General features: G+C 41.2%; 1 protein-coding gene across 1 annotated transcript; it reads left to right on the top strand.

Moving 5' to 3' along the window:
• Positions 1 to 27833: 27833 nt before the first annotated feature.
• SLC22A23 (solute carrier family 22 member 23) lies at positions 27834 to 141230 on the top strand. The gene is made up of 10 exons (XM_075270752.1): positions 27834 to 29048; positions 55785 to 55888; positions 61485 to 61639; positions 103498 to 103666; positions 105295 to 105422; positions 106056 to 106158; positions 108506 to 108738; positions 129697 to 129729; positions 131284 to 131407; positions 138473 to 141230. Exons 1-10 carry the CDS (start codon positions 28518 to 28520, stop codon positions 138828 to 138830), a joined length of 1938 nt encoding a protein of 645 aa, XP_075126853.1. The 5' UTR covers positions 27834 to 28517; the 3' UTR covers positions 138831 to 141230.
• Positions 141231 to 144179: the final 2949 nt, after the last annotated feature.

Genomic DNA, 144179 nt, shown 5'->3' with positions numbered 1-144179 from the left:
AGCCGGCTTTCCTGTGCACACGGAGCACAGAGCACAGCTGCTGTGTCAGTGAAGTGGAGATTGATAAGCCCCGCCCACGAAAGCTCCACTAAGCCCCGCCCCCAAAGCATCGCTAAGCCCCGCCCACCACTGCCGGGACGAACAGCAGCACCAGCGCTGCTAGGAAGATGGGATAGGTAAGTATGATACCTTCCCCCTCCCCTACACTACACTACCAGGGGCGTAACTATCGTAGAGGCAGCGGAGGCGGCTGCCACAGGGCCCAGGCCATTAGGGGGCCCGGTGACATCCGCTACTGCTGCGATTTTTTTTCAATAGGCCCTATTCACTTGCCAATCCTGGCTGGGCCGGGACACCGCGGGGCCCACAAAGACTATCATTATCAAAGACTATCATTATACTCGGGGGTCTTTGCAGACCCCCGAGTATAATGATCGGCGGACCGGAGAGATAAGGGAACATAAAAAACTGTTACTTACCTCTCCACGATCCTACCAGGCCTCCGTCCTACTTTGTCTGACGTCTCTGACGTCACATGAACCTGGCCTGCTTCCCGGGTCATGTGACGTCCGACGTCATTAAAGAAGGACGTGAGCGGCGGTCGACAGCGTAGGAGCCGGGGGACAGGTAAGTAACAGTGTTTTTTTTTTAATGTTTTTATTCCCCCGGGTCTCCGATTATTATACTCTGGGGTCTAATAAGTATAATAATTGTTTATGGGTGTCCACAGTGGGACATAATACTGTGTGCAGGGGCCACTATTGGGGTTAATACTGTGTGCAGGGGACACTATTGGGTTAATACTGTGTGCAGGGGCCACTATTGGGGATAATACTGTGTGCAGGGGCCACGATGAGGGATAATACTGTGTGCAGGGGCCACTATGGGGGATAATACTGTGTGCAGGGGCCACTATGGGGGATAATACTGTGTTCAGGGGACACTATTGGGGATAATACGGTGTGCAGGGGCCAGTAAGGGACATAATACTGTATGCAGGGGCCACTATGGGGGATAATACTGTGTGCAGGGGTCACTATGGGGGATAATACTGTGTGCAAGGGCCAGTAAGGGACATAATACTGTGTGCAGGAGCCACTATGGGACATAATACTGTGTGCAGGGGCCACTATGGGACATAATACTGTGTGCAGGGGCCACTATGGGACGTAATACTGTGTGCAGGGGCCACTAAGGGACATAATACTGTGTGCTGGACTTACTAAGGGACATAATAGAGTGCGGAGGAGGGGGTCGTTCGAGGTCTTCGGCGTCAGTTGGGATGGGGGGGGGCCATGTCAAAAGATCGCCACGGGGCCCCGCCATTCCTAGTTACGCCACTGTACACTACCTACAACCAGCAGTCATGCTGACGCTCCACTAAGGAAGAGCCGGCATGACTGCCGGTTGTAATAAGACATCCCCCAAAAATAAGACAGGTGCTATATTTAGGGCGCCAATTTAATATAAGACACTGTCTTATTTTTGGGGAAACACGGTACAACCAGCTACTGCCAATATTCACATTCACAACTTGATCTTGTGTTCTGAGAGGTTAATTTTCATAGAAATCTGAATATGCCATCATGCTGTTACCCATTGCAGAGGATTGTTACCCATTACTAAGGACATTACAGAGTACTCGAGGATCCGCTTCAGGGTCCTGGTTCTAACACAATAATGTTACAGCAAAAGTCACCCAAATTTGAGAGATACTATTTATTTTTTAAAGGTTGTTAGAAAGTGGGACCGCATAATAATTTTGGTGGGCTAAGGAATTTCAGTCTGACACTGACTGTTACCCATTACAAAGCACATTACAGAGAACGGTTACCCATTACAAGTAACTGCTACCAACTGCAAAGGACTGTTACCCATTGCAGAGGACATTACAGTGGGCTGTTACCCTTTACAGGGGACTGTTACTCATCACAAAGCTCATTTCAGAGGACTGTTACCCATCTCAGAGGATATTACAGATGTCTGTTCCCCATTTCAGAGGACTGATGCCCATCGCAGATGGACTTTATAGAGGTCTGCTACCTATTACAGAGGACTGCTACCCATCGTGGAGGACATTACAATGGTTTGCTACACATTACAGAGGACTGTTACCATCACAGAGAATATTAGAGGTCTGTTACCCATTACAGTGGTCAGTTACTCATTGCAGGAGAAGACAATACAAAGGACTGTTACCCATTGTAGAAGACATTACAGAGGACTGTTACCTATCGCAGAAGACATTACAGAGGACTGTTGCCTATCACAGAAGACATTACAGAAGACTGTTACCCATTGCAGAAGACATTACAGAGGACTGTTACCCATCACAGAAGAAATTACAGAGGACTGTTGTCCATAGGTTATATAATGCTCTCCTCTAAGCACTCCCATTTCCCTGTCTCAGGAGGCAGACTGGGTCCTCTGCAGCTATGTGAGGGGGGTTGCTGGTTTCCTCCTGAGCTGGACCAGGGACTTCTGTTATTTTAGGCTTGGCGGCAGGTCGGAGCCTACTTAATATGGGCTCTTGCTTTGGACTGCTGCTGTGTTCCTGATAGTACGCATTTTCTCCTGTTATCTGTTTGCCTAGTTTCTGACCCCTTGCCTTGACCTCTGACTCTTGCCTCCTGATTTTTGCACTGTGCCTGCTTCTGTTTATGACCCCGGCTTGCCTTTAGACCTCCCTGAATCTGACTTTGTGCTGCTCTGCTCTCCTGTTACCGCTTGCTTGACCTTCCCTCTGGATTACCCTCTGTACTGCGCTGCCCTCATGTTAACGACCTGGCTTGGACAACTACGCTTTGGCACTCTGCTGCTACCTGTTGACTACTGCCCACTGCTGCCTTCTGGCTCCTTGGACCTGCACTGCTACTCTGAAGATCTGATGGTAAGAGTTTTCAGATTCTGGTTCTGCTGTGATTTGTGGTGCGCTGTGTGTCCAACGATCCCCGACCCGTACCACTCCACCTGGCAGTGCCGCCAAGTCCATCCCCACCATCTCGGGCTCTGGTAAATACCACTGTGGGGTTGGAGTTGGTGCGGCCCGGGGAATGCTGGACGCTCAGCGCCATGTTTGCCATTTTGATCAGTGTGTCTAGTACTGGTTCTCACTATTGGCTTGGAACTGCAACTGTTACCCTAACATATAAATTGAAATTTGTCTTCATCAATTATTCTATTTTCTACTCTATTTTCATGTTATCTTCAGAAGAGCTTGGTGAATCATACTGGTCACTGATTCCCAGCATGTTCATAATAGTCCATGTTATTGTGAATAATCGTTTTATAGCAAACAATTGGGCTATTTATAGGTATAGTACATATTAATGTAGGAACTACAATGTGAGTGTGGTCGCCAAATGATCTCCTTATTTAAACTGTCATCCCAAGTAAACGACATTTATAAAAAAAAACCTGGTCTGTGATCAGCAGCAGTCTGCTTTCACTACCTTAAATGCTTTCTATGCCCAAAAATCTGGCGTACAAGTTTGCTGACTTTGTAAATTTATCGTTACACTTCTTGTGTAATTTTTTTTGTCATTTTCTTTTTCAGATGATACATCTTAATTGATGTGAATCCCCTTCAGATTTCTTCCAATTACTCTATATTTTCATATTAACAAAACTCATCTTATACATTACAGATGGCACTATATATGTTATCTTGCTATTGCCAGCTGCTAGTCTATGAAACCTGAGAGGTTTCACCAGTTGGGAAAAAAGTGAATCTCTAGCAGGTGCAAACTCAGATAAAACCAAGCTCTACTGTGTTTATAATCTCTCTGCTATTCAATTTTACCTAAACCTTCCCAAATGAAACCTCCCTGGGACAAGTATCAATGACCTAATCTAATGGATTGGCAAGACGGACAGATAAATACTAAGCAGGTGTTAGGCACTAACTGCCAATATTATGTATTCTCATTTATGGTAATCCCTCTGTAATAATTACAGTGCAAAAAATCTAAGTCGCAACTTATTTCCTCGTATATTTTTACCACATACAGGACATAAAAAAGGAATTATATATATATTATTAGATGCAAATTGGATATAATATGTAGAAGAGGCAGTGTGTGTGAAATTTCCGAAACTGAATGTGTCTGTTTTATGCAAAGCTTTCTAGTACGTACTGCACAGTATTCTCTCTATAGATATATTGCAGATAATGAACTACCATGACCATGACCATGCACCCTTGACACACAGTTTAAAGGGGTTATCTGGGAAGTAAAGACGCTTATTGCATTTCCTGCACTTGTCAAGCATTATTACTAATACACATCCCTGTCCAAGAAAGCTCTGTTTTTTACAGCATTGGGGGACCAGGAGGCAAGAATTATAGTACATCTGTCCCCCTGCTGCCACTCTGACTCTCACTGATGTCATCGACTTCCCACTGCAAATCTGTTGAATAAAATGGACTTGGTCATGTGACCAAGAGACAGAGGAACAAGCTACCCAGCTACCCTCTGGAAAGAAATAGGGTCCCCTGTAGAGATGAGCGAACACTGTTCGGATCAGCCGTTCCGAACAGCCCGCTCCCATAGAAATGAATGGAAGCAGCTGGCATGTACACTTTGCCGGTGGCCGGTCGCTTAACCCCCCGCGTGCCAGCTACGTCCATTCATTTCTATGGGAGCATGCTGTTCGGAACGGCTGTTCCGAACAGTGTTCGCTCATCTCTAGTCCCCTGGGATGGAGGTATCTATAAATAATAAATCTATGGGTTAGGATTTTTCAATAGTTGCTAATGCCAGTTGTGATGCAGATGCTTTGGCAAAATGTGTAAATCTGCAGCAAATACATCAGACATCTGTGACGGATAGTAATGCTGTCAAACTCCTGATGGTATAGAGTGGTTTAGCACTTAATCTCATTACAGAGGTATTTTGAAGAAGGAGGTATGTTTCCCCAAAACATTGTGTGACAGAGGATCTATATGAGAGACGGTCTTAATTGTTCTATGTCTCTATATGGACCTCTGCAATAACTGAATAAACAGGACAAAGTTTGAGAAATGACAATAAAACAGCAAGCAGGCTGCTCTTATTTGTGTTTTGAGCTCAGAGTAAACCAGTCTGTGCTTCTATTAACTGCAGATACGTTAGAAAGTCTGTGGTTTTGCTTGTTTGGGCCATTATGGTGTAAACTACAGGGCAGATTGCAGAAGGTCTAGAGAGGTTAAGTGATTAATAATTGCAATATGTGGTTATTATTTAGTGGTGTGAGTCTTGGGTAGGAAAGTCTTCCTACAATGTAATGTAATTTAATCCTAACAGGTATACAGTTGTTTATAGAGCTCTGATTTCTGCTACGGAGCTTCAAATCCCTAGTTTATCATCATACAGTCATATAATAAATACATTTATGTACACTTCAACAATCACTTAAGGTTGTTCCCTGCATAAGAAATGAGCATATAACATTGTGTGTGTGTGTGTGTGTGTGTGTGTGGGGGGGGGTACTGAGGAGCATATAATACAGTATGTGGGGGGGGATGTACTAAGGAGCATATAATACTGTGTGGGGGGCATACTGAGGAGCATATAATACTGTGGGGGGCAGTACTGAGGAGCATATAATACAGTGTGTGTGGGGGATGTACTAAGGAGCATATAATACTGTGTGGGGGGCATACTGAGGAGCATATAATACTGTGGGGGGCAGTATTGAGGAGCATATAATACAGTGTGTGTGTATGGGGGAAGTACTAAGGAGCATATAATACTGTGGGGGGGGGGCATACTGAGGAGCATATAATACTGTGGAGGCGTACTGAGGAGCATATAATACAGTGTTGGGGGCGCACTGAGGAGCGTATAATACAGTGTGGGGGCGTACTGAGGAGCATATAATGCAGTGTGGGGGTGTATTGTGGAGCATATGATACAGTGTGGGGGGTCTACTGCGGAGCATGTAATACAGTGTGGGGGACATACTGAGGAGCATATAATACTGTGGGGGGGTGTACTGTGGGGCATATAGTACTGCGAGGGGAGCAACTGTGGAGTGTATAATCTTAAAGGGGTATTCCCATAACTCTTGTTCTGCAGCCTGCAGAGCTCTGTGCTCTCTTCACTTCATGGATTTCTCAGCACATTGGTGGGCGGGGTTTCACTTGCTCTGCTATCTGCTATGTTTGCAGTCAGTAATGAGGGATTGGTTGTAAATGCATTATCACAGTATAAAGCTGATGTGGAAACTGATGTAGCAGTGCTGGATTTGAGCCAACTTGCATTACATACAGAGGTACAGGACTCCTTATCTCAGCCCTTAGCAGCCAAATTCAATCAAACTGGCTGATAAGTGGAAAAGCTGAAAATAGACAGTAATCTCGGAGCTCTCACCTCCCCCTCCCCTATCTGAGGAGCTCTGTTGCTTGTCAGCTACTCCCTCTCCCCCCTGAGAGCAGACAGCTACCTCACTTGGGAAATGAGCAGATAAGCCCAGTGGCCATAGAAACGCAGTGTCAACAATGAAGTGAATAAATTAAAATAGCGGCCAAACAAAGCAGTTTTGATAAAGCAATGTATTTAGGAAAAGTCTTAAATCCACATAAACTAGCAGTATAGATAGGATGCTTTTCATGGGACAATCCCTTTAAAAAAAAATTTCAACTATATTTTGGCCCTCCAATGGTCTGAGGGACAGTGAATTTTGAGGATCCCTGGTCTGTGGGGTCTGTGTGCTTTCATTGCTCACAACTTTTTTATGCGTTCAGTATTCCATTCGGGGGGTCCCCAAGTGGACACCCCGAACAGAATACCAAACACAGATGTGAACCAGGCCTGAGTACTAAACTTGTTCTCACATGTTCAGAGGTCGCTGTGAAGTGGTTAGTGGGCTTTTACTATTTGTATTTGATCAATTTGTAAACTAGGCTTTTGCTTGAAAAAATCGCCTAGTAATTCTGTCTGCTCATTTTTTATTTACCTTGGCAGTGGCATTCTTCACATTCGACCCAAGTGATCTTTGAGATCTGTTCACATGGTGTGGTTCTGCATGGTGCTTGCTGTTCTTGTAATGATAGGCCTCTAGTGTGGTGTGGCCCAGAGCCTGGGTGCTGTTGTGCTGCAGAGTATCTCCCCTTGTGGTCACTGAACAATGGTGCTGGTGGTGTACTTGACCCAGAGTAGCGACCCACTATACAGAGGTCACCATGGGCTTATACACTTTGATCAATATGTATACTAAGAACTTTATGTTCATTTTTGTAGATTTTGCTGAGAAGCATAGATCAATGTATAATATTGGGATGTGTGGATCATGTCTTTTTTTTTTTTTTTCTTCAAAATGTTACAAAGTTTGTCCACAGGCTTAACTGAGCAATACTGACCTAAATTATGCAAATATTTACATATGGAAATCCTTAAAGTAAAGAGAGGGCATAACAACTGTTAACACAATGACTCACAGTTAACATGTACTGATTACCTAATTACACTATGTATAAAGCTGCTCGGCCCTGGCTGATCCCATGATGGTTACTATCTCCTGACACCTGCTGTAACAGCGTTACTTTTTGTGTCACTCTTCCCATTTCATATACACTATAACCTTGTAGCCATTGTTTATATTACTTATTTGCTACTTTAAAAATGTGCTACAGAATATATCTTGGCACTATCTTCATAAGTATTCCTATTCTTCCTGATCATTACCATTATTATTATGTGACAGATAAGGGATCATGTACAAGGGTAACTCATTTCTTGTAAAATTTTCTGAGATCATTCCATGCACCTGAAATAGCTTGTAAAAATCCTTGTATATACTGTACAAACAACTCCTGTCAGATGTATTTGGTCATGTTCACACGGGCCACGGGATGGCGTATTTTGATCCTGATTTTGACGCAGGTAGCCGCGTCAGAATAGGACCAAAATGCACCTGCCTCAACTATCGCGGCTTCTGACAATCGCGGCTTCCCGCTCCAGAGTAGCTGCCGTGAGGCGGACACCGTGGCTGAATCAGCCTCGGAATCCGCCTGAAGAAAGGGCAGCTCTTTTTTTTTTTTTTTGCAAGCGGGAAGAAACTGCTAGCAGAAAAAAGAACGCTAGCGGTCTGCATAGACCTCTATTGTGAGGGGGCGGATTTTGAGGAGGATTTAGTGCCAAAATCTGCCCCTTCTTGCCCCGTGTGAACGAGCCCTTAAACATATTTTCAGTTACAGAAAAAAGTCTGCAAAAAAATATGCTACAGGGACCAATATAACTTTGTCAAAATGTAGAGTACAAATTTACCTGTGCTATACATTGTATTGAATCAGAAGCAGACACCTGCCTGCTTTTGGCTCCATACAATGTGCAATTCTGGTGGACATGGCAGCTGATCAGTAGAATGGCTGTACCAATCTAATATTGAGGATAGCCCATCAATATCTAAGTCTTAGACAACCCTTTTACCTAAAGAGTTCCACCATTTGATCTTCATATGTGACTCTGTAGCTGTGACATATTCCTCAAAGATGTGTATGTGTGGCATCTTAATAAAATTCCATACTACTTGCACACCTTTTGACAGTATAGCAGTATTAACAGATATGCTCTCTGTTATGTTGTGACTCTCCTCTTTGTGTTGAAGGTCACATATAAAGGCATTAAACAATTCATGTGTTTCACACATTCTAAAACAATAACATTCTGGGCCAAGAAGAAACAATATATAAAATGTCAAGAATAATGCAACAAAAAGCAATAATCAAATTACACAGTATTTCTCACACACTGGGGCACATTTATTTTCCTTTTGCCTATTTTCCTTGTTTTTTTGTGCTGCGCTTTATGTTTAACTATCCTCTGCCGGCGACGTCGTCTGCGTGTTGTTGGCGTCGTTGATCCGCCTATATTTAGCAAATTGCTGCCGTTGATGGTTCGCTTGCTCTCGTGTTTCGCCAGCTCTCAAGCTCACCTGCTGCTGAACTTGTTCCTCGCAACGTGCCTGTGATTGTTCTGGCCTCTCAGCAGCTCGCAGGAAAGCCATATAATGAGCATGTTGTTGGCAATCCCCCCCTATAAAAGTTCCCCTAGACTTATTAATAGTAGATCTTCCTTATAAATAGCCCCCCTTATTGCCAGTAATAATAGTTTCTCCTTAAAAATATATATATTAGTATTAGGGGGAGGGGTCTATTTATAAGAAGGAACTATTATTAATGGGGGGGGTAATAGTTCCCCTAGCTTTATAAATAATAGATCCTCCTTATAAATAGCCCCCTTATTAACAGGGATTAGTTTTCATAAGTCCAGGGTAACCATTATTAGTGGGGGCTAGTTATAAGGAGGACCTATTATTGAAAAAGCTAGGGGAACTATTACCCTTCCCCCTCATTAATAATAGTTCCCCCACTAGATTTACTATTAATAGTTCCTTTATACATATCCCCCTTATATAATAGATCCCCTTGCCTTATTAATAATAGTCTCTCCTTATAAATACATATACAAATATATTTATGGGGGAGCTATATATAAGGACAGAATATTATTAATAAGGCTAGGGGATCTATTATATAAGGGGGGATTTATAAAGAGGAACTGTTAAGAGTAAATGTAGTTGGAAAACTATTAAAAATATGTACCACACTTTTTTTTTTAGCAATAGCCCTGTTTTATTTTCCATATAATAATAAAACATTTACTTACCTTACCACGCTCCCCCGCTGAGTCTTGAAGCTGAAGTATCTCCCTACTTGTATACTCCAGAGCAGATCCGGGCCCGATACAATGACATCATCACTAGGGTTGAGCGATCGGAATCGGAAAAGATCGGATCCCGATCGGCAATAAAGTAAATTTCCCGATCGCGAAATATCGGGAATGGAATTCTGATCCCGATCGCTCAACTTACCTGTACAGAACCGCTGCTGCTGACTGCTGTTCTCGGTCCTCTCCTCTCTCATTCACACACCTGCAGAGCGCTGTACTTGCCCCTGCCTCCCTAAGCTAGTGTTATAAATGCTGGTAGAAGGCGGGGCTTGTGGCTTAGGAGAGTGTGGGCAGGTACTGGGAGGGGAGACGTGAGTGATGCACTCACATCTCCCTGCCCTGGACCCGCCCACACTCTCCTAAACCACAGCTCTGCAGGTGTGTGAATGAGAGAGGAGAGGACCGAGAACAACGGGGATCAGCAGAGGTTCTGTGCAGGTAAGTGGACAGCAGGGGGGACTAAGCAGCTGGCGGATTTTTTAATCACTACACAGTGTGGAGTCTAAAAATTGAAGCGTTAAAATTTTGGACTCCACACTGTGTAGTGAATTGGATCGTTTTTAAAATCCGATTTTTGATCATTAAAAAATCCCATTGACTTGCATTAGGATCGGAATTAGATAGAAAATGATCGGAAATTGTATTTCAAAAACGATCCTGAAATCTCAAGATCGGCTCAACCCTAGTCATCACGCCTCATGTTCTACATAGTCATCTGTGTCAAAGCAGGGACTTGGTAGCACTCTGCTCTGGCATAGATGTCCATAGTATTGACGTGCATTTTACTAGGTTTACAAAGTTAAAAAAGGATTTTTTTTACTAACGTGATCATGGGTCTTAATTGGGGGGGATTTGAGAATTGTCACTAATTTTTTCAATTTCTGGGATACTTGTGGGGGTCCATGTTCTTGAATACACATATGTGGGCTTCCCTATCATAAATTGACTAGCCTACAGATAGTTTGCTAAACAGTTAATTCCAGGACTTGATCACTCAGAAATAAATGAAAACATTGAAACTGGGTAACATTTGTAACAACCATGTTTATACTTGATCTTGCTGAAAACTGGGGAATTATGTGTAAAAAATAAATTCGGAGATCCCAAATTTGAATTCTAGGCACAGGGACTGTTATGCTAAGGACTACTATTGATTCTACAAGTGTATCTGATAGCAAAGGCTATAGGGATCGGTACTAAACACAATCTGAGTTTCTGCTTAATTTGAACAAAACAAACTTTATGCTTCCTCCACAATGTAACTCCTATGGGCCATTTTAGTAGAACCAATTCTAAAAAGAAAAACTAAAGGAAACTGTATAACAAACTAGCTGAAGTGCTATAACAAAAAGAGAGATGTATTTCACTGTCTGATGATTCGCAAACCAGTTGGGTGATCTAGAGTCTGGCATATGCCAGTCTTAATAAATTTGACCCATAGTGTGTCACTCCTCTTATAATTTAATTTAGTACATGCAGTCACCAACCTAACTGTGTTCGGCACACTGTGTCATCAACCTAAGGTGAGTCAGGAGAATCAAAATGATAGGTTATTCAGACATCAGCAAACACCCGTGAGTAATATAGGTCAGACTAGTGGAGGGTAGACTCATTTCTAGCCCTGAGAAAAGCCATACAATCACCCTAAAAACAAATCATTATAGGAATGGAAGAGATTAATAGAGTATAAAGAGCCTCTAGCTTTGCCAGGTATTCACAGCGGGTGTTGGAATGTCCCTCTAAGGAAGACAGGAAGACATATACCTTTCCTTCTTTGTATTGGGTGTAGCATTTGTTTAATCTATAATAACCTCTTTCACACCAGCATGATACAGGAAGTGTATCACTGCAGCAGAAGAGGTTAAACTGGATGAAACCCAACACTTAGGCCAAGAAGCCAGATGTCTTGTGTTGGGTTTGCAATATGTGTGTTTTTGAGAGTGTGTTGTTAAAGTACACAAGTACTGTAGCTTCAAAGTGGCTTCAAGTCACTGTGTAATGACATTAAAATACAAAGCAGAAGCGAAGCCCTGGAAAATACAATTAAAGGGTGTTTACATTTTATAGGTTTGACATGTTTGGCTATTGTGTTCCTCTACACCTCTGACAAAATATTCTATTGTAGTGAATGGCATGTTAAACATATTGATTACCATATACACTCACCAGCCACTTTATTAGGTACACCATGCTAGTAACGGGTTGGACCCCCTTTTGCCTTCAGAACTGCCTCAATTCTTCGTGGCATAGATTCAACAAGGTGCTGGAAGCATTCCTCAGAGATTTTGGTCCATATTGACATGATGGCATCACACAGTTGCCGCAGATTTGTCGGCTGCACATCCATGATGCGAATCTCCCGTTCCACCACATCCCAAAGATGCTCTATTGGATTGAGATCTGGTGACTGTGGAGGCCATTGGAGTACAGTGAACTCATTGTCATGTTCAAGAAACCAGTCTGAGATGATTCCAGCTTTATGACATGGCGCATTATCCTGCTGAAAGTAGCCATCAGATGTTGGGTACATTGTGGTCATAAAGGGATGGACATGGTCAGCAACAATACTCAGGTAGGCTTTGGCGTTGCAACGATGCTCAATTGGTACCAAGGGGCCCAAAGAGTGCCAAGAAAATATTCCCCACACCATGACACCACCACCACCAGCCTGAACCGTTGATACAAGGCAGGATGTATCCATGCTTTCATGTTGTTGACGCCAAATTCTGACCCTACCATCCGAATGTCGCAGCAGAAATCGAGACTCATCAGACCAGGCAACGTTTTTCCAATCTTCAATTGTCCAATTTCGATGAGCTTGTGCAAATTGTAGCCTCAGTTTCCTGTTCTTAGCTGAAAGGAGTGGCACCCGGTGTGGTCTTCTGCTGCTGTAGCCCATCTGCCTCAAAGTTCGACGTACTGTGCGTTCAGAGATGCTCTTCTGGCTACCTTGGTTGTAACGGGTGGCTATTTGAGTCACTGTTGCCTTTCTATCAGCTCGAACCAGTCTGGCCATTCTCCTCTGACCTCTGGCATCAACAACGCATTTCCGCCCACAGAACTGCCGCTCACTGGATGTTTTTTCTTTTTCGGACCATTCTCTGTAAACCCTAGAGATGGTTGTGCGTGAAAATCCCAGTAGATCAGCAGTTTCTGAAATACTCAGACCAGCCCTTCTGGCACCAACAACCATGCCACGTTCAAAGGCACTCAAATCACCTTTCTTCTCCATACTGATGCTCGGTTTGAACTGCAGGAGATTGTCTTGACCATGTCTACATGCCGAAATGCACTGAGTTGCCGCCATGTGATTGGCTGATTAGAAATTAAGTGTTAACGAGCAGTTGGACAGGTGTACCTAATAAAGTGGCCGGTGAGTGTATATTGCAGATAGTCGTGTGGTTTCTATGGGAAAATACCTTTGTACCTACAGAGTTTGATGAAGCATGCTCATGCAAAAAACAAAACAAAACAAAAAACTGTACTAAAATTGTCATCGAGGTTGATGGAAACAAAATAAATGTCAAGGGCTTATTGGGAGATGCACTGAATGACCACTTTATTAGAGGCACCTACCCTTTCCCAACTGGAGGTTCCTTCCATGTAAATTAGAAATATGAGCCTGGACTAACGCATAAAATCAAATTAGAAGAATTTAATTAAGGGTGAAGACATACACTGTTTATCATTGGAGAGATTTTCACTTGACACTTTTCTGACAGGGAGTCTTGAGCCGTGGGATGGAGCAGGGTGCTTATTTTTTTTCAGTGTCCTGCTGTGATCTCTGCCTCCCATTGAAAGTAATGCTATTGAGTTGTACGCCTGGTGTACAAATCGTCAGTCTTAATAAATTCCCCCTTGTGCCCCTTGTGTGTTTTTTGCAAGGGTTTCTGCTCTAAGGCTAAGGCCCCACTTTGCGGAAATGCAGCTTTTTTGTTGCAGATTTTGATGTATTTATTCAACCAAAGCCAGGAGTGAATTGAGCAGAAGGCAGAAATATAAGTCCTGCCTATATATTTCCCATTCCTATTGAAGCCATACTTGGCTTTGGCTTAAAAAACCGCAGCAAAATCTGTAACACAAAAAGCTGAGTTTCTGCAACATGGGGCCTCAGCCTAAGGTCTCATTCACATCTGCATCGGTAATCTGTTCGGGGGAGTCCGCATGGGGCCCCCCGAACGGACAAGTGAACGCATTTGCAAGCAGTGTGCAGTGAAAGCACACGGATTCCCATAAACTATAATGGGGTCCGTGTGCTTGCCGTGAGATCTCCGCAGGGAACATGCGGACAGGAAAGTACATCACAAACTACTTTTCTGTCCGCAAGACTTATGCGGAGATCTCGTGGCAAGCACACGGACCCCATTATAGTCTATGGGGTCCGTATGCTTTCACTAGCCCTCGCGGGCAGGGCCCTCTACCCCACTGTGCCAGTCGGTCATTGTTAGTATTATATCTACCTGTATATTCTGTGCATTGTATGTAACCCCCAAATGTAAAGCACCATGGAATTAATGGTGCTATATAAATAAATAATAATAATAATAATACACACTGCTTGCAAATGAGTTCGGTAGTCTGTTTGGGGGTCCCCATGCGGACTCCCCGAACGCATTACCAAATGCAGATGTGAACAATCCCTTTAAAATGCATCACCGAAAAGCTACATTATCTTATTACTACTTGCCTTTAGGAACTTAACTTTTCTTAACAAATAATTGTAAGTATGATACTAAGAGGAAAAGTACTAGGTATTTACTGTAAATGTTTGCAAATTTGCACTGGGTAGGTGCCCAAAATGCAAACTAAAAGAGTAAACACCAAATTGTATACAGGAAAGGATACACTGTAACTTAGATATGCAAATGTAAGAAAAGTAACACATATATGAGAATTCCCATGACTGTACTATTTACCTATCTTGAAGCATGTCTACAAGGTTAAGCTACCCATAAGCATTGTGGCTGAGTATGCATGGGGAATAGGCAGCTGCCAGACACGTCTTATCTCCTTTGCCCACCATGTTTGCTGTGCTGTCAGGGAAGAGAGTCTGAAAGCCACATTAAACATTCTGCCAAAATCAGCAGGTTCAGAAAATATTTTTTAATGTGTATGGCCATTTGATACTCTTGTAAAGTGAGACATATCTGTATACCACATCTGTATAGCACATTGGATAAATTATTCCTATATACTATCTAAATACAGAGCTGATGTTTTTTTGATGTGGTATTTGTAGGACTATGGGTTACCCTATATCAACACACTCCTCTTGTCATGTTGTCAGAAAAAAAATTGAGCCCTTTTGCAAGATTGTATAGTACAGTATAATATTCTGAATGCTGCTGCAACTTTTATCTTAATGTGAAACAAAGCGAGTCATTATCTCGACTAACATCTGCATGTGACTGTGGGCAGTTAAAGGATAAATCTTTTATGGGTTTTTTATGTTAACTTATTAGCACAAACATACAATGTCTATGTAGATGTTATCAGAAAGTACAAGATTGCTGATAAACAAAACAACATTGCTGAACTCTAAAAAAAAAAGATCAACACATGTAAGGACTATACCGTAATAGATTTTGTGTATTAACTTGGCCTGTCCATCTGTTACATGGGCCCCCAATCATTTAATGCTACATTTAGACCTTATTCACACATCCACATATCATGTATGTGTGACGTCCAAATTTTTTGCAGACGCCATATGTACCCATTCTTTCAGACAACCCTATTTTTTGTGGACCTACAGATGTGAAAAACGGATCAAACATGGAGAGCACACCACCTGCAAATAAGCAGGTGGAGTGCTGTCCTTTATGAGCACGGAACTCACATGAATGTTGATATATGACTCCATCTTTCCATGATACAGCTATAACTTGCATTTGTGGATTGCAGGGTGAATTGTATTCATAGACAATATTCCTGAGTCCATGCAGCGATTTGTTTTACCGATTCATGCCTGTTTTTAAAGCAGTGCCTTGTCAGGGCCCATAGTTACGAGCATCCAATATTGACCATTGACCATATCCCTTACACACATGGATTTCTAGAGATTCTATGAGTCCTTTCGTGACATTATGTACTGTAAGTGGTGGTATATTCAAAATCTATATAATTTTATGCTGAGTATTTTTCTGAAATTGTTTCACAATTGTTAAGCACCTTCCATACCTTTTACATAGGATCCCAACTTTTTTTTAGAAGTTGGGGTGTAATATAACCTTTGTATTTCCTCTCCTAACCATCTATTATACGTAAGTGAATGGAATGCAAAACATAGACAGAAACTTCCACAGTCTGGTTTCACAGCATTGGTATCACAGAAAATGAATTGTAGGTTGTTTTACATGCTAAAAAAGTGACTAAATACTTTTCATTTTATCATAGGGAGTGGCAGCAAAAGTCAATTGGAGCAACCCTGGGGCTAAGAGAGAATCACGGAGCACAGGTAATACTCCGGAAAACAAACTGTACAGGTCTATGATGAGTAACACAGGAACATACTGATCTTGTAAGACACAGAAGGTGTCAGTTTTTAACCTTTGCTCACATATAACTCTTTAATGTTGGGAATAAACTTTGATGGACATGTAATAAAATATGATTTAGGGTGCATTCACACTGAGTAAATGCTAGCTTATTTTGTAAAGTAAAATTACACTTGTAAATTTTGCTATCCCATTGACTTCAATGACATTTTACAGGCGTATTTTTACAGGCGTATTTTTACAGGCGTATTTTTACAGGCGTATTTTTTACAGGCGTATTTTTACACTTGTAAAAAAATATCATTGAAGTCAATGGGATAGCAAAATTTACAAGTGTAATTTTACTCTACAAAATAAGCTAGCGTTTACTCAGTGTGAATGCACCCTTAGGGTGCATTCAGACTACGTAACGCCGGGCGTGTATGAGAGCCGTACACGCCGGCATTACGGCAGACTGCCGAACACTTCCCATTCACTTCAATGGGAGCGCTCGTAAACGCCGCTGTTACGAGCGCTCCCATTGAAGTGAATGGGAAGTGTTCGGCAGTCTGCCGTAATGCCGGCGTGTACGGCTCTCATACACGCCCGGCGTTACGTAGTCTGAATGCACCCTTAATGTGTAAAATGTTAAATATAGTAAAGCCATTTCAACTCCAATCTGATATTCCAAAAATCCTTCTAATACAGCATTTTAAGAAAATAGTCCTAATGCCACAGGGATATATGGAGTGGCCAATTATGAGGAATGTCTTCAATTGTGCCAAGTCAGTATCTTTTCAGTATAAGGCTGTATTCACACAGAGTAACGCCAGGCGTTTTTTGTGTGTTTTTTTGCACATAGCGCCGCGTTTACGCCGCGTAGCGCCGCGTTAACGCCGGGCAACGCCACCGCTAAATAGCGCGGCGTAAACGCGGCGCTATGTGCAAAAAACACACAAAAAACGCCTGGCGTTACTCTGTGTGAATACAGCCTAAGGCCAAGGCACCACATAGCGAGATACTTAAAAAAAATTGAGTGGAAAAAACTGTGGCGGAAATGTATTGCGTTTTTCACAGAAAGTCAGCAGAGTTTCCTGTGCAGACTTTCTGCCCCAATTATACCTATACAGTAAATGCCAGCATTTCCGTAGGTAATTGACATGCTGTAATTTACAAAAACACAACTGTTTTGAAAATGCAGATTTTCTGTAATGTGTGGATGGGATTAGCCAGAATTCCATCCACTTTGCAGATACTGTAAAACACAGCGTTGTCACAACCAGGGGCTTCAGCCACAAACATTCCCAAAATCTAGATCCATTACATAATCTCCAGCTACTCTATTATTACTATGGAATTGGAATAAAAATTTAATCTCTGAGCTGCGAGTTTGAAAAATTACCAGGGCTATGGATTTGGAATTAGGGTGAAGTCACAGTCAGAAAAAAAGTTACTGACTCCCGACTGCACAATAAAATTATTAATTATGTTTTATTATATTATACAATTATTGGTATTCCATAATTAATTAGATCCTCAGTCATAAAGGAGTTGGAGGTGGCCTGAGGAAAAATAGAGGAGTTAGGATTAGTTCACACGTGACTACCGTGTGGCGTAATTTGGTCCGGAAAAAAAATGCTTCAGGAATTAGGAAGCGGTTTTTGGACACCGAGGCGTTTATTTTGAACGTTTTTTTTGGTAAAAATCGCCTCAAAAAACACCAGGAAGTTTTTCCCTATAGACCTTAAAAAATAGCGTGGTGGTTTTTGGGCACAGTTTTTGCCAAAAAAACGCAACGCGGTTTCCGCCTCTCATTCTCTTGTATTGACTTCCTGAGGCAGAATCCGCCTCAAGAAAGGTCAAGTCACTTTTTTTTCCGCTAGCGGCAAAAAAACGTTAGTGGAAAAATAAACGCTATTGGTCTACATAGACCACCATTGTGAGGGGGCGGAATATGACGTGGATTCTGCGCCATAATCTGCTCCCTCTGTGTCCATGTGAACGAGCCCTTAGAGCTTAAGTTTTAGCCTACTAACTCCACAGCCCTGACCTTGACACAAGACACTATGCCACTATTCAGCCCTATAACAGTGTAGAAGTGGTTTAGGTGGTGGTAGACTCTCTTTGGCTAAGGTCCCACGTAACAAACTGTAGCCCACAAACACTGCAGCGGAAACGCATCACATTTTTTCCTACAGAATTATTATTTTTTTTAATGTAGATTGTGAGCCCCCCCGTAGAGCTCACAATGTACATTTTTTCCCTATCAGTATGTCTTTTTGGAATATGGGATGGAAATCCATGCAAACACGGGGAGAACATACAAACTCCTTGCAGATGGTTTTTGCCCTTGGCGGGATTTGAACACCAGGACCCAGCGCTGCAAGGCTGCAGTGCTAACCACTGAGCCACCGTGTGGCCCCTTTTTCTTACAGAATTTTTCATAGAAGGTCTGCAGAGTTTTCACTTGCGGTCTTTCTGCCTTTACTAAAGCCATAGGGAAAACGCCAGCGTCTCCATAGGTATAATTGACATGCTACAACCTAAAAAAAAACATAAGTATTTTTTAAATTGCAGCATTTCTGTTTTAGATTTTTTTCTGCAATGTGTGGATGGGATTAGCCAGAATTCCATCTACTTTTCAGGTAATGTAAAACATTGTGGATTCTAACAATAATGTGCTTCTTACTACACTTGGTGCATCTCACTCCAGCACTCCTATGATTGACAGGTGTATAAGAAATTAATAAAAGGTATGCATTTTAACACAAAAAAAAGATATGTTTGCTATGAAGTAGGAGAAGAGGGCGTTTACTAGCAAGGATACTGTGTTACTGGGTGACAGTGAAAATAAGCTGACCAATATCATATAAAGTAATAATAAAAACTTCAGAATATCCAATATTTATACTGCCTTTATTTTACTGTTTACTTGTAACAATCTGTGAAAAATAGGATTTGTGTCCAAAGTAACAAACTTTCTAACTTAGCAATGTCATCAGATATGGCTTCTTCTTTTTCATTGCCCAGGCTAAAGGATAGAATGATTATGGCAATAGATCCCATATACGTATAATTCTGGAACATGGTTTCTGCATGCTTTCCTGGGATTCCACTGTGAATAACATTCCTGTTTTTTTTGAGTAAACTTTTGACATGCCTCGCCTTCACTGGTTTGTCAAGCGGGTGCAGTGACGTAGTTGCTGACAGAGATACGGTTTATTACCTATGAATGAATAACAACTTGTAGGAAATGGAGATTACCATATTCATGACTCAGAATTTCCCTCATGACTGAACTCTTATAAGGGTTCTCCCGAATTCCCAGCTATCTTCTCTCTGAATCAGAAGATGACACGGTTAGTATGCCCCAGTGCACTCTATGTGCCAATGCTATGCCTATCAGTCACACAATTCCTATAACCTGCTGAAAGGATGTCCTGCCTATTGTGGACCCTATTGTACTTCAGTAACATTTACAAGTTAGAATCCCTCCACTTTGCTATAACTGCTGGAGGATGGTTCTCATATACGGTACATATGAAAGGACAGGAGACTACTCCCTTTCCTTTTCTCATAACTTCCCAATTGTACTTCTGCTTGTGCTTTAGCCTATACACATAACCATATCAGGGCTCTGCATTTAATAGCACTTGGGTGCATGTCCTGCAGGTCAACAGCAAAAACCTAGCAGTAAATACAGTATATATAAAAATACAAAGACAGCACTCCAATGAATGAAAAAAGAGAAAGTATATAAGCCTGAGGCCTGGTTCACATCTGTGTCGAATGCAGTAGCGAGTGGTGTGTAGTGAAAGCACATGGACCCCATAGACTATAATGTGGTCTGTGTGCTTTCTGCACGGTCTCTGCATGGAACATACAGACAGGAAAGTAGTTCACGATCTACTTTCTTGTCCACATGACTCGTGCGGAAAGCACATGGACCACATTATAGTCTATGGGGTCCATGTGTTTTCACTGCACACCGCTTGCCACTGTGTTCAGTAGTCCATTTGGGGGGATCCTCATGCGGACTCCACTGATGGATTACGGACACAGATGTGAACCTGGCCTGAAAGTACAACGTTTCAGTCCACAAGGGCCCTTTCTCAAGCAGTGGAATAAATACATAATGCAGACAAATAGAGTGCGTCATGGGAAAATGCACTAAAATCCCATCCACTATGTAGGAACTGTAATACAACGCATTTTTTTCAGTGGCTTTCCGCCAAGTGGGGTCCCGGCCTCAGACTTGGGCCCCATGTAGCATAAACTTGGTGTTTTACAGTACCTGCAAAGTGATTTGGATTCTGGCTAATTCCTTCCACACATTGCAGAAAAAAAATCTGCAGCAGAAATGCTGTGTTTTCAAAAACCATCATGTTTTTGGAAAACGCAGCACGTCAATTATACCCATGGAAATGCTGGCGGTTTCCCTATAGGTATAATAGACACTGAAAGTCAGCAGAAATCTCTACGGACTTTCTGTAAAAAGAACTGCGGAAAAAAAATGTCATGCGTTTCTGCTGCGGTCTTTTTCACAACGCTTTTTGGTTGCAGCTCACCAAGTTGGGCCTTAGCCTAAGGTGACAACATACCTTCAGGTTTTTTATGTAGTTTTTGCAGTCAAAACAAGGGGTGAATTTAAAAAATAGAAGCAACGTACCATCTGTCCTTTATAGGTTCTTACTTTTTTTCCCCCTGCTTTTCCCTACAAAATCCCACATATCTAGCAAGTAAAAAAACTTGAGTGCAAACTAAATGCACCACATTGCACACAAAGCGAGCGACACTGCGCCAAAGATGTGCCATGGTTACACCAGTGTCTGCTCATAGCAACAATAGTACTCCAGGCCATGACGTATAAAAAGCACTACATACAGGACAAATAGTTTTGATATGTGTGTGTGGTTTCGTTTTTCTTTTTCAAGACGTAACTTGCTATGGTATGTTTTTCTTTCCCATATTGGCTTATTTATAGAACTTGAAAAACACCTAAAAAAAATGCGTATTAAAAATATAACAAAATAAAAAAATGCTGCCAATTCATTTTGTAAAAACAAAAACCAAAATGCTCTTAAATGCTTGAAATTCATTTTTCTATTTACAAGCATTTAAGAACATTGAAAACATGTGTTTGAAGGAACCCTCCTCTTCTTGGGATCTTTTGTCCCCTAGTACATGGCTGTCTCATCATTATGGTAATGTTGGTGATGTAATCCCAGTCTCAAATGGCTTTTGTTCACACAGGGCGTCGTGTACACCCTCTCTGCAGGAAAGTCTCACGCATTTAAAGAGAACCTTTCATCAGATTCAGCAGTTGTATATACTGCTGGAAAGCTGACAGCGCGCTGAATTCAGCGCACTGTCGGCTTTCCCGATCTGTTCCCCGGGTAAAGCGTTATCGGTCCCGGTAATGTAGCGCTTTACAGTCAGAAGGGCGTTCCTGACGGTCTGTCAGGTACGTCCTTCTCCACAGCAGCGCCTATATTGCTGTACTGTGTGAGCGGGGAGGAACGCCCCCCCCCTCCTGATAATACTCATCTATGGACGAGCTGTGTGAGCAGAGGGAGGGGGCGTTCCTTCCCGCTCACACGGTACAGCAATATAGGCGCTGCTGTGGAGAAGGACGTACCTGACAGACTGTCAGGAACCACCTTCTGACTGTAAAGCGCTACAGTACTGGGACCGATGGCTCTTTACCCGGGACACAGATCGGGAAAGCCGACAATGCGCTGACTTCAGCGCACTGTCAGCTTTCCAGCAGTATATGGAACTACCTGTGCCCAATCTGATGAAAGGTCCTCTTTAAAGATGTTTGATGAAACCTGCAATACAAATCTGCTGTAGTCATCCAAATATTGCTGAGTCAGCGCTCAATAATCTCATGGTTCCAGCTGGGAGCCTGGTTTACTGATGCTGATAAAACTTGAGAACAAGTCTGCACAAAAGACCACAAACAGAAATGACTGACCTTAAAAATTCCTATGAACTTTGTCAAAGTAAAAATGCATGACCTGGTAGTTTCACTTCATTTCATGTCACATTATGAATTCTGACTTTGCAAAAATTAGCTTTTGTCCAAATTTAAGTTGCTCAGATATTTTAATGCCAATATAAGATAAAACCTAAACTAGAGAAAATTGGAATTTTTTTTGTCTGCAGCAATTTCTTGGCTGCATCTATTTCTTATAAAAAAAAAACAAAAAAAACAAATTGGGAACCAAACAGCACAGTTGACATAGACGGGGCTAACAAAAAGATGGATAGGGAAATGCTCTATAATGGCTACAACATATAATATATCTATGTCTAGCTGACATACAGTACACACATATGTGCAGTGTATAAAATATATATACTGTACTAGAGGGAGGACCCGGCTTCGCACGGGTATATTACATTTTATGTTTGTGTAGTGGCCCCATAAGAATTGTCCAATTTTGCACTGGTGTATTTTGTATGTTGTTTGTGTGTATGTCCATAAGCGTCATGTGATTATGTGTATCTCATTTTGGATGTCAGTGAAAAACCTGTGATCAGTTGTTATGCATACCTGGAGTAAAGCTGTATCTAATCCTTCCCCGTGTAGTACTGTGTTTAGATGCAAGTATCCTATCCTTGTTGGTGTGGTACTGTGTGCAGATGCACATATCTAATCCTCCCCGTGTGGTATTGTGTGAAGAGGCGCGTATCTAATCCTCCAGTAAGTGAAACTGTGTGCAGACGCGCATATCTAATGACTCTGGCGTGCGGTACTGTGTGCAGATGCGCGTATCTAATACTCTGGCGTGTGGTACTGTGTGCAGATGCACGTATCTAATCCTCCCCTGTGTGGTATTGTGTGAAGAGGCACGTATCTAATCCTACGGCATGTGGAACTGTGTGTAGACGTGGGTATCTAATCCTACGGCATGTGATACTGTGTGCAGACGTGCGTATCTAATCCTACGGAATTTGGTACTGTGTGCAGACGCGCTTATCTTATCCTCTGGCGTGTGGTACTGTGTGCAGACGCACGTATTTAATCCTCCCCTGTGTGGTATTGTGTGAAGAGGCGCGTATCTAATCCTACGGCGTGTGGAACTGTGTGTAGACGCACGTATCTAATCCTACGGCATGTGGTACTGTGTGCAGACACGTGTATCTAATCTTACGGCATGTGGTACTGTGTGTAGACGTGCGTATCTAATCCTACGGCATGTGGTACTGTGTGCAGACGCGTGTATCTAATCCTAAGGCATGTGGTACTGTGTGTAGACGCGCGTATCTAATCCTACGGCATGTGGTACTGTGTGCAGACGCGTGTATCTAATCCTATGGCGTGTACAACTGTGTGAAGACACGTGTATCCAATCCTCCCCTGTGTGGTATTGTGTGAAGAGGCGCGTATCTAATCCTACGGCGTGTGGAACTGTGTGTAGAGGCGTGTATCCAATCCCCCAGCATGTGGTACTGTGTGCAGATGCGCATATCTAATCCTATGGCATGTGGTACTGTGTGTAGACGCGCATATCTAATACTCCCCCGTGTGGTACTGTGTGCTGAGACGCGTATCTAATTCTCTGGCTTGTGGTACTGTGTGCAGAGACATGTATCTAATCCTCCAAAGTGTGGTACTGTGTGCACACACACGTATCTAATCCTCCCCTGTGTGGTATTGTGTGAAGAGGCGCGTATCTAATCCTTTGGCGTGTGGAAATATGTGTAGACGCGTGTATCTAATCCTACTGCATGTGGTACTGTGTGCAGACGCGTGTATCTAATCCTATGGCGTGTACAACTGTGTGCAGACGCGCGTATCTAATCCTCTGGAATGTGGAACTGTGTGTAGACACGTGTATCTAATCCTACGGCATGTGGTACTCTGTGCAGACGCGTGTATTAATCCTATGGCGTGTACAAATGTGTGCAGACGCACGTATCTAATCCTCTGGAGTGTGGAACTGTGTGTAGACGCCTGTATCTAATCCTTCGGCATGTGGAACCGTGTGCAGACGCGTGTATCAAATCCTTCAGTGTGTGAAACTGTGTGCAGAAATGCATATTTAATCCTCTGGTGTGTGGGACTGTGTGGAGACCCGTGTATCTAATCCTCTGGCGTGTGATACTGTGTGCTGATCTGTGTATCTAATCCTCTGGAGTGTGGAACTGTGTGTAGACGCCTGTATCTAATCCTTCGGCATGTGGAACCGTGTGCAGGCGCACGTATCTAATCCTATGGCATGTGGTACTGTGTGCAGAAGTGCGTATTTAATCCTCTGGTGTGTGGGACTGTGTGCAGACCCGTGTATCTAATCATATGGCGTGTACAACTGTGTGAAGACACGTGTATCTAATCCTCCCCGTGTGGTATTGTGTGAAGAGGCGCGTATCTAATCCTACGGCGTGTGGAACTGTGTGTAGACGCGTGTATCCAATCCCCCGGCATGTGATACTGTGTGCAGATGCGCGTATCTAATCCTATGGCATGTGGTACTGTGTGTAGACACGTGTATCTAATCCTCCCCCGTGTGGTACTGTGTGCAGACGTGCATATCTAATCCTTTGGCGTGTGGAACTATGTGTAGACGCACGTATCTAATCCTACTGCATGTGGTACTGTGTGCAGATGCGTGTATCTAATCCTATGGCATGTACAACTGTGTGCAGATGCGCGTATCTAATCCTCTAGAATGTGGAACTGTGTGCAGACACGCATATCTAATCCTCTGCAATGTGGAACTGTGTGCAGACGCGTGTATCTAATCCTATGGAGTGTACAAATGTGTGCAGACGCACATATCTAATCCTCTGGAGTGTGGAACTGTGTGTAGACGCCTGTATCTAATCCTTCGGCATGTGAAACCGTGTGCAGATGCACGTATCAAATCCTTCAGTGTGTGGAACTGTGTGCAGAAATGTGTATTTAATCCTCTGGTGTGTGGGACTGTGTGCACACCCGTGTATCTAATCCTCTGGCATGTGATACTGTGTGCTGATCTGTGTATCTAATCCTCTGATGCGTGTATCTCAGTTTGGATATCAGTGTTGTATTGTGCATATGGAGTGACCGTGTGTATTGCAGTTGGAATATGAGTGAAAGACTTGCAGGTTTGTATTGGCTAAGGGGGGGGGGGGCACTGTGTTTGGAATGCTGTATCTCAGCAACGGTATGTCCGAGCGAGTTGGAGTCTCGTCTTAAACCTTCCCTGATATCAGAAGTATGTCTGTACCAAATTTGGTGAAGATCGGTCCAGTCGTTTGGTTCGCATTAGAGTACAGACAGACAGACAGACAAGAATTCATTTTTATAAGATAGAGAGAGAGAGATTAGTAAATATACTGCACAGGCCAAACATATGGCTAGGTGTGTAAATTGTGAACCACTGCATGGAATTATTGGTCCAGGATCTAAAACACTATCATGTACTATTGGTTTGGATTTTATATGGCACCACATATATGGATATCATATGTCACAATTAGTTTGGGCATTATATGATTACTGGAACACTATAAGGGTATGTTCACACTGAGTTTTTTGCAGGCGGATTTTGAAGCGGAATCCGCCTCAAAATTCTCCTGCAAAAATGACTTCAATTGGAGCCTCTCGCTTTTTTTCCCTGCTAGCTAGTAGTGGAAAAAGAAGCGACATGACCTATCTTGCTGCAGATTCAGATGAGTCAGCCATGGCGTCCGCGGCTCGAGATACACTCCTATTTGGGCCCATTCATTCGGGCCTAAATAGGAGCAGGATGCTACGACGGAAGGTTTCTGCCACCATTTCCTCCGTGTGAACATACCCTTAGTGTTACCACCTTGGCCAGTGACAGTACTGACATGGCCTTTCTTGTGGCACTGACTAGAAATATGGAACTACTTACAAAGGCACTATATAGACCTATTGATATGGGCTTTATACGGCACAACTTACACAGATACTGTATGGCACAATCCAATAAGGCACCATATGACCGTATTGTTATGGCAACTGTATGGCACTACTGGCCCACATTTCCCGTCTCTTCCCTTTGGACTGCCATGACCACTTCTTCCACTGTGAGTTGACTCTGTAAAGTTTGCAGCACAGACATCTTTGACTCCTCACTTCTCCACACACCCAACCCTACATATAATATACTGTATATATATATGTGTATATATATATGTCCCACAGTGGCCCCTGCAGCCTATATTATGCCCCACAGTGGCACGATAAACTGTGGGGCATAATACAGGTTGCAGGGGGCTGCTGTGGGGCAAAACAGAGGTTGCAGGGGTCATAGTGGACCTTTCAAGCTCTATTATGCCCCATAGTTGCCCACCCATGAACTATTATTATACTCGGGGGTCTTTTCAGACCTCCTAGTATAATAATTGGAGCCCCAGGGGAGGTGAGGGAACATAGTAAACAGTGTTACTTACTAGAGATGAGCGAACACTGTTCGGAACAGCCGTTCCGAACAGCATGCTCCCATAGAAATGAATGGAAGCGGCCGGCACGCGGGGGGTTAAGCGACCGGCCACCGGCAAAGCGTACGTGCCAGGTGCTTCCATTCATTTCTATGGGAGCGTGCTGTTCGGATCGGCTGATCCGAACAGTGTTCGCTCATCTCTATTACTTACCTCTCCGGAATCCGATGTTAATCCTAGCCGACTTCAGGCCTGTATGGTAATGTCCCATACATGTGGTCTGAGACATTACCATACAAGCCCAAAGCCTGCACTAGCAGTACCATACAGGCCCAAAGCCTGTGCTAGCAGTAACAGCCTCTTACCATACAGGCCCAAAGCATGTGTTAGCAGTAACAGGCTATTACTACTAGCACAGGCTTCAGGCCTGTATGGAACTGCTAGCGCAGGCTTTAGGCCTGTATGGTAATGTCCCAGAGCACGTGACATCTCTCACATTACCATACAGGCCCGAAGCCTGCTAGGATTAACATTGGATCCCAGAGAGGTGAGTAACACTGTTTATGTTCTCTCACCTCCCCTGGGGCTCCGATTATTATACTTGAGGGTCTGAAAAGACCCTCGAGTATAATAATAGCGGTAGTGGGATTGCAGCCTGAGCCCGCTCACAGTCGCCCCCGCGTCCTATAGTAGAAGGGGAAACGGGGGGCAGCAATGAGCAGGCCCAGGGGGTAGGTAAATAGGTGATAGGAGATACTCCAGCAGGTAGCGGCTTATTATATAAAAAAAAAAAAAGTAGGCATGTTACTTATCTACCTCACCGCTGCTTCTTCTTTTCACCCTGCAATAAGACGTTTGCGTCTCAATGCAGGAGGCGTGATGGCGCCACCTGCGCTAAGACATAGGGGTCTAAATCAGCTCAGCATTGGGCCGCTTGGGTTCTTTTCGGAGCGGCCCCTCTCCTGCCCTAGTTTAGAAAAAAAATAAAAAAAATCAAGGCACTATTGCACTAGACAGCTTCCATTTTGACTGTCCATACATTATTTTTGCACTGTATGAGCCCACCGGGGATAACTCCTGCGATGGGTCTGTATTGGATATATAGGTGACACGACTTCCATATGTTATCCCGGGTGCTCTTCCAGCACACACCGAGGAGGAGGCGCCACCACCGACAGCCCAGGTCCCTGGGCCACCGCTACCTGATGCCTCCCGGGGGAGGGCTCGGCCAGAGCTGGCGCTGCAGGTTGGCTTTTGTGGAAGCCTCGATACTTCCGGGGGGCGGTAATTAGGAAAGGAGAGAGGGAAGAGCTGTCATGTATTGCGGAGGCTGCCAGGCGGCACTGACTGAACCGGTCGGATGATCGGCGTTGTCTCCAGGCGCTGGGAGGAGGAGGGGTCCCATTGTGCAGGCTCCCAGCGATACTCGGGCTCTCCCGGCCGTGGCCATCTCTGTGCTGCTGCTGCCAGTCTCAGCTGTGGGGACTACGAGAGACGCCACATTTTCTGCGGGATCACGTGTGTCCAGGCGGCTATTCCCGGCTCCTCTATTATTACGAGAAGACTGGCGGCTCCTCACAGCAGCGCCTTTCTCTTGTAGCAGTGCCCGGCGTTGTGCAGGAGGAGGGGGCAGCTGCTGCGGCATTGGGCACACGGGCTGCCAGGAGGCGGTGAGGTTATTATCCCGGTCCTGGGCACAGCGGCTTCTTCATCACCACAGAGGCTGGTTACCCGAGCCCATTGACCAGTCACCACTGTGGGCTATTGTGGTGAGAGGAGACCCATGCGGCTGCTGTTGGAGACGCCTGTGCCCTCGTAGTGCTCACTGAAGGTCTCCTCCATCAGGCGGCTCATTGACTACGTTGACCGCAGCTTGATGGTTGCATGCGGCCACTGAGTGTCCCCGCTGCCCCGGCAAGGAGGCGGCATCATGACCACAAACCGAGATCCTGAATCCGGTTGGATGAGGCAACCGGAGGCCGAGGAGAATGGCTCCGTGCTGCCAGCCTCCTGTACCACTGTGCCCCCATCTGAAGACGTCCCTACAGCCCCCGCATCCCCGGCACAGCAGGGCTCTCGGTACAGCCACCTGCTGCTGGACTACGACGGCTCCGTGCTGCCCTTTCTGGGCGGGCTGGGCACCTTCCAGAGGCGGCTGGTGCTGCTCACCTGGATCCCCGCGCTCTTCCTTGCTTTCAGTCAGTTCTCGGACTTCTTCATGCTGGACCAACCTGACAAGTGGTGCAAGACGAACGGCAGCCTACCCGGGAGGAAGAGCCCGGTGCACCTGGGCAACGACAGCTCCCCTGCCCCTGAGGTGATGCTGCTGCTGCCCCCTCCACAGCTGCCCACTACCCCGTCACCTGGCACTGGCTTCACCCCCGTCCACAACGACTCATGCCTGTGCCACGAGTGGACCTACCAGATCCATGCCGGACTCGTGCAGAACGTGGTTAGCAAGGTAAGGAAGGCGCACATATGTCAGTAAGGAGGCCTGTGGCCATTCCTTACTGACTCCTTATTGCTGTCCTACTTTCACAGACTTTAGTATACCTCAAGAGGACACAATGAGAACAATCTAAAATGTCTGACCCTGCATGTATTCTCACTATGGATCAGATATGACTGATAGGGAATGCTTGTCAGTATCAGCCTTCAGTCTACACTGGCATAAGATGAGGAGAGGTGCCAGCCTATAAATGGCAGTGCCCATGTTCTCCTAACAGCTGCCTGTGGTGCAAGCAATTGCATTAGACATATAATGTGATGGGTCGCTGTCCAAGGCTGGGGTCCCTTCTCATATGGGCAGACACCCTGGTGGCATTGTAGACAAAGTATCCATAGTCGCTTGCTAAAATGAATGGAAGCTGACCTTGTATGTCATGGCTGCTTCTCCACCAAGAACAGGGAACAGTTCTCTTTAGACCATCATAGATGGTGTCAGAGGTCTGACCCCTCAAACACACACCTAAGAACTGAGCATCTTGGTCTTATAAATGACTGTTTTATTTATGACAATTCAGCGACACTGTTGTCAGACATTCGACTGGGCCTTCACTTAGATATGTCTGGATTTGGCGACCACCAGTTTGTTTCTTGGCATTTTAGTCCTGAATAACAATATATTTAATAGGAAAGGTGTTTGATAGTGTCAGCGTGTCTGTGACATACATGCCATATATAGGAGAAGTAGAATAAATGGATGATCTCTTTATCCTTTAGCAGTGCTTTGATAAAGAGGGGAATTTGCTTCCATATAAGTCAGCCTTTGGGTCTTGTTGAGAGTGAGCACTGGGAAAATTGAGCAAATTACTCATTAAAAGTGACAGTGTAATGAGCAGGATAATAGCAGCTGCTACCTTGGAAAGTGAACTATTCCAGGTATGTGGACAGATCACTTCATATGCAGATAGCGATGGAGAGTATGTAGTACTCGAACTCTCATGGGTCACATAGCAAAACTGCACTGTTAGGATATCTTACCTATCAAAGCCCATCTGGTAGGGGTCCTTACCCACCACATGCCCATCAGTATCCCAGTCAGAGGGTTCAGTACAATTAAAACCTGACACTTGGTAATAGCCAAGGCCACAATGATATAAGCTATTATCTGTTCAGGGACATTAGTGCCCTATAGTCCAGCATTATTAGGGTATCTGGAGAGTAATCTTGTGGTATAAATGGGCCTGCTTGCTTTTTTTTTTTATTTTCTCAGTTTCTCGTTTTTCTGTACTGTCCTGGGTTACATCTCTATCGTGTTCAGTAGGGTAACTACTATTCTGCAGGGCATGTGCTGTAGCTTGCGTGTAATTTAATACTATAATAATCTGCCATGTGCTAATTTGAAGAGTCTTCAGCATTATAGATGTCTATACAAATTTCTATTGATGTCCAATATGGAATCCTTGATTCTCTGTTGGATCCTATTAATTTTCGGGTAAATTACATTTTATGGCGATGCCTGTTCATGTTACATTATACAAACAATATTATATATTCATACATACAACGTATGTTATTTCTGTAGTTTGCATTGTCTCTGGGCGCATACATTATATGTTCTCGTAGGTTCCCATTCATCTCAAAGAGAAGAAAAGATTGCTGTTTGTGATTTACAGGTGACCACATGATTGTTCGTAAAAATGATCCCACCGTCAACATTAACAACTAAATTGTCTGATCTTGTGGTCAATTTATAAGTTATAATAAAAATAAAAGTCAGATCATGTCAAACATTGATATTTTTGGCCACCAGCTGGCATAAAAGTATTTGGCATACTGATCTTCATTTGTTTACTGAAAATGCACGTTCATGCCATGAACATACCATTTTGGCCAATGAAAATGTGATGTGATTTGAAAGCTTAAAGGGGTTGTCCAGGCTTAAAAAAAAAAAAAATTAAATTGGGCTGGGGGAAGTGAAAGAAAAAAAAACAAAAAAAACCATACTTACCTGTCACCGGTGCTTCGATGTCTCCCAGCACAGTCTGGTCCTGCAGCTTCGTTGTAATTTTGTGGTGGAAGTCACCACTGCACATGTTGTCTGTGATGTTCCCAGGTCCCTTCCTGAGGCCACTGATTGGACTTAGTGGTCACGTGACTGCTGAGGCCAGTCATTGGCCTCAACGGATGCAATGTGGGTTGTCGCAGCTGGTGAGGACAGCTGAGCAGCAAGACCAGACCACACTGGGAGGAAAGTAAATTAGCCTGTATTAGGCTGTATAACCCCTTTAAGTTGGGCTGGTATACTCAAGCATACCTTTTTAGCTTTATTTTATAATGTAGTAGAATGTGCTATTCCATACAGAGACGTCCATTAAAGAAGAGTATTATATACATTTTATACCCATAGGATGTATAGTTTGTGGAATCCCTCCAACAAATACAGTACCTTTGACAGACTATCATAAGCACTGTCTAAAAGTAGCTTTCTAAACATGCACTGCTGGTGTCATTTATATAGTGTATGTGTGACTTTCTGAGCTTTTATCTGAACTCTTAACACAAAACCTGTTAATAGAAATCCTCCACTGCTGAGAGAAGTATTTGCCCTTGTTGTATTGGCATACATACAATCACAACTCTTCTTAGATTGTCACTGCGTTTATTTAAAGGGGGTTGTCCATCCAGCAGCTCCACAAAAGATAAGCTGTAGGTACAGCTACAAGAATAACCAATAACACAAGTGAAAGCTGCTGGCTTATATACAATTCATAGCATCCATTCAATTCAGTGGGGTACCCATGTAATGCCGAGCTGGAATATTCGAGGTAGAGCTAAGTAACCTCTAAAAATGTACTGCTGGTGTCAGGGGAACCTTTTATGTGCAGGGATATTATGGGCCACTTTCAAAGTGCAAAGCTGAAAAAGACAGTCTTAAGGGTGATGTATTATAGGAAGCAGCTAGTCGTGTAGAGTTGTGGTCCCCAACCACATGTGACTAGCAACCTCCATCCATGTGGCTCGCCAGAACAGCCCTAAATTACGGCCATAAACACTAGTTACAATAAGACATAACTACTGGCAATATTGAATATGTATGCAAACCTTACAGCAGCGCAAATTCAGACGTTATATAATACCCCTTATTGTAAAATATCTACAAATATCAATTTCTGCAAACTTAATTTTTTTTATTGTTATTAAATGTGGCTCTCAACAGCCAGTCAAAGTTGAATGTAGCTCACGGTGAACAAAAGGTTAGGCATTAGGTTTCTCAGAAGGGAAACTATTCAATTTCTCCAGTGGACATTTATTATATATCCAGAGGGTATGTCAGAAAACATTAAAATAAATAAATAAAAAATTTGGACTTGCATCCTGTGAATGAGTACAAATATCTTAAGGCTTGATTCACATCTGTGGATTTAAAAAAAGTGGTTACTTTAGGAAACCCATGGACCCCATAGACCATAATGGTGTCTGTGTGGTTTCCGCATGAAAAATTTTGAGAGAAAAGTGCTGCTTGCAATGCTTTTCTCTCTGCATTTTTCATGCAGAGAGGGGAACTGAATCCCCCAATGCAGATGTGAACTGAGCCTAAGTTAGGAATATCCCTTTATCTTCATCAATTTTGTTTATGAGTATTTATTTCTTGCTATTTACTCTACTATATTTGGTTAATTTGTATACAATTTGTCTTTTTTCACGTTGTGGTTCAGCCCTATTACTTAAAATGACTGCATAGTTTAAATTGTAGCACAGCAAAGCATATTCTGCAGGCATACATACAAAATATGTATTTAGATATTTTCGGTACAGTCTTGAAATATTGTTTACCAAACTAATCTCTTTATTTGGTAACTGCATACAAAAATAAAAAAGTAGATGAGTAGACAAAAATAAAACATAAAATCCATACATAAAGTGGCAGATTTATTAAGACTGGCATTTTTTACGGCACTTTTAATAAAAGGCCCAACAGGCGGAATAGGGAATGTGGCGCATATTTGGTGTATGATAGGGCCTTGTGCCAAATGTGCTCCACGATAACTTCCATCTGCACCAGAAAACTGGTATAGAAGTGTATATCAATTCCCCCAATGTGTTTTTGCAGGCCTACTATTTTGTAACTTGCTGAATATGAGAATTATTTTCTTTCTGTTTTATTTGTTTTTTTAGCTGTGTTGTCAGGCCCCCGTCCCCTTTTGAGTTTGACCTTTTAAATGAATTAAGTGGATGCCTCCCATGAGTTTTGCTGGCAAACAATTCATCTTGAAACAGCTTGACTTAGAAAATGTTTGAGAAAACGCTGTTAGAAAGAAGTCCTCTTCTCTTGGGAGTTAATTTTCTATGCATACTAAACTTCTTCAGATTATGGAAATAAGTGAATAATAACAGGATTACATCCAAGCTTCAGTATCTTAGATCCCATCAAATTGTGAACACCTATTACAGCCGGTTTCTCTATTGTATTATTTATTTATTATGCTTACTTGTATAGCGCCATCATATTCCGCAGCGCTTTACAGACATTGAAAGTCACTGACCCATATAGGGCTCACAATCTACATTCCCTATCAGTATGTCTTTGAAGTGTGGGAGGAAACCCCCACAAAAAAAGTATGAAAGTATGTGCGGGTCTTTTCCATTGTATCAGATATATTTTTATTTATTTTTTTCTACTTATTTTTATATTTCAAGGTATTCTGCAACATACTTATATAGCCTATGGAATGAAGTTGATGTGATACTAATCTAGTTTAACAGTTAGTGACCAATTGTTTCTCATATCTCAGTGTACACATGTACCTGTACCACATACCTGTCTTGGCTGTAAGGGAAGTCTTTCTGTTATGCTACTGCCAATCTGGACAAGCAGAGCTACAGTGTAAAGCACGAGGAAAGAGATCAAAAGAAAGTTCAGGGGTTCTCCTATTTTTATCACGGATTTCTGCAGTGAATGACAATGGTCCCTTTAAGCCAGTAACTTGTCATTTGACCTACCAACTCCACAGCCATATGATTAATGAGGATGAGTGTGGTGCCCATTGATATTGTGCCACTGAGGAGGTCATTGATATGTTAGTGCATTTAAAAAAAAAATTAAATGACATACTTTAGCAAAAATGTATAGTTGCCCATATCCCTATAGTGGTCATGTGCTCGCCCCAGGCACATTTTCTGATTATCTGGTGCTGTTCCATTACCCCGTTTCCAGAAAATGGAACCTCGCCAATACAATTTCTACAATTTCCTTTTAACATATATAAAATCTCACCTATCAGTTGACTTTGTCAGTACAATCCTTGTAAAATGAGCTTAATTTTCTTTTGTATGTGACTGCTGTCACTACAGAGCCCTTCTTTTACTCTACATTTTCCTCCTGTGTATTCTTGCTCAGTATACCTATCTGTACAAATATGAAAAGGATATTGCCCATAGCTCTTGGGATAGTGACGATGGCATGTTTGGCAGCGGCTGAAGCCACAGTGACTGACTACGGCTGGCATTGGTAATGAACAGATTTGTGTCGAAGTCTCATATATGTAAATTTGCTCATTTGTTGTAGTTGACTTGTCGCTTTGGTACTCTCGGGAGGAAGGAAGCTTTTGATTTCCAAGCTTAGTTAGAAACAACATTTTTATTTTTATTTTATAGAAGTGATACTACATTACAAAGTATTTCTCCATTTTTTAATAACAAAAATAGTTTGATACAATACTACAATAGATTACGCATGGTCTACTCTACTGTGTATGAGTCCCTGAGAACCTGAACAAGGCGCTTGTAAATACCTCTGGAGTCTCGCTCTGCACCTCCTTAAACAGCCAATAGTACTGGAGACAGGAACACTGGGGAGAGGAGGAACAAGTTTCTAGTGGTGAATTGCTAACTATGTTACATCTTAAAAGTGCTTTTACCTACCAAACACCTCTCTGCTAAACCGGTGGCCGCAGTATTATGTAGCCAGTGAGCAGCTATGCGAGTTTACACTAGTTTGTTCTGCAGCTCTCCAATAGCATGTGTGAGATCTGGCATGGGTTTACACCAATTACTTGAAATTGCCATACACATTAGTTGAATGTTGGCATATCCTGACTGCTTTGGCATTCTTGGGTGACAGTTTAATATGCATATTCTGTCTCTTTGTTGAACAGCAGATAGTGGTGCAATGAATGGTCAGCTGTGCTGGATTTTTAAATGGAGTTGCTATTTGAGGGGTTTGGCAGGGGCTTATTCCCCTCTCCCTATTGAGAACACTTGCATGCTCAACCTTCTGGCGTCAGTTATCTATAAAGTATGACCAATGGAAGTGAATATACTTTGAGCCCATCTTGTCCATAAAACCAACCTCTTGTGTCCACCCCTCTATAATGATTGATACTGCAGTCTGTAGCTTCAAAGTCTGCATTGTTGACCAAAGCTGCATTCACATATCTGCAGGCTTTAGAGCTGAAATCTCATGTTATTCTTTGATGGTATATTGTCTATACAAAACCTCCTTCTGTTGGTTTGCGTTCTACAAACTGTGATGTTTGACTGGGCCCAGTAACCTGCTATATGTTGACTATCCCACTTCCTACTCTCAGAAGAGTGAATGTGTATTGGCTAAAACTCAGAATCAGTATAAAAAGACACAAAATACATATCCTGTGAATAGATCATCAGTATCCAAATCAACTGGAGCCTTGGCCATCCCCTTTAACAACATACATTAAAGTATAATTGTTACTTCCCTTTTTTGCCATTGTGTAAGAAGGGATTTGCTGGATATTTTTGTACTTTCTTTTTGCAGAAAACAGGTTCTAAAGTTCACGCTAGCAGCACGCTAAGCATTGTTAGGGAGACCTGACCTCTCTTCACCCTCTGTTGCCAGTATACATAGATATAGCAAATGCCAAAGGGGGGAGTCATTTCAAATGGGTTTAGCCCGTGTTTGTACCACCTGGAAATATTTGCAGCTCTAGATTCCTTCTAACTATGTATTTATTAGGATGGTTATCTTGGGGTATGTTTACATGAAGTTTTTTGCAGGCGGATTTTTGACGCGGAATCTACCTCAAAATTCGCCTGCAAAAATCCCTCCAATTCATTTCAATGGGAGTCACTCAGTTTTTTTTGTTTTTTTTTTCCCTCTAGCAATTTTTATTTTTATATTTTTTCAGCTAGTGAAAAAATATGCGACATGCCCTATCTTCCGTGGCTTGAGACACCCTCCTGTTTAGGCCCATTCATTCGGTCCTAATCAGGAGCAGGATGCCGTGACGGAATGCCAATACACTGCAACGCACAAAAAAGTCACACAGCGGAAAAGGTTTCCACCGTGTGACCTTACCCTCATATAGCTTATGAAGAATTCTATTTTGGTGACTTTTTTTTTTTTTTTTTTTAAATAAATGTAGATTGTGAGCCCCACATAGAGCTTACAATGGTAATTTTTCCCTATTAGTATGTCTTTGGAATATGGGATGGAAATCCATGAAAACACGGGGAGAACATACAAACTCCTTGCAGATGGTTTTTTGCCCTTGGCGGGATTTGAACACCAGGACTCCAGCGCTGCAAGGCTGCAGTGCTAACCACTGAGCCACCGTGTGGCCCCCGGTGACATTTGTGTGTGCGGTGTTTTTGTTTTTATGTATCAACTTCTGGTTAATACAAAATGATATACTATAAAGTATATCTTTCCTTTGCCTTTTACTACTTGGTGCGTTAAACCCAAGGTCCTTGACATCACACCTCTACAACTATGTGACCTTTAACTGCTTCACACACATAAAACTTGTTAGATCACTTTTCATACATGACGGGAATGGAATTTAATCTAATTTTCTGTCACTAAAATCTCGTTTTTCTTTTTTACAGACTTTGTGTTTTTGTTTTTCTTTTTTTAATTTTTTTTATAGAATGGCCCCAACACTTTGACCGCCTGTTTCTTACTGTGCCCTCCCATTCATTCCTCCCATAAGGAGCTTTGTAAATCTTTCTTAGTCTTTCACTGTTGACCATTGTGCTTTGAGGCCTCCTGACTATTTCCCTGTCCTATCTGGTTTCAGTTTACAAGTACTGAGCTGAGACTATTTGTTTCCTTTATACTGGGCTGTTCTCATTGCTTTTCTGTATAATATTATGGGCTGTATAGTGATGGTATATTTCTTAGCTCTGCTTAACTTCCAAAGTCACAACGTTCTATCTCCTGCAGTATAATATGCTTTCTGCTGATAAAACATCATGTTTATCATGACGGGCTTTCTTATAGGTACATGAGTTTGACACTACTGCTTTTATAAAACCACTGCATTGTTACCAATGTCTGTAACTTGGATGACTCTAATTTTCCCTTTAGGGGTAAAATTCTGTGCAGCTACTAAAGCCTTGCCATGCACTGTGTCTTAATGTGTGAAGGCCTCTGAGGCATAGATTTGTGAATACACTGAAGGTCGTGCACAACGGAATTTGTCCTTGTGTCACATGGTTTCATATCTGTTACAAAACTAGATTATTCTATTGGTTTCATCAGAATCAAAAAGGCTATTATGTGGAATGGCAACTATACAATGTATGGAGCCACCTGCTCTCGGGTCCATATACGATATAAGTACCAGGCCTGGTATCAGTCCCGGTTTATTGAAGTGAGGGTCAGGTTTTGGCCCTTCACTGATCAAATATTATTAGCCTATTCTGGAGATGGGCCATCAAAAAAACCTGGAAGACCTCAAGTTTCTCAATGTTCTACATGAGCAGCTTTAGCTTAAGAAGAGTGACACTTGCTCATGGATTGTACATTTAGTATTCGGACTTGTGTATATGGCAGTGTATGGAGGTCATATGTCTTTTGTGTGTTGCCATGCTTTGAGAAGAGAATAGACTTTTATATAAAGTTAGACATGTACTGAAGATCCTTGACAATTTTTTTTTTTTTTTTTTTTTTTTTTTCCCCTTCTGTGATTTTTATTTTTTTGGGGGAAAGATGAATGAGTTTTTAGAAGGTAAAAATATTCATTGCTCCTGCTCTGATGCTATCAGGGGTACTTCTAGTCTCTATCTCCTGGTGAGTGGCCAAAAGTAGAATCTAGTGGAGGACTCAGGTATCATCCGAAAAATAGTGCAGGTGGACTGATGAGGTAAATATTCCTGCTTTTAGTTTTCTTAACCCATTGTTAACCTGTTAGAAATGCTTTCTCACCGTTCGGAAAGCCCTTTAAAAATGCCATTAGGCATTTTAGACTATTCTGTGTTTGTTTAAAAGGATTCTACCATTAAAACACATTTTTTTTTTCTCGTTGACACGTAGGAATAGCCTTAAGAAAGGCTATTCTTCTCCTACCTTTAGATGTCTTCTCTGCACCACCGTTCTGTAGAAATCCCGGTTTTCGTCGGTATGATAAGTTTGACCGCTTGTGCCGGAAGAAGATGCGTGAAGAGGACATTCCTGAAGGAGGCGTCGCTGGACAGTTCTCTAGCAGCACCGGGGACGAACCTAGTGCTGTTTGAGCACTGGGGACCGCCCCCAGTGCTGCGAGATAACTCATTTGCATACTGACGAAAACCGGGATTTCTACGGAACGGCAACGCGGAGAAGACATCTAAAGGTAGGAGAAGAATAACCTTTCTTAAGGCTATTCCTACGTGTCAACGAGAATAAAATGTTTGAATGGTAGAATCCCTTTAAAATGTAGAATTCCCAAGAACAGTTTTTTTGTTTTAATAATAAATGCCCATAAATATGTGAACCTAAACCTCAAAAGTTTCTCTTTAACCAGGATCTGCTATGATGTACTGATCAGCTAGCCCTGACATTCCCACAATCTTTAGGCCTAAGAGACTATGGCACCTTAGGATTTTCTCTGCATGTTACAGCTCATAGTCTATCTTTCTTCAGAAGACTACAACTCTGTGGCATTAAAAAACATTGAGCTAAGTTATATGCGAAACACCAGTTTCTCCACTACAGTGTGCAGGGCTTGTGAGCACCAGTATAGATTTCATCCTGGACCAAGTGCTGAGTATTTGCTTGACTTTCAGCACAAATTGTGAAATTGGGATGATTGAATCTAAGAACGTTCTACCCTGTCTCATATTAAGTCTTCGTACATCATTTTTATAGTATACAAGTATAATTTTGAATACTTTATAATTTTTTCCAGTGAAAGTAGGTTGCTTATTTTTCTTTAAAAACTTTTCTTCAGCTTATCATATGCAGCAAAGGAAACAGGTGTACTCTTGCATATATTGTTCTCAGCTAAGCATGATGTTCATCCATCACAGCTTTTATATAGGGATAATTGCAACCTTATGTTAATTATTAACCTTTTACAAGGTGCTATACCTAGTTGTCACGGGCATTTGACACAACCTATAAAATGCACGTGATTGTTTGTGCCGTTGAACAGCATCTGTCACCAGAACCCAGCAGATTATCCTATCCCTGCAATAAACTGAATCATTGCCTTGCCCTCATTTCTCCAGGGATCTCATTGTATATTGGCAAAAAAGGCGATATCTTGAGGTTGGAGTCACCAATTCACAAGGGGGAAATGGGTTGATTCAGTTGATATTGTGTTATTTTCTTAATCTGAGTATTCTAAAAAAAAATATATATTTTTTTTTCTTTAATTACCAAAATAAAATGTTTCTTTTTCAGATCGCTCTCTTAGATTAGTCAGGATTAAGATGGCCACATTGTGGCTGTATTATAGTGCCTATATTATAGACACACCAGGACCTTTGGGATTCTGGGGAGAACATCCCGACTATTCAACTTCCTCAACTTCCAGGATCATGTTGCTGCTGTCTGATTTCTATTACTTCTGACACAGAAAATGATTGTCCGACCAGTCACTGACCACAGCAGTGACCTGCTTTAGCCTGTGAGTGAGCGACATTTCCTGTATGTCTAGGGAGGAAAAGAAAGTGGAAAGCAGGGACCCAGGAAGTGTCAGAACAATGACAAAGGATCACTAAGGCCTGCTTCACATCTGCGTTTTGTACTCCGTTCAGGGAATAGCATTACTTTTCTCTCCGCATGATTCGTGCAGATCCCATTATAGTCTATGGGGTCCATGTGCTTTCATTGCTCATCACTTTTTAATGTGTTCGGTATTCTGTTCGAGGGGGTCCCCAAGCGCACTCCCTGAACGGAATACTGAACATAGATGTGAACCAGGCTTAAGGCGAGTAATTCTTATTTGTTTACCAACTTCCACCAGAGTTAGTATATTTGCTAAGTAATTACAAAAAATAAACTGGCAATTTTAAACTCAATTTTATTGATATGCATTTAAACCTGGGTATATAGGAAATATCTCAATGTTTAAATATAACTATACACTCTCCAGGTGTCAAAAAAGACCACATTCACTATAATGTTAATTAGAGTGAACAAATGACTCAATCCATTTCTCTTATTTTCCAAATAATTGTATCCCTCTAGCTAACACAGTTAGTGATTTTGACACCATTACAACTATTAAACATGGTATGCACGTTTCCCATATTAGGGTAGGTTCAGGCCACCATTATTAATGTCCTTGTTCTATCATGTTTGTTACTTTTCTGAAGAAAGAAAAGTCCTGCATGCAAAGTTGATAGAAGAAAGGTTCTGTCGTATTTTTTACATCAGAGTCAATGGAAATGGACTCAGACAGAGAGGGCTCTGTCTGCATCGATCACTCTACCACCGTTAATGTCCTTTGCAGTCCGCCTATGACGGGTGAGTACAATGGACGTTAATAGCGGTAGTTTGACATAAATAGTTATTCAGTACTCGTGGAAAGATGACAGTTTAGTAGAAGATAAAGATCACTTTTATTTCATGAATTATCTTTTTTCTGTTGATTGTGTACATTAGGCAGAATGATCTGATCTTTATATGTGAATAGACTTTCTTTACTAATTTTTTTTTACATTTGATAAGCCACACAAATGGATTTTACTTTAGTGTATAAGAATGTTGTTTTATGTTGTCTCTTCAGAATGCATGTCCTGGAACTTCTCCAAACCCATGCACTTTCATTGTTAGCTAACCTATTTTCAGTGCTCTCGGTTGCCCTGCCCCTTGTCCTCATAGCAACCCCTGCTGTTTACCGTCCCCACCTAGCTGCAGACAGGTGCACAAAGCTAATGCATGACGTTTCATTTTTCCTGCTTGAGCAAGGTGGCAAGAAATTCACCTTTCCGAATGTGACAGTTTTTTACTGGATTACTTTTCATCGTCTTATTCAAAAATGTCAAAATGCTTGTAATGTTGAGATCTTACATGGATCAACTCCAGTGAAAGTTAAATACCAGGTTTTACATTCTGTTTGCATATATGTTCTGTGAATGTAAAAGCGCGGTATTCAGGTATAGTATAGTTTCCATACTGTAGCAGCAAGAGGCTGTAATATCTGTAACACATTCTTTCCAGATCAGGAGTCAAATCAGCCAAATGTTAAAGGTGTGTTGTTTTTTTTTTTTTGTTTTTGTTTTTTTTTTAGGTTCATAATATTGAAGATCCTTAGGTAGGGTTCACACTACCGTTGGATTCCATTTTGAAGGTGTCCATTAAAAAAAACAAAAAAGCAGGCACCTATCATAACCTTAACGCACACAACTCATGATAATGTCTGTTTTTTTTAACTAATGGATCAGTAAAAAAAACAAAACAAAAAAATGCACACTAGTATCAGTTTGCGGTTTTTTTTTATATACTGTCAATTTTTTTGTTTTCTGCTTTCTGACCATGTGCAGAAAATGGACACAAAATAACAGACAGTAACTGATGGCTATCTATTACTGTCCGTTATAAGTCCGTTGCCCATAGACCTCAATGTTTAATTAAAAAAAAACAAAAACTGACACTTGCTGACTGTCAAGAATCCATTTTCTCAAATGGCCACAAAAGTCCTGCAGCTAGGATTTTTTTTGTCCGCTGGAAAAAACGGACTTCTGATGGATTGGGTGTAAACAGACCCAAACGGACACAAGATGAAATCCCAGTGAAATGACTGGAAATTTTAATGGATTACTGATATTTCAACTAGTGTCCGTTGCAAAATCCTTGTAACGGACAATAGCTACGGGCACTACTGACAGTCACCAACGATAGTGTGCACACCCCCTTAGCTTTCAAGTCAATGGAACAAAACTGTGTTGTCCTGCGCAGTCACTTTCTCTGTAAGTGTGTGTGTGATATATACATACATTTACAGTATATCTAATCTGATACTGCCCTGATTTTTTTATTTTTTATTTTATTTTTATTTTTTATATATGTCATACAAAGTACGCTGTCTCTCCTTAAATGGTATAAATGTTTTGGATGTCTTCTGACAGTGTCTTCTGATCCTATTATATGTTATAAGCCTTCCTTGATTTTGTTTGGGTGGTGAAGTAGGAAAGATCTCGCAACTTGAGATGCAGACATAGGGGCCAGTTAGTGTATTTGGCAGATAATATTACACTTGGCTGACAATGAGAAAAGGCTAAGTGGATTTGCAGGCATGCCTAAAAAATGATCCAATTTATTTTAATCGCATCAACATGCTGGTTTGTTTTAGGGTCACATGGACAGGAACACTGGTGTAAATTCCTAATATTGCTTTCTGATGAATATCGATAGCACTAAGGTTAGAGCACCAGATCATGTATTCTAGAGGCATGCAAACAAGTCATACGTAACATAAATCAGAGCAGAATATGGTGTCTGTGCTGGTTATTCCTTCATAGGTCCCTGAGAACCCTATACTACCTTATCAAGAGTGAATTATTCGGAACATACAAACATGTAAATAACCGCCTCAGTCTGAGGGAGTAACATTCTGTACCCAAAATATACATTAAAATCTGAATTGAACACTTTTTTTTTTTTTTTTTTTTTTTTAAATTGGTGAACGCATAACCTTACTATGATAAAATGTTTGCCTTTGCTCTTACTTGCGTTTGTGCTGTTGTGCACTTTAAAAATGGCTTTTATTATTCATGTATTCCTCATTAGTCTTGCAATTAATTAAACAATAGATTGCTGCTTTCCGGGCCCCATCTTGCTTTCTAGTTTAATTGACAGATGGCACCGTTTTTTTTCCTATTTGCATTTGATCGTTTTGGTTAGCTTTTTTATTATTTAACATGTGCTGCTTTACAAACCAATGAGGTTACAGGGTTAGGCCAGAAGAGAAGCAACAATAGGCCAATTAATATGATCACTTATGGCTGCGGACCAAAAGGGAGAGAATGAATCACTGATGCAGCACAATATGCTGACACGGTAGCAGTTCTTGGTATTAAGATGGTTAGATAGCCAGACAAGTTGATGTTTTGACATTTTTCCCGGGCTAGCTTCTTTCTTTTTTTCTCTTTAAATACATAACCCTTTAAGGATGCAGGAGAGTTTTACATTAATGCCCGTGACTTTGCACATTTTCCTTCGACTCCCTCCAAAAGTCAGAACTTTTTTTTTTTTGTCGACTTAGCTAAACGAGGGCTTATTCCTTGCATGCCAAGTTTTCATTTGGCGTCATTTTGTGGTACATATAATATTTGATTAGCTTTTATCAAAATTTTTTAGAGGTCTATGTTAAACGATAATAAACAAACACAATTCTATCATTTTTTGCATTTAGTTTTCTATGGCTTTCACTCTGCATTGAAATTTACATGGCAGCTTTGCCCAGCGGATCAATGCAATTATGGCGATACTATATTTATATTGGTTTTATTATGATTGACCTTTTTTTTTTTTTTTTTTTTCTTTTTCTTTCTTCAAATAAAATGTCACATATTGAAAATGAATGTTTGTTTTTTTTTTCCTGGCATCACCTTATTCTGACCCCTAAAACATTTTTTTTTTTTTTTTTGTACTGTTTTGTTGGCTGAGATAAGTAAAGGCTCTTCACTTGCAATTTGCAAATTGTACTTTATATTGGTACCAATGTTTGGTATGTATAACTTTTTGATTACTATTATTACTATTTTGGGGGGAAAATGAAATTACTAGAGATGAGCGAACAGTGTTCTATCGAACACATGTTCGATCGGATATCAGGGTGTTCGCCATGTTCGAATCGAATCGAACACCGCGTGGTAAAGTGCGCCAAAATTCGATTCCCCTCCCACCTTCCCTGGCGCCTTTTTTGCACCAATAACAGCGCAGGGGAGGTGGGACAGGAACTACGACACCGGGGGCATTGAAAAAAATTGGAAAAAGTCATTGGCTGCCGAAATCAGGTGACCTCCATTTTAGACGAATAGTGGATTTCAAATCCGGGTCATATGAGAATGTGAACCTTGTGACTATGAGACAGGGATAGCTGTACAGGCAGGGATAGCTAGGGATAACCTTTATTTAGGGGGGAATGTTATTAAAAATAACTTTTTGGGGCTCTATCGGGTGTGTAATTATGATTTTTGTGAGATAAACTTTTTCCCATAGGGATGCATTGGCCAGCGCTGATTGGCCGAATTCTGTACTCTGGCCAATCAGCGCTGGCCAATGCACTCTATTAGCTTGATGAAGCAGAGTGTGCACAAGGGTTCAAGCGCACCCTCGGCTCTGATGTAGCAGAGCCGAGGCTGCACAAGGGTTCAAGCGCACCCTCGGCTCTGATGTAGGAGAGCCGAGGGTGCACTTGAACCCTTGTGCACCCTCGGCTCTGCTACATCAGAGCCGAGGGTGCGCTTGAACCCTTGTGCACACTCTGCTTCATCAAGCTAATAGAATGCATTGGCCAGCGCTGATTGGCCAATGCATTCTATTAGCCTGATGAAGTAGAGCTGAATGTGTGTGCTAAGCACACACATTCAGCTCTACTTCATCGGGCTAATAGAATGCATTGGCCAGCGCTGATTGGCCAGAGTACGGAATTCGGCCAATCAGCGCTGGCTCTTGGAGGAGGCGGAGTCTAAGATCGCTCCACACCAGTCTCCATTCAGGTACGACCTTAGACTCCGCCTCCTCCAGCAGAGCCAGCGCTGATTGGCCGAATTCCGTACTCTGGCCAATCAGCACTGGCTAATGCATTGTATTGGCGTTTTGAAGCAGTGCTGAATGTGTGTGCTTAGCACACACATTCAGCTCTACTTCATCGGGCTAATAGAATGCATTGGCCAGCGCTGATTGGCCAGAGTACGGAATTCGGCCAATCAGCGCTGGCTCTGCTGGAGGAGGCGGAGTCTAAGATCGCTCCACACCAGTCTCCGTTCAGGTCCGATCTTAGACTCCGCCTCCTCCAGCAGAGCCAGCGCTGATTGGCCGAATTCCGTACTCTGGCCAATCAGCACTGGCTAATGCATTGTATTGGCGTGATGAAGCAGTGCTGAATGTGTGTGCTTAGCACACACATTCAGCTCTACTTCATCGGGCTAATAGAATGCATTGGCCAATCAGCGCTGGCCTATGCATTCTATTAGCGTGAACTGAGTTTGCACAGGGGTTCTAGTGCACCCTCGGCTCTGCTACATCAGATTGCTACATCTGATGTAGCAGTGCCGAGTGTGCATCAGATGTGTAGTTGAGCAAAACTGACTCAGCACTGCTAAGTCTCTGCATTCGCATAGGAATGCATAGGCCAGCCTTCGGCCAATCTGCGCTGGCTCTGCGGGAGGAGGCGGAGTCTAAGGTCGGACCTGAATGGAGACTGGTGTGGAGCGATCTTAGACTCCGCCTCCTCCAGCAGAGCCAGCGCTGATTGGTCGAGTTCCGTACTCTGGCCAATCAGCACTGGCCAATGCATTTCTATGGGGAAAAGTTAGCTTGCGAAAATCGCAAACTGACAGGGATTTCCATGAAATAAAGTGACTTTTATGCCCCCAGACATGCTTCCCCTGCTGTCCCAGTGTCATTCCAGGGTGTTGGTATCATTTCCTGGGGTGTCATAGTGGACTTGGTGACCCTCCAGACACGAATTTGGGTTTCCCCCTTAACGAGTTTATGTTCCCCATAGACTATAATGGGGTTCGAAACCCATTCGAACACTCGAACAGTGAGCGGCTGTTCGAATCGAATTTCGAACCTCGAACATTTTAGTGTTCGCTCATCTCTAGAAATTACCAGTATACGTTAATTTGCACATTTGTATTTCTTTTTTACAGTGTTCATCATACGAGATAAATAACTTTTTACATTTCTCACAAGGGGACTTGAACCTGGGATCTCACATCCCCAGTGCATTGTACTGCAGTATACTGTATCTCATATAGGTTTCCTATGGGAATTCTGCAGATGCAGTCAGGAAGCCATTGCTCAGCCTCCTGGTTGCCACAGCAATCCCTCAGACCCCGTTATCTTATCGCAGGGAGGCGATCTTGACCCCGGACACCTGGATGCCGAGGGTTAGGCTTATCTGGGAAGGCAGTTCTAATTTATGTGTTTATATTCTATACAGGCTTTCCTTTGGTTACTTCAGTCCCTGCTGTAGCAATATACCTAGTTTTATTTTATTGTTTCATATTCATGATCTGAAATAGAGAAACGTTGTAAACATTTTGACGTTAAATATGGCCAGTGCTGAGGCCTAGGATTCACCATGGTTAAACCTCAGCAGAAAAATGACTTGATAAAAGTTTTACTTTTATACATTTGTCCAGAACAAGCAAAAGTAAAGCAAAAACAAAAAAAGCTGATGCTAACAACCACCATGATATAATACATAGGTCTTTTATGGTCAGAAAATAAGTACAGCATTTAAAATAAGTGCTGGGTTAGGAGATTGCTGTAGCTAAAATAGTCCGGCTCATACAAGGCCTTCAATTACGTGTTTTCGTGATGGCCGCTCGCAGTAACTGTGATTCATCAACTCTGCTTTGTTGCTGAAATGTTCACTTGCTGCTTAGTAGTATGGTTATTTGGGAATGAAGCCACACTACTTCTTTTATAAGCTTTGTGGTCTTCATGTATTTATTTTAGGTTGACAGTTTATACATAAAAAAAAAAAATCAATGGCACCATATTAATGGTTTGTTGGTAAATTGCTGTTTCCTAAATGTTACTTTGGCTAACCCAATTTGCTAGTGGTGTCCTAAACGCTACAATAAGGACATTATAGAATATATAGAAGAAACCAGGAGTACTGATCTGAATAAAGCAATTGGGTGAGTTAGAAACGTTAGTATTTAGAGGAGCTTTCATGTCCTCAGAGTTGGGCGGTATTATATACCGTTAGAATGCTGACTGCGCACTAAATTCGGCACACTGTCAGCTTTGCTGGTGTACATCCGGGTGCCGGTAAGATCAGTGGGGCTGGTTTCGGTACTGATTTCTCTCCACTGTCAGAAAGGTTGGGCCATCTCTGGGCTGGGAGAAACATCCCCCCCCCCCCTTAGAGTACTCTTCAATTGTATTGTAGCTGGTCGTGAGGCCAGTACCTGTACGGTATAAATAGCTGGAGGCAGAGGACTCTGCCATGTTATTGGGGAGCTGCCTGCCCACTATACAATGTACCATGTGTTTTTTACTCTATACACTGTATGGTACTGGACCCAACAGCATTCTTAATCAGTGTGTTAGACATGAATGGGAAAAATGAAATCCGAAACAGTTTGTTTTACAGTGAACATTCACAATAAGCTCAAGAACAGGTCAGTATCAGGATCACACCTGTCCTACTCGCCACACGACCTTTGCAGCCGCCATTTTCTTCCTTCTATTTCATTAGATACATTGCTGACAATTTGGTGAGTGTAAAACAGATTCCTGGAGTAGCTGACTGATCACTGTTGAGGATTTATTGTATGTGACTATCATGTAATCATTCTCATAAGAACACACCCAGTCGCACACAGTTCTGACTGCATCGGTATGTCATGCCAGTGGATCATGCCAGGGAGACATCTAACCCAGTGATTTAGATTGTAAATGCTGAGTCAGGTGATTGTATGCTGAGCAACACAAAACTGACTCCTTTCCAGTATTTCTTGTTAATTCTGTCTTTCATTCATTGGCAGAAGAATCTTTCATTTCCAGATTTTCTCTCTACATAATTTTCAGTGCTGAAATGCTGTTTGTATTCTTTTATATAGATTTGATTCCTTTTGTCATTTAGTGTGTTTTTTTTTTTTTTTTTACAAAGACAAAGCATGCACTCATAAACACTAAGCTCCAGTCTATGTAAATGTTGACTATAATGGTTTAATTTGCATTATTGCTATAATTAATATACTTCTAATGTGATGTTCTTAGAGCACATTTATTTGTACAGTCACTTTGTTTGAAGGTGTGCCAGACACTCAGAGGAAGAGAATTGTCTAACATATCTATTGAACTGTAACAAATTTTCATTTAAAGGGGTTGTCCAGGGTAAATAAAGAATTAACTAACTAACCCCCCTCCCCAGCCTACCTTCTAATTTACTAAAAAAAAATTTTAAATCTTTACCCATATCCCTGTGGCATGTGAACATTTTCTGCCGTTCTGTTTCACCGCTTCCGAAATTGAACGTCACCATTAACCCCCCCCCCCCCCCCCCCTTCATCCCATCAATACTCACCAGCCTTACAGTGTTCGGGAACAGCTCCCCCTCTTCTTTTCTGCTAGTAGTGGGCGAAATAGCTTAGCTAGGGGGACGAGAGAGGAGCTTGTAGTGGGCGGGATAGCTTAGCTAGTGAGATGGGGAGGAGCTAGTAGTGGGCGGGATAGCTTAGCTAGTGAGATGGGGAGGGGGAGGAGCTAGTAGTGGACGAGATAGTTTAGCTAAGTGGGGGGACAGAGTGGTTGAGTGAGAAGGGACTAGTGTAGAAGCTACACAGGAACCTGCACAGCAGGAAGTTACACTGTGTAAACAAATGCAGAGGATGCCGGCAGCAACTAGACAGCCATAAACCACTCCAAACACTGCTAAAGGTATATGGGTGTACTTATTAACTCATTACTACCACTAACAGACTTTTCTTATAAATATTTCTGCCTGGAAAACCCCTTTAAAGTTTGATACATTGAGGGAGATTTACTGTGCTAAATTTTTGAGAATTCTAGCTTCATTTCTGGCAAAAACAGGTGTGTATGCATGGTACAACATTTACTATGGGGTTTAGGCACTTTTTGTGTCTCTCACAAGGAATGTGCCTTACCCTAGTGTCACTCTAGCGTTCAAGCTCGCAGGTGGACCTGAAAGACGGAGACCCTGTCCGCTTAAGAAGCGGTTACCTGTGGACACCCACGAACCCCATAGACTATAGGATATGGGATCTGCCGGGTTTCCGCTCGTTTTTACAAGGGAGCGAATTCTGTGGCAGAGACTCCAACGCAGGTGTGAATCCAGCCTTAGCAGAAAAGATTCTGATGTAGCATGAAAGGAGAGCTAACCTGCGACCTAAGTGCACCTAAATTTAAGCATTCTAATATCTGGTGTTAGACTAACTTATCACACTGTATGATCTACTTTAATAAATCTGGAGAATTTTTATACTACCCAGTTTGTGTACATAACTTATTAGACAGCGTTAGTAAACCTGCCTTGTTGTCGGTCATATCATGTTGCAGTTTGATTCCTCTCCTTTATCATGAAGCAATACTATTGCAGCTCTATAGGTGAATATGTGCAGATTACTAATACAACCTGCAGTGGATTTTACAACCTGCTCCTAAACAAAGGAGTATCCACTAAAGCTGAGGTGGCAGTGGAATATCACCAGCAGCCCTTTGTGTTTGTATTGGCCTCTTTGCAGTGTTTCTCACACATTGCCTTGGGAGAAATTAATATGCATGTCATGCTATATGACGTTAGGAGGATCTGTCCTTGAGCATACACGCCGTACACTGGGTAATTTTTCTTTTTGTTAATCCTTGCTAATAGCCAGGGAGCAGTACTTCCATGATCACGTGATCTTTAACTCTCTGAACCCAGGTTTCGGGGCTGGCATATGTGTCAGGGAATGCTATACCCTGGGAGATTTTTATTTTTATTTTTTTACAAGTACACAATCTAGTGTGTAGCATGTAAATAATTCTACTAGCCGCCGACTTTGTATAATGCTGACTTTAGATGGGGCTCGCTGTTGGGGTTTTATTCCTAGTTTCTGGGTTTTTTCCTCATGTATAGAAGTGATCTGTTAATACATTGTGAAGTGGTTACTCTGAAAGCGTGCAGCCTTTCACAAAGACAGAACACGTTTATGGAAGGATTTTTCATGTTTAGAAAGTGTTCAGTCGGGCATTTAATGAGAAACAGAGCTCACCACTGTGAGAAAAAGAATGGCCTTGTGATTATGTAGCAGCTCGCTGGTATTGGGTGGATGCTTTGGAAATGCCACAATCTGCATGGTTTATCACGTCTGGACTATGTAGTGTACGCTCATGTCTGCAAAGGCAGGAACAACTGTAGCAGAAACATTGTGTATAGTAACATATTCAGATAAAGATGACTAGCGTACTCTCTTGGCACGCCTGCTTTAGGATAGCCTATATGGAACATCTTTATAACATGACAGAATTCTTTATGTTTATGCCAGATATCTTGTGTTTAAAAAAAAAAAAAAAAAAAAACTTCAGGTTTGCGACCTTTTTAAACACCAGCTCCAACAATATTTGTGACAGCCAGTGTTTTTGTCGCTTTCATTGTAGTAGTCTTATCATCATTTTATGCCAGGACTTCTTGTGAAGACCTCGCTGGCTGTAACATCTCTGGTCCCTTCCACTGAGGTCACTGGTTGGCCTCAGCAGTCACATGCTGGGAGGCACCTGAGCAGCACGGACAGGTGACCATGTTTTTTGTTTTGTTTCACTTTCACCTCCCCCAGCCTAATTAAAAAAATAAAATTTTAGCCTGGACAACTCCATTAACAACTAACCCTTACGTAATAACCCCCTTCATCTTCCCTAGTATACCAGTTACTGAGGAAGGTTAAATATGAAATATTTTTTACTCATTTTTCATTCCTAAAGCTAGGGTGTATCTTATTATCTGAAAAATATGGTATTATGTGTGTATTTCATCATATTGCCAATAAACATTAAATTTATTTCATTTTACATAATCAAATTTGCATAAGAAGGCCACATGAGAATAAGACAATAAGTTATTGCTGATTCAGATTTTTGCAGTGCTAGGAAGTTCATGGGTTTATCATATTTGGCAGGCATTGGTAATATCTGCTGTCCAATATAACCCTATAACACCATACATACTGAATAAATAGCTTAGAACAAAAGCCTCTGGTTTGTTTAAAAAAAAAAATAAATAAAAAAAAATCAACAATGTAAAGTTATTTTGAATCTGCAGAAAAAAAAGCTCTAGCTTTTGGCTTTTCTGTTTGTTTTTCAGATGTGTTGATAACGCTTATAGACATTGAACACCTTATGTTGCAAATTGTTGGTCAAACTGCTTTTCTATTTAGGCTTGTCTAGCCAGAAAAAAATGGATCTAGAAAACCAAACTGTTTAATCAGAGAAGTGCAACAAATCCAAAATCAGCAGGCAAGAATAGTTCTAGTAGTCCAGGTCAAATGCACAACAGAGCACAGAGGGATAAATCAGAAGAGAGGTTGAGGTCAGGAAGGAGGTTGAATATCTAGACATGAGTGAATATCCTGTAGATACAGGAGCAGGTATGCAATATAACTGGAACAGAGACAGTAGATGGGAATGATCAACAGAAACAAGAACTCTGATTAGTCAGTGGGGAGTGGACCGGAGCTACAGCTGGCAGTGGGAGACCTCACAGGAACAAGGGAAGGTAAGTATGTTACAGGTGATATGTCCATATCTACATGCATTATTTGCAGCACCCAATCACTGGCCTCAGCTATACAGACGAGACCGCTTAGGCCAGTAATCGGACGTCATGGAAATATTACCACAGAGTGCCAAACAAGTGCCACTGTGCTGTATAAATAAGTTATTAGTAGTGGCATTCTCCCAAATTAAAACCTTCCAATGTCAGCTGCATCTGTGCAAGAGAAGAGTGAGTCTCCTACTGCCAGTACCAGTCTATGATACTCCGGCCTGCAGATTTGAGCATTTATCTTGCAATTTTGGGTTGAACTTCTTCCTTGTGAGGAACCTGTGACATTACATATTCCTTCATGCCAGCCTTAGGTTAATCATTGCCCTCTCCGTGGCTAGAAAGACTTATCAGTGTAGTTTCTGCCTTACTTTGTGCTGAACCTGCTCCTCACCAGACGTTGAGCCCTGCCTTACGGTTTAGGAAGCGCTGTTTTAAGTCAATCACTTGAATTGGCCAGTTTTTCTGATCGGTTTGAAAGCCCTTTCAGCTCACTGTATCATCTAGGCAGATGTTAATTTATGGTGGTTGTGCCTCTTTAATTGGTATTGTGGCATATATTTAAGAATTGGGTTACACTGGATTTACTGAAACTTCTAACACCAGGCCTTATGTTAAATACTTTATAGCTGGATCACAAAACTTGTAATTTAATAATCCCTCACACGGGAGATGGGGATATTGGAAACAAATCCACTTAGAAGGATCTTGTAGCACTTACACTTTCTAACTAAGAAGAAGAAGAGGTGGTGCAGCAAGAGCAGTTTTGTTAATCAATATTTATTGGCAATGCCTTACCATTAAATATCAGTTGGGCATCATTTTATTGTAAGTGATTTAAAGACTAATAAACATTGCTGCAGTATCATTATCCTGCTTAGTAAGGGGTGGCTGCCAGTGCCTGCTTTTATAGATGATTTTAAGAAAAATACTTAATTTTATGGAACATAAAATCTGATCATGCATTATGGTACATTCTCACATGGCAGGCTTGTTGCAGAATTTTGTTTTGTAACAGAAAACTGGTTCTATTGATCTGACTGGAGATGTTTTGATGGCATGCATATATATTATAGAATTTATGGTTTGTTTGTTTTTTCTTTTATAAAGCAAATCTGTCATGTAAAATAACCTTTAAAAATACAGTAAGTCAAATGCTATATTACATTCTTTTCAATTCAAAGTTTATTGGGCTTTCAAGCTGTCATGTACTTTATATATATATATGTCCTGTGTATGGTACAAGAATGCAAACTTGTCATAATACTGTTTTATGATATTGCAGCTGGTCAGGGGTTTTGGTAGCATATTGCAATATTATATTGATTTGGTTAAAGGGGTATTCCCACATTGCATACTCACCAGTCTTCACTGCTGTAAAATCTTCTTCCTGGTTTCTTGCGTCATTTGGTGGGCGGGGTTTCATATGCCATAATGAACACAATTGAATTAGCTAGCCTGATAACTGGGAGAACAGAAGACAAGTTCAGAAATTAAAGCAACTCCTCTCCCCTATCTGAGTTCAGGACCTAGGTCATGTGGTGTAGACGCAGGAATAGCTAGAAACACAGGCTCGCTCCCGTACACTTCGTTCCTCTTCCCTCCCCTCTGAGAGCAGCAGATACATCACTTGACTTTTGAGCAGATAAGTCAAGGGCTGTGTCAACAATGAATTGAATAAAGTAAGATAGTGGACAGCAGTTTTGCTGAAGCAGTGTATTTAGGAAAAGTCTTACATCCATATTAACAAGCAATATAGATAGGATCCTTGTGATGGGACAACCCCTTTAAATTAAAATTTGGTATCCTTTATTAACTTCAACTTAAATTAAGGGGGTTTATCCACTTTCTACTGTCGACGGCCTAGGATAGTTTTAAATTTGGGGAAAATCAGCAAACGGGACCCCTGCATATCAGGGATATCGCAGCTTCTCCTTTTTCTTTGCTTATTTTAAGTGGAATATTAATATAGCATTCTCAAAACTTCTCAACCCAGAAGGTGATTTTCAGAACTACATGACTAATTCTAATTGCTTGTAAGAGTTTGTCATCAGTGTTCCCTGCATGCTGTGCATTCTGGAAACGATTTAAAAATTCCGAAAATTGGGCTCATTGAACTTCATTAGAATGTTGTTGTAACACTTCGAGGGAACACTGTTTACTATGTGTACAGAAGTTGTAGACATTTTTAAAGAGGTTGTCCAGGATTTGGAGTAACCCATGGGGTGGCCAGGGTAGTGAAACAAGAAAGGCATACTCTCCTGTCCCTGGCGCTCCGCTGTCCACTCTCAGTCCCCTTTCCCTTGTGTTGTGGAATCAGTGAGGCTTACTTGACCATTGAGACAAATGTCACTGGTTCTTTTCTAGTGAACATTGAGGCCACTTATTGGTTGTAGTGGCCTCATGACTTTTTGCGCTGCAAGCCCCAGGATATGATGGAAAGGGGAGTGAGTGGCGCACTGGGGACAAATGAGTAAGGTTGTGCTGGTTGTTTTATTTTTATTTATTTTCTCACAAAACTTTCTGTCCCGTAAGTTGTTCCAAATACTGGACAAACCCCTTTAATAAATTGCATGGTGTGCTCGTAAACCATACCTGTAATTTTTCTGACTATTGGAGATGATGTACAAGAGTCAGAGAAAGTGTGGTACAGCTTGAAAAAAATGTAGTGTTCTGAAGGCTGTGTAGTCAGTAAGCCCATTTTCTCTATCCTCAGTTTTCCCACTTTGACGCCAACATAACATATTTGTATGGCTATATTTCTAATTTTTTCCCAAATGGCTATGCAAGTGTATAGGCAATATGCTATATATTTAATAAATGAATACATTTCTGCCTACTATACACAGAACTGATTCTGACTCCATAACTTTACAGGAGCATTATTATTATTCTTGCTGTTATGCAAGTCACCTGTGTCTTTATACTGAGGAATATGCACCATTGGCATTATGACAATGTTTTTCCTTTTTGTGTGTGACTTTGTCACCATAATCCGTAATGACTTATTGTCCGGTTAGAACTTATTTGTATGTGTATATAACCGTGAATGTACTTTGTTTTTTCCCGTCTTTGTGTATACTGCATAGTATAGTGAAAACCTTTCGGCTTCTATAAAGTGGACTATGATTGCTTTTTAGTGGCACCTGTTCACATCCCATTAGGAAGTCATTTCAAGGCCCTTTCAGTCTATCAGGACAAGACTGAGTGCTATCTTCTATTCCTCTCCTGAGCTTGATTGGGAACAATGCAGAAAAAATCAATTGAAATGCATGTCCAAATAGTTTCTATGCTGATTCTGAAAGGGCCAGTGTGCACTCTCGCTCCACTAAGTGTCATTTGATATAGGGAAGAAGGAATGTGAACAGGTAAAAAGGCACATTTTTCCATTTACCATGTTTTATTTGGTCTTTTAATAACACGTACTTAGTCCTTTGACTATTGGTGATGTTTTAATGACCAGGTTCATTTTGTGAAAGTTCTTTCTTCTACAGTAATAATAATCCTAAAAGTCGTTTTTCGTGCATGCATTTTCCACCTGGATTGATTTGTACCTTTATGGATCTAGTATTCTATCACATACAGTATGTGCTTATTGATTTGTATTAATTGGTACTTACTATGAACTAAGTAAGTGTAACGCATTAGAGAGCAGTGACTCACTATGGATATCACAACCAGCTGTCAGCAGCACAATGCACAAGCTAAGTTGAATTGTACTTTGTTCGTAGGCCACATTGTAGCAAGCTCAGCCTGCCCTTTAATTATGGGAGGGTTTCAAGCTTTTATGGTCTTTTATTCTCTTTTCTGGACACCACCCACAGTTTGGCATGAAACACTCTTAATCATATCTGCTGACACACACATTGTAATATATCATCCTTTGTATAGGAAGGGTGACATATAAGAAATGACATCTATAGACACAAAATCTATCTTAAACAATAAAAGATATGTTCCTTTTTATCTGATCTAAGTCTGTACGCTGTCGATGAGATAGGAAAGCCTTTGTATGCCTTATACAGTATTTTCACCATTCTGCCTGTGCTTATGTCTTGCAGTGGGATCTGGTCTGTGACTCAGCTTGGAAAGTTCATATAGCTAAGTTCTCTCTGGTTGTGGGATTGATATTTGGATACTTGATTACAGGATGTATTGCTGACTGGTAAGTTTTATCTTATTTTATTTAAAAAACAAACAAAAAAAACCAACCAAAAACATCTTAAGGGTCTGGTCATGTGGCCAAACATGAAGAGGAATTTCAGGTGGACATCTGCCTTGACTCCTCATCATATTCTGACCCCCTGGTGCAATGAAGAAAAGGTATGTCATAAATGCAGAATTTCCTTTTTTTGTAAAAAATAGAAGGGATTTTAGGGTCACACATTCTCCAAAATGATATCAATAAAAACTACATCTTGTACAGAAAAGGCTTCTTACACTTAAATTTTTTATTAAATTTTTTTGTTTAATGTATTAAAACTTGAAAAAATTGTTTAAGGGGGCGTTCACACTACCACTGCTGTCCGCCCAAGCGTTTCTGTCTTAATCCTCAGAGATACTGGACAGGGAACGGCTTGCCGGTGGTCAGCTTTAAAACCCATTCATTTGAATGGGTTTTTAAAGCAAACTGCCGGTGTCTGTATGCAGCCTCTCCGCTTACAATACTTTGTAAGTGGCCATTTTCTTGAGGCTGGCGGGCATGCGCAGTCGGCTTTGCCCGAGGCCTAGAAGTTTGAAGCCCACAATGCTGCAAGAGAACTCATTTGCATACCGACGAAAAACGGGATTTTAACCAAACGGCGGGGCGGAGAAGACTTCTAAAGGTAGGAGAAGAATAGCCTTTCTTAAGGCTATTCTGTTGTGTCAACGAGAAAAAAAAGGTTTTTAATGGTAGAATACCTTTTAAAGGGTTTATGCCACAAAAATGATATAGCCTCTATCCACAGGATACAAGATATATTGCTGATCGGTGAGGATCTGACTGCTGAGAACAGGTGGTGGTGTGTGTGGTTTTCCCCCCCCCTCCCGCTAAAGCCTGGTTTTCACATCTCCGTCAGAAATACGTTCTGGGGAGTCCGCATGGGGAACCCCCCGAACGAACTACCGAACGCGGTGAGCAGTAAGAGCACATGGATCATATAAATTATAGTTCACGATCTACTTTCCCGTCTGCATGACTCGTGCGGAGAACATACGGACCCCATTATAGTCTGGAGTCCATGTGCTCTCACTACACCGCTTGCCAATGCGTTCGTTAGTCCGTTCGGGAAGGTCCCCATGCGGACTCCCCCGATTGGATTACCGATGCGGATGTGAACCAGGCCTGATAATGTAGCAGTAGATACAGGTGCGCATCTTCTCCATTTGTTTTAGTTGGATTGCTGGAGATGCCAAAGTATTTTTGATATTTCTGGTGCATCAAATGAATGAACTGCTACATTTTCAATGGAAGAGGAAAAAAAAAAAAAAAAAGCCCCGTGTTCCCAAAATCGGTGGTGGTCTTAGCAGTGTGTCCCATACTGATCAACAATTTATGGATATATACTCGAGTATAAGCCAACCCGAATATAAGCCGAGGCCCCTAATATTACCACAAAAAACTGGCAAAACTTATTGACTAGAGTATAAGTCGAGGGGGGGGAAATGCAGCAGCTACTGGAAAATTTCAAAAATTAAAATGATCAGAGTTTTTGGGTGCGGTAGTTGCTGGGGAAGGGGAGGGGTGTTTTGGTTGTCTGTCTGCCCTATACGGTAACTAATTTTCATGGCATAACTCTTTAAGATTGTATTTTCATGTAATTCAATAACGTGTTGGCTGTCCAAATGCTATATATCATGGTTGTAATTGCTGCTGTGTTCAACATTGTTGGGTGCCTAGTGCTGCTGCAGAGGAAGTTTTGTGGCCACATGCATGTTGTCAGCACTTTAGGGTGACGTGTTCATTAGGTCTGTATAGATTAGCAAGGTGCTATTGGACATTGTGTTACCACGTCAGGTCAAAGTTTCTGCTCTGCTTGACCTTGAAAATGCCCTTCATAATCCCAACACCCAATAGATTTCCATCACCTTGCTGGCCGGAGACGAAGAAAAGCAAGACTGCAGTTATTCCCCAGTACGCATGTACAGTATTCTTATGGTTACTAGGCAACCAGAAAATGACTACCTAGGAATAACACAGGATTTAACAAGAACACAAGATATCATTTAAGTAAAAAAATGCAAATAAACATGCTCCTTAGAAGGTTTAAAGGCATAGTCACATTTAATAACACGGAGGGAATGTCAGTGAACAAAATGATTGTAGACTCTTTCCCAAGGAACTGATCATTTCATTTACAATTAGAACGTCAAACATTGTAATTGTGTAGGAGTCCGAGATGAAGATAATAAGGAGGTTAAGACTTGTGTTCAGTGCCACCGCTAAAGTCCCCCATATTAAAGCGCGCTGTGTATTCTGGGATCTTATGAGGTTTACTAAACTGCTTTAAATGTTCAGAAAACTGCTGTGTTTTTTCACATTTTTATTCATTTATATATTGAAATCTCTGTTCTTTCTCAGTGATCACTGTCACTGTATGAACATTGATGGGAGGATGATGGGACCGCCTCCTTAACTTCTCAATACAGAAAGAGCAGAGACATAAATGTACACTACCGTTCAAAAGTTTAGGGTCACTTAGAAATGTCCTTATTTTTCAAAGAAAAGCACAGTTTTTTTTCAATGAAGATGATAATAAATTTTATTTAAATAGCGCCAACATATTCCGCAGCGTTGTACAATTTGTAGGGTTCAAATACAGACAGAAAGATACATTACAAAGAAAGTCATTTCACACAATGGGACTGAGGGCCCTGCTCGCAAGAGCTTACAATCTATGAGATAAGATTAAATGAATCAGAAATACACTCTATACAGTGTTAATGTGGTAAATGACTATTCTAGCTGCAAATGTCTGGTTTTTTTTTTTCCAATGCAATCTCTACATCTCTACAGAGTATAGAGGCCCTTTTCCAGCAACCATCACTCCAGTGTTCTAAAGGTACATTGTCTTTGCAAACTGTGTAAGGCGGCTAATGAATGTTTAGAAAACCCTTGTGCAAGTATGTTAGCACAGCTGAAAACAGTTTTGCTGGTTAGAGAAGCTATAAAACTGACCTTCCTTTGAGCTAGTTGAGAATCTGGAGCATTACATTTGTTGGTTCGATTAAACTCTTAAAATGGCTAGAAAAAGAGAACTTTCATGTGAAAGTTTTTCTTAGAAGTGGAGGCTATTCCATGTGAGAAATTGCCAAGAAACTGAAGATTTCCTACAATGGTGTGTACTACTCCCTTCAGAGGACAGCACAAACAGGCTCTAACCAGAGAAGGAGAAGTGGGAAGCCCCGATGCACAACTGAGCAACAAGACAAGTACATTAGAGTCTCTAGTTTGAGAAATCGACGCCTCACAGGTCCTCAACTGGCAGCTTCATTAAAGGGGCTCTATCATTGGGAAAAGTAATTTTTAACTAATCACATCCTTGCATAGCCTTTAGAAAGGCTATTCCACACCTACCTTTAGTATGTAAATTGCCTTAGTAGTTTTTGAATAAGTCCGTTTTTATTCATATGCTAGTTAGACTGGTGCCATGATGCATCGTGCACCCTCTTTGCTATTGTTTCCTATGGGTGTATACAGCACAGGCTGCTGCTGCTGATGACTCGGCTTCCTGTTTGCTTATTCAGAAACCACTGAGGCAATTTACATACTAAAGGTAGGTGTGGAATAGCCTTTCTAAAGGCTATGCAAGGATATGAAAATTCAGAAGTAAAAAATTCCAGCTTGCATCCACGGTCCTTATAAAACTTAGCGTTTATTCCAGAATTAAAAAACACACATGTTCACAAGCAATATCGTCTCATAGTAATTTCCATCCCATTACATAGACTTGCTGACGCGTTTCGAAGACATGTAGTCATGTCATGTCTTCTTAGTCGTAGCTACGACTAAGAAGACTACATGTCTTCGAAACGCGTCAGCAAGTCTATGTAATGGGATGGAAATTACTATGAGACGATATTGCTTGTGAACATGTGTGTTTTTTAATTCTGGAATAAACGCTAAGTTTTATAAGGACCGTGGATGCAAGCTGGAATTTTTTACTTCTGAATTTTCTTGCTACATGACCCATAGCCGGTGGGATGAATTCCGGGCTTCTTCCGTCCTTTGGCTACATGGAATCTCACAGAACTCCTAGCAAGGATCATGCATAAAAGTTCATAAGTAAGTGGGCTGCATTTTTTCTTTTTCGTTTTTTGTCTATATGCAAGGATATGATTAGGTAAAAATGACTTTTCCCAATGATGGAGCCCCTTTAAATAGTACCCGCAAAATGCCAGTGTCAACGTCTACAGTGAATAGGCGACTTTGGGATGGTGGCCTTCAGGGCAGAGTGGCAAAGAAAAAGCCATATCTGAGACTGGCTAATAAAAGGAAAATATTAATATGGCCAAAAGAACACAGACATTGGACAGAGGAAGATTGGGAAAAGGTGTTATGGGCAGATGAATCGAAATTTGAGGTGTTTGGATCACACAGAAGAACATTTTTGAGACGCAGAACAACTGAAAAGATGCTGGAAGAGTTCCTGACACGATTTGTCAAGCATGGTGGAAGTAATGTGATGGACTGGGGTTGCTTTGGTGCTGGTAAAGTGGGAGATTTGTACAAGGTAAAGGAATTATGTATGAGGAAGGCTATCACTTAATTTTGCCATGCCATACCATGTGAACAGCGCTTGATTGGAGCCAATTTCATCCTACAACAGGACAATGACCCAAAGCACACCTTCAAATTATGCAAGAACTATTTAGGGAAGAAGCAGGCAGCTGGTATTCTATCTGTAATTGAGTGGCCAGCAAAGTCACCAGATCTCAACACCATTGAGCTGTTGTGGGAGCAGCTTGACCATATGGTACGCAAAAAGTGCCCATCAAGCCAATCCAACTTGTGGGAGGGGCTTCTGGAAACATGGGGTGAAATTTCTCCGGATTAGAAAATTAACAGCTAGAATGCCAAAGGTCTGCAATGCTGTAATTGCTGCAAATGGTGCATTGAAGGAGAAAATTATTTGAAATAAAAAGAATTATTTCTAACCTTGTCAATGTCTTGACTATATTTTCTATTCATTTTGCAACTCATTTGATAAATTAAAGTGTGAGTTTTCATGGAAAACACAAAATTGTCAGGGTGACCCCAAACATTTGAACGGTAGTGTATAAATGGCAAGTTATACTTAATCTATTCCTACAAAGCTATATATTAATCTGTTCAGCTCCTCCCGCTCTATAGCATGCTGCCTGAAGCTTGAACAGCAGTTTCTATGATCAGAAAACGTTGTTGTCATAGTTTTTGGGGAAAAGGTTCAATATAAATTGATTTAATTTAAGTAAATCTCTGCTCCCTCTATACTCGGTGGCCAGTCCTACTCGATGACTGATAACCTTTACTGTAGGACTGCCTGCTAAACAGGGATTCACATGGATGAAATAAGTTTTACTGTATAAACTGACATGTGTATGGTCCTGTTTACTATAATGAGTCTATATGCAGGACTCACTTTGCAGCAATAGAAATAGCCATAAGCAAGTGGCATTTAATACACTTCTTATTGGTTGATACTCAGTGTAGCTACCACAATATTATTGTAGTAGACATGAACTTTGTACACTGGGTAAGTTTCGCAAATGTATAATTTCTTTCCCTCTCGTTTTCTTAGGATCGGCCGACGTCTTGTGCTGCTGTTTTCTGTAATCTTCAATCTGATTTTTGGACTTTCTGTGGCGCTTTCAGTTAATGTGACAATGTTCAGCACTCTCAGGTTTTTTGAAGGATTCTGCCTCGCTGGGATATTCCTCTGTTTATATGCACTGAGTAAGTATCTAACACTGTCCTGAACAGATTTCTCATTTTTCTATATTTGTAATTTGCCTACCATGCTAACAGCTGAAGATCTAACAGCTCACGGTGGTGAAGTACTTGTTATTGCCGATTTGTTCACAAATTGCTTGGATCTGCTATGCCTTTTCCATCTGGGAATTCTGTATTCCAGCAGTATGTGAAAGTTTGGAGGTGGAGGCTTCACATAGATATATAATAATATATGGTAAATTCTAATCTCCCTTCCATAGACCTATCTGCCGAGTCAAGCAGCACTCAAATAAAAATAAAAATGTGAGGATACTTTATTAACTCATACCTGCAATGTTTCAGCTCATATTCATGATCCTGTCTCAGGCAAAATGATCATGTCTACACAAAGTATAAATAACGAGCCCAATTACAATTATACAATAATTATAAATCAATCTGTGAACTGGTCCCTTATTGAATATAAATTTAATAGCCGCCATCACATTATGTATTTTGTGCAATACCTTCTGCCCTTACTTAATATGGCCTTAATAGCCTCCATCACATTGCAGCGCATGCACCGTTTTCATGATTACCGGGTATACATATCCTATTTGTAGTCCTTGTGCATGCGTGTAGTGGGGCGCTGCACGTCAGTCAGTCTTGTTTTAAATAGGATCTTGGAGCTAGGGAGCCACTTACTAATTTTTCTACAATTACACAAAAATTAAGTGCTCCTGATTAATTATATGAACTTTAGTATTGATGCATTGACTACATTAAAAGGTGAAACTTTTTGGTACTATTGTATTTTAAGCACGTTAAACAATGGTTACTATATATTAAGTGATAAACTATATTTAGAATTTGTAACACTTGCTGTTTATATTGATTGTATAATTGAAATTGAGCTTGTTGTATACTGCGTGTGGACACATCTCTATATGTGTATAAATTTTGTATGTGTAAAAATTTTATGTTTTATTTGGGATTGGGACAATTGTACAACTTTGACACACTGAACATCCCTTGGTAGTTTTACAAGTAAACCAGTATTTTCTATTCAATAAAATATTTGCCATAGTCTTTGCCAGCTTTTAACCACACTTTGATGTATCTTTTAAAATCATAGACTTCATTCTTAAATATGTCATTTTTTCTTTTCTTGAAATATTACCAAATGAAGTATTAAGGCTGATGGAGGAAACCTTCTTTAGCTTAGTTGTTAAGTTATGATGATGAATGTGGTTCTCGGGAGGAGATGTAACCAGCAGGCATCATTGTTACGTATCTATAGAAATAAAATGCCTGGGGAAGCCACTCATTTCCTGAACTCATCAACACAGGAAAAGTAACATCCAATAGTCCAAGTGCAACTTGGTCAAGGTGATCTATAAATTTACAAGGCCGCAATCAGGAGACTTGGCTCTTATGTCTTAATCTAGTATCTCTTATTTATACAAAAAATATTTTAGTATGTGATGGGTGACTATTTTACCGTCTTGCTTGACAATTCACTTTTTGACTATATAGATCTGTTTAATTCTTGAATAAAGGAAGTTTGCTGGAACTCCACCCATAAACTAACATATATGCCTCAGTTTTTCTTAGAATGGGCCATCAATATTAAGTTGGAAGGAAGTTTGGCATGCTGTTCATTGTTTACACTTCTCTATATTGTACATCTCTATTTGTTTAGTAGTCACTGACAGCACAGATCTGCCCCTGTTTAAACAGCGAGTCTGATCCTCTGTTAGGGCTAGTTCACACGGGGACATGGAGGAGGATTTTGACAGCGGAATCCACGTCTTAATCCTCCTCCAGACAATGTTAGTCTATGTAGTGTTAGCAGAGAAAAAGAAGTAACATGACCTTCAGGCGTTTTCCGCCTGAAGAAAGCAATAGAAGTGAATGGGAAGTGCAAAACGCGCAGTTTTTTATTTTTTTTTTATTTTTACAAAAACGTAACGCACTTTTTGCAGCCCGTTCTCTTTAAAGGATGGGAAAACCGCCTGGAACCTTTTGGAAGTGATTTTTACAAAAAAGCGGGGCAAGGTCCAAAAAACGCTTCCTAATTAAGAAGCGTTTTTTCTGGTGCCAAAATAAACCACACATAATTTATGTGTGAACTAAGCCTTATTCCTCCTAGAAATTCAGGAACCAACTGACAACTGGGAGTTACCATTCCCCAGTGAGAGATGTATCTCCCTCCACTGATTAAGCATGGTGTCAGAGTCCTAGTCTTCAGAGACACATCTCTGCCTAGCAATAGCCAGCAGTCAATTTATCATCAAATCCAATTAAAATAACAAGGGAATGGCATAATACAGATCTGAGAAAAGATGCTTCCAATTTTTTTTCTTATGGGGAAAACAATTATTAAAGGGGTTGTCGAGGATATACAGTTTTGCACAAGGTGTGTAAAGGAAGAAAGAAAAAGGGGGGGGGGGGGAATCAAAAAGCATACCGTATATTCCGATTTAAGACGGACCCAACTTTTCCAATTAAAATATAGAGTTTGGGATATACTCGCCGTATAAGACTACCCCTCTTTTGTGGGGTGCCTCTTCTTGATGCATACTTACCCTTTGGCATACTAAAGCTATGTATTTAGGAAAACTGTTGAATTTACATGAGCTAGCAGTATAGATGGGATCCTTGAGATGGAAATACCCCTTTTAATAGTCTATATAACAAAATCTAAATATTTCCCAGCTTTTAGGTACTTTCTAAGCTGGTTGGTTTTCTGTCTGAGGATTTGCATAACATGTTATGTTTTTGACCAGTGGTTTATGTTGTGTGAAGTGACGTCTTTCTATAACTTCTTTAAGAGTGTCTTATTCCAGGAAGGACTGGTGCTTTCATCATAATTTTACTAGGAATAAAAGTCAACTTGTAAAGTCTGCGTTTCCCTGTAAGAAAACTGAGGAAGTGACATTTTGTGTGTTTGCACATAGAATTTTGGCAATACCTTTGACAAACAGAACTGGATTATCCCTGTGTAAAGTGCAAATGTTGTGTACTTGAGGGCTCACGATGTCAGTGCTTTTAGTGAAGTGTGTTTTGTCATATAATTTCATAGTGTCTTGTGCTGGAGAGCCTCAGTTCTGTAAAGGAAAACTTGGATAAAGCAGTTAGGCCCATTTAGCAATTTTGCTGCAGGACTTTCTGCTTACATTATACCAATAGGGAAACGGCCAGTGTTTCTGTAGGTATAATTGACATGCTGCGATTTCCAAAACTACAATGATTTTGGAAATTGCAGAAAAATACACGCAGCAAAAACACTGCAATGTGTATGGGATTCACTTTGCATTGACTTTGCATTTTTTTGCTGCAACGTTTACTAAGACATGGGGCCCTGCTCTTAGTAATAATAATTAGATCTAATATAGAAAAAAAATTACAAATATATAGCAACAACACTTACTACAGGGCTTTGACCATACACAAAACCCATTTAGACTGGTAAATTGGACAGACGTTTTGCAGTTTTTGCATGGACTAGAAAAAATACCCAGTGCTGTCCATGACATACCATGTTGAATTTCGCTGAAGTCAGAAAAAAATGGCAGTTGCTGCCCCCTCTTAAGAAGTAACAGCCAAACTTTAAGGGTGGGTCCACACTACCTTTTTTCAAGCTGAAAAACTGCTTCAAAAAGCAACTTGAGGGTCCATTCACACAGTTTTTTGGCGAGGAAAAATTTTGCTTCAGGAATTAGGAAATTTGCCAATTCCACGTGGATTTTCCGTGTCCGATTGACTGCGTTGGTTTTTGCAGGTGGAATCCGCTTGAAGGAAGCCCATAGGCTGTGTTCACATGGAGTTTTTTTTGTCAGGAAACTGACTGAAATTCCTCCTCCAAAAAACGCCTCACCATACAGTTCTATGGTGAGGCGTTTTTAGGAGGAGGAATTTGAGTCAGTTTCCTGACCATAAACTGTGTGAACGCAGCCATAGAGTATGAATAGGGTTTTTTTTCCCCACATGGATTCTGACACAGATTCAGTGCCAAAATCCTTGCCAAAAAACTCAAGTTGAAAGTCCATGTTGCCAAGCGACAGCCCCAAAACATCACTGCTCTCGAGGAGATCTGCATGGAGGAATGGGCCAACATACCAACAACAGTGTGTGCCAACCTTGTGAAGACTTACAGAAAACGTTTGACCTCTGTCATTGCCAACAAAGGATATATAACAAAGTATTGAGATGAAATTTCGTTACTGACCAAATACTTATTTTCCACCATAATTTGAAAAAAAAAATTCTTACAAAATCAGACAATGTGATTTTCTGGATTTGTTTTCTCATTTTGTCTCTCATAGTTGAGGTCTACCTATGATGTAAATTACAGATACCTCTCATCTTTTTAAGTGGTGGAACTTGCACTATTGGTGACTGACTGACTAAATACGTTTTTGCCCCACTGTACATCTAAAAGGAGTTTCTGTTCTTTTCAGGCAAATTAAAGGGCTTGTCCAGTTATTGTCTTATTTCTGATATGATCTAGGTAATTAGTACCAAAAATGTCAGAGCCTTGATAACCCCTTATTAATACATTTTTATTCTGAAAATGCATTTTTTCTACAATTTTTTTTCGTGCAAATATTGAATTTTCCTCTTTTGATAAACCTTTGATGTTCCATCTGATGATAGTGTTTCAATGAAAACCGTTATTGAGCATGATAGAAATGTTTTATCTTCACATGCAAAACGCCTAACCATAGACCCACAAAAATAAATGAAAAGTCATAGGCCTGCGGGAACATGAAAAGTCTGTGTACCTTTTTAATTCATTTATTAATTAATTTATCTTGCTATGTGCAGTAATAAGACTTCCGTTGGTTTTTTTTCATATTGCGGACCTGATTGACTCCTTGACTTTGGAACTCAGGCCCTTCGATTATTTCACATCTGTATTGCATTTACCTATCTCTGAATGGTTACATTATAAGCAGATTGCTCACTTTATGGTTTCTCAATTTGGCACCCTGAAGGTCTCACGGCCCACGGTCTTTGAAAGGGTCTGTAAGGCAGGTACTTCCACTTCTGCTTTAATTTCAGGTATCTATAGGCTTTTTGCTTCCTCGGAAACGAGTGGCCCTCCCTCCCATAAGTATATGGACCGATGGTCTAGGGCGTTGAAGGGAGATTTCCCCTGCCCAGTGGCAGGTCATCTGATCCCGTGCGGCCAAATCCTCCACGTGCATCACCTTCAGAGAGACTCAATACAAATTGTTAATGCATTGGTATCTCACCCCTGCCCTTCTGCACTCGCTCAACCCTAGCATTCCACCTTTTTGCTGGCATTGTTGGGCAGGGATGGGCACCCTGTACCATATTTTTTGGGATTGTCCGGGTATCCGCCCCTTTTGGCGGGAGGTGCAGTCTCTTACGGAAGCTCTCTTTATTCGAGGGGTTCCGTTGGGTTCTCTTACTTACCTGCTCAATCTCCCTCGCCCTCATTTGGGTAAACATACATCTAAATTGTTCTTATACCTGTGTACGGCGGCTAAAACCCTCATTGCCCTGCACAAGAAGCGTACTCTGCCCCCCACTGGTCCTGACTTAGTGGCCCGTCTGAAAGACGTGCGTAGCATGGAGTTCTTGACGGCTTCCCTTAACCACACCCTAACTGCATGTCAAGCCTCTGATTCCCCCCCCCCCCCCATATTGTCTTTCCCTTTGTGTTGTGTGTTTCCCTTGTCTTATTTGTTCATTTTTTGATTTGTTATTGCACTGTTCTATTTCATTGTTTTATAAGTGCCCTTTTTTACTCTCTTGGGCTTTTGCTTTTGTTATTTTTTGTTGTTTGTTGAAAATCCTTTCAATAAAAATTACAGTTGAAAAAAAATTGGTAAAATAAGAGGGTATCATCTACTTTTTACATCTACAATGTACAGCTAAACTGCAGGTTTTAAGACTCTTGCATTTAACCCTTCATAATATGTATACATCAAGGGAACTGTCCAGCTTATGCCTCTGACATATCACTACGTAATCATACAGTGACTTATGTTGTCCATAGAGTGTGATGAGATAGACAGATGGATAGATAGATGGAAGAAAAAAAGCACACACTCTAGCCTCAATAGCTTTTGAATAGGAAAACCTGAGTCAAACGTGCTTTCCTGTACAGTTAAGAAAAAGATATACCAACACTTGTCAGCTGAGTGAAGGTTAAAAGGAAAATCACACAAAGTCTCAAAAGTAAGGCCTCGTTCACCTGTACGTAAAATCTCTTATGGGGAGTCAGCATGGGGACTCCCCCGAACGGACTACTGAATGCATTTGCAATCGATGTGCAGTGAAAGCACTCGGATCCCCATAGACTATAATAGGGTCTGTGTGCTTGCCGCGAGATCTCCGCAGGGAACATGCGGACAGGAAAGTACTACTTTTTTTTTGTTCGCATGACTCGTGTGGGGATCTCGCGGCAAGCACACAGACCCCATTATAGTCTATGGTCTCCGTGTGCTTTCATTGCACACCGCTTGCAAATTCCTTCGGTAGTCCGTTTGGGGGGTCCATATGTGGACTCCCTGAATGGATTCCTAAATGCAGATGTGACTTTGGTACCAACTTCAACATCTTTGGTGTGAGGATGCTCCTTCCAGTAGGCCTTGGCTCCCTGCGATCTTGTCTGCATGCCTTTACAGGGAAGGCCCCCACAAGGCTTCCTCTTGATGATCCTTTCTATAAAGCCTTTGGCATGCCCTAATAAACTGCCTGCCAGAATATGACACATAGTTTAAGGTCTGAGAGTGACTGACTGATTTAACGGCCATTGTGTGTCTGTTCTGTTCCAATTTTGATGGCCTAGTGTCAACAGTTTTGCATCAGTTTTTGACTGAAAAACACAAATTTCAGTGGTCTTTCTTTTTTGACCCAATCCACTGATCCATTGCCAACTGACACGGATGTCAGTCCATTTCACATCCAACTAAAAACTGATCCATTGATTTCTATTGGGTTAGTGAAAACTGACAGAAATAGATCATGTTGGTATTTTTGTTGGCAGTGAAAAATGGTCATTCAAAAACAATGGACAGGTGAATAGACACTAAATCTATGCGTTTTGAAAACAGACATGTGAAGTCATGTAAAATCGTTAACATTTTGAGATGAGGATTAATATGTTATGAATAAAAAATAACAACCGAACACAAAAAAATGATTGCAAAAAGTGTTTTTACTTTGCAAAAGTGGCATAACTTTAAAAAAGCAAACAAAAACCTCTACAAATGTGGTATCAAGTTACTTGTATTCACCCAATGGTGAATTGCATAAAAAGACAATGGTAAAATTAGTGTGGTGTTTTGTTTTTTTTCCCATAAGTTTATCAATGAGGTATATCCACTCCTAAAATAGCCCATTAAAAAAAATGCAGGGCTTGGTATATTACGACTGTAAAAAAATAAATAAAAAAATCATGTTTTCAATGACACCCACAGCTTGTGTAACAGACTTTTAAGATGACGTCCATTACATGTCCGTTTTTCATGTTCGTGTCCACGGGGGCTTACAATTTGCTTCTATTCCTGAGAGGCTTAGGACTCCTAAGGTTGTTGCAGTCGTATAAGGAAATGACCTTTTTTAGTTACTTATTAAGCCAATTTATTGTAGTTTCAATCTAATTGCTTGTCCACTGCATGTTTTCTATAGTAATTATTGGGCAATTATCCCGCCAGGCTTATTATTTCACTGTGTGAATGTAACCACTTGTGACAGACTTGAGTACTCTTGCCTGTTAAGGAGACAAAATACTTCTGATGGCTTTATATCTTGCAGATGTTCCAAACTCTCATGGCTTAATGTGGGCTTTGCAAATTTCACTGTTTAGACTAGATTGTTTTTTGTGGAAAATTTTTTATTAGAAAAATGTAAAAAATCTACTTTAGTTTTGCACACTCATTTTGTGCACATATATACAAATTCTCCTATGCCTGTTAATGCTGATATAGTAATAACAATGCTGCAGTACTTTCTTCTTAGAACTCTGCACTGAGATGGTCCTTGACTAATCCTCCTAGAAACTTCTAAACAAATTGACAACTGAATGTGACCATTACCTTTGTCAAAGGGCTGTTTGTCAATTGGTAGCACCCAGTTGTCTATTTATGTTAGATAAGAAATGTAATATATCATTACACACTTTTGTCTAATTTTATGTTGTCTTTTTGTTGACTTACTTTAGACTGATTTTTTTTTATTATCTATTTATTTTTTTGTGTGCCAAACTGTGGCACCTCGTAAGCTACCTTTAAGCCATGCCCTTATAGAGGGGGTTGCAATAAAGTATTTAATTTACACCTTATAATGTGGCACATGAGACCATTTTATGGAACGATTTGAATAAACTTTCCTTTGCATATGTAGGATAGCACCCAACATCTGAATTATGTAAAACCTCAAAGGTACAGTGGTCGGTAATCAATTAACCTCTGTTTCTTTTAATTTAGTATTTCTTTTTTGCTATTGTGAATTTCTGATAATCCACAAAGGACCTTAGTTGAGAGAGAAGAGCTACTTTTCTGGTTTTGCCTTGCTTTGTTTTTTTGTCAGCTGTTCGAGTTCTTTTTGCCTGGACATGTTTAGAGGTTTATCATGAGACTTAAGACAAGCTTGGAGACTCTTTGAAAATTCTTGTTCTCTTTTTCTTGGCTTATGGGAAAAGAAATAAAAAAAAACTAACCAGCGAACAAAACCATTGCAGCTTGGTGTGTGTTCCATCTTGTAATGTAAATGATCTCCTTGGACTCTGAAGGTTGAACGTTACAAATTGTGTGAATCCTATTTACACTGACAAGCAAAAGGCTAAGACTGAGGCCCCAAGTTGTGGTAACACAGTTTTGTTTTGTTTTTTGTTTGAGCCAAAACCAAGAGTGGATATAAAAAAGGGAATGGGAAATATAGGAAGTTCTTATACGTCTACCTTCTGTTAAATCCACTCCTGGCTTTGGCTCAAAAAATCGCAGCAAAATCTGCAACCAAAAAACTGATCTTTTGACTTCCAGACTCCATATCTCACCATCCACTACTTCTTCGAATACGAGGCTACCATCATTTTATAGACTATCAGTTTGGCTATCTCATACATAAATTTAACTTGCAACTAGACTGCAATATGACTAGTTATGCAGAGTCTTGTCATGTAACTGCATTGTTACATAAAGGTAAAAGTTCAAAACATTGTTAGCCTTTTGCTCGTCAGTGTAAATCAATTATAGCTTTGTATTGCACACATTGTTACTGATGTCTATAGTCATGAAGTCTGCAAAATGTTATGTAACTGAAATGGTAAAGTTCTAAGTTATACATTGTCATAAACCATATATTTCATGTTGCCAAAAAAGACCTGTTTTCCTACCTACTGTATCAACCTAATATCGACATATGGCTTTGTCATTTACAAAGCCAGTAGTGCTGACAAGTCAGTCAGAAAATAGCTTTATAAAATCTCTTGTGTGTGGTCATTTACAGTAACACCATGGCAAATCAGGCCAGAAGAATCTCTCAAAAATCCATAGTGTGCACATATCCAAAGTGTATCTGCCTATGCTGTTAACTTAAATATATCTAGTAACTTAGCTTTTGTGTTTATTGAGAAGGAGAAATAACATCTGAACGATCTCTTCACCTCTGGGTATATCCAGGGGAAATAGGCATATGACATATGTTGCGTCATTGAAGAACAGATGGCCTATCCCCATACATGTTGTCAACAGATCATGTTGACATTGGCTTAATATACAGCCAGCTTTAACTTGGTGCGCTTTATGCCTCCTCTGGTGCCCAAAGGGCCAAAGAAGTATAGGATTTCCTAATTGTTGGATTAGCTTTGAGTTCACAGAAGAAATGGAGAAAAGCCTATACAGCAAATGTGGAGAGGAGATACAATGTGAAAATATCCTTGCATTGAGACCATTCCACTGAACAGCCATTCATGTAATGCATGGGCGCGCCACATTCTGCGATGGGGGAATCGCTCTTACAGAAAGACTTTGTCCTTTTAGCTAGCATCTTCCTTGTATATAAAGTAGTAATGGAATTAATTGTGGCTCGATAAATAAACATCTTGATAATTTCACCTCTTGCAGTCGCAGCACATTTTTAAGATACATACAGAGATGAGTCTAACAGAGTGTTCTTATTAGGTTATACTGGAAGGAATTGCTTTTCTTGTTCCTATGAAAATTGCCTGAGATAGCAATTTCCCTGCATGCTGCTATTTTAATGGAGTGAATTGAGAAGTACATATGAAGCATAGCAGAGCAGACTTGTTTTATAGAGTTCGTAAACTTTAAGTACTTGGGAGTATGCACCCTGTAGATTACTGTAATTCTAGTACTGAAGATTATGCACTAAAGTAAATTGGATCCTTAGTGTGAGATGGGTCAGAGATCGAGAACATTTTGATAATATTGATAGTTGTAGGATGCTTTTAGACCGTTTCAAAAAATGGGGTACATTTAATATATTTATTTATACCTCCAATGCATAAATATTAGGCACTTTCAAAGAAATTATATTCTTACCTTGATACATACATTCACACTGGACAATTCTACCGTTGAATTTCCATCTTGAAAATTCAACAATTTGTCTGGAAGTCACTATCACAGAAAACCTAGTAAATGTGGTGTTTTTTGAGTTGGCATATCTGCCCGAATCAGAGGTCAGTTTGTGCTGATTTATGTTATTTATTAAATGTAATTTGCTATGCTAGTAGTGTACACCATGGCGGGCTAGCCACCAGCAAATTAATGGCAGCTAACCTGCTGCGTGTACATCTTGTATGAATGTAGCCTAGATCTGGGGCTGCATGTGGCGTGTTACACAGTACCACCCTAGTGGATGGGACTCTCACAAATCCTCACACTGCTGAAAAAAATTGCAGTAGGTCAATCTCTTGTTGTAATGCAAAGGTTGTAAAGCAGCCCAGCTACAGAAGGAAAACCTTTTGCATAACCAACCTATTTCAGATACTTTTTGCTTTTGGTGGGTTTGCTGCAGGATGTCAACCACATTGTGTTGCCATGTCTTCAAACAGATTTGACAATTATGATTTAGACACCAGGACTACTGTTAGTGATCCATTAGCCACCATACCCAAATGTTCACAGATCACACTAAGTGAAAAGGGTTAGCACACAATCACCTCATGACTAGATTGTACAGGTGACCGGCCTAAGAACACAAATCTCTTGTGTTACACAATCTCTACTGACTATGATTTAAGTAGTCAGAAATGTTCTCATAGACTTCATTTCCTCCAGGAGAAATAAACATCAAGCAATCGCCCAGTAACTAAAGTTCTCAGCTACAAGGAAAGCTTTAACAATATTTCCCGGTATGCTCCATGTTAGGAAAACATAAGCAGTATGTGCAGGTGTGTTTAGCTGTACTAAATGGACACGGTTGCTAGATCACTAGTAGCCCTGAGACATGTATAGATTATTCCAGCACACCAGACTGGTCCCCATTACCTTCCCAGTGGTAAATGATGTAGAGTATAGTTATCCATCAATCCAGTGCAGATGCTCCAGCAATTGCCTGGCAGAGAGGGATTATTAATAATAATAATACATTTTATTTATATAGTGCCAACATATTCCACAGCGCTGTACAATTTGTAGGGTTCAAATACAGACAGAAAGATACATTACAAAGAAAGTCATTTCACACAATAGGACTGATGGCCCTGCTCGCAAGAGCTTACAATCTATGAGGTAGAGGGGGTGACACAAGAGGTAGCAGGGGCGGCATTGCTTATACAATGGTCAGACAATATTGTAATAGAGGTTACTGTCATTACATAGACATAAAACTTTGAGCAGTCACCAGTCATGTCCTTTAACATGTGGATGGTGCTTCGACATATAAAGTTAGCCTGAAATGGCATCATATAGTGTGGTGTAATGTGGGAGCTGGAACAGAGGAGGGTTAAATTTTGGGGACTCTAATTACAGTACGTAGGGTTTACATTAGGAATTGTGATAGGCCTGTCAGAAAAGATGTGTCTTTAATTTGCGCTTGAAGCTGTAGAAATTGGGAGTTAATCTGATTGTCCAGGAGAAGTCTTGTATATGAGCGTGGGAGGTTCTGATAATGGGGGATGTTAGTCTTAGGTCATTGATTGAACAGAGAGCACGGGTTGGGCGGTAGACAGAGATGAGGGAGGAAACATAGGGAGGGGCAGCATTATGGAGAGCCTTGTGGATGAGGGTGATAACTTTTATATTTTATTCTATAATAAATAGGCAGCCAATGTAACGACTGGCACAGACCAGAGGCATCGCTGTAGCGTCTAGCCTGATAGATGAGCCTGGCCGCTGCATTCAGAATAGATTGTAGAGGGGAGAGTTTAGTGAGGGGAAGACCAATTAGTAAGGAGTTACAGTAGTCAAGGTGAGAATGAATCAGAGAGACATTATGTCTTTAATGTATCTCTGGTAAGGAAAGGGCGTATTCTGGAGATGTTTTTGAGGTGGAGGTGACATGAGCATGTGAATTATTGGACATGGGGGGGTGAAGGAAAGGTCTGAGTCAAACATAACCCCGAGGCAGCAGGCATGCTGCCTAGAAGTTATAGTAAGGCCTGAGACTGCAATGGATATATCAGGGACAGATCTATTAGATGGTGGAAACTGTAGTAGTTCAGTCTTAGAGAGATTTTGTTTCAGATAGAGCGAAGACATGATATTTGAGACAGCAGAAAGACAGTCACTGGTGTTCTGTATGAGTGCAGGGGTGATGTCATGGAATGAGGTGTATAGTTGTGTCATCAGCATAAAGATGGTACTGGAAGCCAAATTTGGTGATGGTTTGTCCAATAGGCACTGTGTAGCGAGAAAAGAGCAGGGGGCCGAGCACCGAGCCTGAGGAACCCCAAAAGCAAGGGAAAGAAGGGAAGAAACAGAGCCCGCAAATGATACACTGAAAGTGCGGTCTGAGAGATAAGAGGAGAACCAGGAGAGCACAGTGTCCTTGAGGCTGACTGAGCGGAGCATAGTGAGGAGGAGATGATGGTCAACAGTGTCAAATGCTGCAGAGAGGTCCAGGAGAATAAGAAGAGAGAAGTCACCATTAGATTTAGCCATTAGGAGATCATTGGAGACTTTTGTGAGGGCCGTTTCAGTAGAGTGCAGAGCGCGGAATCCAGATTGTAAGGGGTCAAGCAGAGAGAGGATGAAACGAGAATAGACCAAGCGTTTCAAGATTTCAGATTGAGCAGGTATTTCCATTCCTTCCCCACCCCCAAAACAACGGGGCAAGTCCTTTAATATTGTCTTTCCTTCTGTTTTAGAGCACAGTTGTCAAACTTTTGGCCCTACAGAAATGTTGTATCCTTCACTCTAGACTGTTAACTTGACATTCTTGAATAGCGCATAGTCCCAAATCACATAGCTATATAAAAATCATTATGACCTATATACACTGACTAGACGTATATGACCTACCTACTCTGTAGGTTTCTGAAAAGTTGAGTTTAAAGATAAACATATCTATTTTTTCCACAGTTGTCTTCTATGTGTAATTCTTAAGATGTGCTTCTTCACATTAACCATTGAAATTTTAAGATTTCATCTGTGAGATTTCGATGTATAAGCCCACGCCACTTGCTGATTATTAAGCAGCTAGGTTCACGCTGTGCTTATGCCTTCCAATTGTATCCACTCAGACGTAGCTTGCTAAGTGACCTTCACAGTGGGTGGATGAACACGCTTCATGCTCAAGGGTATTTTCTGCCCTTAGTGATGTATATACCATGTTCTGCTTAATCAGATCAGCGTGTCACGGTTAACAGCAGGAGCTGTAATCACTTCTAGCTTTGCTGATACATTGGAGCCTTTAAGAGACTTCATTTGTAGAAGCCCTTGAAAGTGCAAACTAGCAGAATTCTGACATATATTTGTAGTTGCAGTCTAGACAGGTGGTAAGATCTTACACTGGTTTGGTTGTGTGCATTTGAGTGTAGATGCAGAAAATATTTGCTAAAATATGAATGCAGATAAAGCGATTTTAAGGGAGTCTTTCAGCAGTAAATTGTTATATACCCCACAATCGCTGATTTATTCATATGAAAATGAATTGTGGGTGCGTCTCAGCTTGCACGGGCTTTGGTCTTGGCTCTAGATTCTTAGGTGCAGCTCTTGTCCCTTATTTGCATATGAACACATTTGCATAAAACACCAGTTATATGAAAATGTCTCCCAAAGAATAATGATACATATTTAGCAACTCTTCTACATGGTATTTATGTCTAGTCATCACACTGCCTCGTGACTAGCTGAGGCCCATTCTCTGGCCTCAGCAGTCTCAGCCAGGTAACCCTGTTGATCCAAATAAAACTGCAGGCAGAACCTCACACATATTGTAATAACTGAACCAAAATAAACGGCGTGAACAAAATCACGCCAGATTTCCTGGTTGATCGGTTTTGGTTAATTTTTTTGATTAATTGCCCAGCTCTAACAGGATACATTCTATCTATCTATCTATTCTATCTATCTATCTAATCTATCTATCTATCTATCTATCTATCTATCTATCTATCTATCTAATCTATCTATCTAATCTATCTATCTAATCTATCTATCTAATCTATCTATCTATCTAATCTATCTATCTAATCTATCTATCTATCTAATCTATCTATCTATCTAATCTATCTATCTATCTATCTATCTATCTATCTATCTAATCTATCTATCTAATCTATCTATCTAATCTATCTATCTATCTAATCTATCTATCTAATCTATCTATCTATCTAATCTATCTATCTATCTAATCTATCTATCTATCTAATCTATCTATCTAATCTATCTATCTATCTAATCTATCTATCTATCTAATCTATCTAATCTATCTATCTAATCTATCTATCTAATCTATCTATCTATCTAATCTATCTATCTATCTATCTATCTATCTATCTATCTATCTAATCTATCTATCTAATCTATCTATCTAATCTATCTATCTATCTAATCTATCTATCTATCTAATCTATCTATCTATCTATCTAATCTATCTATCTATCTATCTATCTAATCTATCTATCTATCTATCTATCTAATCTATCTATCTAATCTATCTATCTAATCTATCTATCTAATCTATCTATCTATCTAATCTATCTATCTAATCTATCTATCTATCTAATCTATCTATCTAATCTATCTATCTATCTAATCTATCTAATCTATCTATCTATCTAATCTATCTATCTAATCTATCTAATCTATCTATCTATCTAATCTATCTATCTATCTAATCTATCTAATCTATCTATCTAATCTATCTATCTATCTATCTAATCTATCTATCTAATCTATCTAATCTATCTATCTAATCTATCTATCTAATCTATCTATCTAATCTATCTATCTAATCTATCTATCTATCTAATCTATCTATCTAATCTATCTATCTAATCTATCTATCTATCTAATCTATCTATCTATCTATCTAATCTATCTATCTAATCTATCTAATCTATCTATCTAATCTATCTATCTAATCTATCTATCTAATCTATCTATCTATCTAATCTATCTATCTATCTATCTATCTAATCTATCTATCTAATCTATCTATCTAATCTATCTATCTATCTAATCTATCTATCTATCTATCTAATCTATCTATCTAATCTATCTATCTAATCTATCTATCTAATCTATCTATCTATCTAATCTATCTATCTATCTAATCTATCTAATCTATCTATCTAATCTATCTATCTATCTAATCTATCTATCTATCTATCTATCTAATCTATCTATCTAATCTATCTATCTAATCTATCTATCTATCTATCTATCTATCTAATCTATCTATCTAATCTATCTATCTAATCTATCTATCTATCTAATCTATCTATCTATCTAATCTATCTATCTATCTATCTAATCTATCTATCTAATCTATCTATCTATCTAATCTATCTATCTATCTAATCTATCTATCTATCTAATCTATCTATCTATCTAATCTATCTATCTATCTAATCTATCTATCTATCTAATCTATCTATCTATCTAATCTATCTATCTATCTATCTATCTAATCTATCTATCTAATCTATCTATCTAATCTATCTATCTATCTATCTATCTATCTAATCTATCTATCTAATCTATCTATCTAATCTATCTATCTATCTAATCTATCTATCTATCTAATCTATCTATCTATCTATCTAATCTATCTATCTAATCTATCTATCTATCTAATCTATCTATCTATCTAATCTATCTATCTATCTAATCTATCTATCTAATCTATCTATCTATCTATCTATCTAATCTATCTATCTAATCTATCTATCTATCTAATCTATCTATCTATCTAATCTATCTATCTATCTAATCTATCTATCTAATCTATCTATCTATCTAATCTATCTATCTATCTAATCTATCTATCTATCTAATCTATCTATCTATCTATCTAATCTATCTATCTAATCTATCTATCTATCTAATCTATCTATCTATCTAATCTATCTATCTATCTAATCTATCTATCTATCTATCTAATCTATCTATCTATCTATCTATCTAATCTATCTATCTAATCTATCTATCTATCTAATCTATCTATCTATCTAATCTATCTATCTAATCTATCTATCTATCTAATCTATCTATCTATCTATCTAATCTATCTATCTAATCTATCTATCTAATCTATCTATCTAATCTATCTATCTAATCTATCTATCTATCTAATCTATCTATCTATCTAATCTATCTAATCTATCTATCTAATCTATCTATCTATCTAATCTATCTATCTATCTATCTATCTAATCTATCTATCTAATCTATCTATCTAATCTATCTATCTATCTATCTATCTATCTAATCTATCTATCTAATCTATCTATCTAATCTATCTATCTAATCTATCTATCTATCTAATCTATCTATCTATCTATCTATCTATCTATCTATCTAATCTATCTATCTATCTATCTAATCTATCTATCTAATCTATCTATCTAATCTATCTATCTATCTAATCTATCTATCTATCTATCTATCTATCTAATCTATCTATCTAATCTATCTATCTAATCTATCTATCTAATCTATCTATCTATCTATCTATCTATCTATCTAATCTATCTATCTATCTATCTAATCTATCTATCTAATCTATCTATCTATCTATCTATCTATCTATCTATCTAATCTATCTATCTATCTATCTAATCTATCTATCTAATCTATCTATCTAATCTATCTATCTATCTATCTAATCTATCTATCTATCTAATCTATCTATCTAATCTATTTATCTATCTAATCTATCTATCTAATCTATCTATCTAATCTATCTATCTAATCTATCTATCTAATCTATCTATCTAATCTATCTATCTATCTATCTAATCTATCTATCTAATCTATCTATCTAATCTATCTATCTATCTAATCTATCTATCTATCTAATCTATCTATCTATCTAATCTATCTATCTAATCTATCTATCTATCTAATCTATCTATCTAATCTATCTATCTATCTAATCTATCTATCTATCTAATCTATTTATCTATCTAATCTATCTATCTATCTAATCTATCTATCTATCTAATCTATCTATCTATCTAATCTATCAATCTATCTATCTATCTAATCTATCTATCTATCTAATCTATCTATCTATCTAATCTATCTAATCTATCTATCTAATCTATCTATCTAATCTATCTATCTAATCTATCTATCTAATCTATCTATCTATCTATCTATCTATCTAATCTATCTATCTATCTAATCTATCTAAACTATCTATCTATCTATCTATCTATCTATCTAATCTATCTATCTATCTAATCTATCTAAACTATCTATCTATCTATCTATCTATCTATCTAATCTATCTAAACTATCTATCTATCTATCTATCTATCTATCTAATCTATCTATCTATCTAATCTATCTATCTAATCTATCTATCTATCTAATCTATCTATCTAATCTATCTATCTAATCTATCTATCTAATCTATCTATCTAATCTATCTATCTATCTATCTATCTATCTAATCTATCTATCTATCTATCTATCTAATCTATCTATCTAATCTATCTATCTAATCTATCTATCTATCTATCTATCTAATCTATCTATCTATCTAATCTATCTATCTATCTATCTAATCTATCTATCTAATCTATCTATCTAATCTATCTATCTATCTATCTAATCTATCTATCTATCTAATCTATCTATCTAATCTATTTATCTATCTAATCTATCTATCTAATCTATCTATCTAATCTATCTATCTAATCTATCTATCTAATCTATCTATCTATCTATCTAATCTATCTATCTATCTAATCTATCTATCTAATCTATCTATCTAATCTATCTATCTAATCTATCTATCTATCTATCTAATCTATCTATCTATCTAATCTATCTATCTATCTAATCTATCTATCTATCTATCTATCTAATCTATCTATCTAATCTATCTATCTATCTAATCTATCTATCTATCTATCTAATCTATCTATCTAATCTATCTATCTAATCTATCTATCTATCTAATCTATCTATCTAATCTATCTATCTATCTAATCTATCTATCTATCTAATCTATCTATCTATCTAATCTATCTATCTAATCTATCTATCTAATCTATCTAATCTATCTATCTATCTAATCTATCTATCTATCTAATCTATCTATCTATCTAATCTATCTATCTATCTAATCTATCTATCTAATCTATCTAATCTATCTATCTAATCTATCTATCTAATCTATCTAATCTATCTATCTATCTAATCTATCTATCTATCTAATCTATCTATCTATCTAATCTATCTATCTATCTAATCTATCTATCTATCTATCTATCTAATCTATCTATCTAATCTATCTATCTAATCTATCTATCTATCTAATCTATCTATCTATCTAATCTATCTATCTATCTAATCTATCTATCTAATCTATCTATCTAATCTATCTATCTAATCTATCTATCTATCTAATCTATCTATCTATCTAATCTATCTATCTATCTAATCTATCTATCTATCTATCTAATCTATCTATCTAATCTATCTATCTATCTATCTAATCTATCTATCTATCTAATCTATCTATCTATCTAATCTATCTATCTATCTAATCTATCTATCTATCTAATCTATCTATCTAATCTATCTATCTAATCTATCTATCTAATCTATCTATCTAATCTATCTATCTATCTAATCTATCTATCTATCTAATCTATCTATCTAATCTATCTATCTATCTAATCTATCTATCTATCTAATCTATCTATCTATCTAATCTATCTATCTATCTAATCTATCTATCTAATCTATCTATCTAATCTATCTATCTAATCTATCTATCTATCTAATCTATCTATCTAATCTATCTATCTATCTATCTAATCTATCTATCTAATCTATCTATCTAATCTATCTATCTATCTATCTAATCTATCTATCTATCTAATCTATCTATCTAATCTATCTATCTATCTAATCTATCTATCTATCTAATCTATCTATCTAATCTATCTATCTAATCTATCTATCTAATCTATCTATCTAATCTATCTATCTATCTATCTAATCTATCTATCTATCTAATCTATCTATCTAATCTATCTATCTATCTAATCTATCTATCTATCTAATCTATCTATCTATCTAATCTATCTATCTATCTAATCTATCTATCTAATCTATCTATCTATCTAATCTATCTATCTAATCTATCTATCTAATCTATCTATCTATCTAATCTATCTATCTATCTAATCTATCTATCTATCTAATCTATCTATCTATCTAATCTATCTATCTAATCTATCTAATCTATCTATCTAATCTATCTATCTATCTAATCTATCTATCTATCTAATCTATCTATCTATCTAATCTATCTATCTATCTATCTATCTAATCTATCTATCTAATCTATCTATCTATCTAATCTATCTATCTATCTAATCTATCTATCTATCTAATCTATCTATCTATCTAATCTATCTATCTATCTAATCTATCTATCTAATCTATCTATCTATCTAATCTATCTATCTATCTAATCTATCTATCTATCTAATCTATCTATCTAATCTATCTAATCTATCTATCTAATCTATCTATCTATCTAATCTATCTATCTATCTAATCTATCTATCTATCTAATCTATCTATCTATCTATCTATCTAATCTATCTATCTAATCTATCTATCTATCTAATCTATCTATCTATCTAATCTATCTATCTATCTAATCTATCTATCTATCTAATCTATCTATCTATCTAATCTATCTATCTAATCTATCTATCTATCTAATCTATCTATCTAATCTATCTATCTAATCTATCTATCTAATCTATCTATCTATCTAATCTATCTAATTTATTTCTTGTTTTTCACATTAGAATAGTTAAGTGCACATCTTTCAGACAACAACATTTATTATACTTGTCTTTTGTTAGTTCTGGTATTCTCTGAATTGACTGAAGACTGAGTTTGGCTCCCCACTTAATACTTATTACTTTTAGGGTAGTCTGTGTCTTGCTAGTTTTGCCTCTGGATATTTCACTGCTTCTTTTTTATGTTGCTAGACTGATCTCCTTTTTGTGTGAATGTAGTGAAGGCTTCAGATCCTTCTTGTTTCTAAAAGTAGACCGCTTGGATCCTGAGCGCTGTAGGTGTGCAATGCTGAGTACAGGGAAAGCTTTTCTTGCTATTTTTTCTTACATGTGGACTTTGGCTATTTTTTATGGGTCAGAATGTCATGAAAAAAAGTAAAGAAACTATACTCAGTTCTCAATTCTCCTACCTCTCCTGTTCACACACTTAGACTCACTTTTAAAAAAATGTTGTTTGGCTAGTATGTCACCAGATCCCAGCATATCAACCCAGCCCCTCAGATAGGTTAGTGATACGGTTTTACCTTTCTGAATTGGTGTCTGCGTTCTAGAGAGAACACCTTTTTTGGTCTTCTCTGCAAAAGAGAAGCAACAAGGGCTGTGGCAGTGTATCAGCAACAGTGGCATCAATTCACAAGGGGAAAATTGAACCAGGTTACACGATCGTAACTCCATCTGTTGGCTTGATATGCTGGGTTCTGGTGACAAACTCCCTCTAAGTTTATTAAAAGTCAGAATAGCATCATAAACCATAGTTTGCAGCTATGTACTGAACTATTTGGAATTGATTGGGAAAAAAAAGTTAAAATGTTGTCATTTGAATAGTTCTCCATAACTGGGGCAATAAAAGGAATATGATATGTGCTTAGGGGTTTTTCAGATTCCTATAAATGTCCCATGAAGAAAAAAGGTTATTGATAAAATCAAGGTCAGAATTGTAAACATTTTTGCATTCATGCTTATATAAAATGCTTATATCCCCAGTTATTCCAGGAATTATTTTAGAATTTTATTTTATGAATAAAGTGGATCTATTAAAGGCTATTCCTAGAAGTAAGCACAAAAGGTTATCTGGCACCCAAGTGGAGAGCCTCCAAGAGACTTAGGTGTAACCAGTTACAGCTCCAACCCGGGCAACCACCTAAGAGGTGGTGAGGAACATACAAAAGCAAAGGAAAAAAACGGGATGTTTGGTTGGAGCGCTACTGAACAGAAGCCAATGTGAACATTGAGTAAAAATAAGCAGATATATTTTATTGGCTCCAAGGACAGCAACAATGGCTACGTGTTTCGACGCCGTACTGGCGTCTTACTCAGGCCAAGGCAAAGTACAGGCGTAGGAACCAGCTGGTTCCTACGCTCCAACCAAAGATCCCAGTTTTTTCCTTTGCTTTTGTATATTCCTAGAAGTAGCATGTGGGGCTGTTCTAAGACTATTCCTGGCATATCTGGGAAATCCACTCCGATTGGAAATACTAATAAAATGCTTAGAATTATGGGCTGAAATTAACAAGAAGGTATTATTTGTGGGAAAACCTTAATATATTTATGTATAAATAAATATTACATATGGACATATTAATATGGGATATTTATGCATAAAGAAGAAAGGACAGCAGTAGTGTAATGCCTTATCTCGCACAGAGCAATACATTGCTTAAGTACCATAACCGTTTTATCAGAAAAGCTTTTAGATTCAGATGCCAAATGTCTTTGCTTTTATTGCGAGTCCCACAAAGCTGTCATCCTTGTCAGTGCTTGTGAGGGCATTGCAGCAGTCAAGGTAATTTCTGTATCACATCACCTTTTACTGTTTGTAGCAGATGCAGTCAGCAGAAGACTATGCGCCACGCCAGAACACCAGTCATGTGCCCTAATCTGACATGATTGAGTCTTCAGTTTCTCCTAAGTCTCATCATGAGTAATGAGTAATTCCCCTATGTGACTGCAATGTAATTCAGTCAGTCAGAGAGCATATTACATTCATAGTATTAATGCTTGGCTGGATTTGCAGTTCTTCTTGCATGTCTAATGCTGTGCACATCGCAAACTCAGGCACTCTTGTTAGACCCTGGTTAAGGTACATGTTAGACATCTTAATGACATGTAAAAAATATTTAGGCCTCTCTTACATATCCATATTTCGGTTTTGTTTTATCCAGAGCCATACTAGGGCTGTCATAGAGGTACTCTACTGTAGCTTTGCATAGTTCCGATATCATACAGAAGTCTTTCCTTTAGGATCCATATGGCATCCGGCACTAAGGAGTTATATAATCTTTGTACATCGCCACACGAGTTCTCCATTTAACTTTTTTTTTGCAGACTCCGGATCCTTTGCTACTCCAATGGCAAAAGTTCTGATATTTTCTGTTGCCACAATTAAGGCTTCTTTTTTAGATCCTTTCCTCTTGTCTTCCTACTAAGAAGTGATTGAAGATTTTTGTCTTTTCTAAACAAGCCCTGCCACACTCTCTGTGAACTCGTCTTGCTATCTTGCTTGATATGTTTCAGACACTATTTTTGGCTTATCTATGAATCTATTGCATTGAAGGCTGGAATAGGAAAGCGCAGCAAAGCCAACCCAAACACATAGCAATTAAGTGGAGGATTTGTTTTGATGTAAATTGCCACAGCAATCATTTTCTGTCATTTGCCATTAAGCAATGTGTACAAATAGTGATAGGAGTGAAAACGGCACCATTTATCATCTGCAAGTGCACAAAGTGATGGATTACTGTGGACTAAGAGGTCCAATATTAGTACAAAATTTTAAAAGCAAATTTACACTACATCCTCCAAAAAACCAGAATTTAGGAAAGGTAGAAATCCGTGTGTCATAAATGGAGATCTCTACATTGACACTTGAAAATATCCTGAGGGTAGTTTTGATCTTTCTAATATTGTTTCCCAATATTTGATAATGTAGCATGTGTATAGATCTGTGGATACTGACTTGTATCAGTTTGTAAAACTGGTTTCAAATAGGTTAAAACCTAGAAGCAGCAGTACTCCTCACACTTATTCCTCACCCCCCCCCCACCCCCACCCCCACCCCCGGTTCTGTTACCAGGTCCCCACTTGTGTACACTTCTTATCTCTCTACCTCTGCTCACTCCTTTTCCCCCACCCTCTCCATAGACTTGTGTAAATCTAAGTCATGTGACTTGCTATATCTCAAGATGGATGTAGCAGAATTTTCAGAGGGATTTTCAACGGGGGAAGGTGGAGCAAGGAAACGTCAGAAAGAAATTTTCCCTGCTTGACCATCCCTTTAAACAGGCCACACATGCTGTGACACTACATCTATACCATTATAGATAAGATTTTTCAAGTGATGAAGCAGTATAAAATCTGCAGGATGACTGTATCTTCCTCAGTGACTTGTGCAGCACACAGGATTCATTGAGGTTATTACTTCAGCAAGTGCCCATGAGAGTATAGGGGAAATGGACAGACAAGGAAGGATGCACCATTGTTTCAATATCCTCAGAGGCTGTCTTGTTTAATGAATGGCTCTTTCATAGCAATCTATAGAAAGCTGTACAAATCTGCAGCAGTCGGGAAGGGGAGATTTCCTGACCAGCAGGATGAGGCAGTGGCATGTCACAGATCTGCCATGTTTCAGGAAGTCTCTTCTGTATGTTAAAGCCATTCATTACAAGAGTCACATTACAGAATTCACACTCTGAAGTAGAGATTCCAATGTGCTGTGGTTTATTGTGAGATTTTTCCTGTCTAAAGTAACACAAAATTGGAGACTTAGATTTATTGAGAAAATGGACACAATTTTATAGCACTATATATACATTGTAGAGCAGCAGTCAGGATATGCAAATATCAGTAAATTGTAATTCACAATGGGTTAACTGCCAGAGATTCGCAATATGTGGCCCCAGCTTAAAAGAGGACCTGTTGCCTCTCCTGATGTGTTTGTATACCCCATGAAGTAACATCTGTGGATCATCTAGTCTTCTACTTGTTTTGTGCCATTCTTATTACTCCTACAGCTGTATGAATACATTGACCACTCTGCCATTCCCCTTGTTGGCGGGGTTGGTCCATACATGGTTTATAATTGATATTTATACTGCCAGATTGTGTTTGGGAACAAAGGTTTACCAAGGGGGAACTGTAAGGCTCTGTTCCCACGGAGTAACGCGCCACTCATTCTGACACGTAAACACGTTTCAGAGTAAGTGCTTCAAAACAGATCCCATTGACTTCAATGGGTGCCGTCTTACACATGCTACACATTGAAATCAATGGGAGGCTTTTTAACCCGTTGATTTCAATGTGTAGTGCGCGCAAGACGGCACCCATTGAAGTCAATGGGATCTGTTTTGAAGCGCTCACTCTGACACGTGTTTACGTGTCAGAATGAGCGGCGCGTTACTCCTTGGGGACGGAGCCTAAAACACAGTTTATTCCTAAATCTCCAGTGCGGGTTAACATAGAAAAATATATAATGGCTGTCTTTTAAAGGGGTTTTCCAATGACAGACATTTATGTCATATCCACAGCATTATAACTTAAATCTCTCATAGATTCATTCCCTCCATAGACATTCAGCTATGTTTGGGATTTACGGAAACAGTGTAGCTCTGAGCTCATCGAGCCACACCATCTTATGAGGTTTCTCAGATGCCACCAAGCTAATGGTTAGGACCAGAACAAGAGCTCTGTATACAGTGCATTTTTCTCATACAAAATATGGAATCTGTGATGGTGGATCAAAACGCAGATGTCAACAATACACGTTTCTGTCTCCAGTCACAGTGCAGTGTGTGAAGTTGTGTCAAGACTACATTTCGTTGCAGAGGAGGCCGCAATTTGATTGTTGCTTAGAAACCGAGCAGAAGAGGGGAACACACAGCCTCGTCCTTGGGCACAGTTGTTGACACCAGTGTAATTGAATTGAAATGTTTCAGATGTATTGTTATGCCCTGATGAAAGGACATAGAGGAGCAGCCTGCTTGCTGGGTGTTCACATGGTTTGTTCTCTGGCAGGATCTCTCTGATGAATTTGAATGGTGCATTGAGATTGGCCATCCTTTCCCATGCTTACAGACCGAGGTGCTGTCTTTTATCACATCTATTTTGTTTTTGTTACTTAGAAACTCTAGGCGTTCTGGGTTTTTGTTTTTACACCCAGTTTATAGACGTATACGGTACTGTGCATACGTTTTTCCACAACTGCCTAAAACTTTTGCAAAGCAAGAATGTCTTCTGTCTCTTTATGTAATCCCAGATAAACTCCATGATATTGATATCAGGGCTTTCGGGGGCCATATTGTCACTTCCAAGACTTGAACCTCCAAAGGGTGGTCACACCAAATATTGATAGGATTTTAGATTTCATTTTGCTTGATTTTTGCTTACACTTCTGTTTCCGAAAGTATTCTTATGCTAGGTTTGTTTGGGGACCTGAAAAACGGCAACCCAATCCACTTACAAAGCGGTTACCCACAGACCCCTGTAGACTGTAATGGGGTCTGCTGGGTTTCCGACTGAAATTTTTTTCAAGCAGAATGGGGGGAGGGGGGAAGGTGATCAAGCACAGATAAACCCAGTCTTACTTTTTCAGCATTTTTCCCCCACACCTGCCTAAATAGCTCTGCACAGTACTGTATATCTACAGATAAGGCACAGCTCAATTTCTACTATCCTATAGCTAATGTTTATGCCTTGAGATGAAGTATGACATCCAGCCCAAGTACTCTCTCGCATATTGATGACTTCCTGCGGCGGCGGTCAATCATTGCCACTAAAGTTGTTTCCTCCTTGTCGGAGGTAGAGACTGGGAATTAGTTACTTGGATTTCTATTGAGTCAATGTGATTCAGTTGTGGATTGTTTTGTGAAATTGTGATGGGAGTTTCTGTAGAGAAAGGCTTTGTTCACACTGACGTTTACTATGTATATTTCTGTATCGTCTTTTATACACAAAAATTGTTCTTGTTAATACTTCCAACTGATTTATGTGGGCTTTTTGTGTTTTCAGCTGGTTTCACTTCTATTCAGTTCCATTAGAATAGTTTAGTTTGCTCTACCCAGTAATTCTGTTAATAGCAACTGAGCTGTAGTTGCGCGTTATGGCCAATAAGTGCACAGAGTTGCCTGCATCAGTAGATTCAGCACCTGATCAGTGGGGTTGTCAGACCCCCCACTCATCTGAAATTTATCGAAAATTAGTCATTTATTTATTTTTTTGTAAAAAGTTTTTAAATTGGTGCAATCAACAATACGTAAATGTATATCTGGAAGTACAATAATGTATATAAGATGGTGATTCAATCTTTTTTTAAAGAGGACCTTTCATGGTTTGGGGCACAGGCAGTTCTATATACTGCTGGAAAGCCGTGTTGGCTTTCCCAATCTGTGCCCCGGGTAAACAGCTATTGGTCCTGATACTGTAGCTCTTTACAGTCAGAAGGGCGTTCCTGACAGTCTGTCAGGTACGTCCTTCTTCAAAGCAGCGCCTATCGCGCTCTACTGTGTGAGCAGGGAGGAACGCCCCCATCCCCTCCCGATAATACTCGTCTATGGACGAGCACTGTGAGCAGAGGGAGGGGGCGTTCCTCCCCGCTCAAACTGTACAGCACGATAGGCGCTGCTGTGGAGAAGGACGTTCCTGACAGACTGTCAGGAACGCCCTTCTGACTGTAAAGAGCTACGGTATGCCCTTCCTCTGAAATCCACATTTGGAGAATTTGTGCAGAGTAATTCACTTTTATTTCCTTAGCTTGGTTGAGTCTAGCTTTCACTTCTGAAAGTTTTTAGACCGCTGAGCTTTTCCAAGTGGAGTGATGACACTTCTTGCTACTATTACTATATGTAATCCCACTGCTTTTTTTGTCTCCCACTAATAAATGAGTTTTCAGGAAGCATATTGTAAGTTCTGGTGTGGGAAGCATAGCCAGTGTGAGGGTTCAATTGAGGGCTCTAAAGACCTTGGACCAGAAGGATTTTATGAAAGGACAAGTCCACCATGTATGTAAATGCGTATCCTTTTGATATGGGGTGGATGGGTGATTAGGAGAGGGGTTATTAGGAAAAATTATGCTTGTGGATCTGTGTATTGCTTTGTCCGAGAGTTTAGAGAGGATTGGTAGTAAACAGTGTCTATAATTGTTTAATCCCTCAGTGGTGATTTCTCCCGATATTCCCCTGAGCTCTATTTTATTGTGGCAATGATCTGTCTTCTAAATCTGATCTAGATCACTTTCTCACAGTTATTTGACTTCTATGTTACTATGAGCCTCTACCGGTTGTGGGATTGAGAGAATTCCCCCATTTTGTTCTTTATATGTGACATATGTTCCCCTTAGCATTATTAAAGTTGGAGCATATATTAATTTGGAGTGATATAACCGTTCCTTGCAATGATCTTTCAGTTACTAGACAGTCGGATGTAGCAGAAGTCCCGTAATAGTGGCTCTTTGAGAGAGGGGGAGAAAGTACCCTCTTCCTGCTAGTGATTGCAATTACAGCGTGGGCCTTCTGGTGGTCTCCTGTGCCCTGGGCAGGGTCAGGTTAGTGCCAGAGCTCCTAAATTATGCAGCCTTCACATCCCCCAAAATTAGTCATTTATAATGGGGCTAGAGTTGAAGTATGGAGAAACAGATGAGCTTCTCAACGCCACAGTCCTGTTCTTGTGTCCTTTCCACATTTCAATAAAACAATAGATATGTATGCACACAACCACTCCATCCAAAGTCTATAGGACTGATGACCAAATCCTGTAGCTGGCTGCCAGTCCCATAGAGGTTTAGTAGTGTGGCGGTGTACTTGTTTGACAACTACTCCTGCACAAATGGAGGGCACAGGGTCCTATTCTAGTGGTAGTTGAGAGTCTAAGCAGTCAGAACCCATCAAGGATACTTTTCTAGCTGTTTTGTATGTTATACAAGATTGTGGACTGACTGAGCCAGGATGTAAGATATTACATTCTGAGTCTGCTCTGACTAGGGTATCAATGTCTGACTGTGTCCGCAGACTAGAAGCATATGCTGAGTAGCATATGTTCCACAAGCTGGAAGGCAGTCATCATCTGCTACCAGTTGTCAGGCTATAAAACTGGCTACAGTAAACCTCACACCATACTTGTGGCACCTACAATTTTCTTCCCTGCACGTGGTATCCGTTATGGACCATGCACAAACACTAGCACTTGAATATATATAAACCTAACCGATCAAAAGGACTTGGTGAATTCATAAAGTTTAATAATAGCCAAAAATATCAATATAAAACTATTCAGAGTCTACTGTATACAGGGCATATTCTCTTTTTATAAAGAACTGTGTGATTGATAGATTAAAGGCTGGAAGACTGTAGTGGTGAGCATTGTGCATTTTTTCTCCCCCCCCCCCAAAAAAAATCCTGTTATTATATAATCAATTCAAGAGACTATTTCTTATTTTATTATTTCCTATTGTATTTCGGAAGTTGCAAAGTCGCAAGTAGGCCATTCCCATCATGTTCCTTATATTAATTTAGCATATGTTTAATAGATATAAAATACATAATTAGTTTTTTATTTTGTTTTTTCCTTTAATGTTTTTTTTTTTTTTTTTTTATAATACTGACACAAGTGTGGTATACTGATTTTGTGTCTGATTTAAAAAAAAAAAAAAAAAACAAAAAAAAAAAAACCTGTCAGAAACACCATATTTTACAGTATCAGGAAATATTTTGTTTAATCTCATTTAAATGCTGCAGGGAAAAAATCTGCAAGCATTTTACCTGTATATTTAAAGGGATTGTCCAGGCAAAAAATTGACAAAGTTTATTTTTAAACCATCTGAGAGCAGTAAAAAAATAAATAAAATAAAAATCGACTGCTGAGGCTAATCAGGACATGTGATGTCACTTCCTGAGGCTACCGATCAGCCACTTGAGTGGAAGAAATTAGTGTTTTGGGTTTTTTGGGCTTTTTTTTTTTTTTTTTTTTTTTTTTTTTATAGAAAGGGGGATTACATTGTATAAACCACCGTGCTACATGGTATAAAACAAGAGACCCAACTATTTCAAGTGAACCCCCCCCCCCCCCTCCCCGCGCAACATTGGTATATGCTAGTAATGCACAGCGTATATGGGGCAGAGCCACTTCCAATGCCTAGCTAGATGAAGATTTTTTCATGTAGATCTACTCTTCCTCTCATAGAGCTATATTGTGTTAGCAATGCTTGAGAGAGCGCGCTAAGGGATGTTGTTTAGGGTGATGAGTAGTTTTTGAAAATTCTGCATAAATAAGATGCGGTTTCGTAAATGTTGCAAACTATCAAATAGTATGATATACAAATAATTAGTTACTATATGTTAGAGCCTTGTCTTCCCTTGTGGAAGTTGTCAGTGTATGAGAGGGGCTGTTGATATAAGGCCACATTCACTGCCGCACACTAATGACTCTGACAATGCGGGATCTGTATTTATCTTGGGAATAGAGCAGGTGCCTGGTGCAGACATGAGCAGGGAATCAGCTTTTCTTGGTACGAGATGATAGAAACACAGCAAGACTTGTTTAACAAGACATTCTCCATTTCCTCGGATGAACCTTCAAAATTGTCTTGGAAGTGCTTGACACATTTCTGATTAGTTTACTTTAACTCTGGCTATGCCAATTGTCCTAACATTTGGTTCACTCTGCAGCCACATATTTCTTATAGAAATTGCATTTTTATGAACTTTATCACATATACTATTGCTGTCTATAGATATCATTGACCTTGCATTTTCTTATATTTTTTTTTATTTTAAACTTAGTTTTGCTGCTAGATCCTCACATTTTAAGGGTGGTATTTTGTAGCCGAGCGGTTTAAATTTTATTGATTTTATTATGACAAAATCTTCCATGTAGTTAAAGGGGTTGTCTGGGATAAAAAAAAACCAAACAAACAAATTACCGTATATACTCGAGTATAAGCCGAGTTTTTCAGCACAGTTTTTGTCGGGTTATATTCGAGTCATTACGGTAGTTACAGACACTGGGGCGGGTGCCGTGCCGTGTGTCTGAAAATGCCCACTAAAAATATTTTTCCTGTACGGTAAACGCCGTACCTGGAAAAAAAAAATGTCTAACTGCCCCTTCCCTGAGGCTGTTTTTTTTTTTTTTTTTTTTTCTCACCACTTGGAATTCAGTTTGACTATAGCCAGGCTAAAAATAGGGTATCTGCAGTGCTCCTATTCCATCAGGAAGGGGTTAATAGGTGCACTGCATATACCCTATATTCAGCCAGGCTGAATTCCAAATGGGGGCAGAAAACCCAGTCCTCAAGCTCAGGGAAGGGGCAGACAGACAACCAAAACGCCACCTCCCCTTTCCCAGCACCCAGCAACTACTGCACCCAAAAACTCTGACCATTTTAATTTTTGAAATTTTCCAGTAGCTGCTGCATCCCCCCCCCCCCCCCCCCCTCGGCTAATACTCAAGTCAATAAGTTTTCCCAGTTTTTTGTGGTAAAATTAGGGGCATCAGCTTATATTCAGGTCGGCTTATACTCGAGTGTATACGGTAACCACTAAACTAAACCACCTCCCTCTGCCTAACTTCTAATTTACTTGTAAAAAAATTAAATATAGAATTACCCATATCCCTGGGGCAGTCATGTGACTACCCCACAAACACTTTCTGATAATTTGGTGACGTTCCGTTCCACCACTTCCTAAACGGAACGTCACCAGTACTCACTTCCCCCACCCCACCCAGCCCCTTCTATACCTACCAGCCTTCCTGTCTGCTGTCTGGAAACTGCTCCTCTCCTCTTCCTCTCTTCAAGCGCTTGCTGGAGGTCGGAGATGCTGCGTCTGCGAGATGTGCAGTAGAGATGGAGTTCCATAGGTTAATAAAGTATATTACAAAAATGTTCACCAAATACCCTTCACTCAATAGTAAAATTAAAAGTAAAACAATGGTTACATCTTAATGCAATGGAGTTCCATGGCGGGGGGTATTAGTAGTGGGTGGGATAACTAGCTTAGCTAGGAAGACAGGGAGGTGGGTGCCATGGAGGGGGAGCAGTGACAGGGCGGTAGTGTAGAACGTACACAGGAAATTACATAGCAGGAAGCTAACACCAAGTAAACAAATGCAGAAGATTCCAGGAGCTCCCACAGACACCCAGAAATCACTCAAAACACTGCTAAAAATATATGTGGTGTGCTTTTAACCCATCCCATCAATAGCACAAACAGACCTTTAAAAAAAATTAAAAAAAATTTGCCCAGAAAACCCCTTTAGGCTGAAGCCCCACATTGCAGAAACACAGCTTTTGTTTTTGTTGCAGATTTTGTTGCAGTTTTTTTGAGCCAAAGGCAGGAGTGGATTGAGCAGAAAGGATAAGTATAAGAACCTCCTATATATATCCCATTCGTTTTGCAGTTACTCCTGACTTTGGCTCAAAAGACCACAACAAAATCTGCAACAAAAAAAGCTGCATTTCCGCAACGTGGGGCTTCAGTCTTAAGGTTTCAGCGCTCTAAGGGTTGGTTCACACTAGCGCTTGCATTCCGTCAAGGAGTTCGCTTGGACACCCCCCGGACGGAATACAATCGCAATTGCAAGCGATGTGCTTGCAAAGCACACGGACCCCATAGGCTATAATGGGCTCTGTGTGCTTGCCGTGCACTGCCTGCACGAATCATTCATGCCCATTCAAGCCCATTATAGTCTATGGGGACTGTGCGAGAGTGAAGGGTGTTTGGGATGACCAGTATATTCCAGCCAGGCATCTAAAGGGTGTTTGGTAAAGACCCACACCAGGGAGGTAATCAATCAAGGCCTGATAGTCTGTGTGTGAGGACTGGAAAGTGTGGCATCACACTGACAGAGCTGACCTATCCAAATTGAATCTACAAAGCGGGTACCGTGCCACCCACTGTTGTTGCCAAGGCGGGAGACTGGTAGCCAGGCTTCTGTATAGACGGGGAAAAGTTTTCCTATGTTTAGAGAGTTCTCATCTGAGAAGGCTTTTGTTTTGTTTATTTTGTGCCTTTGAAAAGGCAATGTACGCACTACAAGTGAATAAAGCCTGAACTTGTGTGCAATCCAGTGTCTGTGTCCCTGTTTTCTGCACTGCTACAAGCATCTACCTGAGCGATTCCCCACAGGTCCGTGTGCTTTGCAAGTGCATCGCTTGCAATTGCGATTGTATTCAGTCTGGGGGGTGTCCATGCGGACTGCTTCCGGACAGAATGCAAGCACTAGTGTGAACCAACCCTAAGCCACATCAAACTCATGAACCTCTTTCATCCTCACAGATCTTTTAACCAGCGAATTGTTGACACTAATTGACACTTAATGACTCAATTAATTCATTCTTCATTTACTGAGCGCATCATTGAAACTCATACTGCTGCTTTTTCTTTCAAACCTTTTTCATTTCTTGCTGATGCAAAGAAAGAAAAAAACATAAAATTTTCAGACCTTCAAAGTGTGAAATATGCAACCAACAAAAACTTTTATGACTCCTCTATCATTCACGGCCGTTTTGTACCTTGGTCATGTGAATGTGGCTTTACTGTATGAGATCCTAAAGTCTATTCATTGAATAAAGTCATGGAGGAATTGATGGCTATTGGACACGAGCATAGAATTCTGACTTAACATTCAGAATATCCTTAGAGTAGTAAAGTTGGGGGAGGGGGGAGGGGTTGTTTTGTTTTTTTAAAGTTAATGAACCTTTCTCAATTTGGTGCCATGTTGTTTCCAATTATGAGAAAGATGAATTCTTAGAACACGCACACTCCCTCAGTGTCCACATGGGTGGTAAAATAGCGGGTACTTTGCATAATTTCTCCATATTCTTGCCCTTACTACGTCCAGAGAACACGGTTTTTGGGGTCATCTTTTAGTTCGTTCTGCTCTTGCTCACATAATGGACACACGGCATTTCAGAAGTGATGTAGCCATTTTTAATTCATAGTTGCATTGTCAACTTAAAGATTTATGACTGGTAAATGATTTTTCCCTCCTAGGATGAGACAGTGATGTGCTGTGTCTAGCATTAGAGTAATAAGGCAGAAATGAACAGATGCCGCATCCTTTTATCTAAACATGAATCAATTTTAATGTGGAAGAAACCGTGATTTTATTGGAATGTTCTAATAGGAATCTGTTAGTTGCTTAGCTCAATATTCCTATGTAGATGACAATATACGATTTTTCATGCTCCATTTTCTGAATTATGACATTTAGGTATTAACTAGTTTAAATGATCTTAAAGGGCTCCTACACATTTACAAAAGGTTGCATTAAAGGAAAGACTCTAGAAATTCCCCACGGGTACGCAAGTGAAATTGTAATGAGATGTCTGTTTTACACTAAGGCCCCACGTAGCGAGATGCAGCAAAAAACGCAATGGAAACGCATGGTGTTTTTTTTCCGCAGCATTTTTACAGAAAGTCCGCAAAGTTTCCCCTCTGTGGATTTATGCACATACAGAGAACGCCAGCATTTCCACAGGTATAATTGACATGGTGCGACTTACAAAAGCACAAGCGTGTTTGAAATCACAGCTTTCCGTTTTTTGCTACGGTGTTTGGGGGCGCCAGCCTTAGGCAGACTTTCTTTATTGCAGATGGATTATTGCAGTTGCCATTTACATGCAGCCACGCATGTATGTTTCCCTCTTCCTTCTTCCAGCAGCTCACTTATCCCTCTGCCACTCTCCATAGACTTCTCTGGAAATATGTAACCTGATTTTGAGCCTGTGAGCTGAAAGTCCAGCTTGATCCAGCAGTAGATTTTAATAACTGGAAAAGAGGCATTTTCTATGATATTATATATATTAAAGTTACCTGTTTTGGTGTGATTTTTAATTCAGGTAAACATGCCAAGGCACTATATGGGATAAACTAAGACACATATTAATTGTACTTAGATTATAAAGAGAAACATATTGTCATTTTCTAGTTCATATGTACACAGAGGTTGGAAAGAAGATGCCAGGATGTTGCAACCCGGATGTGAACTAGTGACTTTTCTGAGTATTTAGAGTCCATTATCAGTCTGTGTGGAATATACATTACAATGCGGTGATGAGGAACCTATGGCGAAACTATGGCACGCGTGCCGGGGGGGCACGCAGAGCCCCCTCTGCTGGCACGCGTACCTTCGCCAAGATCACTCACTAATATGGAATCCGGTACAGGATTGCCCATTAGTGAGCGATCGCCACTGCTTTCAGCTGTGTCTGCAGTTGCACACACAGCTGAAAGCTATCAGTGTAGGCCACGGTCGCGCAGCCTACATTGATTGCAGAGTGTATAACCTCTGCCCCTACGCCGGTGCGATGACGTCATCAGTGCCTGCAGCAGGAGGAGGAGAAGGACGCTCTTCGTGGGACTGCAGCCATCATACTGATAAGGTCATAGTCGCGTTTATGACTAATTGACCATTATCTCGGGTAACTGTCGTCGTCCTAATTAATAAGGCTGAGGGCCGGCGGTCAAGAAATCACACCACTCTGTGTTGGTATTCATTCTTCTCTCAACCAAAGAATGTATGCTGACGCACTTTTTATTGAGAACACAGAGTTAAATAGTATCAGAGAAAGGAAGTGATATAACAACAACGTAAGTTTTCATATTCATTCCTGATTGGTATGGTACATCGCAATCAAATAGAAAAAGTTTAAGCAGTGCCATATATAGCCAGCTGGTCCCGCTTCTGCGTGTTGACCTTGGGGCGCTGTCTTGTGGCAGCAAGCCAAGCATTTGTTTTTCTTGCACCCATCTTGGATACAGGTGCCATCCTATGATTGATATAACATTATAGCAGTTTCAAGCATAGGTAACTATATCTAGCATTCAGCTTCAAAGGATAACAATGTTTTTTCATACATTACATGATTATAACCTTCACAATACTAGGTAAGTATTTTAAACTGCTGTGTGGGGGCCTACAGTGGACAAAATATGTGGGGGCCATATGTGGGGCATGTAATACATGTGGGGGCCATATGTGGGGCATGTAATATGACTAGGGTTGTGTTAATTGGGCCTTATGTTTTTTCTTTTAAGACCAAAGAAGTTAATGTATGCGTTGTTTTTTCCAAAATATAACGTTAATATTAAGGTTAAATTGGCGTGTTGGCACTTTGCAATACATTATCGGGTTTTGTGTTGCAGTTTAGGCATTCGGTCTCCTAAAGGTTCGCCATCACTGCTATAGAATGTAACCTACATTATTTTGGTTTCTATTTGTAGTGGTGTTTCAGCAGACGTATATTTTGAGCTTAACTCTGAGTATTAAGTGCCTTCCTATTAGCAAGCATGTGATTATCATTAAGCACTCATTAGTGCTACCTACTGTATGTTTATACCTCAACACAATTTCCCAGGATGCTAATGAGATCTTCCCTGAGCTTTTAATTGAGTAAAGAGCAACTATCCAGACCTAGTTTATGGATATAGAATTTATGATCCTTTATTAAACAACACTTAAGGATAAGGCACCATGTAGCAAGCCGCAGCCAAAAAACACGGCAGAAAAGACAGTGGCGGAAATGTATTGCATTTTTGTCCACAGTGTTTCTTTGCAGATTTTCTTCCTCTATTATACGGAAAACACCAGCGTTTCCTTAGTTGTAACGGACTTGCTGCGATTTACAGAAATGCAAGCGTTTTTGAAAACACAGCATTACTGCTGCACTTTTTTTTTCCGACAATATGTAGGTGGGATCAGCAAAGAATTCCATCAACTTTGCAAGTATTGTAAAACTCAGCACTATCGCAACATGGGGCCCTGGCGTAAAACGGGTTTACAGTGGAAAGGAAACGCGACTAAACCAACTACACATCAAATCTGTAACATAAAAAATATTATACGTGTATCTCACTGACGCTGGGTTCACACCAGCATTCGGGTCTCCGTTATCAGGTGTCTGTCTTCTGCCTGCAGAAGACGGAAACCTGTCAGACAGAGTCCGGCTGCAAGCGCCGGTCAGCGATTTATGCTCTCCGCGGCAAAACAGTTTTTTTTTAAACCGGACACAAAATCCTGGATGTCAGACTTTGTGTCCGGTTAAAAAAAAAAACTGTTTCGCTGTGGAGCGCATAAAACGCTCACCGGCGCTCATGGCCAGACACTTTTCAGACCCATTCAAATGAATGGGTTTAAAACATGACTACAGGTTTCCGTTTCTTGCCCAGTTTCGTGCAGGAGACGGAAACCTGCATAACGGAGACCCCTGAGCGCAGATGAACGAGCCTTTATCCAGTTCCACATCTGCCTAGGTCCCCATTGCACTCAACCTTCCTGGGGTCCTCAACACACAGGAAAAGCCCTGTGATACACTGATCAGAGTAGTGTCTGGCCTCAGACTTCTCCCAGCTTTTATGTGTATAGGACAGCATGGAGTGGAGATTAGTGGGTACACAGGCTGACCTAGGATTGGGATGTTTAATTGGTTAAAAATATTTTCCAAGGAAAAAGAAAATATACTTGGAGTGCTGTGTTGTGGGAATGACGAGTTTAGAACCAGGGACTTTGTGTATATATGTATATACAGTCCTATGAAAAAGTTTGGGCACCCCTATTAATCTTAATTATTTTTAGTTCTAAATATTTTGGTGTTTGCAGCAGCCATTTCAGTTTGATATATCTAATAACTGATGGACACAGTACTATTTCAGGATTGAAATGAGGTTTATTGTACTAACAGAAAATGTGCACTATGCAATAAACCAAAATTTGACCAGTGCAAAAGTATGAGCACCTCAACAGAAAAGTGACATTAATATTTAGTAGATCCTCCTTTTGCAAAGATAACAGCCTCTAGTCGCTTCCTGTAGCTTTTAATCAGTTCCTGGATCCTGGATGAAGGTATTTTGGACCATTCTTCTTTACAAAACAATTCAAGTTCAGTTAAGTTTGATGGTGGCCGAGCATGGACAGCCCGCTTCAAATCATCCGACAGATGTTCAATGATATTCAGGTCTGGGGACTGGGATGGCCATTCCAGAACATTGTAATTGTTCCTCTGCATGAATGCCTGAGTCGATTTGGAGCGTTGTTTTGGATTATTGTCTTGCTGACATATCCATCTCCGGCGTAACTTCGTCACTGATTCTTGAACATTATTCTCAAGAATCTGCTGATACTGAGTGGAATCCATGTGACCCTCAACTTTAACAAGATTCCCGGTGCCGGCATTGGCCACACAGCCCCAAAGCATGATGGAACCTCCACCAAATTTTACAGTGGGTAGCAAGTGTTTTTCTTGGAATGCTGTTTCTTTTTGGACGCCATGCATAACGCCTTTTTTTATAACCAAACAACTCAATCTTTGTTTCCAAAATGAAGTTGGCTTCTCCAAATGTGCTTTTGCATACCTCAGGCAACTCTATTTGTGGCGTACGTGCAGAAACTGCTTCTTTCTCATCACTCTCCCATACAGCTTATCCTTGTGCAAAGTGCGCTGTATTGCTGACTGATGCACAGTGACACCATCTGCAGCAAGATGATGCTGCAGCTCTTTGGAGGTGGTCTGTGGATTGTCCTTGACTGTTCTCACCATTCTTCTTCTCTGCCTTTCTGATATTTTTCTTGGCCTGCCACTTCTTGGCTTAACAAGAACTGTCCCTGTGGTCTTCCATTTCCTTACTATGTTCCTCACAGTGGAAACTGACAGGTTCAATCTCTGAGACAACTTTTTGTATCCTTCCCCTGAACAACTATGTTGAACAATCTTTGTTTTCAGATCATTTGAGAGTTGTTTTAAGTAGCCCATGATGCCACTCTTCAGAGGAGATTCAAATAGGAGAACAACTTGCAATTGGCCACCTTAAATACCTTTTCTTATGATTGGATAGATCTGGCTATGAAGTTCAAAGCTCAGTGAGGTTACAAAAACAATTTTGTGCTTCAGTAAGTCAGTAAAAAGTAGTTAGGAGTATTCAAATCAATAAAATGATAAGGGTGCCCATACTTTTGCACCGGTCAAATTTTGGTTTAATGCATATTGCACATTTTCTGTTAGTACAATAAACCTCATTTCAATCCTGAAATATTACTGTGTCCATCAGTTATTAGATATATCAAACTGAAATGGCTGCTGCAAACACCAAAATATTTAGAACTAAAAATGATTAAGATTAATAGGGGTGCCCAAACTTTTTCATAGGACTGTGTATAAGTATGTTCTGTAGTATATGGATTGCCTCTTGTTAGTGAATCATGTTGTCTGAGCAGAGCTGAGGATTGTCATCTTAAATCAATATAAGATGCATAATGAATGTAATATTGATCTTTGAGGTTGTTTTATCAACCTGAATAAAACATTTGTTTTATTTGATGGTGCCTGGAATAAAAAAAAATATAAGTACAGCAATGAAATCTTAAGAAATGTGGCCATTGGGGAACATTTATGGTTCTTTAATTTTGATTTTCAATAGGAACTCAGAATGCTTCTATGTCAAGTGGTGAGTAGCCATGTTGGCAGGGACTAGGTGTATACAGTTGCACTAGTCTAAGCCAATTACACCTAGATGGAAAAAGATTGCCGTAAGCCATGCTTTTTAGATTATATTCACATTTGCATTGATTATTTCAGAGAATTATGAAACGTCCATGTATCTGCAACAGTGTATACCAAGGGAGACTGACTATTCCATTGACTATAATGTGGTCCATCAGTTTTCAATCATGGGCCCTGTGATTTTACTGGAAAAAAATGGCACAGTATGCTACACATTTTGTATGGCATTTATTATGGAATCTGTGATGCAGGACAAGCTCCTGAACAGATACTAGTCATGTCCTAAGAACCTTGTATAAGATATGTGCTGTGGATTTGCTGCCCTATTAGGATCCTAGTGTTGCTCATGAAAGGTCTATGCCACCGTACACTAGTGTAAGGAATCAGCAACTTTTGACACTCTGAATGGAGTAGACCCGCTCAATTCTCTCTAATCCAGCAGCCAGACCTTATACCAGAGTTTTGGTAAAACTCTCCAGCAAGGAGCACCGCTTTCCTAAGCTGCATCTAGAACATATTTGATAGAATCCTGGGAGAAAAGTATACTCCTTCTAGCACTTTCTCCCTTGTCCTGTCACACCATTTATCACATTGGTCAGGTTTTTTTCGGGACACAATAGGCCAAGTCACACAAAGACTGAAGATAGATCTAAAACGTTAGATTGCAGCTCTTGGCACAACTTTGAAAGTGTCGTGTCAAATGACAGATGTGCACTCCCTCGAGAGAACCCCATCCAGTTTGCAGATCTAGACAGAAACTGATCAATGATTTGTCATTTTCATTTATGTATTGCGGTGTCATCCAAAACCTTCACAGACCATGCAGAAACAACAAGTAATATCTCAGCTCCTTTGTCAGTTCCAACCTTAAACAGGAGAAACTTTCGCTGTTCCTCATACGTCTGATTTACTGCATGCTTATATTCCCAGGAACAGAACAATGCAGAGTTATAAGAAAAGACAACTATATGTATTAGAAAAGACAAGTCAGGAGAGCTGGCAGGGTTTCTACTTTGCTGTATTGCCTTTTCAATATTTCACCAGTGTATTTTATGCTTCAGGGTTAATCTTTCTCTCTTCCATACCTTCTTTTGTTTCTAGCTACGGTCATTGACATTTGGATATGTACACATGTATACCTGTTTAGAGGCATGATTAAAGTTTCATTACTAGCTATGATTTTAGACCAAAATAACCGCAGATGGCATGAACATGAATAGCCAATCGTATTTCTGCGTATGGACAACTATAAGCTGTGTACATGTGCAAATTACAAATTACAATGTGTTTATCTGGGTATAAGAAATGATGAATATATTTTTGTTTGCGACTTATTTTTCCCCTTTTTTTTTTTTTTTTTACTCCTGTTATGTTTAATATTAACCTAAGGCTTGTCCAACCGTAATTCCAAAATTCTAGTTAAATACATATTGTCATAAAGATGTAAAGGGTGAATAAAAAAGTTACGACATTGAGGAATCATAACTTCTTAATACCACCTGTTTATAGACCACAAAAGCAAGATTTTACATTTTTAGGTTTTTGGTTTTTTTCACTGTCCCATTTCAAGATTTATAACTTTTTTTTTTTTTTTTTTACACCAAAGTTTGTTGCTTTTATTGTATAAATTCTGCAGAGTTTTCCTCTGCTGACTTTCTGCTTCAATTATACCTGTAAAGAAACGCTGATGGTTGCTATAAGTATAAGTGACATACTGCGATTAGGGTTGAGCGATCGTGTTCGGAAAAAAATCGGATTCTGATCGGCGATCGAGAAAAATTCACGATCGCGATCAGAATCCCGAACATGATCTTTTTAGTTGGGATCGAGATCGGTGATCATTTCCCACAATGCTTTGCTAGCTAGTCTCCCATTCATTCTAATGGGAGACTAGCTAACATCTCTAGTAGCTACTTACCTTAAGAGATGGCTGGTCCAGTGCCCGGTCTTCTCGTTCTTCTTCGCCTCGCTGTCCCCTGCCTCCCAGGTTAGGAGAGTGTGGGCGGGTACTGGGAGGGGAGACGTCATGGCTCCCCGCCCTGTTCCCGCCCACACTCTCCTAAGCTACAAGCCCCGCCTTCCTAGCGCTTTAAACACTAACCTGGGAGGCGGGGGCAGCGAGGCAAAGAAGACCGAGAACACCGAGCACCGGACAAGCCATCTTTTCAGGTAAGTGGACACCAGGGGGACTAAGTAGCCAGAGGATTAAAAAAAAAATCCTCTGGCTACTTAGTGATTAAAAAAATTCACTACACAGCATGGATTCTAACAATTAAAGCATTCAATTGTTAGATTCCATGCTGTATAGTGAATAGGATTGCTTTTAAAATCCGATCTCCGATTAGTAAAAAAAAATCCCATTGACTTGCATTGGGATCGAGATCGGGTTCGAATGAAAAATTATCGGTAATCGGATTTCAAAATCGATCCTGAAAAGTCAAGATCGGCTCAACCCTAACTGCGATTTCCAAAAATGCAATGGTATTTTTCTGCAATGTGTGGATGGCATTCGATAGACTGTAAAACACTGTGGCATACAATGGTGTTTACACCACATGGGGCCCCGATTTCAGGGCTTGTTTTTTTGCAGGGCAAATTGGGGAAAGTGATTTAACAAGACCTTGTGTTTAGTACTCTGGTTTTCATAATCCCTGCAACAGCAATAGATGCGTCTGATTTCTGACTAGGTACATGCCACATCATAAATCAGGCACATCCTCCACCCGCACTGAAATCTACACCAACTCCATAAACTGGTGTAAATGATCATAAATCTGCCAGAGCTTGTTCCATTCAAATACATTTTCTTTTTAAATGCTGGGTTGTTTTTTTTTGGTTTTTTTTTGAGGGGGGGGGGGTCTTTTCAAATTCAGATGCTAACACAATATGATTTCCTTTCTGTGTGCACTTGTATTATTTGTATTTTCTCTCAGTCTTTGCTGTTTTCTCTTTCAGGAATAGAGCTTTGCCCTCCAGGGCACAGATTCATGATTACAATGGTGGCCAGTTTTATTGGAATGGCTGGACAATTCCTTCTGCCTGGTTTAGCAGCTCTGTGTAGAGACTGGCAGATCCTCCAGGCTGTCATAATCTGCCCCTTTATTCTCATGCTTCCCTACTGGTAGTAAGTATCCTCTATACATAATTGGAATATTGAAGTGTTGTAAATATTTAAAGTGATGCTTTTTTTGTGAAACTAAATACTCTGCAGATATTTTTGGTCAATGAAAGTCTATAGTTTGTCAGATGGAAGTCTGCAGCGGCAAAATAATTTCAGCAAAACATTCCGTTCTTGATCCCGATTTTGTTAAATAATTGCTGCCATTGTGCCACATATTTCATCCTATGCATTGTAAGGGTGCATTCACACGGAGGAAAATGATGAGGAATTTCAGCGCTGAAAAAAGCCTCTCATTGACTTCAATGGGAGGCGCTTTTTTCAGCGCTAAAATTCCACACCAAATTCCTTACCATTTTTCTCCGTGAGAATTCACCCTAATGGACGCTAAATGCTAATCCATGGTGAAAATTGTCATAAACTGACAAAATGGGAAAATCTGCACCCCAGTTTTCTCTGTGTAAGAAATGTTTTAGACTAAGGCCCCACAATTTGTTTTTTTTTTTTTTTGTTTTAGATTATGCTTTTTTTTTTTAGCCAAAGCCAGGAGTGCTGAAAAAGGAATGGAAAATGTATAGGAAATGAATTATATTTCTCCCTTCTGTTGAGTCCACTCCTGACTTTGGATCAAAAACCACAGCAAAATCTGCAACAACAAAAAAGCTGCTTTTCTGCAACGTGGTTAAGATTTGGGGAAATGTATAATTTAAAAGGCTTATACAGGATTAGAAAAACATAGCTGACTTTGTTCCCAAAACAGCACCACACCTGTCCACTGGTTGTGAACAGCATTGCAGCTCTGGTCCATTGAAGAGCATGTAAATGAGCTGCAATATCACATGAAATCTGTGGACAAGCGTGGTGCTATTTTTGCAAGAAACCATTCTCTTATTGCATATGGGTCCTCCTACAAATAATCTCTGCCCAGTGCATTTATTTTTGTGTGTGGGGGGGTTTTTTTTTGGTTTTTTTTAACTTTTTCTTTTTTTAATGCTTTTTTATGTTGCTTTGCAATAAAATGATTTCAAAGTCAAAGGGAAAATATTGGCAGAAAGTGATTTATTGTTAACCTAGTTATGTTAAACATATTTTGTGTATTTCAGCATTTTCTGTATAAAGATAGTAAGCTGTTAAATTTGTAAATCTTCAATTAATGTAGACTTTAGATAAAATATAATATATGTGTGTGTGTGTGTGTGTGTGTGTATATATATATATATATATATATATATATATATAACTGTATAAGTAGTATGTTCAAGAATATCTAGTCTAGAACACCTTCCAAAAGGAGTCAACAAACCTCTCCAATCTACAGGTTCTCAGAAAATACAATAAAATATCTACAATCACAGACTAAAAAATATGTATTAGTATCTGGTTGTAATTGTTAAAAAAAAAAAAAAAAAAAAAAAAAAAAAAAAAAAACATGATAAATTTCTTGCTGTATGCTGAATGGCCTGATGTGGGTTATACAATTTAGACCAATTTTCCAACGCAGCTCTATTTTTAACAAACTACAAACCCGCTGAGCATGTTCTAGAGTAAGTTTTGCTTACACTGATTTCTTTTATGTTTTCTCTGTATGTAAAGCATATAAAAATGTGCCATGTCTGTTTTTTATTTCTCTACAGCATCTTTCCTGAATCTTTGAGGTGGTTAATGGCCACATTGCAGTATGACGCTTCTAAGAAGCAAATTCTTCAGACTATTCACAAGAACAGAATAATCCAAGAAAGTGATGTTAAAGGAGTAATGCCAGGTAAGTATTGTGAGACACTTAGTCTAGGTCACTCAGTATTGATGAGTGTGCCAGTAATACCGGCTACATAGCATTCTGTTCCTTCCTTGTCTTACCACATAGCAGACTATACAGTGATTATCTCTTCCTTCTTTACTACTAGATTAGATTCAGACTGGAGACTCTGCCATATAGACAACTGAGAAAAGTCCTGTATGGCGGACTTTTCTCTCCACCGGTTTCAGTATAAAAACGGCAGACCCCATTATACTCTATGGGTTTCACAGATGTCTGTGGTCCAATGGACCTGAACGATGGACACCCGTGGGCAGATGAGAACCTAGCCTTAGTTTTTACTTATAAAGATTTTTTAGTAAAAGTTCTTGTTGCACATTTTATTTCATTGTTACCATCCTTCTGCCTGTACAGTTATACCTCTTGTTCTGGAGGCCACTTCTGCTCTGAGCAGTTCCCACGTACAGCAGTGGTGGGGGAACATGAGTCTGGCCTAGGCATATGCCCGATTTATTTAGGGCTCTACAATAGTAAAATGATACATGACACTGCCAGTTCTTGGACATAAATATACCCACTTCAGGTAGTGATGCTACATGGATAGTGTATAAATCTGTATCTACATTACTGTGTTTGTAGAATTGGAGAGAGAGCTTGCAAGAAGACCTAAGAAAGTTTGCATTGTGAAAGTTGTGGGAACCCGGAACCTGTGGCGAAATATACTTGTCCTTTGTGTTAACTCGTAAGTCTATCTACAATTTGTGACGTGATCAAGATGTTTTGCTGTATGATATCTTCCATGTGTTGTGTAGTGGTAGATAGTCTTTATATACTTCTAGGGAGAGGGGCGATTCTTCAAAACCATGTATTATATGCCGATGCCACATTTTAATTTATAATGCTGCACTTCATCATGAATTGGGCACATCCTCCTGGTGGTGTGGCCCCTTGCTGGAGTAGATTTTGCCTTCGTTTATAGTACTATTTCAGTCACAAGTGATGATTAATGACTTGTGACTATTTATTACTAATTATTATTTATTTATTTTCCACAGTATTTGTCTCCATTTCGCAATCTCTTAATCCTCTACAAACCTGTAAAATGGCACAATAAACAAAACCTGTTTGCCAAAAGTATCTTTACCCTGTATCTAAAATGATCAATAAAGCAACATTGCAAAACATCTAGTATAATAATTTCTTCTTGTTTTGTGTCTACAGTTTAAAAAGACTTATATGCATTCATGGTAACAGTCTGCTAGCAAATAATGTGTACTCTAATCCTACAATGATAAATCCTGCCGTTTTTTCATTACTTTTTGATTACGTGCTTAATGTATGTAGGTGATAGATGTGGAGTATGTGTGTAGTCTCTTGTAGTATATTATAATGGACATTTAATTAGGAAGAATCTTATTCTAGATGTTTTATAGCAATGAAAAATAGTTGCAATGGTAGAAATGAACTTTTAAGGACCCTTCTAGTCCTGCTGCTGAACCCCATCTCGCGCTATATGTTAAAAAGAAGAGGGAAGGTGTATCGAGGAGTGAAAGTGGGCTGTATGGTTATTTAGGTAATCATGTGATACTGTAGATCTTTACTGCTCTCATGTCTTAAAAAGAAAAAAAATTCTGACTCAGCAGGAGAACTGCAGGTGTCATTTCAAGCTCTCATAATGTAGTTGTTCTACCACAATTCTCCGACCATAGCGGACATCAGATGGTTGAATGCACTTTGTGGTATTAAAATGGATACTTAAAAGTAGCCTGTTAAGTGACCACATAGTCCAGCATTTGACGCTGCATAAAGAAATGAGCACTGTGATCATCAAAAATAAAAATGTGTAGACCTCTAAATGTTACATGACCACTAAAACAGATTAATGATAGAAATTCACCCTCAAGATGCTGGATATAAAACACTTGTGCTCTGTGTGCTGATCTGCTTTATCAGTTTGTTTCATGGTTCACATTTATTTTCTGGTTTGGATCTACAGATAGTCACTAAACATCTTAATACTGTTATTGTTTCATCTAAGACACTTCTGAGTCTAAAATGGTAAGAGCATACACTTTGTCTTGGCATACACTTTGTCTTTAAGGAGTATGCCATGGCATTATGATTAACAGAGATCCATCTTCTGAACTCCACATCCATTCTGAGAACCAAGGAATTGCCACTGGTTTTCTTCTTTAGACTTCACTATGCCCTTCAGTGTATCTTGCAGTCTAAGCTAAGAAATATAAAATAATAATATAAAATAATCTTTGGCTTCCAGTATTTTGTGCCCTGTCTGCTTTAGGTAGTACTTGCCTGGCCTTTTTTGTGTTAGATTTATTTTGCTGCTACTTTGTAGTTTTGGACATAACGAATAACCTTCACTTTATTTTCTTTGAAAGTCTTATTACATGTGACTTTATACTTCGCAGTGTATCTGTTTCAGTTTTATATACTTCCTGCAGGAAACCAAGCCTAGCGATTATGAATTAAAGGGTTTGTCCTGAAATTTAAGTTTGTGGTTTTCTTTATTAAAAGCCATTAATCTATGATCACTGCCATAACCATATAGACCTCACTGTGCCCAGATAAACATTGTCCTTAAATCTGTACTGTTCTGCTTACGTCTGGGGGTCCCAGGGATTGAACCACAACCAGGGATACGGTACATTGATGGCCTATTTTAATTGAAATTCCTTGTCAGTCCCTTCAAAAACAACCCATAGTAAAACAGACCACTCTAGATTATGGTATCAGTAGAATGGTAATACCACTAATCTTTTTGATGCAGAACCTAGTATTCATATCAATATAATTCTGTTATGATACGTTAGCTCACATGGGTGTACAGTTTCTTCCATGCTGCTAAGGAGCATCCCTTGACCAATGCTATGACTTGAGAAAAAGGGTACTGTGGAGCAGCAGGAGTGATCTACTTGGCCAGTCACAGTTCTATATACCTCACATTCCTTATAGGACTGAATGCTGATTATGGAGGTGCTGGATACTTTTATGTAGTTGTATTATTTACAGATCTCCTTAAGATTACTTTCTACCACATGTTTCATGATTGTGTTGTATGCTTCTTTCAGATTGACTGGGTATGGGATACACCACTGCTTTGCTAAAAGTCTGATGGACCCTGAAGTCAATATGAACATCATGCACAACTTCTATGCCAACTACTTTGCCATGGCAGGCATTACATTAGCCTCATGCCTGGCTATGTGTCCTGTTGTTGGATTTTTGGGAAGAAGGGGAGGGTTGCTCCTGTTCATGATTCTCACCGCTTTGGCATCACTACTTCAGCTTGGTCTTCTGAACTGTAAGTGATATATTATATTGTTATGTTCTTCATTCAGTTGGACACTCAGAAATTGCCAAATTCTCAAGGATGTTCCAACATATTAATGTCACAATTAGAGATGAGCGAACAGTGTTCTATCGAACTCATGTTCGATCGGATATTAGGCTGTTCGGCATGTTCGAATCGAATCGAACACCGCGTGGTAAAGTGCGCCATTACTCGATTCCCCTCCCACCTTCCCTGGCGCCTTTTTTGCTCCAATAACAGCGCAGGGTAGGTGGGACAGGAACTACGACACCGGTGACGTTGAAAAAAGTAGGCAAAACCCATTGGCTGCCGAAAACATGTGACCTCTAATTTAAAAGAACAGCGCCGCCCAGGTTCGCGTCATTCTGAGCTTGCAATTCACCGAGGACGGAGGTTTCCGTCCAGTTAGCTAGGGCTTAGATTCTGGGTAGGCAGGGACAGGCTAGGATAGGAAGGAGAAGACAACCAACAGCTCTTGTAAGAGCTAAATTCCAGGGAGAAGCTTGTCAGTGTAACGTGGCACTGACGGGCTCAATCGCCGCAACCCAGCTTTCCCAGGATCCTGAATGGAATACACTGTCAGTGTATTCCCGTATACCCGATATATACCCCGATACCCGTTCCAACGGTGTGCCCCCCCACCTTCACCCCAGAAATACCCTGCAAGTCCCCTAGCAATAGAATTGGGGCTATATACACCCACAATTTTTACTACTGGTATACAGTGCCATTGTCTGACTGGGAATTCAAAGAATATATTGGGAATACAAATACCCTCATTTCTTGCTACTGCCATATAGTGCCAGTTTCTGACTGGTAATTCAAAGAATATATTGGGGTTACGTGCACCCACAATTTTTACTACTGGTATACAGTGCCATTGTCTGACTGGGAATTCAAAGAATATATTGGGAATACAAATACCCTCATTTCTTGCTACTGCCATATAGTGCCAGTGTCTGACTGGGAATTCAAAGAATATATTGGGGTTACGTGCACCCACAATTTTTACTACTGGTATACAGTGCCATTGTCTGACTGGGAATTCAAAGAATATATTGGGAATACAAATACCCTCATTTCTTGCTACTGCCATATAGTGCCAGTGTCTGACTGGGAATTCAAAGAATATATTGGGGTTACGTGCACCCACAATTTTTACTACTGGTATACAGTGCCATTGTCTGACTGGGAATTCAAAGAATATATTGGGAATACAAATACCCTCATTTCTTGCTACTGCCATATAGTGCCAGTGTCTGACTGGTAATTCAAAGAATATATTGGGGTTACATGCACCCACAATTTTTACTACTGGTATACAGTGCCATTGTCTGACTGGGAATTCAAAGAATATATTGGGAATACAAATACCCTCATTTCTTGCTACTGCCATATAGTGCCAGTGTCTGACTGGGAATTCAAAGAATATATTGGGGTTACGTGCACCCACAATTTTTACTACTGGTATACAGTGCCATTGTCTGACTGGGAATTCAAAGAATATATTGGGGTTATAAATACCCTCATTTCTTGCTACTGCCATATAGTGCCAGTTTCTGACTGGTAATTCAAAGAATATATTGGGGTTACGTGCACCCACAATTTTTACTACTGGTATACAGTGCCATTGTCTGACTGGGAATTCAAAGAGTATATTGGGAATACAAATACCCTCATTTCTTGCTACTGCCATATAGTGCCAGTTTCTGACTGGTAATTCAAAGAATATATTGGGGTTACGTGCACCCACAATTTTTACTACTGGTATACAGTGCCATTGTCTGACTGGGAATTCAAAGAATATATTGGGAATACAAATACCCTCATTTCTTGCTACTGCCATATAGTGCCAGTGTCTGACTGGGAATTCAAAGAATATATTGGGGTTACGTGCACCCACAATTTTTACTACTGGTATACAGTGCCATTGTCTGACTGGGAATTCAAAGAGTATATTGGGAATACAAATACCCTCATTTCTTGCTACTGCCATATAGTGCCAGTTTCTGACTGGTAATTCAAAGAATATATTGGGGTTACGTGCACCCACAATTTTTACTACTGGTATACAGTGCCATTGTCTGACTGGGAATTCAAAGAGTATATTGGGAATACAAATACCCTCATTTCTTGCTACTGCCATATAGTGCCAGTTTCTGACTGGGAATTCAAAGAATATATTGGGGTTACGTGCACCCACAATTTTTACTACTGGTATACAGTGCCATTGTCTGACTGGGAATTCAAAGAATATATTGGGGTTATAAATACCCTCATTTCTTGCTACTGCCATATAGTGCCAGTTTCTGACTGGTAATTCAAAGAATATATTGGGGTTACGTGCACCCACAATTTTTACTACTGGTATACAGTGCCATTGTCTGACTGGGAATTCAAAGAATATATTGGGGTTATAAATACCCTCATTTCTTGCTACTGCCATATAGTGCCAGTTTCTGACTGGGAATTCAAAGAATATATTGGGGTTATAAATACCCTCATTTCTTGCTACTGCCATATAGTGCCAGTTTCTGACTGGTAATTCAAAGAATATATTGGGGTTACGTGCACCCACAATTTTTACTACTGGTATACAGTGCCATTGTCTGACTGGGAATTCAAAGAGTATATTGGGAATACAAATACCCTCATTTCTTACTACTGCCATATAGTGCCAGTTTCTGACTGGTAATTCAAAGAATATATTGGGGTTACGTGCACCCACAATTTTTACTACTGGTATACAGTGCCATTGTCTGACTGGGAATTCAAAGAGTATATTGGGAATACAAATACCCTCATTTCTTGCTACTGCCATATAGTGCCAGTTTCTGACTGGTAATTCAAAGAATATATTGGGGTTACGTGCACCCACAATTTTTACTACTGGTATACAGTGCCATTGTCTGACTGGGAATTCAAAGAGTATATTGGGGTTATAAATACCCTCATTTCTTGCTACTGCCATATAGTGCCAGTTTCTGACTGGTAATTCAAAGAATATATTGGGGTTACGTGCACCCACAATTTTTACTACTGGTATACAGTGCCATTGTCTGACTGGGAATTCAAAGAGTATATTGGGAATACAAATACCCTCATTTCTTGCTACTGCCATATAGTGCCAGTTTCTGACTGGTAATTCAAAGAATATATTGGGGTTACGTGCACCCACAATTTTTACTACTGGTATACAGTGCCATTGTCTGACTGGGAATTCAAAGAATATATTGGGGTTATAAATACCCTCATTTCTTGCTACTGCCATATAGTGCCAGTTTCTGACTGGTAATTCAAAGAATATATTGGGGTTACGTGCACCCACAATTTTTACTACTGGTATACAGTGCCATTGTCTGACTGGGAATTCAAAGAGTATATTGGGAATACAAATACCCTCATTTCTTGCTACTGCCATATAGTGCCAGTTTCTGACTGGGAATTCAAAGAATATATTGGGGTTACGTGCACCCACAATTTTTACTACTGGTATACAGTGCCATTGTCTGACTGGGAATTCAAAGAATATATTGGGGTTATAAATACCCTCATTTCTTGCTACTGCCATATAGTGCCAGTTTCTGACTGGTAATTCAAAGAATATATTGGGGTTACGTGCACCCACAATTTTTACTACTGGTATACAGTGCCATTGTCTGACTGGGAATTCAAAGAGTATATTGGGAATACAAATACCCTCATTTCTTGCTACTGCCATATAGTGCCAGTGTCTGACTGGGAATTCAAAGAATATATTGGGGTTACGTGCACCCACAATTTTTACTACTGGTATACAGTGCCAATTTCTAACTAGGAATTCAAAATGCGCAAGGCTCCCGGAAAGGGACGTGGACGAGGCCGTGGGCGAGGTCGGGGGAATGGTTCTGGGGAGCAAGGTAGCAGTGAAGCCACAGGGCGTCCCGTGCCTACTCCTGTGGGGCAGCAAGCATTGCGCCACTCCACAGTGCCAGGGTTGCTTGCCACATTAACTAAACTGCAGGGTACAAACCTTAGTAGGCCCGAGAACCAGGAACAGGTCTTGCAATGGCTGTCAGAGAACGCTTACAGCACATTGTCCAGCAGCCAGTCAGACTCTGCCTCCTCTCCTCCTATTACCCAACAGTCTTGTCTTCCTTCCTCCCAAAATTCCGAAGCTTTACAGAACAATAACCCAAACTGTCCCTGCTCCCCAGAGCTGTTCTCCGCTCCTTTCATTGTCCCTCAACCTGCCTCTCCACGCCACGATTCCACGAACCTAACAGAGGAGCATCTGTGTCCAGATGCTCAAACACTAGAGTCTCCTCCATCTCCGTTCGATTTGGTGGTGGATGACCAGCAACCCACCCTCATCGACGATGATGTGACGCAGTTGCCGTCAGGGCATCCAGTTGACCGGCGCATTGTGCGGGAGGAGGAGATGAGACAGGAGTTGGAAGAGGAAGTGGTGGATGATGAGGACACTGACCCGACCTGGACAGGGGGGATGTCAAGCGGGGAAAGTAGTGTGGATGTTGAGGCAGGTGCAGCACCAAAAAGGGTAGCTAGAGGCAGAGGCAGAGGTCAGCAGCTTAGGCGAAGCCAGGCCACACCCGGAATCTCCCAAGATGTTCCAGTTCGTACCCAGCCCCGAAAAACTCCCACCTCGAGGGCACGTTTCTCGAAGGTGTGGAGTTTTTTCAAGGAATGCGCCGAGGACAGATATAGTGTTGTCTGCACAATTTGCCTCTCGAAATTGATTAGGGGCTCTGAGAAGAGCAACCTGTCCACCACTTCAATGCGCCGTCATTTGGAATCCAAGCACTGGAATCAGTGGCAGGCAGCAACGGCAGGACAAAGGCCGCCTGCCGTTCACGCCACTGCCACTGCCTCTGCCACTGCCTCTGCCACTGCCACTGCTGACTGTGCTGGCGATGCACTCCAGAGGACGAGCCAGGACACCACTTCATCTGCCTCCGCCACTTTGTTGACTTCTACCTCATCCTCCCCTGGTCCTGTCTTATCTCCTTCTCCTGCACCATCAAAGGCACCATCAGGCGTTTCTTTACAACAACCCACCATCTCTCAGACATTGGAGCGGCGGCAGAAATACACTGCTAACCACCCACACGCGCAAGCCTTGAACGCCAACATCGCTAAACTGCTGGCCCAGGAGATGTTGGCGTTCCGGCTTGTTGAAACTCCCGCCTTCCTGGACCTGATGGCAACTGCGGCACCTCGCTATGCCGTCCCTAGCCGTCACTACTTCTCCCGGTGTGCCGTCCCCGCCTTGCACCAGCACGTGTCACTCAACATCAGGCGGGCCCTTAGTTCCGCGCTTTGCACAAAGGTCCACTTGACCACCGACGCGTGGACAAGTGCATGCGGACAGGGACGCTACATTTCACTGACGGCACACTGGGTGAATGTAGTTGAGGCTGGGACTGCTTCCCAAACTGGCCCGGTGTACCTCGTCTCCCCGCCTAACATTCCTGGCAGGGACACGAGAAGAACACCCCCCTCCTCCTCCTCCTCTACCGCCTCCTCCTCCGCCACCGCCTCCTCCTCCGCTGTTAGATTGACCCCAGCTACGAGTTGGAAACGTTGCAGCACTGGCGTTGGTAGACGTCAGCAGGCTGTGCTGAAGCTGATCAGCTTGGGGGACAGACAGCACACTGCCTCCGAGGTGAGGGATGCCCTCCTCGATGAGACGGCAATATGGTTTGAGCCGCTGCACCTGGGCCCAGGCATGGTCGTTTGTGATAACGGCCGGAACCTGGTAGCAGCTCTGGAGCTTGCCGGACTCCAACATGTTCCATGCCTGGCCCACGTCTTCAACCTAGTGGTGCAACGTTTCCTAAAGAGCTACCCCAATGTTCCAGAGCTACTGGTGAAAGTGCGGCGCATGTGCGCCCACTTTCGCAAGTCGACAGTAGCCGCTGCTAGCTTAAAATCTCTCCAGCAACGCCTGCATGTGCCACAACACCGGCTTTTGTGCGACGTCCCCACACGCTGGAACTCAACGTTTCAGATGTTGAATAGAGTGGTTGAGCAGCAGAGACCTTTGATGGAATACCAGCTACAAAACCCTAGGGTGCCACAAAGTCAGCTGCCTCAGTTTCACATCCATGAGTGGCCATGGATGAGAGACCTTTGTGACATCCTACGGGTCTTTGAGGAGTCCACAAGGAGGGTGAGCTCTGAGGATGCGATGGTGAGCCTTACAATCCCGCTCTTGTGTGTTCTGAGAGAATCCCTGATTGACATCAGGGATAACTCAGATCACACAGAGGAGTTAGGGATAGCATCCGATCCGTCACAGCTGGAGAGTAGGTCCACACATCTGTCCGCTTCACTGCGTTTAATGGAGGAGGAGGAGGAGGAGGAGGAAGAAGAGTTGTCCGATGATGTGATGGTGATACAGGAGGCTTCCGGGCAACTTCGAATCGTCCCATTGTTGCAGCGTGGATGGGTAGACATGGAGGATGAGGAGGAAATGGAGATTGAACTTTCCGGTGGGGCCAGAGGAGTCATGCCAACTAACACTGTGGCAGACATGGCTGAGTTCATGTTGGGGTGCTTTACAACCGACAAGCGTATTGTCAAAATCATGGAGGACAACCAGTACTGGATCTTTGCTATCCTTGACCCCCGGTATAAAAACAACATCTCGTCTTTTATTCCGGTAGAGGGGAGGGCCAATCGCATCAATGCTTGCCACAGGCAATTGGTGCAGAATATGATGGAGATGTTTCCAGCATGTGACGTTGGCGGCAGGGAGGGCAGTTCCTCCAGTAGGCAACCAAGTTCTCACCGGTCCACACAAACGAGGGGCACACTGTCTAAGGTCTGGGACACCTTGATGGCACCCCCTCGCCAAAGTGCCGCCACGGAGGGTCCTAGTGTCACCAGGCGTGAGAAGTATAGGCGCATGTTGCGGGAATACCTTTCCGACCACAGCCCTGTCCTCTCCGACCCCTCTGCGCCCTACACGTATTGGGTGTCGAAGTTGGACCTGTGGCTTGAACTTGCCCTATATGCCTTGGAGGTGCTGTCCTGTCCTGCCGCCAGCGTCCTATCTGAGAGGGTGTTCAGTGCAGCCGGTGGCATCATCACTGACAAGCGCACCCGTCTGTCAGCTGAGAGTGCCGACCGGCTCACTTTGATAAAAATGAACCACCACTGGGTAGAGCCGTCATTTTTGTGCCCACCTGTGTAAAGCACCCCAACATGAAACTCCATGTCTGTACTCAACCTCTCCAATTCCTCCGCATCCTCATACTCATCCACCATAAGCGTTGCACAATTCTGCTAATACTAGGCTCCCTCCAACATGATTTCCCCCAACTCTGCTGGTTAGAGGCTCCCTCCACCCTGATTTCCACCAACTCTGCTGGTTAGAGGCTCCCTCCACCCTGCTTTCCCACAACTCTGCTGGTTAGAGGCTCCTTCCACCATGAATTTGCCCAAACTGGGCTGTTTAGAGGCTCCCTCCACCATGAATTGGTCCAAACTGGGCTGTTTAGAGGCTCCCTCCACCATGAATTTGCCCAAACTGGGCTGTTTAGAGGCTCCCTCCACCATGAATTGGTCCAAACTGGGCTGTTTAGAGGCTCCCTCCACCATGAATTTGCCCAAACTGGGCTGTTTAGAGGCTCCCTCCACCATGAATTGGTCCAAACTGGGTTTTTTAGAGGCTCCCTCCACCATTAATTGGTCCAAACTGGGCTGGTTAGAGGCTCCCTCCACCATGAATTTGCCCAAACTGGGCTGTTTAGAGGCTCCCTCCACCATGAATTTGCCCAAACTGGGCTGGTTAGAGGCTCCCTCCACCATGAATTGGTCCAAACTGGGTTTTTTAGAGGCTCCCTCCACCATGAATTGGTCCAAACTGGGCTGTTTAGAGGCTCCCTCCACCATGAATTTGCCCAAACTGGGCTGTTTAGAGGCTCCCTCCACCATGAATTGGTCCAAACTGGGCTGTTTAGAGGCTCCCTCCACCATGAATTTGCCCAAACTGGGCTGTTTAGAGGCTCCCTCCACCATGAATTGGTCCAAACTGGGTTTTTTAGAGGCTCCCTCCACCATTAATTGGTCCAAACTGGGCTGGTTAGAGGCTCCCTCCACCATGAATTTGCCCAAACTGGGCTGTTTAGAGGCTCCCTCCACCATGAATTTGCCCAAACTGGGCTGGTTAGAGGCTCCCTCCACCATGAATTGGTCCAAACTGGGTTTTTTAGAGGCTCCCTCCACCATTAATTGGTCCAAACTGGGCTGGTTAGAGGCTCCCTCCACCATGAATTTGCCCAAACTGGGCTGTTTAGAGGCTCCCTCCACCATGAATTTGCCCAAACTGGGCTGGTTAGAGGCTCCCTCCACCATGAATTGGTCCAAACGGGTTTTTAGAGGCTCCCTTCACCATGAATTGGTCCAAACTTGGCTGTTTAGAGGCTCCCTCCACCATGAATTGGTCCAAACTTGGCTGTTTAGAGGCTCCCTCCACCATGAATTGGTCCAAACTGGGTTTTTTAGAGGCTCCCTCCACCATGAATTTGCCCAAACTGGGCTGGTTAGAGGCTCCCTCCACCATGAATTGGTCCAAACGGGTTTTTAGAGGCTCCCTTCACCATGAATTGGTCCAAACTTGGCTGTTTAGAGGCTCCCTCCACCATGAATTGGTCCAAACTGGGCTGGTTAGAGGCTCCCTCCACCATTAATTGGTCCAAACTGGGCTGGTTAGAGGCTCCCTCCACCATTAATTGGTCCAAACTGGGCTGGTTAGAGGCTCCCTCCACCATTAATTGGTCCAAACTGGGCTGGTTAGAGGCTCCCTCCACCATGAATTTGCCCAAACTGGGCTGTTTAGAGGCTCCCTCCACCATGAATTTGCCCAAACTGGGCTGTTTAGAGGCTCCCTCCACCATGAATTGGTCCAAACTGGGTTTTTTAGAGGCTCCCTCCACCATGAATTGGTCCAAACTGGGCTGGTTAGAGGCTCCCTCCACCATGAATTTGCCCAAACTGGGCTGTTTAGAGGCTCCCTCCACCATGAATTTGCCCAAACTGGGCTGGTTAGAGGCTCCCTCCACCATGAATTGGTCCAAACTGGGTTTTTTAGAGGCTCCCTCCACCATCAATTGGTCCAAACTGGGCTGTTTAGAGGCTCCCTCCACCATGAATTTGCCCAAACTGGGCTGTTTAGAGGCTCCCTGCACCATGAATTGGTCCAAACTGGGCTGTTTAGAGGCTCCCTCCACCATGAATTTGCCCAAACTGGGCTGTTTAGAGGCTCCCTCCACCATGAATTGGTCCAAACTGGGTTTTTTAGAGGCTCCCTCCACCATTAATTGGTCCAAACTGGGCTGGTTAGAGGCTCCCTCCACCATGAATTTGCCCAAACTGGGCTGTTTAGAGGCTCCCTCCACCATGAATTTGCCCAAACTGGGCTGGTTAGAGGCTCCCTCCACCATGAATTGGTCCAAACTGGGTTTTTTAGAGGCTCCCTCCACCATTAATTGGTCCAAACTGGGCTGGTTAGAGGCTCCCTCCACCATGAATTTGCCCAAACTGGGCTGTTTAGAGGCTCCCTCCACCATGAATTTGCCCAAACTGGGCTGGTTAGAGGCTCCCTCCACCATGAATTGGTCCAAACGGGTTTTTAGAGGCTCCCTTCACCATGAATTGGTCCAAACTTGGCTGTTTAGAGGCTCCCTCCACCATGAATTGGTCCAAACTTGGCTGTTTAGAGGCTCCCTCCACCATGAATTGGTCCAAACTGGGTTTTTTAGAGGCTCCCTCCACCATGAATTTGCCCAAACTGGGCTGGTTAGAGGCTCCCTCCACCATGAATTGGTCCAAACGGGTTTTTAGAGGCTCCCTTCACCATGAATTGGTCCAAACTTGGCTGTTTAGAGGCTCCCTCCACCATGAATTGGTCCAAACTGGGCTGGTTAGAGGCTCCCTCCACCATTAATTGGTCCAAACTGGGCTGGTTAGAGGCTCCCTCCACCATTAATTGGTCCAAACTGGGCTGGTTAGAGGCTCCCTCCACCATTAATTGGTCCAAACTGGGCTGGTTAGAGGCTCCCTCCACCATGAATTTGCCCAAACTGGGCTGTTTAGAGGCTCCCTCCACCATGAATTTGCCCAAACTGGGCTGTTTAGAGGCTCCCTCCACCATGAATTGGTCCAAACTGGGTTTTTTAGAGGCTCCCTCCACCATGAATTGGTCCAAACTGGGCTGGTTAGAGGCTCCCTCCACCATGAATTGGTCCAAACTGGGGTGGTTAGAGGCTCCCTCCACCATTAATTGGTCCAAACTGGGCTGGTTAGAGGCTCCCTCCACCATGAATTGGTCCAAACTGGGTGGTTAGAGGCTCCCTCCACCATTAATTGGTCCAAACTGGGCTGGTTAGAGGCTCCCTCCACCATGAATTGGTCCAAACGGGTTTTTAGAGGCTCCCTTCACCATGAATTGGTCCAAACTTGGCTGTTTAGAGGCTCCCTCCACCATGAATTGGTCCAAACTGGGCTGGTTAGAGGCTCCCTCCACCATTAATTGGTCCAAACTGGGCTGGTTAGAGGCTCCCTCCACCATTAATTGGTCCAAACTGGGGTTTTTAGAGGCTCCCTCCACCATGAATTGGTCCAAACTTGGCTGTTTAGAGGCTCCCTCCACCATTAATTGGTCCAAACTGGGCTGGTTAGAGGCTCCCTCCACCATTAATTGGTCCAAACTGGGCTGGTTAGAGGCTCCCTCCACCATGAATTGGTCCAAACGGGTTTTTAGAGGCTCCCTTCACCATGAATTGGTCCAAACTGGGGTGGTTAGAGGCTCCCTCCACCATTAATTGGTCCAAACTGGGCTGGTTAGAGGCTCCCTCCACCATGAATTGGTCCAAACTTGGCTGTTTAGAGGCTCCCTCCACCATGAATTGGTCCAAACTGGGGTGGTTAGAGGCTCCCTCCACCATTAATTGGTCCAAACTGGGCTGGTTAGAGGCTCCCTCCACCATTAATTGGTCCAAACTGGGCTGGTTAGAGGCTCCCTCCACCATGAATTGGTCCAAACTGGGGTTTTTAGAGGCTCCCTCCACCATGAATTGGTCCAAACTTGGCTGTTTAGAGGCTCCCTCCACCATTAATTGGTCCAAACTGGGCTGGTTAGAGGCTCTCTCCACCATTAATTGGTCCAAACTGGGCTGGTTAGAGGCTCCCTCCACCATTAATTGGTCCAAACTGGGCTGGTTAGAGGCTCCCTCCACCATGAATTTGCCCAAACTGGGCTGTTTAGAGGCTCCCTCCACCATGAATTGGTCCAAACTGGGTTTTTTAGAGGCTCCCTCCACCATGAATTGGTCCAAACTGGGCTGGTTAGAGGCTCCCTCCACCATGAATTGGTCCAAACTGGGGTGGTTAGAGGCTCCCTCCACCATTAATTGGTCCAAACTGGGCTGGTTAGAGGCTCCCTCCACCATGAATTGGTCCAAACGGGTTTTTAGAGGCTCCCTTCACCATGAATTGGTCCAAACTTGGCTGTTTAGAGGCTCCCTCCACCATGAATTGGTCCAAACTGGGTTTTTTAGAGGCTCCCTCCACCATGAATTTGCCCAAACTGGGCTGGTTAGAGGCTCCCTCCACCATGAATTGGTCCAAACTGGGTTTTTTAGAGGCTCCCTCCACCATTAATTGGTCCAAACTGGGCTGGTTAGAGGCTCCCTCCACCATGAATTTGCCCAAACTGGGCTGTTTAGAGGCTCCCTCCACCATGAATTTGCCCAAACTGGGCTGGTTAGAGGCTCCCTCCACCATGAATTGGTCCAAACTGGGGTTTTTAGAGGCTCCCTCCACCATGAATTGGTCCAAACTTGGCTGTTTAGAGGCTCCCTCCACCATGAATTGGTCCAAACTGGGGTGGTTAGAGGCTCCCTCCACCATTAATTGGTCCAAACTGGGCTGGTTAGAGGCTCCCTCCACCATTAATTGGTCCAAACTGGGCTGGTTAGAGGCTCCCTCCACCATGAATTTGCCCAAACTGGGCTGTTTAGAGGCTCCCTCCACCATGAATTTGCCCAAACTGGGCTGTTTAGAGGCTCCCTCCACCATGAATTGGTCCAAACTGGGTTTTTTAGAGGCTCCCTCCACCATGAATTGGTCCAAACTGGGCTGGTTAGAGGCTCCCTCCACCATGAATTGGTCCAAACTGGGGTGGTTAGAGGCTCCCTCCACCATTAATTGGTCCAAACTGGGCTGGTTAGAGGCTCCCTCCACCATTAATTGGTCCAAACTGGGCTGGTTAGAGGCTCCCTCCACCATGAATTTGCCCAAACTGGGCTGTTTAGAGGCTCCCTCCACCATGAATTTGCCCAAACTGGGCTGGTTAGAGGCTCCCTCCACCATGAATTGGTCCAAACTGGGGTTTTTAGAGGCTCCCTCCACCATGAATTGGTCCAAACTTGGCTGTTTAGAGGCTCCCTCCACCATGAATTGGTCCAAACTGGGGTGGTTAGAGGCTCCCTCCACCATTAATTGGTCCAAACTGGGCTGGTTAGAGGCTCCCTCCACCATTAATTGGTCCAAACTGGGCTGGTTAGAGGCTCCCTCCACCATGAATTTGCCCAAACTGGGCTGGTTAGAGGCTCCCTCCACCATGAATTGGTCCAAACTGGGGTGGTTAGAGGCTCCCTCCACCATTAATTGGTCCAAACTGGGCTGGTTAGAGGCTCCCTCCACCATTAATTGGTCCAAACTGGGCTGGTTAGAGGCTCCCTCCACCATTAATTGGTCCAAACTGGGCTGTTTAGAGGCTCCCTCCACCATGAATTTGCCCAAACTGGGCTGGTTAGAGGCTCCCTCCACCATGAATTGGTCCAAACGGGTTTTTAGAGGCTCCCTTCACCATGAATTGGTCCAAACTTGGCTGTTTAGAGGCTCCCTCCACCATGAATTGGTCCAAACTTGGCTGTTTAGAGGCTCCCTCCACCATGAATTGGTCCAAACTGGGTTTTTTAGAGGCTCCCTCCACCATGAATTTGCCCAAACTGGGCTGTTTAGAGGCTCCCTCCACCATGAATTTGCCCAAACTGGGCTGGTTAGAGGCTCCCTCCACCATGAATTGGTCCAAACTGGGGTTTTTAGAGGCTCCCTCCACCATGAATTGGTCCAAACTTGGCTGTTTAGAGGCTCCCTCCACCATGAATTGGTCCAGACTGGGGTGGTTAGAGGCTCCCTCCACCATTAATTGGTCCAAACTGGGCTGGTTAGAGGCTCCCTCCACCATTAATTGGTCCAAACTGGGCTGGTTAGAGGCTCCCTCCACCATGAATTTGCCCAAACTGGGCTGTTTAGAGGCTCCCTCCACCATGAATTTGCCCAAACTGGGCTGTTTAGAGGCTCCCTCCACCATGAATTGGTCCAAACTGGGTTTTTTAGAGGCTCCCTCCACCATGAATTGGTCCAAACTGGGCTGGTTAGAGGCTCCCTCCACCATGAATTGGTCCAAACTGGGGTGGTTAGAGGCTCCCTCCACCATTAATTGGTCCAAACTGGGCTGGTTAGAGGCTCCCTCCACCATTAATTGGTCCAAACTGGGCTGGTTAGAGGCTCCCTCCACCATTAATTGGTCCAAACTGGGCTGGTTAGAGGCTCCCTCCACCATGAATTTGCCCAAACTGGGCTGTTTAGAGGCTCCCTCCACCATGAATTTGCCCAAACTGGGCTGGTTAGAGGCTCCCTCCACCATGAATTGGTCCAAACTGGGGTTTTTAGAGGCTCCCTCCACCATGAATTGGTCCAAACTTGGCTGTTTAGAGGCTCCCTCCACCATTAATTGGTCCAAACTGGGCTGGTTAGAGGCTCCCTCCACCATGAATTGGTCCAAACTGGGTTTTTTAGAGGCTCCCTCCACCATGAATTTGCCCAAACTGGGCTGTTTAGAGGCTCCCTCCACCATGAATTGGTCCAAACTGGGGTGGTTAGAGGCTCCCTCCACCATTAATTGGTCCAAACTGGGCTGGTTAGAGGCTCCCTCCACCATTAATTGGTCCAAACTGGGCTGGTTAGAGGCTCCCTCCACCATGAATTTGCCCAAACTGGGCTGGTTAGAGGCTCCCTCCACCATGAATTGGTCCAAACTGGGTTTTTTAGAGGCTCCCTCCACCATGAATTTGCCCAAACTGGGCTGGTTAGAGGCTCCCTCCACCATGAATTGGTCCAAACTGGGGTTTTTAGAGGCTCCCTCCACCATGAATTTGCCCAAACTCTGCTGGTTAGAGGCTCAATCCACCCTGATTTTCAAAACAAATGTTGGTGCCAACCTCAACTTACTACAAGGGCCAAATTCACTGCTGGTGACAAGCTCTCCTCACTGCAAGTGCCAAATACACATGTTTCAAGGTGTTTTCCTACTGTCAGAGAGGTGGTATTGAGTGTGTAAAGTGTGTAGTTGTTAGGCTGTGATGTTGGGGTAATAGAGGGTCTTTGGTGTGTTAGATGCCCCCAGACATGCTTCCCCTGCTGTCCCAGTGTCATTCCAGAGGTGTTGGCATCATTTCCTGGGGTGTCATAGTGGACTTGGTGACCCTCCAGACACGGATTTGGGTTTCCCCCTTAACGAGTATCTGTTCCCCATAGACTATAATGGGGTTCGAAACCCGTTCGAACACACGAACATTGAGCGGCTGTTCGAATCGAATTTCGAACCTCGAACATTTTAGTGTTCGCTCATCTCTAGTCACAATGTGGTCAAGGGTGTAGCCATAAACCTATAGAGAGGGTGCAGATGCCTCTTGGCTCTGGTACCAAAGATGGCTTATAAGCCCCTTTACCACAGAGAAGGACACACGTACCATGTAAATAGGGTTCTTTTTACAGGTTCCACATTAGCTTCCAGTCACCTCTGTCTGTGAACAGTTATTTATTAGAGATGAGCGAACAGTGTTCTATCGAACACATGTTCGATCGGATATCAGGGTGTTCGCCATGTTCGAATCGAATCGAACACCACGTGGTAAAGTGCGCCAAAATTCGATTCCCCTCCCACCTTCCCTGGCGCCTTTTTTGCACCAATAACAGCGCAGGGGAGGTGGGACAGGAACTACGACACTGGGGGCATTGAAAAAAATTGGAAAAAGTCATTGGCTGCCGAAATCAGGTGACCTCCATTTTAGACGAATAGTGGATTTCAAATCCGGGTCATATGAGAATGTGAACTTTGTGACTATGAGACAGGGATAGCTGTACAGGCAGGGATAGCTAGGGATAACCTTTATTTAGGGGGGAATGTTATTAAAAATAACTTTTTGGGGCTCTATCGGGTGTGTAATTGTGATTTTTGTGAGATAAACTTTTTCCCATAGGGATGCATTGGCCAGCGCTGATTGGCCGAATTCCGTACTCTGGCCAATCAGTGCTGGCCAATGCATTCTATTAGCTTGATGAAGCAGAGTGTGCACAAGGGTTCAAGCGCACCCTCGGCTCTGATGTAGCAGAGCCGAGGCTGCACAAGGGTTCAAGCGCACCCTCGGCTCTGATGTAGGAGAGCCGAGGGTGCACTTGAACCCTTGTGCACCCTCAGCTCTGCTACATCAGAGCCGAGGGTGCGCTTGAACCCTTGTGCACACTCTGCTTCATCAAGCTAATAGAATGCATTGGCCAGCGCTGATTGGCCAATGTATTCTATTAGCCTGATGAAGTAGAGCTGAATGTGTGTGCTAAGCACACACATTCAGCTCTACTTCATCGGGCTAATAGAATGCATTGGCCAGCGCTGATTGGCCAGAGTACGGAACTCGACCAATCAGCGCTGGCTCTGCTGGAGGAGGCGGAGTCTAAGATCGCTCCACACCAGTCTCCATTCAGGTCCGACCTTAGACTCCGCCTCCTCCGGCAGAGCCAGCGCTGATTGGCCGAAGGCTGGCCAATGCATTCCTATGCGAATGCAGAGACTTAGCAGTGCTGAGTCAGTTTTGCTCAACTACACATCTGATGCACACTCGGCACTGCTACATCAGATGTAGCAATCTGATGTAGCAGAGCCGAGGGTGCACTAGAACCCCTGTGCAAACTCAGTTCACGCTAATAGAATGCATTGGCCAGCGCTGATTGGCCAATGCATTCTATTAGCCCGATGAAGTAGAGCTGAATGTGTGTGCTAAGCACACACATTCAGCACTGCTTCATCACGCCAATACAATGCATTAGCCAGTGCTGATTGGCCAGAGTACGGAATTCGGCCAATCAGCGCTGGCTCTGCTGGAGGAGGCGGAGTCTAAGGTCGGACCTGAATGGAGACTGGTGTGGAGCGATCTTAGACTCCGCCTCCTCCAGCAGAGCCAGCGCTGATTGGTCGAGTTCCGTACTCTGGCCAATCAGCGCTGGCCAATGCATTCTATTAGCCCGATGAAGTAGAGCTGAATGTGTGTGCTTAGCACACACATTCAGCTCTACTTCATCAGGCTAATAGAATACATTGGCCAATCAGCGCTGGCCAATGCATTCTATTAGCTTGATGAAGCAGAGTGTGCACAAGGGTTCAAGCGCACCCTCGGCTCTGATGTAGCAGAGCTGAGGGTGCACAAGGGTTCAAGTGCACCCTCGGCTCTCCTACATCAGAGCCGAGGGTGCGCTTGAACCCTTGTGCAGCCTCAGCTCTGCTACATCAGAGCCGAGGGTGCGCTTGAACCCTTGTGCACACTCTGCTTCATCAAGCTAATAGAATGCATTGGCCAGCACTGATTGGCCAGAGTACGGAATTCGGCCAATCAGCGCTGGCCAATGCATTCTATTAGCCCGATGAAGTAGAGCTGAATGTGTGTGCTAAGCACACACATTCAGCACTGCTTCATCACGCCAATACAATGCATTAGCCAGTGCTGATTGGCCAGAGTACGGAATTCGGCCAATCAGCGCTGGCTCTGCTGGAGGAGGCGGAGTCTAAGATCGCTCCACACCAGTCTCCATTCAGGTCCGACCTTAGACTCCGCCTCCTCCAGCAGAGCCAGCGCTGATTGGCCGAATTCCGTACTCTGGCCAATCAGCACTGGCTAATGCATTGTATTGGCTTGATGAAGCAGTGCTGAATGTGTGTGCTTAGCACACACATTCAGCTCTACTTCATCGGGCTAATAGAATGCATTGGCCAGCGCTGATTGGCCGAATTCCGTACTCTGGCCAATCAGCACTGGCTAATGCATTGTATTGGCTTGATGAAGCAGTGCTGAATGTGTGTGCTTAGCACACACATTCAGCTCTACTTCATCGGGCTAATAGAATGCATTGGCCAATCAGCGCTGGCCAATGCATTCTATTAGCGTGAACTGAGTTTGCACAGGGGTTCTAGTGCACCCTCGGCTCTGCTACATCAGATTGCTACATCTGATGTAGCAGTGCCGAGTGTGCATCAGATGTGTAGTTGAGCAAAACTGACTCAGCACTGCTAAGTCTGCATTCGCATAGGAATGCATTGGCCAGCCTTCGGCCAATCAGCGCTGGCTCTGCCGGAGGAGGCGGAGTCTAAGGTCGGACCTGAATGGAGACTGGTGTGGAGCGATCTTAGACTCCGCCTCCTCCAGCAGAGCCAGCGCTGATTGGCCGAATTCCGTACTCTGGCCAATCAGCACTGGCTAATGCATTGTATTGGCTTGATGAAGCAGTGCTGAATGTGTGTGCTTAGCACACACATTCAGCTCTACTTCATCGGGCTAATAGAATGCATTGGCCAGCGCTGATTGGCCGAATTCCGTACTCTGGCCAATCAGCACTGGCTAATGCATTGTATTGGCTTGATGAAGCAGTGCTGAATGTGTGTGCTTAGCACACACATTCAGCTCTACTTCATCGGGCTAATAGAATGCATTGGCCAATCAGCGCTGGCCAATGCATTCTATTAGCGTGAACTGAGTTTGCACAGGGGTTCTAGTGCACCCTCGGCTCTGCTACATCAGATTGCTACATCTGATGTAGCAGTGCCGAGTGTGCATCAGATGTGTAGTTGAGCAAAACTGACTCAGCACTGCTAAGTCTGCATTCGCATAGGAATGCATTGGCCAGCCTTCGGCCAATCAGCGCTGGCTCTGCCGGAGGAGGCGGAGTCTAAGGTCGGACCTGAATGGAGACTGGTGTGGAGCGATCTTAGACTCCGCCTCCTCCAGCAGAGCCAGCGCTGATTGGCCGAATTCCGTACTCTGGCCAATCAGCACTGGCTAATGCATTGTATTGGCTTGATGAAGCAGTGCTGAATGTGTGTGCTTAGCACACACATTCAGCTCTACTTCATCGGGCTAATAGAATGCATTGGCCAGCGCTGATTGGCCGAATTCCGTACTCTGGCCAATCAGCACTGGCTAATGCATTGTATTGGCTTGATGAAGCAGTGCTGAATGTGTGTGCTTAGCACACACATTCAGCTCTACTTCATCGGGCTAATAGAATGCATTGGCCAATCAGCGCTGGCCAATGCATTCTATTAGCGTGAACTGAGTTTGCACAGGGGTTCTAGTGCACCCTCGGCTCTGCTACATCAGATTGCTACATCTGATGTAGCAGTGCCGAGTGTGCATCAGATGTGTAGTTGAGCAAAACTGACTCAGCACTGCTAAGTCTGCATTCGCATAGGAATGCATTGGCCAGCCTTCGGCCAATCAGCGCTGGCTCTGCCGGAGGAGGCGGAGTCTAAGGTCGGACCTGAATGGAGACTGGTGTGGAGCGACCTTAGACTCCGCCTCCTCCAGCAGAGCCAGCGCTGATTGGCCGAATTCCGTACTCTGGCCAATCAGCACTGGCTAATGCATTGTATTGGCTTGATGAAGCAGTGCTGAATGTGTGTGCTTAGCACACACATTCAGCTCTACTTCATCGGGCTAATAGAATGCATTGGCCAGCGCTGATTGGCCGAATTCCGTACTCTGGCCAATCAGCACTGGCTAATGCATTGTATTGGCTTGATGAAGCAGTGCTGAATGTGTGTGCTTAGCACACACATTCAGCTCTACTTCATCGGGCTAATAGAATGCATTGGCCAATCAGCGCTGGCCAATGCATTCTATTAGCGTGAACTGAGTTTGCACAGGGGTTCTAGTGCACCCTCGGCTCTGCTACATCAGATTGCTACATCTGATGTAGCAGTGCCGAGTGTGCATCAGATGTGTAGTTGAGCAAAACTGACTCAGCACTGCTAAGTCTGCATTCGCATAGGAATGCATTGGCCAGCCTTCGGCCAATCAGCGCTGGCTCTGCCGGAGGAGGCGGAGTCTAAGGTCGGACCTGAATGGAGACTGGTGTGGAGCTATCTTAGACTCCGCCTCCTCCAGCAGAGCCAGCGCTGATTGGTCGAGTTCCGTACTCTGGCCAATCAGCACTGGCCAATGCATTTCTATGGGGAAAAGTTAGCTTGCGAAAATCGCAAACTGACAGGGATTTCCATGAAATAAAGTGACTTTTATGCCCCCAGACATGCTTCCCCTGCTGTCCCAGTGTCATTCCAGGGTGTTGGTATCATTTCCTGGGGTGTCATAGTGGACTTGGTGACCCTCCAGACACGAATTTGGGTTTCCCCCTTAACGAGTTTATGTTCCCCATAGACTATAATGGGGTTCGAAACCCATTCGAACACTCGAACAGTGAGCGGCTGTTCGAATTGAATTTCGAACCTCGAACATTTTAGTGTTCGCTCATCTCTATTATTTATCTTATAGACCACATTTCAGTTCAGATTTTCACAGTAAATCAGTTCAGGCTGCTAGGGTCCCCTTCTTTACCTAGTTTCTATCTTATATGGCATCCTGAAAAGTGAATCTGACAAGTGCATTTATGGGATTACCCACAAATATCTCTTATTATATATCCATAGGATAAGTTCTGAATGTATAATTGCAGAGGTCTCCAATGTTGGGACCCCTCTGATCACAAGAATAGGTGTCCTGTGTCCATATTCTTCATCACATGCACACTTCTCTTAATATTCCCATAGAGACTGAATAGAGCAGCAGCTGTCACACGTGACCACAATTTCATTCAGACAAGGGACACAAGACCGCCATTCTTGTGATTGGTACTGGTCATAAAATTAAATTTATTGGTGATAAAAGCTTTTTGTGGGCAAAAACATTTAAGGAATTAATTCTTTCAACTGCTCATTCTAATAGTTATTCCTATTATAAATGTTTATGGCATGAATAGATGTTTCCGTTAATACTAATAGAAATGAATGGAGACCGTGCGTGCATGGCCACCTCTCTGTTCATTCTCCTTTCGGATACAGTGACATTAATTGTCATACATGGCAGACTAGGAACAGGATACTCCTGTCCTCTTGGTAAGTGTGGATGTACTATATATGTATATGATAGGAATAACTCTAATGTTCAGAACATTCTACACTCACTAATGTGCAGTGCTGCTCAGAATTCGGTGACCTTTTACTTCGAGAGTGAGCTCTGTACTGTGGTTTAAGGGGATTTGTAGCTCCTGCAGGGGCTGATGTACTGTAGTCCCCTTGACCTTACGCTAAAGCCCTACATTGTAGAAATGCAGTGTGTTTTGTTGCAGATTTTGCTGCCTTTCAGTCAGGAGTGGCTTGAAAAGGAATAGATTACACAAAGGTTGCACTTAGATGTTTCCCTTCTGTTAAATCCAACAAAATCTGCAACAAAAAATGCAGCGCTTCCATATATTGACATGCTATTTTGGGGGAGGGGGAGGGGGTTGTGTTTGTTATTGAAGAGATACAACGGTGTATGGAGACTTATTTTGCAGGCAGTGCTCTGGTAAAACAAATATACAGATTAATACCAGACAGTATATAGTTATAATAAAAGAGACGTTCATGTCATCATGAGTGTATTACTATCATATTAAACATTTCTTACCTCAAAGCTGCAAATATTTAACATTCTGTAAAATGTACTGAGGATTGTGATGAAATGATATTTTCCAATTTTCTTTTTCCCTGCATTTTCTGCTGTATCTGACTAGTGATTGGAAAATACACCCAGCGCCCTGAGACAGGTAAGATATTATATCTTTATGTACATTGGCTGAATTAGTAATATAGTGAAACCTCTCCAGAAAACCACTGCCCTATACAGACCAGATATCCTGTAACAAATTTTCAATTTTAGTATCGTTATGTATGTTGTCAACATATTTAAGAAAACCTTATACATAGTGTATATAACATATACAAAACAACCATAAAAATGCCTGCATCTTTTATAGTCCAAAGCAATGTGGATAAAAAGGGCCAGATCCCCCTGATCGCTTCTATAATGATTGGGAGAACCATGACCATCATATGCCATTATCAGACCACTGCAGGCAAGAGAGGAAGCCGAATATAAATATATAAATATAAATATATATATATATATATATATATATATATATATATATATATATATATATTATTATAAAGCATGTAGAGAACTGTGTGAGAACTACAGCCCTCCCTACTGTGTAGGTCCTTATAACTCACAAGAAGCAGGAGTAAGGGTAAGTTCACATGGAGTTTTTTGGATCGGAACCTGAGGCAGAGGCCACCTAAGGTTTTGATCCAAAAACCGCGTAGCCGCACACCGGCATCCAGCCACACACTCTGCTCCGGATTAGGCCCAATGAATGGGCCTAGTCCGGTGGAGGGAGTTTCTTCAGGCCGAATCGCGAGGCGAATGAGCATCTCGCTTCTTTTTTCCGGGAGCTGGAAGAAACAGCTCCCGATTAAAAAGACCTGAGCGGCTCCCCTTGATTTCAATGGGAGACGTCTTTTTGGTCAGGGTTTTGAAGCAGATACGGCCTCAAAACCCTGACCAAAAAACTCTGTGTGAACTTACCCTAAATGGGCTGAAAGATCTACAAGACCTTCTAATGATGAAATAAGCATCTGCTGCTGAGGTATAAGAACCTGTATGCAGGGGAGAGCTGTGGAAGGAGATATGGTGTAAATGACGTCAGCTACATGCAGCATGAACACTGGAAAATACAGACCATATATTAACTTCATCTCCCAGGTAGAATTTGGTTTAGGGATTGGTAATCCCTGCACTATAGTGATATACTATATGATGCCAAGAATCTTCTTGCGGTTCTACTGTGCTGTACTGTATATCATATACGATAGTAGAAGTAGTGAGGAGACAGGAACTCCAAGCATCGTAGATCATAGGAAGTTCAGGCTGGGACATTACTCTGTGTGCATAGGAACTGAACCAACTGTGTGTGCTGTGTAATGGGATAAGGACACACTAAGTTGAACAGAAGGAAGCTTTTAGCTGCTAGCTCCTTCATCGACCCCAAAATACTAAGGAAGGAGGCATTAGACTAGATCATCAAGGTTAGTTACATTGACCCCCCCTCCCAATCACACATACAACCACACATTCAATCACAAATACATGTCTTTTGCCCACCCAAAAGTTTAAATATTTTTTTCCCTATTTTTTTTTTTTTTTGTCATGCAAATCTGGGGTCTGTGTTAGTCTGAATGTATACAGTAAATATATCGTGTATACATCAGTTAATGTCTGAGCACAATGAATGTTAATTATATTGTATTTCTATTATAAGGCATGAGTGAAACTGTGAAGAATAAATTCTCCGTAATCTTCTCTATCATCGGGATGTTCTCCTCTCATGCAGTTGGAAGCTTAAGTGTGTTTTTTTGTGCTGAAATCACCCCCACTGTGATCAGGTAGGTGGATGTGTTACTTGTAAACCATTGTATCAAAAATGTATATACTTCTAAGCTGTGATGGTGTAATCACCAGTGCTGAGACAACAGTGAATAACACAAAATTTCTCTCTAACCTGTTTGGATTCAGTGTGGCATGCACTAAGAACTGCTAATGTTGCATGGGGTCACATATACTGGCCTGCTGCCCTCATAGTGCATGTATTTCAAAGACGAGGTCATGACATTGTTGCCATCACTTCTTTGAAAATTGGTTTGTCTCACATTAGTAATCCTTAGATCAATCAAAGTTAAGAGGGTGTTCTTGGTAATATGAACAAATTATTAAATATAAATAATGTATTTTTGAACTGATGACCAATGTGAGAAAGATAGGCAAGGCTGTATTCCTACTTGTTATAGAAGATGGGCAGTGAACAAAATATTATAGGAGTTAAAAAAAAGACTCTCCTGTTGGACCCCTGGTGCTCCGTTGGTCTACTACATACACATGACTGCTGAGACCAGTGATGGTCCTCCGTACATTATATTAAAGCCGCAGTATAGAAATGATCTTTTACTACAATATTATTTGTGTGTGCTCACTGGAGTTCATTGGCCTGGTTTCACACATTCACAGCTGCTATGTCACTCATGCAAGCCTATCTCTCCACAGTCATTGTGGGAAGGACATAGATAAGAGAGGTTAATATAATTCACACTCCAAAACTGTGTCAGAGGTTGTAGTGGTATGTGCACCCTCAGTGGAGGAATGGTAACTGCTTACTTTGCTGCTTCAGGGCTACAACATTGACTCTTATCATTTGGAGCTAAACAGCAGAGTCAGACTACGATTTGTATTATTGGGCTTTAGCATTAGACTAAGTGCAGAGATGACTGAATGCTGAGAAAGCAACCTACAAATCACTGCGACGGAGCAAGGGAAGTGATTGAAGAAGACCTTGTTTACAGGGGCTCACATCGCTGCGCTTCCACTCATCACTGATTTGCTGTAGGTGTTCATGGAAAACAAGGTAAAAGCGTTGTCTCCAGGCAAGCTGTAAGACATAATACCAATAACTCCTGATCTCCAGGATGTATCCCATTAGCTGTAACAAATGATTCTGGGAGCTAGCTGGCTGTAGTCTGTATACTGGAGATCTGCAAAGGACTAGGACATTGGAGCACTCTCTTACTCTATACTATTCTTTGGGCATATGGCTAGATTTGTAGAGCCAATCAGAACTCTAGTATTAAAAAAGTGTAAGAATCCTATGCTATTTTATATATATATATATATATATATATATATATATATATATATATATATATATAAAAAAAACACATAACATAAAACTCCAATACATGTATGACATTGCATCCCTAAAAGACAGCACTGGATTTTATCTTATATGCTGAAGCAGCAATGAACAAGACCGTGAATAATCCAGTGTTTCCTCTTTTCTGCATTTGGCCTGGGAACTGTCTGTGAGGTCATTGATTAAATTCAGTGGTATTGCCTGTTACAGCCGCCAGACTAGCAGCATTGTCAGTGACCAGCGCCATGATAGTGCTAATGTAGTCTAGTTGCTGTTCACTACTTGTCTTGCTTATATATTGGGGACAAGTACAACTATTAATATGCCACAGAACATTTTAGTACTGTATAACCAACAAGAAAAAATAATGGGTCATTAGGTGACCAATAAAATAATAATTTTGACTATAGAAACTGAACTTTTCTTTTTATCATTATGGTGGCATTTATGCCCATGATTTGGCTTCTGATGAAATTTTAATCTCCACACGGTGCTGAGTATTATCTTGATTCCTAGGCCTTTCTCAGCCATGTCTCTGTCCTAGTGTAAGTGACGTAGTCCTTTTGGTTTTCACATGATCTGATAATTGCATAAATAAAGCCCATTTATCTGAGCACTAAATGTGCAAGTTGACAAATGAAGCCCTCAAACCAAAAACTGTTGTATACCCACGATGTATGTGAGCTGCATCTGCGGTCGGATGGTGGATTACATTGTACCTTTCATTGGGTATGGAGCCAAAGAGGATGAATGCATTCTCTGTATAGATCTTTGGAATACATTGGCTCCTAACGTAGGAAGAATAATACTTGCTGCAAATAAACTTTCCTCACACTTGTGGTATCTTACACGCCTATAGAGCTGGTGCTTAACCTTGAGGGCTGAGGGGGGTCTAGTGCACTGTTTAATATGCATCATTGCAGGATGTTTTCTTTATAATGCATTTCACATAATCTGACTGTTGTTGCATCACACTTTTGGATCCCGTCTAGTTCTGAAACTCCCTGAATGATTCCTTTTGTCTGGTAAATATTCCCACCGAGGGAAGGCGTTAGTCTCCGAAGTTAATTAACTGCAGCACTTGAGAATAAGGAAATCTTGTCTTTTTCTTGTAACCCCTTCTTCACAGAAATAACGAAGATAAATAAGTAACTGTTGCTATCACAAGGACAAGGATATTTTAGTTAGCTTGACAAATATTTCTTAATGGGGCTTGAAAGTTTGTCTATCTTATCTGTGTTTAATGTGCACTCCAGTGTGGAGTGGACTATACTCCTACAACTACTGTGTGCCAAACAAATATTTCTCCAAGCTCCACAATAAAAACACAGGACTGCCTTAGCTGAGCATGCATGTGGATTTCATTGAGAGAGGGGAATGAACCACTTCCAGATGCCACTGTGAGCAAGTTATCTCCTGTGAAATAAGTATCGGACATGTTTAAAGAGGACCTTTCACCATTTTGCCTATAGGCAGTTCTATATACGGTACTGCCGAAAAGCTGACAGTGCGCTGAGTTCAGTGCGTTCCTCCCGGCTCTCACAGCACAGCGCGATTGGCTGTGCTGTGAAGAAGGACGTCTCTGATTGATTGTCAGAAACGCCCTTCTGACCATAGAAGAGCTACGGTACCGGGACCGTAAGCTATTCACACTGGGCCCACATCGGGAAAGCTGACAGTGCGCTGAACTCAGCGCACTGTCAGCTTTCCGGCAGTATATAGAACTGCCTATGGGCAAAATGGTGAAAGGTCCTCTTTAAAGGGGCTCTATCATTGAGAAAAGACATTTTTAACTAATCACGTCCTTGCATAGCCTTTAGAAAGTCTGTTCCACACCTACCTTTAGTATGTAAATTACCTCAGTGGTTTTTGAATTAGCCTGTTTTTATTCATATGCTAATTAGCTTCCAGCCAGCTCAGGAAGTTCCCAGCAGCCTCCTCTCTCCTATTATCTCCTATGTGTGTGAGGCAAACAGTAAGTCATCAGCAGCAGCAGCCTGTGCTGTATACACACATAGGAAACAATAGCAAAGAGAGTGCACGATGCATCGTACACCAGTCTAACTAGCATATGAATAAAAACGGACTTATTAAAAAACCGCTAAGGCAATTTACATACTAAAGGTAGGTTTGGAATAGCCTTTCTAAAGGCTATGCAAGTATGGGATTAGTTAAAAATGACTTTTCCTCAATGATGGAGCCCCTTTAAATCCAACACGTCTGGTCGCTTTCTCCCTCAACACCTGTGGTCAGGGGACTGTCGGTAGAACCACACACACACACACACGTGGCCGCTTTTAGCTGTGGTGTATGACCCACAGTAATTTTTGTTGCCTGAAAGTAGCCATAGCAGGAAGGGGAAAGGATAACTGAAGTGTTTCTCAATAGGAAGACTTACTGAAAGGCCATAAAAATTTATGCCGCAATTCTATCACCAGAATCAAGCATATCAACCCTGCCCTGCATCTAGATAGGTTAGGGTCACCTGAATCAAACCGTGTTTTCCTTTGTGAATCGATACCTCAGTTGCTTAAATATTGCCATTTTTGTGACTATGCCAATGAGCTCTTTTGGAGCAACAGCTTTCCCCTCCTTGCTACAAAGAGGTAAGCAGCAAAGCCGTCATTGCTCCAAAGAGCTCATTTGTGTACAGGCAAAAAACACAGTCTCTCAGCAACAGGAGCAGCGAGAAGAAAAGACTGTGTGCTTCAGGTGCCCCTAACCCCTCTATCTGCAGGGATGGCTTTTCCACTCTATCTCCGATGCAGAGATTTAGCAATTTTGTCGATATGCTAATGAGCTCTTTGAAGAATTGAGGCCATTGATGTTGCTCCAAAGGGGTAAAAGCAAAATGCTTTTGTTGTTCCAAATAGCTTATTTGCATATTGACAAAAACAGTGATATCTCAGGAATAGAGGCAAAACACAATATAATTCAGGTGACCCTAACCTATTTATCTCCGGGGCTCGGTTGGTATGCTGTACTCTGGTGACGGACTCCATTTAATATTCCTTTTGTCCGTGCTTTTATGATATCAGTTAGTTGTATCTCTGTCACTGCCTGCCCTCTAGTGGTAATGAGAGATATAATAAAAACAACTGATCCTGAACGATAACCTATTACATGCTAGAATCACTCCTGCTTATGGTAGTAAACCATGCTCTTACATAGTAGAATAGTATTCACCAGACTGTGAACCAGTAATGGCTCGTTCACATTTGTGCCTGGTCTCCGTTTTGCAGGTTTCCGTTTCCTGTACAAAACAGGGCAGGAGGTGGAAACCTGCAGGCATCTTTCAAACCCATTCATTTGAATGGGTTTGAAAGGTATCTGGCTGTGAGCGCCGGTGAGCGTTTTATGCTCTCCGCGGCGAAACCGTTTGGGTCCGGTTTAAAAAAAAACAACAAAAAAACGGTTTTTCCGTGGAGAGCATAAAACGCTCACCGGCGCTCACGGCCCGACTCGGCATGACAGGTTTCTGATAAACCTGATAACTGAGTCCAGTTGCTGGTGTGAACCCAGGGTTACTGTACAACATACAGCTTCTTGTACTATATCATACTGTAGATATAAGTAGCTAGCATATAGGACAACCATCATTTTCTAGCTAATAATAACTTTTTTCACACCCCTTTGATCATAAATCCTTTCACCAACTCCATCAATTCAAGTTGTTAGCATCTGTTAATAGGCGCTGCTCCACCGATTCCATCACAGTTGGAATTTTTTCTCTAACCCCCACCATTACTGAGCAATAAGCACATTTTTGTTTCCTGATATGTTATTTAAATGGAACTTGTCACCAAGAAAAAGCTGTGAATTCTGCATGAAGCATGTTCCAGAACAGGAGGAGCTGAGTTGATTGATATATAGTTTTATTGGAAAAGATTCAGATTTACTTATTCATTTATTTTTCTGTTCTTTCTATGCTTTCCTAACAGCTATTTCTATAGGCGCAGTCACTGTTAGGACCATCCACAGGACTCTCTTACTCCTTCCCACCATAGAACAGAGAAATAAGTAGAAAGTTACAATTAAATTAATTAAAAAATGAAAAACAAAATGTGATTAAAACAAAAAAAAAAAGTTTGCCCTGCAAATAAAGAACCTTGACATAGTGCTGTCAACAGTAAAAAAAAAACTAAAAAAAAAAACTATTACCCTAGGCAATAAATCTTTTTCTAAAAATGCCATTTTATTTAGTAAAATTGTTAAAACCTAAAAAAACTAATATAAATATGGTATCATCGTAATGACCTGCCAGACAAAGCTGCAATGTAATTTTTAATGCAGAATGAACATCATGAAAACAAAATCACAAGATTCCAATTATTAATAGTTGCTTATAAAAAGGTTTCACCACAAAGTATTCAAGAATGTAATCCAGGCAAGTGATTGATAAACTTCATGCAAATCTTATTTTATTCAGTTCAGCAATATTTTACAGGAAGTGCAACAATCCACCAATGGCAAAATGTTTTTTTGGTCCTATGTAGCTCTTCATCAGACCTTTATACAAAAAAATATAAATACAAATCAAAATATGAATAATTTGCTAATAAAATTAGCCAGTGCAATTCAATAGCACAGTTTGGTTTCTTACCCACATATGTACAAGGATTGCGTTTAGGCTACAACAAAAAGGTATAGAATGATATAGTACATAAGTGATCATAGGTAATATGTAACTCACTCATATGTAGACATATAAAGACTTCTCCAAAACGTGTATCAGAATAGAATCTTGTTCAGAAGCACATGAAATCATTAATACATATCACGACTTATATTTTTAAGGTCGAATCCTGTGACTCCTATACTATAGAGTTGCATATCAATCTCAAAAATATTTATTTGTGAATTATAGTAAAGGAATAGGTACATCAATGAATAATGAAATAGTAAACAAAACATGTCAATGAACGATCCCAAATTTCTAATACAAGAAAATGAAAACCGCTGGGTGTACTAGAGAGCATAAATGCTACACTCACCGGATTGCCTTGGAATCACTGAAGATGAAAGCGGTAATACTGCTATGAGGAATGTACTGCCCAAAGATTAAGGGCTGTAATGCACAGTTAAATAGGATAGGATACCACATGTATGACAAGGACTGTCAAAGGAGTCTTCTAAAAAAGCATCCAACAGTGTGAACACCGCCTACAATGTGCTATATAACGTGTACTACTTTGTCACATTCACGTGAAGAAAATTTGGTTTAGTTTTGATAATGTTATTTGTTCTTTTAGGTTATCATTTGCAATAGCCATTTTTAACTAAACATATCTGTGTGTGGCCTTTAGAAAGGCTATTCCAGGGATACCTTTTATTCCATCATCGGCATCGGCATCTTTGCATTATCCCGGTTTTAGTGAGATGCAAATTAGCCAGCATGGAGCATCGGAAGTCTTCTAACTGTTACTTGAGCGCCACAGCAGCAGCCTTCCCCTTCTCACCACCCTCTAGAAGCAGTGAAGAAATGTTGGAGGAGGAATCCTGTGTAAAGAAGCAACTCAAGTAACATTTAGAAGGCTCCCGGTGCTCCTTGTTGGCTAGTTTGCATATCACTAAAACCAGGATAATTAAAAAAAAACCCTGGTGCCCATGATAGAATAAAAGGTATCCCTGGAATAAACTTTCTAAAGGCTACGCACAGATATGTTAAGTTAAAAATGGCTATTGCAAATGAGACTCCTTTTAACGTTAGGAATGTAGTATTGTATTTTGTGTTTGTAAATATATATTTCTTTTTTCTGTTCTTTAGGGGTGGAGGCCTGGGATTGGTCTTAGCCAGCGCTGGTTTTGGAATGTTAACCGCCCCCATCATGGAGCTTCACAATCAAAAGGGGTATTTCCTCCACCATGTCATCTTTGCCTGCTGTACTTTGATTTGTATAATTTGCATCCTTCTACTGCCTGAAAGTAAGAACCAAAGCCTCCCGGAAAACATCCCTCATGGAGAGCATTACACCCGCCAGCCTCTCCTACCTCACAAGAAAGGAGAGCAACCACTCTTGTTAACAAACTCAGAACTTAAGGACTACTCTGGTCTCCATGACTCTGTAGCCATGGGGGATGGTGTATCTGAAAACACCACAGTCAATGGTATAAAATCAACATAGCCAGATTACTGCCATGGAGAAACATCTCATGTATTTATTATTTGTTTCCCCTTTGCACAGGTCTTACGGACCAACCATAGGATTTTCTGGTATTGGGGCATCCTCCCACAGCTGCTAAGTGTGCTTAGGCCCCTTCAACCTTAAGGAGAACCCCCAAAAGGAAATTCAGCCTCTAACACTTCAGGATTAAAGAAGTGGTTTTGTTTCGATCACCGATCATTTGATCCTAACATTAGTTTCCACCAACTTATCTGTTACATCTTTCGCAGTTGGTCATTTGTAGGATGAACTATATAGACTGAAAAGCAAATAAACATTTCCACAGACATGAACACGCCATGAATGACTGTGATTCTGTGACGACTACTTTTCCACTTCATTCTCTGTCCCATGCATTACATTCATAGCTGCCCAGGTAACATCCAAATAAAAAAATGTAAAATAGCAAGAAGAATGGCATCCAACATTTGGCCCCATGCTTTCTGAAGGAGGAACCTGACAACGTAACAGTAGTGGGAGGCTTCTGCTCATCGGTTGGACACTTATCCACATATGCCTACATGAACATGAAAGGGAAGATTGAGCTAATGGACTCCAAGTTCTAATATGTTTCTTATCTTTCTTTTTTTGTTTGTTTTTCGCTTGAATACTTGAGCAATACAGAACAGTTGGGAAATGAGAAATACCACTACCTTGAAAAAGCCTTTTAGCTGCCATCATTCTATTACCTGCAGCTGTTACTGAGTGTACCTTATGGTTACCCCTCAGGTTTTATGTCTTACATTGAAGACACTTGGGAAAAGGCTTTTAAAGATGTGAAGTCAATATGTGCCAAATTCTGCCGAATACTCTTCCCTCCTGTCTAAACAGAACGTTTGCGATGGAAGGCACAGTTATTTTCCCATCAAGAGAGTCAATGCCTCTATGATGTATAGCAGTGGTGGTCACACGTCAGACCACATGTGCTGGTCAGCAGGAGATTGTAAATTCTTTGCAATACCATTGTAGAAAACATTAGATCCATCAGCAGAAGCAAGGAACACTTGCTTTACATTGGTTATGATTAACCACAAGCAAGAAATCCAAGAAAGTTAAGATGCTTGTATGGTTGATCGGGGTGAGTCTCCATCATCAGCCCATGAATCTTTTCTGCGGCAGTGGAGGACTTAAGAAACTAGTAAGACTTTCTAAAACCATTCATAAAGGAATCTTTTTAATCTAGGATGGGTGTGAATGTGTAGAAATCATTACTACTCCATGTGGATGGGCGGTTACAGGACAATACACGTGCAGGGTATACCTAATCTCTACCTTGGTACAGAGCTTATTTATACACCAGTTACTCAATGTAAAATCAGTCCGATGGCAGCACCATTTCCATTCTTAAATTCTAGCAATGAGAGACCCCGTCCTGCAAAGGTTAGCTCTTGTAACACCTTGCATAGAGAATGGCCTTTACAAGGGTATCGAGCCTCATGGCCTGCTGATGAAAGTGTATTCTGTGTAGCTGTTACATTAGTGCTTTCTAGTTGAATACTGTTGATCATAATGTGAACTATGCTGTTGCTGTCGGGGTTTTTAGATGCATCATATGGAAGAAAGAAAATCAATTTCTGTGGCCGATCTAGTTTTGTGATCTTGAGGGAGGGAAGTTGGGGTTTGTACAAATGCAAAATCAATGTTAGTATTTTAATAAATGTTGCTAAATGTTGTGAAGCCAAAATCACGGGTCACCAAATCGGAAGAAGTGCCATTAAATGAACTGTGAGTGTTGATCACTTTAACCGTCGGGATGACTTAAAGCGCACTGCATCCCCTCTAATAATGACGGGGATATGATGCACCTTAAAAGAAAAAAAAACAAAACCACAAAAAAAAAAACACCTGTGTTCTGAAGTGTACCGTGAGTGTTTTGGAGGAGATTTAGCCTATTTTATTCCAGGTGTTTAACACCGATCCCTCACATTTCTGTTCCTTTTTAAAAGTAATAACTTTTAGTGTCTTCTTTGTACAGTAATCTTGAAGCAATCATCCATGAATTGTTGACATAGTACTGTAGACTTGTCAAACCACTACTGCTAATCCTGGTGTCATTGCCATTATTTTAGGATCCAGAGCAATAGGTTATACTGGTCACTCATACCTAGTAAGATTTTATTTGTTTTTTTTTAATACTAATATCACAATTGGCCATCAGTACGAATAATGATAAGGTAATATGTAAGAATGTGTCAAATTGAAGTTTCCTTCGAGGTGAAAAATGCATTCAGTATAACCTGTAACATACGGATTAGAGGAAACCTGTTGTAGGTAGTTACATGAAATTTGTTTCTACACGATCAGAGTTTCTCCTGCCACAAACATTTGTGAAAATGTGTCTTTTTTATGTTTTCTGTACAAGGACAACAATGTTTTTGGTCTGATTTTACTTTTAGTACATACATGTTTTAGAACATACTGGTTTTGTTTGATCTTCAGGAGTAGTTTGGTGGTACACATCCATAGCACAAGCTTTCAAATTGAGTACTGAAACATGTCTTAAAATTAAATGTGTGCATGTCACCTGGTTGTATCTGCGCAAAACTATTTGTACTGTATGTGTACAGAAATAAAAACATAAAAACAAGGCTGGTTTGTCCCTGTGATTTATCAATGGTGCTGTAATGTAACAAACTGTGAGTATCTAGGTGCCTTATATTTCCTAACAATATATTTGATGGATCCTTACAACTAAGGCTGGGATCACACTAGTACTCAGTTTCCATCATTCGGTTCACGTGGGTAGATACGCCAATTTTCTACTGGTCAGCGAAGAGAAAAGTCCAGCTTGCAGACTTTGATGTTTGAACGTGATGACACTTTTGCAGAGCCCTGAAATGTCAGTAAAGTGGAATCCTTATGTGACCCCATTTTGGAAACCACACCCCAGAAGGAATTTAGCATTTTTGAGCATTTAGTCCCCAAGTGTTGCATACATTTATTTTTCAGAAATGAATACACAGCTCATGGTGAAAATGACAATTTTTCTAGCAATACATTATTTCAGTGCACAATATGTTGTGCCTGGCTATTGTCAGAGATGAATGCTCCAAAAGCTACTGTGCCCGGGATACCCACTTAAGGGTAAGTTCACACAGAGGTTTTTTTGGTCAGTATTTTGAGGCCGTATCCGCCTCAAAATCCTGACCAAAAAGATGGCTCCCTTTGAAATCAATGGGAGATGGTCAGTTCTTTTATCCAGGAGCCAGTTTGTTCCGGCTCCTGGAAAAAGAAGCGATATGCTCATTCTTCAGGCTGTTTCGCTTTGCGATTCGGCCTGAAGACACTCCCTCCTCCCGACTAGGCCCATTCATTGGGCCTAATCCAGAGTGGAGTGCGTGACTGGATGCCACTGCAGTGCACCAGCATTAAGTCGCGGCTACCCATATTTTGGACCAAAACCTGAGGCGGCCTCCTTCTGAACTTAGCCTAACAGTTTTTGGAGTTTGTGTCTCTGCTGACAGGAGCTGCGGACAACATATTGAGCACTGAAAATGGCAGATCTCTGGAAAAATAGCAATTTTTCACTATCAGCTGCACATTCATTTCTAGAAATTAAATTAATGCAACGCTCAAGGGTTAAAAATCCCTTCAGTGGTGTAGTTTCTAGTTTCTCTGCGTATTCCTCTTTACTGGTAACTTCGTGGCTCTGCAATAGTGGCATGACATCCAAAAACCAAACTGCTACAAAAAGCAAAATGGCTCTCCTTCCCTTCTGTTCCCAAACAGCAGTTTATACAGAAAATAAAAAAGTTGTTCAAAAATTTAAGTTCTGCTTTAAGGGTGCATTCAAACGGAGTAACGTGCCGCATGATGTGGCACGTATACGGCGTGTGAGACTTTGCGTGCCATAAACGCTCCCATTGATTTCAATGGGAGTTAGGATCGTATACGCCACGTTATTTTACGGCCATGATTTTGCCTTGCCTAAGGCCAAGGCCACACATAGTGTAAATGCCATGGCAAAAAGTGTAACATTTTACATTAACTGACAAGTGGAAGGAATTCTGGCTAATCACATCTGGGCTGAGTTAGTTGGGAAAGGCTAGGAGTGGGTGGGATAGCTAGAGAGACAGGAAGGGAGAGTATGGGAGGAAGGAAGGGGGTGAGTGAGGTAAGAGGGAGCTAGTGTGGAACCTACACAGGAAGCTACACCATGTAAACAAATGCAGAAGATGCCAGGAACTCCCAGAGACACCCAGAAATCACTCAAAACACTGCTAAAGGTATATGAGTGAACTTATTAACCTATTAATAGCACTAACAGACTTTTTTTTTTTAAATCAGGAGTGGATTGAGCAGAAGCTAGAAGTATAAGAACTTCCTATATATTTCCCATTCCTTTTGTAGCCATTCTTGGCTTTGGCTCAAAAAACTACAGTAAAATCTGCAACAAAAAAGCTGCATTTCCGCAATTTGGGGCCTTAGGCTGAGGCCCCACGTTGCAGAAACACTGCGTTTTTGTTGCAGATTTTGCTGTGTTTTTTTGAGCCAACGTCATCAGTCTGTGGGAGTTCAAAGTAAAGAGTAGTTTATTTATTTTTATAAACTAAACAGCTCATGTGCTTTCCCCTAGTGTTTGCATATTACAATTGGTGCAAACCCGTTCTTCTCTTTAACAGGGCTATTCACTTAGAGATATTAGAGAATTTTTTATATGGCCAAGTGTGGCTTTAGTATTATGAGTGTAGTATTTTAATGTTTCCAATAAAATCTGGTTTTAGATATCCTCACTAGTGAGTGCCAGTTTCACTGCTATCAGTTTATCACATATATAGTTTTTGCCAAAGTCAGAAGTGGATTGAGCAGAAGGGAGAAGTATATGAGCTTCCTTTATATTTCCCATTCCTTTTGTAGCCATTCTTGACTTTGACTCAAAAAATTGCAGTAAAATCCACAACAAAAAATCTGTTTCCACACTGTGGGCCTTATCCTTAAGCAGTTTTCAGTACGTTCACACAGGGGATAGTGGTTTGATCAGTGTGGGCCCAGTTTCCCATCATGTATGCTTCTGTCTCTTGATAAGTGTACTAACCCAGGCCTTCTGCAGGCACAACAGGTACATTAGCTTGTGACATTTCCTGAGCATACTTGAGCTGCCATGATAACTTACTCGAACATGCATGACCTCCAAAACACTTTGGATAGCGACCGGACACATCTGCAACCACATTGCCAACATTTTCCAATTGATATACTTGGTGGATCTATAAATCTAAACCTTTAGCTTCTACACCATCCATTTACACAGTGAAATGAAGACAGTGGGGAAGATTCCTCAGAAAACTGGCCTCAAGGGCTGATTTATGA

Source organism: Leptodactylus fuscus, chromosome 4 (assembly GCF_031893055.1).
Source record: "Leptodactylus fuscus isolate aLepFus1 chromosome 4, aLepFus1.hap2, whole genome shotgun sequence".
Lineage (NCBI taxonomy): Eukaryota > Metazoa > Chordata > Amphibia > Anura > Leptodactylidae > Leptodactylus > Leptodactylus fuscus.
This window is presented reverse-complemented; position numbering and strand designations above follow the sequence as displayed.

Excerpts from the sequence above, each read along its gene's own strand:
- SLC22A23 (XM_075270752.1), top strand. The coding sequence starts at position 28,518 with ATGACCACAAACCGAGATCCTGAATCCGGTTGGATGAGGCAACCGGAG. Across the intron at positions 29,049-55,784 it reads TGCAGAACGTGGTTAGCAAG|TGGGATCTGGTCTGTGACTC; the intron begins GTAAGGAAGGCG and ends TATGTCTTGCAG. Across the intron at positions 55,889-61,484 it reads ACAGGATGTATTGCTGACTG|GATCGGCCGACGTCTTGTGC; the intron begins GTAAGTTTTATC and ends TCGTTTTCTTAG.